At 40.4% G+C, this 142,500-nt stretch overlaps 4 protein-coding genes, 1 long non-coding RNA gene and 1 other non-coding gene across 9 annotated transcripts in view; 3 read left to right on the forward strand and 3 right to left on the reverse strand.

Moving 5' to 3' along the window:
- Nucleotides 1-1,559: 1,559 nt before the first annotated feature.
- On the reverse strand, nucleotides 1,560-8,052 carry LOC132860573 (uncharacterized). The gene is made up of 4 exons (XR_009649858.1): nucleotides 8,027-8,052; nucleotides 3,629-3,908; nucleotides 3,341-3,415; nucleotides 1,560-1,791 (listed from the first exon to the last, which is right to left on the reverse strand). It is a non-coding gene; the product is annotated as an uncharacterized LOC132860573 (long non-coding RNA).
- Nucleotides 8,053-9,185: 1,133 nt separating this feature from the next.
- On the reverse strand, nucleotides 9,186-103,983 carry fbxw7 (F-box and WD repeat domain containing 7). 2 transcript variants are annotated; one of them, XM_060864182.1, is made up of 12 exons: nucleotides 103,532-103,983; nucleotides 77,102-77,824; nucleotides 23,333-23,400; nucleotides 22,754-22,895; nucleotides 21,204-21,338; nucleotides 19,727-19,850; nucleotides 19,329-19,465; nucleotides 18,723-18,836; nucleotides 14,268-14,449; nucleotides 12,859-13,084; nucleotides 12,144-12,354; nucleotides 9,186-11,882 (listed from the first exon to the last, which is right to left on the reverse strand). In XM_060864182.1, the coding sequence occupies exons 2-12, from the start codon at nucleotides 77,750-77,752 to the stop codon at nucleotides 11,614-11,616; spliced, it is 2,259 nt and encodes a 752-aa protein (XP_060720165.1). In that variant the 5' UTR covers nucleotides 77,753-77,824; nucleotides 103,532-103,983; the 3' UTR covers nucleotides 9,186-11,613. The 2 variants fall into 2 exon arrangements, with proteins under 2 accessions (XP_060720165.1, XP_060720166.1); XM_060864183.1 differs by lacking the exons at nucleotides 77,102-77,824; nucleotides 103,532-103,983 and adding an exon at nucleotides 30,037-30,402.
- A 6,369-nt stretch (nucleotides 103,984-110,352) lies between these two features.
- Nucleotides 110,353-118,455, reverse strand: tmem154 (transmembrane protein 154). 2 transcript variants are annotated; one of them, XM_060864184.1, is made up of 11 exons: nucleotides 118,223-118,453; nucleotides 115,719-115,781; nucleotides 115,435-115,494; nucleotides 114,496-114,564; nucleotides 113,414-113,449; nucleotides 113,123-113,182; nucleotides 112,886-113,053; nucleotides 112,513-112,567; nucleotides 111,884-111,960; nucleotides 111,607-111,660; nucleotides 110,353-110,554 (listed from the first exon to the last, which is right to left on the reverse strand). In XM_060864184.1, the coding sequence occupies exons 1-10, from the start codon at nucleotides 118,359-118,361 to the stop codon at nucleotides 111,632-111,634; spliced, it is 756 nt and encodes a 251-aa protein (XP_060720167.1). In that variant the 5' UTR covers nucleotides 118,362-118,453; the 3' UTR covers nucleotides 110,353-110,554; nucleotides 111,607-111,631. The 2 variants fall into 2 exon arrangements, 1 of the variants encoding a protein (XP_060720167.1); XR_009647957.1 differs by lacking the exon at nucleotides 110,353-110,554 and adding an exon at nucleotides 110,591-111,446 and having other exon boundaries at nucleotides 111,544-111,660; nucleotides 118,223-118,455.
- An 882-nt stretch (nucleotides 118,456-119,337) lies between these two features.
- On the forward strand, nucleotides 119,338-127,108 carry mnd1 (meiotic nuclear divisions 1 homolog (S. cerevisiae)). The gene is made up of 8 exons (XM_060891806.1): nucleotides 119,338-119,471; nucleotides 120,433-120,498; nucleotides 120,745-120,802; nucleotides 120,985-121,133; nucleotides 121,534-121,608; nucleotides 121,841-121,955; nucleotides 124,489-124,533; nucleotides 126,505-127,108. The coding sequence occupies exons 1-8, from the start codon at nucleotides 119,469-119,471 to the stop codon at nucleotides 126,609-126,611; spliced, it is 618 nt and encodes a 205-aa protein (XP_060747789.1). The 5' UTR covers nucleotides 119,338-119,468; the 3' UTR covers nucleotides 126,612-127,108.
- trnav-aac (transfer RNA valine (anticodon AAC)) lies at nucleotides 119,751-119,823 on the forward strand. The gene has a single exon. It is a non-coding gene; the product is annotated as a tRNA-Val (tRNA).
- A 1,797-nt stretch (nucleotides 127,109-128,905) lies between the features above and the next one.
- The window catches only part of tmem131l (transmembrane 131 like), a 31,481-nt gene continuing 17,886 nt past the window's right edge, over nucleotides 128,906-142,500 (forward strand). The window contains exons 1-4 of one of the 2 annotated variants that reach the window (XM_060864187.1): nucleotides 128,906-129,100; nucleotides 130,231-130,301; nucleotides 132,824-132,867; nucleotides 141,649-141,720. In XM_060864187.1, coding sequence (XP_060720170.1) covers nucleotides 128,992-129,100; nucleotides 130,231-130,301; nucleotides 132,824-132,867; nucleotides 141,649-141,720 — 296 coding nt within the window. In that variant the 5' untranslated portion in view covers nucleotides 128,906-128,991. The remainder of the gene's footprint in view (nucleotides 129,101-130,230; nucleotides 130,302-132,823; nucleotides 132,868-141,648; nucleotides 141,721-142,500) is intronic. The other variant, XM_060864186.1, reaches the window with a different exon arrangement.

Here is a 142,500-nt window from a genome sequence, read left to right on the forward strand (position 1 = left end):
CCCCTTTCCACCAGAAAGAACCGGGTGCTGGTTCAGAGCTTGCTGGTACTGGTTTGAATTTGGTTCCACTGACGATCCTTCTAAAAAACGGTTTGCCTTTCCATGGGCTAGAGAGCCATCACAGAGCCGGGTGTTACGTCACTGTATACGTGTCATCTTTCCCAGCAACGTTAGCGCAACAGCAGCAAACACAAACACAACATCAACAATGGCGGATGTTGCTTTACTGTTAATGCTCATGGCTTTGCGAACCTACATTGGCGTTTACAACGTTCTCTTTTGTTGTGTTGGTCACAGTAGCCCTGCCCACAGCCCCTGACGCAAGCGGTTCCTAAGTCTAGACCAGCAATGTTTTGGTGCTACTTAAGATCCACTTTTCCTGGTTCAGAGCCGGTGCTTTGGCTGTTGAAAAAGAAAGAACTGATTTTAAATTAGGCTCTGAAACAGCACTCAAACTGCCTCGTGGAAAAGGGGAAAAAGAGGATTTGTTAAGAAGATGTAGCAGGGAAAAATGATGATGATGATGATGATGATGATGATGATGATGATGATGAAAAGTCCACTAATACATTCAGGCCAGAAATATTTTAATGTAGATAAAGTCATTTGTATGAGATCCAGAACCTTGTGATAAACCCTTCCAGATGCCTCCATCCTCCATGCATCATTACACCGGGGTGTTATAATTAACCTGTAAGGAGCTTCACATTGGGCTCTCAGTTAATCATCAATTTTCTTAAACAGTGACATATGATACAAACTTTTATTATCGTGTAAATTTATCCACTTTTTAATCGTTAACAGAGCGAAACTGAAGAAGTGCTGAAGCTCTGCGGCTGTTAACTGAAGTGCAGTTTGGTGCGAAATTCAAACGGCTCTTGAGCGAAAAGATGCCTAGTCGACATTAAACAATGCTTCTCTAACATTTTAGAAGAAAGATATCTGAAGATAAGATTCATAGTTAGACATGTTTAAGCTGAATTAAGGAGCTCTCTGAGATCATTATTAGACTCTTTATGTATACAGACCCTGGTTTTCTCTCAGCCTGGTTGTCACAGAAATCCCACTAATTTCATTGGATAAGTACATAAAAGGTGAGGTGTAAACGTCCATCCATCCATCCATCCATCGATCCATCCATCTTCTACCGCTTATCCGGGGCCGGGTCGTGGGGGCAGCAGTCTAAGCAGGGACGCCCAGACTTCCCTCTCCCCAGACACTTCCTCCAGCTCTTCTGGGGGAATACTGAGGCGTTCCCAGGCCAGACGAGAGACATAGTCCCTCCAGCGTGTCCTAATTCTTCCCCGGGGCCTCCTCCCGGTTGGACATGCCCGGAACAGATGCCAGAGCCACCTCAGCTCATTTCGGCCGCCTGTATCCGGGATCTTGTCCTTTCAGTCATGACCCAGAGCTCATGACCATAGGTGAGGGTAGGAACATATATCGACTGGTAAATAGAGAGCTTCGCCTTGTGGCTCAGCTCTTTCTTCACCACAACAGACCGGTATATCAACCGCATCACTGCAGAAGATACACAGATCCACCTGTCGATCAGGTCTCTGCTTTTTTGCAGATGATGTTGTCCTGTTGGCTTCCTCAAATCAGGACCTTCAGTGTGCACTGGGACGGTTTGCAGCCGAGTGTGAAGTGGTGGGGATGAGAATCAGTCCGAGGCCATGGTTCTCAGCCGGAAAAGGGTGGTTTGCCCCCTTCAGGTTGGTGGAGAGCTCCTGCCTCAAGTGGAGGAGTTTAAGTATCTTGGGGTCTTGTTCACAAGGTGTAAACCTGTCACTGTGAAATAAATACCTGTAAATAAATACGTTTAGTCAAATGATTACATTTATAATTATTTGTTCTCAGAATTTAATTCATTTTTCTAAAATATCCAGATGTGCATATCCGTGTGTTGCCTAGGCGACGGGAATAATTGACACTGAATACAACTCAGCATCATGAAGGCAACATTTCAACATGTTCTTTTCATTTTGTCGATGCTGTGTAAGTGGTTTTGTTCAAACACTGATATCTATTTATTTATTTATTTGTCACTAGAGCTCAGGATTTACCTGAACACTGTCAGATCTGTTAGGCTTCTCCATCCAGAACACAGGATCATTAAATTGGCTCTGAATCAGCTCGTCTTGGTTTATTTTATAGATTCGATGCTTTCCAGCTGTAGGCCAGTGATGGATTGAAAACTAATGTGATTCGTTCCACATCGACCGCTCCGAGTGTGCATGCTTTGGAAGCCGAAATGGATGAGGAGAGGCGAGAGGAGGCCGTGTGGATGTTATTAAAAAAATACAAATAAATAATAAGATAGCTGTCATTGATCTGGGGAGTTTATGAATTTCTAGATATTCTGCTACAGCACTTCATAAAGGTGTCACACCGATGACTGGATCTGTTTCTGTTAGAAAGCTGCTTGTTATTTCTGATGGTGTTCTTGCTCTCTACATAGTGGATAAAATGTGTGGTTTGGGACGTGACCTTTCCTACGGTGTGTTTAGGTGATGAACTGATAAATGGGTCCTGAACCAAATCAACTGTTAGAAGTAAAACAACCGCTATTTGTCTAAATATCTTCTTATGTAGTCTCTCTATCTGTCTGATCATCCATCCATCCATCCATCCATCCATCCATCAGACCTTTCTATCATGTCTTTCCACTAATCCACTCGTTATCTTTTTACCCTTCAATCCGTCCATCAAATTATTTTATCTATCCATCCATCCATCCATCCATCCATCCATCCTTTCTATCATGTCTTTCCACTAATCCAACCATTATCTTTTTACCCTTCAATCCGTCCATCAAATTATTTTATCTATCCATCCATCCATCTGTATTTAGCATATCCTGTGTTTACAGCAGCAGTCCACAGTATATGTAGTATCCATCTCTCCACTAATAACTCTATCTATCACTCTATCTATCACTCTATCTGTCTATCTATCTATCTATCTATCTATCTATCTATCTATCTATCTATCTATCTATCTATCCTGCATTTCTTCTGCCTGTCTCTTGCTCGGCCGCTGTCCAAATCACCGCTGTAGTCTTCATGGAGGCAGCATATGAATATCAATCAGTAGCTTTTTCCCCTGTGCTTTCCTCTCTCTCTCTCTCTCTCTCTCTCTCTCTCTCTCTCTCTCTCTCTCTCTCTATCTCTCTCTCTATCTTTCACTCTCTCTCTCTGACACCCACGCCACGCCATGCACACACACACACACACACACACACACACACACACACACACACACTCACTTCTTGTCCTTAAAGCAAACTGAACAGATCTGAAAGTGTGTGTGTGTGTGCGTGTGTGTGTGCGTGTGTTACATAAGTGAAGGGCGTTCTTTCTCAGCAGGATGCTCGTCCTCTGTTCGTCTCTCCACACTTCCACTGTGGATTTTTCTGCATATAGATGGACAGATTACAGACTGTAACACTGATCTCAGCCCTCATTAGAAACAGTAAGATTACGTCATCAAACTGTTACTGCTGCAGTCATGGGCTGCGTCCTAAAGCTGTGATTAATATGAACCACCCTAAAGCTGTGATTAATATTGTGTGCAAATAGCTAACTAGCTGAACACTTAGCATTTATAAGAAAGCTTCTTTAATTACCATGACAACTGGCCACATCCTAATCATCCATACTGCCCTGCTGTATAGCAGAAACTTTATCCCAATTATTGCAAGATGATTTCTTTTGGTGTCATTTTTAGGAGACAGAGACAGATATAGATGACCCTCCCTGGGTGACTCAGTCTGCACTGCAGGGCATGCTGGGATACGTGGTATTTGTGTGTCAAGCACCATGTGGTTGTGGGTAAGTCTGTGTCTCCATGATGCTGACCTCAGCGCTGTATTTCTGTCCATGTGCGTCACTGCCGAACCCGACGTCCTTTACAACCACAAATAACAGGATTCGATGGTGGAAACAAAAAATAATTAAATATACGAACAAGTAAATGCACGCATAAATAAATAAATTAATAAATAAATAAATGAACAAGTAAAAATGCGCATAAATAAATAATTACATAAATAAATATAACTGTCTGATGTCACATAACAGGCTACATTTAACATTAGAGGAAGGGGCGAGACACTGAACCAAGCGGTAGTTACTGATCCCCATCCTGAACAGAATGGGTGGTAAACCAAGCAAAATAAACTGATGGAAAATAGATTTACTCGCTAACAACCAGGTAGAGCTGGAAGAAACGAGATGTTTTCTTTATGGTATGTTGAAGGTTTGGGATTGTGTAACCTCCAAGCTCAGTGACTGTCTTAAAGAGAGTGATCGGTGCTGAGACATGGAATGTGGAGGAGGTAAAAGGAGTGTGGAAAGTGCAGGAGGTTGTAAAGTAGGACATCAGACGGAGGAGGCTTTAAACAAAAAACAAATAGAGAGCCTGAGCTTCTCAGAATCATTTCCTCTGCCGTTGGGGGCAGTTGGTTCAACTTTGCCCTTTGTCACACTCTCCTCTACTACCCTTTCCTCATTATTGCCACCACCTTTGTTCATTGCTTGAACCACCAGCATGTCACCCGTCTCAGGTTACCGCCACCTGCACGTTCACCACCTTTCTTCATTGCCCTTAAGACATGCTGGGAGTTTGAGCTAGTAACCTTTCACCATTTCAGGTCACCCCCTCAGGCCATCCTGCACCTTTCACACTCATTACTGCTACCATCTTTGTTCATTTTCTGGAAACACGTCTGTTGTTTGAGACTCTAATTCACACCCCGTCTCAGGTTGCACCTTCCATGCTAGTTTTTGCCACAATCATTGTGTCTTTCATTCCTGAACCTTTCACATTTATGTCAAGGTGATTTTGCTGGGTTTTGAACCAGCAACCTCTCAATCCAGAGGTGAAGCTCATCCAGGTGAACCACAGAATGTTGTACGTGAGATCTCTTTACTTTTGTATACTTACTCCTTACCTAAAGCTGGTGAGAAACAGGGATTCAATCCAGAGCCTGTATTTATTAAAATTCTTAGTGCAGAGAGTGAATATAATAGACCAGATTATTTTTTTTAAACAACCAATCACGTTCTTCACTAGAATGTGTCACCTAGTAACAGGTTAAGCCCCGCCCCCTCCCTAAGACAAATGTTGTTGTATTTCCCTTGCTCAGAGTTGCTCTGGTCCTGAATCACTCGTTTGACACGTTTAAGCTAAATTACCAGCTCTCTGAGGTCATTCTTGACTCATTAAATGGCAGTAATACTCACAGTCAACATTTTTTGTAGTAGTTAGAGGAGCTATATTCAGACGACCGAACACAGACCTCCACTCTAACCACTGCACCACAGGTGGGGATTTATTTAGTAAATAAATGGCTTTACTATCGCTAAACATCATGAAATAAAGAAAGACGGAATTGTTTGGATCGCTATTTCCTTGACATGCAACATTCATAGACTGTTTAAAGACCTTTCCAGTTTTCTGCTCTTAGAAAAATAATAAGAATAATAAGAATAATCGCCGGCTGAGTAAATGTTTTCTCATAAGAAGAAAGGTGTTGTGAAAAAAGGAGTGTTTTTCTTTTAGCTAACAGTAGCGGTTTAGCACACATCACGTTCCTGGAGTTTCTCTCAGTAACCAGGACGCTACAAGGGTAGCAATGAGAGCACTGTTAACCCCCCCCCACACACACACGCACACACCAGCAGAGCCGGCATTGCGCTGCCAAATGTGTACAGTGTGAAACGAAGCGGTGTTTGAATACTACGTCTAGATGCTTAGCAACAGTCAGCCACCAGGAATTAACAGCATGTGGCTCATATCAAGTGCTTTATACATTCACAGATACTTACTGGTATAGTTAGTGTACTAGTTAGTTAATACTAGTCTAGAACAACAACCCAACAACCTGCAGCTTCAACAACCATCATGCTAACTGCATTAGGTGGAAACCTTGTAAGTATCTTGATACACCAGAGTAATACATACATATTTAAGCAACGCTAGAACTGCATTCAGGTTACATGGAGACTCCCCCACACGTCTCCACGTGTACTGTAATGACTGAGACTCCTGCTTCCGAGTATTATATAATATAGAGTATTATAGGTTGTGTGACTGTACACACACACACACACACACACAGAGGAAAGGAAGTATCTCTCAGTGAGGATCTCTGGATTACGTGGGAGAAGAAGAATAAATCCAGAGCCAGAGGATTTTACAGCCTCAGCCAGTGGTTCAGAGCACAATTTATTCTGCACTCGTTCTCAGAGAAAGTCTTTGATTTAAATCTGTGTAAACCCCGAGCTAAGAAGATCGCAGCAGCGCCTGAGACAAACGCAAACCCTGTCTTTTCTAAGCCTCATTATACAAAGCCCTCCACCTCTCACTTTCTTCTCCTGCGTTCAGGAGAGAAGCAGAAAAGGCGCCGACGTTGCTCACAGTCTGAGTTCTGGGACTTCCACCGTCCAGATGTTTAACAGTGAGCTTTACAGATGTTTAACAGTGAGCTTTACAGATGTTTAACAGTGAGCTTTTTCTGTTTTTAATTGGATAAATGACCCTTTTTGATGACTTGTTAGTGTGCAAATCTTCTTGATCAACCAATTAAATGCTCTCCAGCCCCACATAAGTCCCGCCCCCAGAGGCAGAGCTTGCTCTTCAGGAGCAGATTGTTAGAAGCTAAGATGGTTTGTCAAACAGTTAAAGTTTCTTCGTTTTAAAGAGGTTGTTATTTGGTTATTTAAGAGAAATGTTTCGATACTGGAAGATGTCGCTTCCTCAGACCGAGTGAGAACCGAGTCAAGGTTTCTCTGTTAATTAGAGGAAGTGAAGCGCTCTCGATTCTCTCTTTGCTGTCTTCCACATTTAGCTAGGAATCAGCTGAGGAACGATATTTAAATGTTCACTGTGGTATTTAATGGCCACGTTTCAGTCTTATTAAACAACTCGGTTGTTTGTCTTTGCTAATTTATTTTTTAAAGGTTTTGAATAAAAGAAAACACTTTGAACACAAAAGCACAAAGAAAGCCCAAGTTTTATCCTGTTCATTCGAAATAAAACAGAAACACAAGGTGTATCCTGACAGGTTATAAATAAAGTGTATAGAGTTATCTGGCTAAACGCCGAGCTGTTAGCTCTCTGTGTCGCAGGTTCCACAGACCTGAGTGTGATTTATATTCAGAGTAAATCTCATATGCTAACCGTTAATTAACCGGCAGGGTTTTAGCTACTGCTTTTCTTTTTATATTAAGTGTCCAAGTGCATTGATCCAAATCACACTCTGTAATTAAAGCTCATCTTCTGAAAGTTAGCATCTGAGTCCCAGCTAGCAGCGCTCGAGTCTATAGTTGTTAATATTAAGAGCAAAAACTCGAATCGTCTCACAGACCTTCTTTAAATAATACTTTAATGATCTGATCTGAAATCTCAGATCTTTGAGTAGCTGTTTCGGTGACGTACACCTCTGGGGTTGGGGTTCGAATCCTTTCTCTGCCCTCACAGTTTGCATGTTCTCGCTGTGCATTAGGGGTTTCCTCTGGGTTCTCCGGTTTCCTCCTCAGTCCAAAGTCATGTAGTCTGATTAGTGTCTATGTAATAGCCTAGTGGTTAAGGTGTTGGACTAGTGATTGGAAGGTTGTCAGTTTGAATCCCAGGGCCACCAAGCTGTCACCGCTGGGCCCCTGAGCAAGGCCCTTAACCCTTTAAGGCTAAATAAATGTGTGAGAGATTGTGACCTCTGAGATAGTTTCAAGGTTCCTCGTGAGCCTGTGAAGAAGCGCTACAGAAAACAGACAGATGTGACACGATGCCTCGTGTCCACCATTTCCGGTCTCTAATCTGTTACTATAGAAACAATAACGTAGTAAACATCAGCATCAGTTAAACTCGCACACGGGCAGAGATGTGATCCCCGAAGGAGACTGAGAACTCTGGAGGGCGTCAGTATATCACTCGTCTGCTGTAAACACACGGATGCTGATTAGCACAGGTGTGTGTTTACTTCACATCCTGTCTCATTTCCTTCTTGTTTGCATTCTCTTACCTTCCTCACACCATGTTCGTGTAACGCCACTCAGTTTTGACCTTTTCTGTAGCACAAACCCTTCGGTGGCGTGTTGCATGTTTCAGGCTGCTTTAATATTTAGTTTGACAGAAGTGCATTATGGGTAACACACATATTTCTTTTGAAAAACTCCAGTACCTCAAGTAGTGACCCAGTCAGAGAGGAATCCTGCAGGATATAGTGTGAATATTTCAACTCTATCCAGCGCTCGTGCACTCGCAGCTTAAAGCCTGGCTTTACTCGTCACAAGCCAATGAAAGAAGCGTAACATTAGAAATGGCAGATGGCAGGAGCTCGTAATAATCCCCACTGAGCTCGCAAATTTCTCCAGGAATCGCACGACTGCCACAAACACGCATGAGCAACGCTCAGGGAAATCAGCTCGTGGTGCAGGGACGAAGGACGTCAGCTGTACATTTTGAGCGCTGATGAAATGTAAAGGAGAATTTTTCCATGTTTGGCATTTGGCGATCGAGATGTTTAAGATGAGGAAACTGGAACATTTAAGATGACGATACAACTATAAAACAAACAGGAAGTCAGAGCTCAGGGCTGTTCAATTCAATTCTATTCAGATCTGTTCATGTTGCACTTCGAATAACGGTTACAGATTTATAGACATTTACATCGATGACATTTTAGAAACTCGTCTACGGTGAACAAGAAAAACTCAGACGTCACGAGCTGGTGATCATCAGTTAGTGACGGAGTTACAGCGATGTCTTAAACAAGACCTTAAATTATACACTGCTTTGTACTGAGGAAAATATAGAATTATCAACTTTATAACTTAGTTACACTTAAACAGGTCAGGATTTTAAAAAGTGTGTGTGAGAGTGTCTGTGTGTGTGAGAGAGAGTGGAAGAGTATGTGTGTGTGTGTGTGTGTGAGAGAGAGTGGAAGAGTATATTTGTGTGTGTGTGTGTTTGTGTGTGAGAGAGTGGGGGTTAGTGTGAGAGAGAGAGTGGGAGAGTGTGTGTGTGTGAGAGAGTAGGGGCGTTAGAGCAGGGAATGAACAGGAATCTTGCGTACACAGAAACACATACACACACACGTACACAAACATGCACGCATATACACACACATGCACGTGTAAACACAGGTACACAGGTAGAGAAAAACGATTGCGCTTCACGTGTACAATAAACCGTAGAAGCTTTATTGGGCACATATGACACTTTCACACATTGACAAAAAAGAAGCTTGAAATGAAACAAATAAAGGAAAAAAAACCAATAATAAACAACCCCACATTTTATTGCACTTAAGTTATAAGAAAATAAAAATTCTAATAAACAATCCCTTTAAGGTTTGCTGTATTTTTTTTATCTGTCTGTTACACCAGGCAGTTTGGACTGGAAAAAAAAAGAAAGAAAAAGAAAAAAGAAAACAAAACAAACAAAAAAAAAAAAAACACCTCCATCGTCTGATTTTCTTAAACCAGACCATAAATAAAAGCTAAAAACTGGAGAAAGTTGTTGTTTCTTTTTTTTATCGTAATATACAGTGTTAAACCAGGTTCACAGTTCAGCGTGAGTGTGTGTGTGTGTGACTCGAGACCAACAGGTTTGGCTACGTTGCGTTGACGCTTTTCTGTCTCCTCTTCAGAAAGAACGATGAGCGAGTTCGACTTCCATCAATCCGATGCCATAAACCATAAAAACCTAAAAATTCATCCCACACGTCCAACAGAACTTCCGTCCCGAGGAACGTGTGAACGACACACACACACACACACACACACACACACACACACACACACACACACACACACACACACACGGCATCGTCTGTAGTCGTCGGACCTTCTTTCAGCCTCGTAGAGGCACATTTGGCTCAAGTTTCAGTGGCGAAATAAAAGAGAAGAAGAAAGTCAGATGTCATGTCTTGTACTCATTGTGTCTTTTTGTCGATTTATTTATAAGTCTAAATTCTTTTAGGATTTAGTCTGGGACTAAAACGTCACAGCCAGTGGAGGAAAAATAAGAATTAAAAAAGAAAAATAAAATAAAAAGTCCCGCATGAGTGACTAGCAGCATTAAGTTCAGTTTGGCCACTGGGAGAACAGGAACAGGAAGGGGTGGGGCTTCCAGGGGGCTTAGAAGTAAAATAATAATAATAATAATAATAAAAAAAGAAAATCAATCGTAATTTCTAATCTCCCATGAAGCAACGGTACTGAGCCAACATTAGGAAGTTTAATCAGAGAACAGCAACGACAAACCAACTGCACTGAGGATGTGGAACAGCACTTAAAGACGGATCGAACGACAAAAAAACAACAGATCCACACTCTTCCTCCATTACCATGATTTGTGAAGTTTGCGTCGTGCGACGGCTAATAACGAGGAGAAGCGTGTGAGCCCCAGTTTAGCGTAGTGTGTGTGGGATGTCTTTTGAGGCAATGGTGATGAGTTAGACATGCGGTTCACACCACGCCAACCTGCCGCCGCCGCTCGGCCTCCTGCTTTATTACCCGCATCGGCACGGCAGTAAGCTCAGGATCAGAGGAACCGTGTACCGATCTGTTGGTTTTTTTTTTTGTTTATTTAAATGTCAGACTGTCTTTAAATTAATACTGAGACTCGTTGTAGAGGTAACGGTGGAGAGAAATGCGACAAGAACACGAATGCTGATGTTTGTGAACAAAAAAAAGGAAATAATGAGTGATACTGAAATTCACAGTTGTGCACTGAACACCAAAGAAATGTGTTTGTGTGGGACATAAGGAGAAAGGACGAACGAGAGAAAATCGGCCGCTCTCTGACACGTATCAAGGGTCCAGCGTGCGTGCGTGCGTGTGTGTGTGCGTGTGTGTGCGTGTGTTAAATCCTCACATTTAAATCTCAAAGCTCTTTTATCGGTTTTGTTTATCCTGTTAAAATCTCTAAACCTGCGTGCATTCGTGGCCGTTCACCATCACCTGTGACAACTCAGCTTCCTCGCTTACGTCATGCATACAGTGTCGACTTGTTCGTAACGGTTTAAAAACAAAAACAAACAAAAGAAAGAACAAAAATAGAGAGAACCATGTCTGGGGTGTGCAGGCTTGAGTCTGCAAGTCTCTGAGCAAGAAAGGCTGTGAGAAAGGGAGTGAAGGATAGAAAAGAAAAAACAAACAAACAAACGATCTCGTTCCTTCCCAGAATGCTTTGCTGCACAGAACCCCAAAAGGACCAGACAAGCAGATGCCAGTCATGGAGCTGCATGAGGAAGCCTTCCTTCCCATAATGCAGAGGCCCCGCCTCCTCGTTCCTGCCCCCACCCCATTCTAAAGATGGAGGAGGTGATGCCTCTTTGTTGGGTCCAGTCTCTGAGCTGCGCAAGAAGGCGCACTTCCTGTTCCCGCTGTTCCCGCTATGGATTATGCCCTGCCCCTTTTCTGAAGAAGCACAACCCATCCCCTTCCCTCAAAAATAAATTGCAGCGGCGGCCACTAAAGGGGCGATTCATGGCAGGAACGATGAGCAGTGGTGGGTCTGGTGGCGGAGCTGCGCGAGGAGGCCCGTTTCCGTAACCCCATCCTCGCCCTGCTGCTCTTCCTCTCCCTTCGCTTCATGTCCAGTTCACTTGAGTTCGACGTCGAAGTCGAGCACGAGCAGTTTGGTCTCCTCGGTGCCGTTCCTGCTGCCCACGGCACACACCAGCTTGACGTTGGAGGCTCGGATCCTCCACACGACGCCGCCGCTGCCGCCGCTCTCCAGGCTCACCAGGTTCCGGATGAAATCTCCCGAGCGCAAATCCCACAGCTTCACCGTGCCATCGTCAGAACTCGTGATCACAAAGTTCTTGTTGAACTGCAGACACGTGACGGCGCTCTGGTGCTTATGGGGACCTGAGAGAGACGGCGAGAGAGACGAGGGAGGAGGAAAGAGGAAGAGGGGATGAGTCACAACAATAACAACAGACATGATGGAACAAAAGGCGTAGCTGTGTCTCAGATAGAGACACTGCACTCGTACTTCTCTATATGTAACTCATGCTGCTCGTTAGTGTATCTCTCTCTCTCACACACACACACACTCACACCCTGTTCACGCTCTGTGTGAGATGGCTGTAGCATGAACAGTAATGGAAGACAAACGTGTGTGTTCACCTTGCAGTGTTTGGAGACACTGTCCCGTCTTTATGTCCCAGATCTTGACAGTGGAGTCTGCGTTCCCCGACACCAGGATGTTGTCTTTGAGCTCCATGCCGCTGGTGAGGGACTGATGACCCGTGAGCGTGTGTATGCAGTTCCCCGTCTCCACGTCCCACACTCGGATGGACGTGTCTAAAGAACCGCTGACCACGTGGATGCCGTCGAACTGCGGAGACAAACACGTGTTCGCTTAATACTGAAACAGCAGGTAATACGTTTACGGCGTGGGGTACGATCTGCAAAAGTTTGTGCACCCTTCGGGTTTCTAATTAAAGAATCGATAATGATATCAGGTCCAAGACGTTCTTCTGTTCAGTAATAAGGTTCACACCTACATCTCTTCCCCCTTATGTGATTACAGCTCAGACTAGCGGCAGTAATTAGTGTAAAATCAGCTTCTAATTGATGGGAATCATTACGAAATAAATTTAAAAAAAAAAAAAAACAAGGCCCCACTCACACTGAGCGAGATCTTTACGTTACAGAAGAAACCCCTGGAACATTGGAGTTGTATTAGTAGCTTTATTTATATTATTTCTGCTATGATGCTGGACTTCCTGTTCATCCTGTTCTTTATTCTCAGCTTGTTAAACTTCATACACAACCGACTCGTGTGGCCTTTTAATCCACCTGGGATACAGTGTGAAGGTGAGAGTTGTGTGTGTGTTACCTGTAGTGAGTAGACCCGGTTGGTGTGTCCCTGCAGCGTGTGTAAGCACGTCTCTGTCTCAGGGTCCCACACTTTGACCATAAAGTCGTAGGCTCCGCTGACCACACGGCGCCCGTCGTACTGCACGCAGCGCACCGCCGCCACGTGACCCATCAGCACGTGCAAACACTGACCAGAGTCGATATCCCATACGCGCAGAGTCGCATCCCGGGATCCACTCACCACCCTGATACACAGAGAGAGAGAGAGAGAGAGAGAGAGAGAGAGAGAAAGAGAGAGAAACAGAGAGAGAGAAACAGAGAGAGAGAGACAGGCAGAAAGAGAAAGAAAGAGAGAGATAAATTAAGATAAATTAAGAGAAAGAAAGAGAGAGGAAAAAAATAGAGAAAGAGAGCGTGAGAGAGAGGAAAAAAGAATCAGAACGAGTCTTCAGTGCTCACTTACAGTACACCTCACTTTCACTCACCTCAGCAGATGACACACACACACACACACACACACACACACACAAGGCAGTACAGCACTGAAGCTAAACACATTCATCTGTCTGTTTTTCTGGATGTTCAGATAATAATAGATATTGAAGAGTGCAATCTGTGCATGTGCAGCTTGCTGTAATAAAAATGGCCTTTTGCAGCCGCGTGTGTGTGAGTGTGTGTGTTCGTGTCATTACAGTGAAGATCTATTTATACTTAACTCTGTGCCAATAATCTGCTAAAGACTAATAATATAAACATTATTTTAAAGCAGAAGGAATAAAGCTGAAGTGTGATGTGTTTAGAAGACGGGATGATGACAGCTGTCTCCTAAACGCCAGGAGATCAGCACAAACGCACACTTCACACAATTCTGTTCACCATCAGTGAGTGAAAACATGGCATTTGGAATTGTTGTCGTTTTTTTTTTCCCTCAGCACAGACATGATTGTAATAAACGGTGAAATAAAACCCAATAAGAATAAAAGTGCGACAGGAAGCTGGTCACATATACAGCAGATTTATTGGGAGATTCGATGCATATATTACAGATAATATAATGTGGATATTGAGCTCTCACTTCCTGCCAGCTGGAGCTGTTATATTATTACAAAGCGTCTTGTTTTAAACCTGACAGTTAGATGTTCCTCCGAAGCGCTTAAGCCTCTTAACGTTGTATTCTCGCTCTGTACTGTGACGACAAGAGGGTTACAGCAAACACACACAACCTGAGATCATTCGCAGGATTAGCGAATAAATAAAGGTCTGGAGCGCAGGATAACGGAGAGGTGTGTGACAAAGGTTATGGATAAATCTACAGGGTTAACGGTACTAACCAGTAAGGAACAATCCCTGTTTAATCTGAGCGCTGTGATGGGAAGGACCAGGAAGTCAGTGGAAGTGGCTTTGAGAAATGTCTGTGTGTGTGTTTACCTCTTTTCATGCAGGTGCATGCAGCGCACGGTGGATGTGTGTCCGTACAGTGTGTGAATACACTCCCCCGTCTCGGCGTTCCACACTTTCAGAGTCCGATCTGTCGAGCCGCTGATGATGATGTTGTCTCTCATCTGAGAGGACCAAACACCGCCCGTGTGTCCAACTAACGTCCGCAAACACTACACACACATACACACAGGGATTTAGATTATCATGTAAAATACTAATACTGATACGGTAACACGGTGATGAACAAACACATCGTCACTCATCACAGAGCTAATAACCCAGTGACTAATCACACGGTCGTATCTCATCCTGCGCCGGTGCTGCAGAGTGAGAACACAGAGCCCAGGACTGACAACCGCTCTAAACAAAAACAGCCTTCGGAAGATTGTAAATAAATAATTATGTAACACGTAAATGCGTGTAAAAGGGGAATTTGTACAATTCTGTAGAAATAAATTGTTCAAAGTGAAACCAGTGTAAAGAAGCTGTACCTTCTGCTCTGTTATTAAACGCATCTTAAAGCATTATTTTGACTTTTCCTCCATAAATGAGTCACACTGCGACGTGGCTGAGACGGAAACGCACGCGGCTAAGTGAACACGCTTTTCGTCTACAGATGTGATAGACTGGTTATACATATGTTTACGTACAGATGTGATATGATAGACTGGTTATACACATGTTTATATACAGATATGATAGACTGGTTATACACATGTTTATATACATATATGATAGACTGGTTATACACATGTTTATATACATATATGATAGACTGGTTATACAAGTTTATATACAGATATAATAGACTGGTTATACACATGTTTATATACAGATATGATAGACTGGTTATCGACTGAGAGAGTGCGTGAGAGAGAGAGAGACAGAGAGAAAGAGAGAGAGAGAGACGTCTCATCATCCTCTGCTTTATGACCCTGAACAGAACCTTTGAATGCAGGATGATGAAGCAGGAAAAAGATATAAAAAAAAAGAACAGCACGAGGATTAATTGGGTTTTCTCTCTTATGATCAACATCAACACGTCGTTAATTTGTGGAAGCGGCGGCCGTCCCTGCAGTTTAACCTCAGAACGCCTCCGTCTCTTTCGCTTTATTACACTGTCACCCAACTGAAGGTTCACTAAACAACATGGCTGCTAATTAACTAAACAACCCAATTAGCGCTAAAGGCTAACTATGTGCTGGACACGGTGGGGGGTGGGGGTGGGGGGGTCGGGGCTAGAGCCACAGACTCAGACAGACAGAACAATCACACTGTTGACTTTTTAAGCATTGCTGGATCTATTACAGCCAAACTCATGCATATTAACGAGCACCTGATTAAATATGCATGTGGTCTATTATATAGTAAGTGTCTCATAAATGATGACAGCAAATCTCATCACAGTGCTCACAAACCATGTGCACGTTATAGAAGGCGTACGTTAGGACTTTTACACATCTGTCTGTCTGCCATTAAAGAAAATAAAATGAACAAGCATTCTTTGTGGAAAAAAAACTAATATGTAAATGATGTAAAAACACCTATGAATGCCACGCCCTCTTGTTAATATCTGATCTGAGGTACAAGTAGCTTTCCTGATCCGTGGACTGTCCGAGTCTTTTTTAGTAAAGATAAAAGTATTGGCACCCCCATGTTATGGCGTGATCTGCAAAAAAAAACAAAAACGGTCGCTGTACCTCGTAGTCAAGCGTCAACCACCACACACACCCACACACACACACACACACTCTCTTACAATGCCATGTTACTAGACTGCACACTGAAAACTTGTCATTTACTTGAGCATGAATTTACTTTATAAAATTCTGTGCTTATGAGTCATCGAGTTCGGATTAGATTCTGCTCAGTGGAAAATCACTAAAGATCTGCTGAGTCATGTTTGGTGGCTACACTGTTACTCTGAGGGTTTGTGTTTACACACACACACACCTTAAATTATCACCCATCAATGTAGAGGTCAAAGAGCATAAGCGCTTGTGCTCTGTGTGTGTGTGTGTGTGTGTGTGTGTGTGTAGCTGCTTTCTAAAGTAACAAAGTTCTCTGAAACCCACAAGGAAAAAAAATTTTGTTTACATGCTGTCTGTCTCTCGGTCTCATTCTTTTGTCTTCTCACTCTCACTCCCTCCACCTCTCTCTGTCTCTCTCCCTCCCTTTCTCACACTCTCTCTCGTTACTTTCTCTAAATGTCTCTTTCAGGACTTCATTAAATCTCCTTCTGTCACTCTTGTTCTGCCTTTTGTATTCTTTAATCCCTCCTCTTGCTGTCTCTCTCCCTCTGTCCATTTACATCGCTGAGACACACAGATTCTCTATCTATCTTCTCTCTGTATATTTTATTCCTCTTCCCATCATTCTCTCTCTCTCTGAGTCACACTGCACCTTTGGCTGATCACCAAGTTCTTTACATGCAGACTGCAGCACGCCGCAATCTTCCGCCCACCGCAGGATCCTGTGGTCAGGACACACACACACACACACGCACATACACACTATGCTAACACTTGTCTTTTCCTGCTGACCTTCCTGTATTCAGTACCAACTGAACATTTCTGACGTAAACATAACCTCGGTTCTTTATTAGTGTGTAAGAAACATTCAGATTGAATCCTGCACGGAGTCTCAGTGCTGATTAACGTCCATTAACCTAACTGATAAGTTCAGGCTCTGTATAACTACCACATTACCCACGATGCTGTGCGGCTTTTGATTCGGCTCAATGGGGTCATGATGAGATTAGTGCCGTGTGTTGGGATATATAAACAGGCGCTGTATTACCTTTAATTTGATTTTCCCTCGTTAACTGCGTTCTAATTCCGTTGCAAGGCATTATCAGCGCTCTGGGTGAAGGTCAAAGGTCAGATTAGTGAAGCCAGGACATGCTAAGGCTCTGTTTTCTTGCACTATGGACTGAGCAGAAATTCGGCTGGAGGATCAAACTTATAAAAAGTGCCACACAGCTCGTCCAACCTCAAACCTGTCTCGTCTCTCAGACATGAAACGATCTCATCAGAGCCACTTCATGCAGCAGCGAGAGCGAGAACGTTCTCTCTAACGGCTCTGATCCGCCGGCGGTTTGTTACTGAAGCACTGTGAGATAATGAAGGTCCACTGTGGAGTGTGTTTAATGAGCACTGGGCACAAAAAGAATTTCAACCATTCCCTCTGTCCGTGAGAGACATTCTTCAGCCTGCGAGAGGAGGGGGGAGGGGGGCTGCGAGAGAGAGCGAGAGCGACCTTGTGGAATTGAAGGACAATAAAATGATAAGAAATAATGAGTCAAATAGAAGAAGAGACGAGGAAAGCACAAACGTATACATGCTCCCTCGCATGCGTGCACACACACACAGTTATTGATTCTGTTCTGAGGTTGTTTGTGTCTCACTTTTGTGTCAAACTTTTATGCACACAGGAGGTCAGGTTTAGAGAAGATTTCAATCAGTAGAAGGGCACAACAATCTCTGAGGTTTTGTCTGTGTGTGTGTGTAATAGAGAGTGAGAGTGAGAAAGAGAAATAAAAGGAGTAAAGCAGTGTAGAAAGTGAGCGATACACACACACACACAATGGGGTGTGTGTGTAGACCTGAGCAGTGAACAGACTCTCTGTGTTCACTGTGAATAATTAATGACGGTGAGTTTTCATAGCTGAGTTCATCACCAGCTCAGGGTAACCAAGTCAATCACTACAGAGCAGGAAACAGGAAATGACACGAAATTCCCTCTGCAGGACGAGGGGAAGCTGCCCGGGAGTGTGAGATACTCTTGTGTGAAACACTATATTACTACTATTAAACATAACAGATTGATTATAAAACTAGATAAAGGATACGGTACACAGACAATGTGTGTGTTGTTATAATGAGTGTGTGTTAGGATTGTAATGAGTGTGTAGTTATAATGAGTGTGTAGTTATAATGAGTATGTGTTAGGATTGTAATGAGTGTCTAGTTATAATGAGTGTGTGTTAGGATTATAAGGAGTGTGTAGTTATAATGAGTTTGTGTTAGGATTGTAATGAGTGTGTGTAGTTATAATGAGTGTGTGTAGTTATAATGAGTGTGTAGTTATAATGAGTGTGTGTAGTTATAATGAGTGTGTGTTAGGATTGTAATGAGTGTGTAGTTACAATGAGTGTGTAGTTATAATGAGTGTAATGAGTGTGTAGTTATAATGAGTGTGTGTGCTATAAAGAGATACAGAGAGAGAGGGAGAGAGAGAGAGAGACACACACAGAGAGACAGAGAGACAGACACAGAGAGAGAAAGAATATGCAGTAAAACTAAACTGCATTCATCAAAAGGAGATGAACTGAAGTGAAAAAGAAAAGGCTCGTGTTTTTACATTCTGTTTGCACTATGACCAGATCACCCTCCTCTTCCTCCTCCTCCTCCTCTCCCACTGTAATGAATTGAGAGCCCTCACCTTTCCTGTGACTGCAGACCACACTTTGAGTGTGTTATCGTCTGAACCGCTCACGATACGATTCCCACAAAACTGCAGGCATGTGATGACGTGATCATCGTGTCCTTTCAACACCTGAGAGAGAGAGACAGGGAGAAAGAACGAGTGAATTCAACTTACACGAATGAACTGATAGAATCACTGTGAGTTTATTCATAAGCTCTGCTTGTGTTCTATCAAACTAAGATGGGTTTCTTTTTATCATTGTTATATTTATTAATATTAGTCATATCATAATACATATCATGCACAGCAGAGCTACAGCGTCATACAGAGATAACAGACGAAAGCAGGAGGGTGTGATTCTGCAGAAGCGTGTGTGAGAGTGTGTGTGTGTCATCTGCTGAGGCAGCGAATGACACAGCATCTTTCTAACATTAGAGAGAAATTGCAGTCACGGTCTCTCACTCTCTCTCGCGCACTCTCACTCTCACACACGCGCGCGCACACACGCACACACCAGATGGAGAAAGCAAGTGAGACAGCAAGAGAGAAAAAAGGTGTGAGATATGAGGAGAGAGAGAGAGAGAGAGAAAATGGAGAGAAAAGAGAAACGTGTGTCTGTACCTTTGGTGATTTGATCTCTCCTCTCCTCCAGTTGGTGTCGATGCGGTGTTGTCTAATGTAGGCGCTCTTCCACGGGCTGTGACTGAACCCCGGCTTCACCACCTTCCTCCTTTTGATGTGCAACGGCTCGTCGATACCTGACACACGCGCGCGCGCGCACACACACACACGATTATTAACAACTACATCACATATAAACCAGCTGTCATATGAGCTGAATATATACTTGTACAGTAATATCATATTTGCTAGATTTAGCGCCTCTGAGCCTCAAACTCTTACTGTACATTATCTGGCTGCTCTTGAAGACCGTTTTCGGCCCAAATGGAACAGAAGGCTTAACCCTGGCCTCGGGTTTAACGGCCTTTCCTCTACCCTGTAATTGATTTTTTATTTACCTTCTTCTTTGCATTTTTCTCTCCAGAGCAGGTTGTCTTCAGCAAGGATTCGCCAGTATCGACACGTCTGAGCGGCCTGGAGCAAATCCTTCGGCTCCAAGAAGGACAAGACGTACAGAGCCAACTACAGACAGACGGTCGAGAAACAGACAGAATGACAGGAGAAAAGATTGAGATAAATTATCAGCAAAGTCTGTAAGTAACTTTCACAATCACGAGTCCAATGTGAGGCCACGTGAACATTAGAGTAAATATATAATAGAACAATAATGCAAGTGTAAATAACTCCTGTGTGTGTATAATATTTACATGAACCTTATGAGTGAGAGAGAGAGAGTGAGAATGAGAGAGGAAGAGAGTGAGAGTGAGTGAGTGAGAGAGGAAGAGAGTGAGAGTGAGTGAGTGAGAGAGAGAGAGAGAGAGAGAGAGAGAGAGAGAGAGAGAGAGAGAGAGGGAGGAAGTGGGGGTTGGGGTGGTGGTGGTTGTGCAATCTACTTGGTAGGAATAACAGGGTGGATTAAAGAGCAGGATGTATTAATCTCTTATTAGCCTCAAGCATTTCCCTTTGCTAAGTACAAAAACTGACTGTGTGTGTGTGTGTTTGTGTGTTGCAGGTGATATAAATCAGGAAAGACCTGTAGAAAGCCAGGCAGTACAATGAAAAAAGTCATACACACAAATGGAAAGAACACTGTTTTTTTTTTTGTACATACATGAATAAGTGTGTGTGTGTGTGTGTGTGTGTGTGTGTGTGTGTGTGTGAGAGAGTGAGTGAGTGAGTGAGTGAGAGAGAGAGAGAGAGACAGAGAGAGAGAGAGAGAGAGAGAGAGAGAGAGAGAGAGGGAGAGAGAGAGAGAGAGCCGAGAGAGAGAGAGCGAGAGACAGAGAGAGCCGAGAGAAAGTGAGAGAGAGACAGACAGAGCCGAGGGAGAGAGAGAGACAGAGAGAGAGATGAGAGAATGAGAGAAAGAGAGAGAGCGACAGAGAGACAGACAGAGCGACAGAGAGACAGACAGAGAGACAGAGCGCCGATGTGTTACATCATGTTAGAGAGAAAGTGGTTCAGTTGTATCACTGATCATTGTGCCAGTGTGTGAGACACAGATTTCATTAGTGAACTGAGGACGTACTTGTTATCTGTTAGCTAAAAATACCCTCAGCATTCTCTCCGAATGCCTGTAACGTAAAAATACAACTGAACCGTAGAGTTTTTATTGATAAAAGCGGCGTCTCTGTCGCTGACAATACTTTTACCACATTAAAAACAGCACTGGTTGACTTCAGAGATTCAGCAGAGACACCAGTTTCCTCTGAACAGTAGCTCATGCCCAATAATATTCTAATGACTTTAACTGGGCAATTATTCAATTAGTGAATGTGTCAGACTTTTATTTAACACAAAGATAAAGACAGACTAATAAGTGTATCGAGAGTGTGTGTGTGTGTGTGTGTGTGTGTGTGTGTGTGTAGAGTTTACCTCTTTGGGCAGTAGGGAGATGAAGTCCCTCTGGAACTGAGGCTCGATCACCTGCATCATGTGCTTCACCTGTGTAGGCTCACAGCTGTCAATCAACTCATCCAGAGCCAAGAGCTTCTCTGGCCCGCTCCAACTCTACACACACACACACACACACACACACACACACACACACACACACACATACACACACACACATACACACACACACAGAGAAACATTAAAAAACTTTGTGTACAGAGAAAATGGCAGCAGCTTTTCTGTGTCCTCTTCATTTTTGTGTGTGTGAGATATTAAGTTGTGTGAGAGCATCAGAACACACACTCTCTCTCTGTACATTTTTAACAGAACTTTATTTCTCCCACAGAATCAGTTCATTGCACTGACAGACTTTTTTCTTTTAAAACAGAGAAGAATGAACAGTGTGTACTCTCTCTCTCCACTGGTGATACAGTACGTAATGTTCTTGCACATCAGCGCTCCTAAAATCTGTGTCCCTTACATAACCCTAATCACCTGTTACAACACGAGTCCCAAGCCCCCAGAATCAAATGGAGCAAACTAGCGACTGTCCTAAAGTCTATCTAACAAGAATATCAACTCATCTGACACTCGGACACGAGCCAATCGGAGGAAGGAAAGAAACGACTCGAATCGAATCTAAACAATGCGTCGTCTCAGGCGTAACTAACGCATCAGTCATCATCTATCTCGCGCTAATCCGGGTTGATCCTGAGGAAGTTAGACCAGCTCTCGTCTGTGCGCTCAGACGTTTGGGCCGTGTGTCATGCAGGTGTGAGGTGTTGAGGCTTGACAGGAATGAGGTGCGACACAAAACGGGTTCCATCAAATCGCCTGTGGGTTTCTTTGACAAACTGCGATTACAGACATACCTGAGGCTAACGAGCCAAAAGTATCGTCAGGGTAGAGGCCAAAGTTGGGGTTGCATCCCTACATCATTAAAGGTTGTTCAGACTGACATGACATCGGTGTCAGCGGACAAAAAGCTAATCAACGTTTCTGTTTCATTCAAATTAAATTATAAGAATTCTGGTCTGAAAATTTCCACTTGCTTGGTTCCAGTTTCTTTAGATTAGCTTGCTATGTAATAGGACTAGCTTCAAGCTAGTCGAGCTAAAGTCAGGCCGGAGCGTGTAATCAGCGTGGAGACGACATCGAGCCGCCTGAAACTGCTGGGAGTTTCACCTGCAGCACTGCACTGAGCTAGTCGAGGCAGCTGTCTAATCTCAGCCCGAAGGCTCAGACTTTACGAGGGTGAAACTGTTGTGAGTAAGTTAGGCGTTAATTAGCAGGCCTGCAGCGAAGGAGATTCTGCCACTTCTTCTGCATGAAGGAGCAGGAGCTCAGCCTGCTAATGAAGGGATGCTCAGTCACTGCTAGTGGAAGGTTAATTAAAGCGTTAAATGAGGTACGCTAACACGAGGCTTGTGGGTGGAGCACTGATTGTCAGATATGTGTACAGGGTACACATTAACACTATTATGTCTCCCGAGCATCTATGTCACACCCTGAGTGTGAGGTCCACACACCTGGAAGGTACGGAGCCATTCCTGTAAGCCTGTGGGAGGCTGGATGGAGGTGATACGACGTCTCTGCTGTCCCTGTCCGTTAGCAGCTCTCAAGTCACCAAATGTAGTGGGGGTGGATGGATACGGGACCAAACCTGTTGGACTGAGAGACAGAAAGGTGGTTCTTAATAACTACAGAGACAGGATTTTAACAAGAGGAGTTTGTTCAAGCTACTGTTACATGACAACGTTCCTTCTGGGATGCTTTACTTTCTTCTTCTTTCTTCTTGGAACCCTTTTTACGTGTGTAACAATCGACAGAGAAACTCGAAGGGGGAAAAAATCTAATACTAATTTAAACAGGAAAGAAAATAATATCCAGCAGATTAAATGGACTGAGGATGTTTAACCTCTTCTGTGGCTTTAGGCCCAAAATGTTCAGACAAGAACTTAACATGGTGTGACATAATAGTGAAAATTCTTCATCCTGCTAAAGGGGATCTTTTCTTATTTTAGAGAAAAATATTTATACATTTGCCTGGATTTCAGCATTCAAACTATTTATTATTAGTAGTAATTTTAGATATTTTTATACTTTACCTTGGACAAGGCTTCTTGCCTGATGGAAACGGCCGAACTTCGGGTCCGTGGTCCAACTTCCTCTTCATCTGTAACGCAACACATATGAAAAAAAGTTGAATGCATTATTTTTTTTTAAAGAATAAACAAAAAACAAAAAAAAACAAAACAAATTTAACTGCAGAAGAAGAGCAGCTTGTGATCCCACACATGGTCATTAACACAGTTAGTAATAACAGGGAGTGACAAATGAGAGACCCTGAAAGGTTTTTAAAGCTTTTATGGAACATCCTTTAGCTCGCTGAAAAATACCTAAGTGATTTCGCCTGTTGCTAATAACAGCCTGCGCCGAGCGGTTACAGCGATTTCTGTCATGTCTCCATCAGTGAGATGTGTACAGTCCACTGACAGGCTTTAAATAATGACTTCTGTAATTATTATTATAGAACAAGTTCTACACTCATGTAAAGATTATACAGCGACTTAAAGTCCAAGGCTGTGGCACGTTGATTTAACACTGAGTTTATGAGCAGAAATACAAAAATTCAACAAAAAAAAACCAACATTCATCACCACCAACGTTCATCACCACCAACGTTCTCCAACACCTAATATACAGTCTCTATTACACACCACCCCTCAACCCCTCAACCCACCACCCATCAACACACCACCCCTCAAACCACCACCCTTCAATCTTTGCTCAACCCTGATGACTTTCTGAAGCTCAGAGCCAAACAAACCAGTATAAAGTAAAACCATCAGGAAACTTCTCAGTGCTCACAACTACAACACCCAATATTTTGGTGTCGGAATGGATTCATGGGTCTTGGTGCTAAATAAACAGCTGAAGGTCATGATGAAGACACTTCTCTTTACATGGACGATTTCAATGTTTAAGTCAGTCAGTAGTGTGGTTTACAGTACAGAATACAAACACACACACACACATGATCTAGTACTAGTAAAGGGCAAGATGATCAATAGCTGCTCCGTTGGCATGAAAGGTTGATTTATATCGTCTCTAAAAGAAAAATAGAGCAGCCCTATTCTTTAGTGGCCTCTTTCTTCTCCATCCCATCTCTTTCACACATGAACACACACACACACACACACACGCACACACACACGCTACACGCACAGATGGCCCTCTTTCTGGCGAATAGTTGGTGCCTGGCTACGGAGCATCTCGTCCCTAAAACAAAGGTTCAGTGTCCTCTGCACAAGTGAACTCATTTGAATAAAAACTATTTTTAGTTGTGCAGTGTTTTAAACGATCAGAACACACACACACACACAATAGTGACTTTGTCTGTGGCAAAAGATGTTTAGTGGAAAGAACAGTTGAGCAGGACAAAGCAATGGCTAATTCATACACACTCGCGGACGCAAAATCGCAAACTAGTGGATGCACACTTATAGAAACACTCACACACACAAACTCAGAAACACAGTAAATTATATTCAAAAGTTTTATACAGTTTTCCATCTCTTTCGATGTGTTCTTTATTTCCAGGTGTCTTGTTCTTCCTATTATTCATTTCTCATCTTTATCGATCTTTATTCCTTTCATATAATTCTTTTTAAAATCTCTTTCATTTTCTTTCCTCGTTACCTTCGGTCTTCCTGATACGGTACCTTTCTTTCTGCTTTTCATTTTCTTTTTCCTCCTTTTGTACTTTTCTCTCTCAGAAATGTCCATTCCGCCTTTCACTGTCTCTCTCTATTCTTTCTGACATTCATTCAGTCTTTAATCATCATTCTCTCTCTCTCACACACACACACACTTTCTTCAATTCTCTCTTATTTGAATGGTCTGATTATTAGTATTATTAGGATCAGAATCAATCAAGTTTATATGAAGCTTTGGGATCCTTATATGATGTCTCTCTCTCACACACACACACCTCATAAGTGTGCACACAGTCCTACACATTCTTTTTTGTCTGTTTTTCAACAGGACGGTTTGGAGCTTTGAACGCACAGTGTGTACCCAGATGTGACCTCATGTACACTGTGTGTGTGTGTGTGTGTGTGTGTGTGTGAGAGAGAGAGAGAGAGAGAGAGAGAGAGAGAGAGAGAGAGAGAGAGAGAGAGAGAGAGAGAGAGAGATTAGATAGTAAAAGCATGGCATGTTGGATCAGGCCTGCTGCAGGTTCCAGTGTGTAGAAGTCACTTTTTCTTAAATCAGAATTGATCAAACTTCCCACTTCTTCATGAATTTTGATATAATTTCTGACTTATTTTGTTGTTTCTTGTATAAACACAACTCCTTTCCACAGAACTGATCATTTTCCATGCTCTTTGGAGTGGATTTTTGATTCTATGATCAGTTGTGAACTGTAATTGATGGTGTTTAAAATGTGTGTGTGTGTGTGTGTGTGTGTGTGTGTGTGTGTGTGTGAGAACGAATCCTCCTCAAAAGTAATGATAAGGTTCAGAGTTTTAATTTGATGACTGATGTGTGCTTTAGCTCCTCGCTGTATGATATTGCTTATTTTATTTTATGCATGCTTTGTTAAACCGCAGCGGATTGTTTGATTCGTTTAATATTTCTGTGTCTAATCTGCTGGTGTTGGTTTAATTTCCTTGTTTTTTTTTTTTTTTTAATGGCTCTGTTGTCAGTAAGCAGAGCTTCTCTGAAAACGACACACGGACTCGGTGGGGATTCCCTGCTCAGTACTAAACAAATGAACTGAACAGAAACTGTGTGTTTGTGTGTGTATGTGTGGCCTTTTAACCACTGCGATGGCCTTTAAGTTCAGTCAGAAAAGCTTTACGACAGCTCAAGCTTCAAGAACATTCAGCATTCAGCGCTTCCAGTTCAACCAGCGTCCATGTTACTACTCTAACCACTAACTACTAACGTTCATACTGATGTTACTAATCAGATATCACATTCAACTAATGATAACTACTACTGTTATTACTAGTACTAGTGGTTCTACTACTAATAAAAACCATATTATTTCCATTCTTACTGGTATTACTAGTACTAATGGTTCTACTACTAACCACACTATTACTATTCCTGCTCATATTACTACTACTACTCATATTGCGATTCCTACTAGTATTACTAGTACAAACAATACTATTACTACTACTTCTACTAATAATAATGATCACCATACTATTACTATCCCTACTCATATTACTAGTGCTAATTGTTCTACTACTACTACTACTAACCATACTATTACAATTCCTGCTTGTATTACTATTACTAATTGTTCTTCTACTACTAACCATACTACTACTATTCCTACCCATATTACTAGTACTAATGGTTCTACTACTAACCACACTATTACTATTCCTGCTCATATTACTAGTACTAATGATTCTACTACTAACCACACTATTACTATTCCTGCTTATATTACTACTAATGGTTCTACTACTAACCACACTATTACTATTCCTGCTCATATTACTACTAATGGTTCTACTACTAACCACACTACTACTATTCCTGCTCATATTACTAGTACTAATGATTCTACTACTAACCACACTATTACTATTCCTGCTCATATTACTAGTACTAATGATTCTACTACTAACCACACTATTACTATTCCTGCTCATATTACTAGTACTAATGGTTCTACTACTAACCACACTATTACTATTCCTGCTCATATTACTACTAATGGTTCTACTACTAACCACACTATTACTATTCCTGCTCATATTACTAGTACTAATGATTCTACTACTAACCACACTATTACTATTCCTGCTCATATTACTAGTACTAATGGTTCTACTAATACTACTAACCATACTATTACTATCCCTACTACTGCTACTCGTATTGCAATTCCTACTAGTATTACTAGTACAAACAATATTATTAATACTACTACTACTAATAATAACCATACTATTACTATTCCTACTAGTATTCCAACTAGTCTTACTAATAATAGTAATTTATTAGGAATTTTATAAATCAGTAATTTACTACTGAGAGACTTCTGCTGAAATTGAGAGTTTCATAAATAAATAAATGTTGAGTGATAAGTAACAGTGAAGAGTTTAATATCTAGGGTCAGGATTGAATGGTCAGCGCTGCTGCTGCTGCTGTTAAGTAAGAGAAAACTCTTGTGAACGTTTCCAGCTGTTGAATATAGCATTAAAGCTGCATTAACCACAAAGAAAGATAAATTACATTAGCCAAGATAACAAAACGTAGTCATGGGAACGTCAATCGAACTGTTCATCAGGACGTGATTAAACGCCGTAAGCTAGCAGGGAAGACCTGCTCCATGTTTACAATCGCACAGGAAAGGGAATTATGGGATGTCACAGGGAAATCAGGAAGGTTCCACCTGTGTAGCAGGTGGATTTTCCAACCCCGCCCTCCCCAAATCGGCTCCTGCAGCGGGTCGGTAAACGATTAATTAACAAACAATGAATAAAGTTTCATCACCAGGCATTTAATAAAAGAACACAATAATAAATAAAACACAAACATAAGCAACCTTTTATTTTCCTTTCCTTTTACTTTTTGCTGCTGTGTTATGTGTTGCTGCTGTTTTTATGTTCATAGCGTGTGGTGAACGTAGACTGAGGTCTGAACAGGTGTGTTTAAGAGTGTGTGTGTGTGTGTGTGTAGGTGTGCAAATCTCCACCTTAAAGGAAACCTATGACACGCACAGACTGCAGTATTTGGAGAGCTGCACGAGATCTCATTAGTCGAGCTTCACTGCTTTCTTTTGCCACCCACTACACTTTCACAGTATTGGGAATTCCTTCTCGGTTACACACACACACACACACACACACACACACACAGCCCTTTATCTCCAGATAACCTACCTCCATTTTCAAAATATAACACGCACATCTAATATTTCTATATATTTCTATGGAACGTACACGTGTGTGTCACCCGTTTTTCAGCAAAACGGCAGAACAAAACAAAACCAGTCAAAAATCGGCTGCTTGCTATTGATTTATTTAACTGTGTTTTGATGAAGGTTATCATGATGCATTAGAAAAGTGTATTGTGACATCATTTGCAACGATCTGCAATTTCTCAACAGCAAATAAAGGCACCATTTAAGAGGTGCGTTGATCCGATACCGAGCGTCATCATCAAATCAATACAGACCTCAACTGCTCAATTAGCATCTGATACATTTTAATGCTAGATACAAAGCTGAAGCCGAGCCCAGGACGATACGACAGGACAGGACTGTAATAATATTAAAAGATTTTTTGACGAATCATCATGACGTAAATTTTATATATACTGTATAAATATATCTATCTCAGGACATCCTGATACATGGCAAGTATGGTATAGATCGATGCACCCCTTGTGTTTAGTGAGTGAAACTAAACCAGCGAACTTCAGATGCTGAACATGTCTCAGCTGGTTGCTGATGCTTCATTTCATCAGGTCCAGGTTTATCAATCATTGATCCTAATTAACTTATGAATTGAGTTGGTGTTCACAATAATTGGCTCCTGTTTCAATGCTTTTTTGTAAACTCATAACCATGCTGATTTTTTTAAAGTAACAATGCATATTTGCTGTATGTCGAATCAGCATTCTCTCTCTCTCTCTCTCTCTCGATGACTGCATGCAGTGTTACGAATCTAAGGCCCTCGCGCTACAATTTGGGTGGCATCCCTCGTACCCGGGATGACGATACGTCCGACAGCAATGAAGAATTCATTCGGTAATCAATATTCGTTCTGTTCTGCTCCAACACACACACAGAAACACACACAATTCAGCAGGACACAGGGATCACACTGAGCATGCTCAACAGGATATAGCTCTGTGGTACAGCAGATACACAACTTCTGTATCTATAAAGTGTACACGGCTTCAATATTTAAGGAATATGTTTCGTTATTCACATCCTTATAAACAGAAACGTGTCTTGAATATGTCTGTGTGTGTGAGCTCCAGTGAGCGCAGGTGCAGTGATGCTGATGGGCAGAAGGCTTCAGTAAAGTCATATATATATATATATATATATATATATATATATATATATACACACATACATACATAATGTATATATATATATATATATATATATATATATATATATATATATATATATATATATATATATACATATATAATGTATGTATGTATGTATGTATATATATATATATATATATATACATATACATATATATATATATACATACATTATATATATATATATATATATATATATATATATTATATATATATATACATACACACACACACACACACACACACATATATATATATATATATATATATATATATATATATATATATATATATATATATATATATATAAAAACACACAAGACACACACGCACGCTACACATTGATATCTACACCATCACTGGTTATGGTTACAACCTGAAACTGTTAAGATGCGGGAACACGGAGACACTAAAGCGTTACGCGCGTCTATAGCGCGTTTATAACGCATGTAAATGTAAAGCCTATACATTGCAGCCACGCCTCGAGCAGGACAGAAATAGCAGCGCGCACCGTTCAAAATATTTATGTAAGAGAAATCCGGATATCAGACTGATTTTTATCCGCAGTGGCCATAAAATTGCGCGTCGTGCCGCACGCTTCGTAAATCAAACCGCGTCCATGGCGCGCTCAAGGGCGGAGGTAGAGAGAGAGAGAGAGAGAGAGAGAGAGAGAGAGAGAGAGAGAGAGATACAGGGACACACAGCCGGTACTCACTTTGTAAAAAATCATCTTTAAGGTACCGTAGAAGCCCATGGTTGCAGTAGATCCGCGCCCGGTGTCCAAGGAGAGAGAGAACAGGTTCCGGTTTCCGGTGTTGTTGTTTATTTATATGTGAATTTATTCGTCACTGCGGTTTGGACCGTGTGTGTGTCCAGGTCCGAAACCCGTGCGCGATGCGGCGGACATGCTCGTCCTGTGTGTGTGTGTGTGTGTGTGTGTGTGTGTGTGAACCCGGACACAAGCCGCAGACACACGAAATCCACACGGGAATAAAAATAAGATAAATGAACGTCAGGAGATAATCCACATGTATCCGACTCAGTCAGCCCTCCGTGTACCGTGCACGAAGGGCTGCGATGGAATAAGGAGGAGGAAGAGAAGGAGGAGGAGAGAGAGAGCGGGGGGGAGGAGAGAGAGAGAGAGAGAGAGAGAGAGAGAGACTGACTCGCCTACTGCCTACTGACTCGCTTAGCTGAGTCGATTCCCGAATCGATTCTTCATGCGTTCTGCGCCAACACACTTTAACAAATCACTTCGCTGAGTCGATTCTGGTTTTTGACATTTTACTTTGTTTATTCAACACTCAGTTAAATCCTTGTGCTTTGCCTTCCTGAATTATTCTATGAAACAATATACATGTTAAACGATCATTATATATATATATATATATATATATATATATATATATATATATATATATATATATACACGGTTTGTTTTTCCATATTTATTTGCGTCCCTGCTTCTATAAAGTTGTGTTGAATTAACTCTGTTCACATTGGGGAGGGAAAAACGTATGCATTGAATTTAGTAACATAACTTAGCCTTAACATGTTATGCTAAAATCGTCCAGTCACCTTCGACTTGTATCGTACAACAACAAACCACTTTCTAAACAGACTCTCGATAGCTGTAAACCAAATCAAGTGATTTTTAGACCTTAATTCTACTCCTCTACAGTGGGAAATTCTGGACGGGCCTGTTGGTACGTTTACGCTACCTTTCTGTGAAATTGCACCAAATGACGCACTTTTTTCCTTTGGGATCGTTTTTCCGCTCCATGTAACGTTTCTAATCCGAGGTGACGGAGTGTTTTTCTCTGCCTCTCACTCGGACCACCCATGTTTCATGAATATTCATAAAGCAGATCCCGACACTCATTAATATTCACTACTAGACTCAGTAAACAACGACGATCTTCATAGCCAACTGAGGCGGGGTTTCTTTCTCCCAAGTGTGCGACGGTTTAGGAGCAGACGCTGATTTGATTGTAGGATTCGTGGGTCAGCGAGGTAATGCTAGCTCACACAGGTAATTGAACCTGTTCAGCAGAGACAGAAGCTGCTCTACACGTCCATGCTCGCAGTTCTTTATAATGACTGTTTGGTGAAGTGCTGATCTAAACTGAACACCACTACTCTGGGTTATTTTAACCCCTGAAGCTTCCAAGGTGTAGAATAAGTTACTGAATAACGTACACTGTTATGGCTGCATATAAATTACTAGTGTGTGTGTGGGTGTGTGTGTATGCGCTAAACCGAAGTGTGTAACATTGTACTTCAGCATGAATCGTTTTTTCAGAAGGCTCAGACATTATCACTAATAATCACATTTGTTACGGCCATCACACATGACACTGTGTGTGTATGACAGATTGCAGTGCGTGTATCCAACATGGACACACACACACACACACACACACACAGCCCTCCTCCAGTTATTCCAAATGACTGAACACGGGGTATTTCTCACCCCCCCAGACCTCTCTATCTGTCTGTCTGTGTGCTTTATCATCAGAAATAATACCCCTAACACACACAGACACACACACATACAGTGTTATTGTAAACCTGTAAACCTGTATCTCAGTATAGTCTCTCTCTCCCTGACCAGTATCTCCATCTATCAGTCCTGTCTCTCTCTCTCTGACCAGTATCTCCATCTATCAGTCCTGTCTCTCTCTCTCTGACCAGTATCTCCATCTATCAGTCCTGTCTCTCTCTCTCTGACCAGTATCTCCATCTATCAGTCCTGTCTCTCTCTGACCAGTATCTCCATCTATCAGTCCTGTCTTTCTCTCTCTGACCAGTATCTCCATCTATCAGTCCTGTCTTTCTCTCTCTGACCAGTATCTCCATCTATCAGTCCTGTCTCTCTCTCTCTCTCTCCCTGACCAGTATCTCCATCTATCAGTCCTGTCTTTCTCTCTCTGACCAGTATCCCCATCTATCAGTCCTGTCTTTCTCTCTCTGACCAGTATCTCCATCTATCAGTCCTGTCTTTCTCTCTCTGACCAGTATCTCCATCTATCAGTCCTGTCTTTCTCTCTCTGACCAGTATCTCCATCTACCAGTCCTGTCTCTCTCTGACCAGTATCTCCATCTATCAGTCCTGTCTTTCTCTCTCTGACCAGTATCTCCATCTATCAGTCCTGTCTTTCTCTCTCTGACTAGTATCTCCATCTATCAGTCCTGTCTTTCTCTCTCTGACCAGTATCTCCATCTACCAGTCCTGTCTCTCTCTGACCAGTAACTCCATCTATCAGTCCTGTCTCTCTCTGACCAGTATCTCCATCTATCAGTCCTGTCTCTCTCATTCCAAGAGTTGTAACTGTCATGTCCTGCTATTGATTTACTATATTCCTACATTTTTTTTCTTTTAATTTCCAGTCACAGCACACTTCATGGCCTGAGTGGATCATTCAAGCGGCGCCAAGTCTTCCTTGAGAACCACCTGCTTTTGGAAGAAAGTGTGTGTGTGTTCTCAGACAGTGAGGTCGGGACGTTTCTCAGATGCCTTGCATTCCAATCCGCTGTGTAAAGTTTAGCCAGGGCTTTTGTCCTCAGAGGCAAGAGAAAAGGTTCCACACACACACACACACACACACACACACACACACACACACACACACACACACACACTCCCATTGGGCCCCCCTGACCTAAACACCATATTGGTTTAGCCGTTGCCATAGCAATGGATGCAGGGGAAGAATAACAGAAAAAGACTAGAAGAGACCTGGACCTACAGACATTTCTCAGCAACTTAATTAACTATTTGATTGAGTGATGATGACCATTTACTTACATATACACAGATACACACACACACAGCAGCCTATAAGTTATGAATTACCTTCAATACATAGTGACGAATGAAAGTGGTGTACAGGGTCTGTGGTTTGGAACACAGCCACCGTGGGCTCATGATGAGGTGTTTGTGACCGTGTTTATGTGGGCTACAATAAATAGGGAATGTCGTTTGGGACACAACCACAAAGGACTAATGAGTTATGAAGATGTAGGTTTGTGTGCATTAGAACCATATAAACACACGCACGCACCTGAGGGTGTGCACGCCTCAACACGCTGCTGGAATAACCCACTGTGTGTGTGTGCGTGCGTGTGTGTGTGTGTTTATATTGCCATAGCCACAGGGTTGCATGTGCAAAGTACACTTCATCTGACTGACACACACACACACACACACACACACACTATTCAGTGAGAGCTGATGTGAGGATATTTAATATTTCTATAAACTTTAATAAACTCTAACTCTTTACTTACACTCATCCATATTACACACGCCTCTCTTTCTCTCCTCCGCTCTGTCTTTTCTTTATCATTCCCTACTGATTCCTTTTTCCTTCTTTAAGCTGCTATCTCAAGGTCTTTCTTTCATTCTGCCTCGCAAGAAATCTTTCTTCAACATCTTCCATTTTTCATTTGATTTCTTCACATTTCTTCCTGCACTACGGGGCTAAATTCTTCACCTAGTCATACTTTCTTTCTTTTTATCCGTCTCCACTGTGACTTTCCATATTTATTCCCCAGGAAAAGCCCGGGTCGGTCTTACACTTCTCCGTTTCAAACATATAAGTAACATGTCACGAAGATTTTAGAGCCACCACAATTTAAAAAAAAAGTAGAACTCAGAAGAAGAATGAAAAAGAACAGAGATGAGAGAAGTGCAGAAAGAAGCACATGTTTAAAGAGGAAGTGTGAAAGCTCTGAATGACCCTGAAGAGAGACATAAATCAGCTCAGAGGAAGCACAAATGTTAAATTACCCGTCGCTGACCCGAGCCCTACGCACACACAGAGAAAGAGAGAGATAGAGAGAGAAAGAGAGAGATAGAGAGAGAGAGAGAGCGAGAGAGAGAGAACATCAAACGTTAAGGAGTTCGACTCCTGACCTTCACTAAAGCGACACAAGATGTGCTGCCTCAAAACATGACCTTAAAGGTGGCAAACTCACAGAGGAACATGTCCACACTGCATCAGTTTCATCTCAACTTACAGAGACGCGTGTGTGTGTGTGTGTGTGTGTGTGTGAGCGCACGTGAGAGAGAGAGAAATCATCCCTGCTTCTGTTCCCTCAGCCATATTGCTGCATTGTTAGCGGAGCTGAAGCACTGTAATTTTGCGCCTATTTTTATCCGTTAGTGGAGCTGCACTGCCTTTTCCCACTGAGCGTGTGGGTGTGTGTGTGTGTGAGACCCTCTGCAGCTTGTGCACTGTGTACAGTGTGGTGTATCTGTGGAGCAGACGGTGTTGGAAAGGTCAGCTTTTAATAAGATGTGTGGTGATGAGAGACGGGATGGGCGGCCATGTTGGAACACTGAAGGAGCTTGCTGGAGAACACAGACACACACACACACACACACACACACACACACACACACACACACACACAGAAGTGCTAGAACAGGAAATCAGAATAATGTGTGTGTCTACCCGTTACTAAAACAAACAACTCTTGGAACAGTTTCTGTTCCTGAAAGACATTGACGCAGAAGTGTGTGTGTGTGTGTGTGTGTGAGAACATGTTCAGACATGTCTCAGTCATCACGGCCGTTCTTTCTGAACTTCACATGTTCCAGACCGACTGGTTCAGACCTGATGAGGTATTACAGTAACGTTGGATGTCATGTCTGAGCTCTTTATTACAGAAAAACATAGTGCACTAGGTAGGCTGCCTACATAGGGGACTCGCATAAAGTGTAAAGGCTGTCTATCTGGCCTGAGAGTGTCTAAGTAAGTGGATTTTCTGCTTGGTTCAGTTGGTTTCACTTCGTGGTGAGGAATTCTGGTTAGGGGCAGATTCTGGTGTGGCATTTGGGGCAATTCTGGCTGCTTAGGGGAAATGTTTTGGTTTGGACTGTGTTTAATTAGCCGAGGAGGCTGTGAGGATAAAGAAACATTTTTTTTAGTACAAATTACTGTGTTCCCTTGGGGGCAAGCATGACTAATTAGGGTCCTTATTATTATATCTGGAATGAAGACTCCTGTGTAGGGAGGCATTTTTTATTCTTGGTTGTGTCTCCTTTGGAGTAAGGTTGCCTAGGTAGGGTACATTATTTGTTTTGGATTGTGTTCCTTTTAGAATGAGGCTCCCTAGATAAGGCACATTTTAATTCAAACTGTGTTCTTTCTAGTGTAATTAAGGGGTAAATGTGCTTAATCAGATAATGACTGAAAAGGATTGGGGGCAGTTTTTGGTTTGGGTTGTGTTCTATTTACGTGCACGATGACTTCTTTTTCTCTTCCCCTTTGAAATGAGGCTGCGTATTTAGGGGACATTGTGACGTGACATACGGCTAAGTACGGTGACCCATACTCAGAATTCGTTCTCTGCATTTAACCCATCCAAAGTGCACACACGCAGCAGTGCGCACACACACACACACACCGTGAACACACACGCCCGGAGCAGTCGGCATGGGGTGGGGGCCTTGCTCAAGAGCACCTCAGTCGTGGTATTGCCAGGCCGAGACTTGAACCCACAACCTTAGGGTTAGGAGTCAAACTCTCTAACCATTAGGCCACGACTTCCACACTGTTAATCCACGATTGTTGGATTAAATTGTACTGTAAAAATAATAAAGTCTGCTTATCGTGTTCAGGTTGTTTTTGACTTCCCTATAAACTTCCTGCCTAGGAAGGGCGCACGTTTGTGTTGGTTTGAAGCGATGCTGCCAAGGAAGGGGAATTCTAATATAGATGAAGACAAGATACCTAGAAGAGGAGAATTATTAAGCAACTGTTTTTTTTAAACCACATTCATTTTCACAAAGTAATTTCCACAAAATAGTCCATCATATGAATGGCGATGTGTTTAGTTTTTCCATTAGGCCCTGTTCCTGTGGAACATCTTGAAGAGGAATAACAAGATGACTCATCAAAAGAGTGCAAGATAAACACACACACAGACAATTCATTCTCCTTCATCACATCATCACTTTATCCACAGCGTATCTATTAAACCTGCAGTCACGGGCTGTGTCTCAAACAGCCGCATTTCCCTCCTTAATGTCACCAACACTCCATCTGTGGCACGTGGAACGTAGCTAGCTAGAAACACATTGCTGCATGTGCCATGTCAGGAAAGATGAATAAATAAAAAACAGACGTTGAAAGAAAGACGGAGCGGAGCTGATGTAATACAACAGCAATGAGGAATTTCCACAGACAAAGACTTCAAAGATTCAGCTCAGATTTCCCGCTGCGACTCGGCAGGTCGACGTCTTTACTGTGCAGTAATTAAGACCATTAGTGTTAAAAGTGCTTTGCACATGAGAGACTGCTCAGATCTGTACCTGCTGTTTTATTAATGAGTTAACGTTAGTACTTTAGGTAGGGGACTAGTTGCAGATGAGTTACGTTAGAATCGAGCTAAGCTAGCTATTTAGCTGCGTAGGGTTTTGTATGGTGACGTTAGCTACACCGATACCAGTCGGTTAGATTTGATGCTAAATATATTTCCATACAGAAGTCATCTTAGATTTTTCCTCCTCGTGCATTAAACATCTCCAGACTACAAACATTTCTCAAAAAAAAATGGACATAACTTTAATTACAAAATATTGTTAAAATGCTATTTAACTCTAGCAGTGAGGTTAAAAATGTATCGTAACTCCACCCATTTTTACTCAGGAATGCCCATCATACATTCGAACAGCGCCTGGTGTTGACACGGAGGCACAGGATTGTATAATAACTAATGTGTGTGTGTGTGTGTGAAGGAGACTGAGGTTGTTAACGTTTAATAATTCAACACTTGGATTCGTCCTTACTTCCTGCCTCGAGGCAACAAACTGTCCCATTGCGGCATGTACATGCGTGTGCGCACACACACACACACACACACCATATATGATATCTTTAAAAGAGAATGAGAGTTTGGGGGCTGAGCCTAAATACAGCTGCCACTGTAGTAGTGAATATGAAGCACAAATAAATAAACGAGAGAGAGAGACTGAGAAAAAGAGAGAGACAGAGAAAGAGAAGAGAGAGAGACAGAGACAGAGAGAGAGAGAGAGAGAGAGATCGCTGGACATCTTTCTGTCCTTCTTGTCCCTGGAGTCTGGATTTATTCATGAGCACTTAACTCCTGTATCAGTTATATATTATTAATAAAGGACAGATTGGTTCTTTTGAATAATACAGATGTTTGATGCGATGAGTTTAGAGGTGCTGATGTGGAATGTCTGGACTTGAACTTATCCGAATTCATACCGGAGCCACGACGGATGCTCGAATCTGATTGGTCGGGAGGGAATTTTGTGATTGTGTTTTCTGCGATGAAACAGGTTATCGTTTCTAACTTGTACAACAGTTGCTTTAACACACATTTAAGAATGTGTAACTGTTGATAAGGTGAAGTTTTCATGTACGTGTTTTTTGATATTTATGGATGGAGTCAGAATTACCAGTCAGGATTACTGTTTATAGCTGTTATAATGTAATAACGAGCTAAATGTAGCTGTCATATTGATCGAATAACCCACGCAATTGTTTCTATAGCAACAGCTTGATCACAGGGCCCGATGATCTACCACCTAATTATTAAAAATATGACCCTGTTGAGATGGTTAGGTTTCTGTGGGAAGGTTTATGGAAGGAGTCTCCAGTCCCAGCTCTTTTTCGTGACTTAAGCAGTTCAGAGCTGATCGAAGGGCTAAAAATGATTACTGAGGAGTAATTCATGATGATTTCTGATTCTGATTTCATGATGATTCAGTTGTTGATTATTTTCTGACATTAGAACAACATGCAAGGTTTTTTTTTTCCTTTGGAAGCTAAAGGAAAAGTTAATTGTGTTCGTTCGGCTTAATTGTATTTCTTTCTGGTTTGTTTAATTGATGATGTGTTTTGTACAGTGCAGGACTGAAATGCTATATTAAACCTGCACTCATGCGGTTACGTGAGAACGGCAAAACAGCTGCATGTCTCTCTCTCTCACACACACACACACACACACACACACACACACACAGATATGCTGATGAAAGATGGAGGAAGCTCGCTGCTGTTCTCGATGTGCTCAGTGTCTGAAACACACCCTGAGCCCCGTGCCTGATGTGCTGAGACACTGCAGCTGCTGCTCCTGGAACAGCATCACAGCGTCTCTCTCGTTTCTCATAAACGCTCGTTCCGTCCACCAAAAGCTAGTGCACCGAATCTCAACCCTCTAATATATTCTCCTCATGGTCAAAGACGCGAGCGATGCTCGAGCGCATAGATATTGTACTTCTCATCTGGCGTGTCGACTCGTGAACTGACGACGCCAAATGCGATTTCTGTCGACGTCTTCAAGTGCCAGGAAACAAACAGAGCCACTAATGACTGTGAGCAAGTGAACAACACACACACACACAAGCACAGCGTTGCCTTCTGATGCTCCTCATAACAGGAACAATTAGTGACTTTGATGAACCTAATGTCTGTTTATCTTTAATAGGCTGCTTCATTCCTCCCAGCACACAGCACGCTTGACGCTGCGGCTCTTCTGACACGCTTTGATTATTATTCGGTATACGCCCGATTTGATAAGTCACTCTCCAAAAGACGTGACCCAGTAAAATGACGAGTAGGACTCGGAGAGATTCAACGAGTGAGCGTCACAATGTGAGACTGCTGACTTCATTTCCTTAGCATGACCTACACAATACACATTATAATCCATATCCATTCCCTCGTGTAACTGTCATTTTTCTTTTCATGGTTTGTCATTTAAGGAGGTACAAGAAGGATCTGGTACCAGGAGAATACCCAGGAAGGAGGGCTGAAACGATTAGTCGACATTGTCGACAACGTCGACAATAAAAAATTGTCGACAAATATCTTTGTTGTCGAGTAGTCGTTTGTTCTCACGTGTCCTAATGTAAGGGCCTGCAATATCGCGATTTGACCGCTACGGCGCTGTAGCGCTAGAGTGTATTGCAGCCCTAACAAATGCGGTAGAAGAGAACTTTTAAAAGAAGCGCAAATTATGACGGAGTGCAAGCGAATGCGAACAAGCAAGGTGTGGGAAAGTTTTACAAAACATCCAACCAAAAATGCAGTTGTGTGCAATACATGCAAGGCAGAACTTGCGTTTCATGGAAGCACAACGTGCATGCTCGAGCACTTGAAAAGGAAACATCCTGGCACAAGAGGAGGCTGACTTTTCTTCATTTTAATTCAGCACTTATTTGAAAATCCAAAAAAGGCCAGTGCAGAAAGGACACTGTTACATACTGCTTTTCATTAAACTGAACACTTTTACAAATGAAGCTCTTAATACTGCTGCCAAGAGATGTTTACATTCAAGCATATATATATATATATATATATATATATATATATATATATATATATATATATATATATATATATATATATATATATTGTCTGTAATGCAGCTGATTCATTTGTGTAAAAATTTTTTTTTTTAATTAAAAGATAACAGAATATTTAAACAGTGCTTAAAAAGAGAATGACCTGTTTAGTTGGCTCAAAGTTCATTAAAACAACCATTTCAAAAGCTGAAGTGATTTTCTTTTTTTATATTATAGTTAGAATATGTATAACTCAATGTTTTAACTAATTGAAAAAGCTGAATAATCGTTCAAAACTTACTGATTAGTCGTCAATGGCATTGACAATAATCGATGATTAGTCGATTAATCGTTCTAAATAATCGTTAGATTAATCGATTATCAAAATAATCGTTTGTTGCAGCCCTACCAGGAAGGTTTTTTTTTTTTGCTGATATTTTAAAGTAGTCCACACTCACTGAGATCTTGGTTCTACAAAGCAAAAGCACAAGTGCAATCGGCGTAACAACGACGTACAGAAATGTTACAATCAGTTGTAAAATAATCAGCGGAGATTGTGAGTTCGTTTCAGGTCTTTCTGTACAGTTTTTTTTAGGCAACCCCGAGTTTGCACAAAGATTTGATCACATGCGACAAAAAGAAATATATTTTGCGAGGCAAAAGTTAAACATCTAATTAAAAGTTTCTCTCGAGGCGTTAAAATAAAAAACGTGGCGTCATAGTGGCTAAGGTGTGGCACTGTCAGGCATCAGAAACAACAAACTGGCCTTTTTTTTTTTACTTGCCTAAGACTTTTATCTTTCTGTAATTAAATCCACGGATGTAATGAAATCAAGTCACCTAATGGTCTCCATGTTTAAGACGAATTTTCAAATAAGAACAAAAACCTTTGCAGATGTTCCAAAAGCACTCGGTATAAGTGCACCGTGAACGTGTATTGTGTAACTGATTACAGCGTACTCGCGATGTTTTCACCGGGATCTGCTGGAAACGAGGCTTTGATCTCACCGGTATTTAAATTCGCTGCAGTGTTTTGGGTATAATTTGCAAACTCCCGAAAGAGTTTCTGAATGAAAACCGCCCCGATGCTCATCTCTATAAAGTTGTGCACGCTTTTGTTGTGGAGTTAAAAGCTCGGCGTGTTCAGGAAGTTAAGCTGAAGCTGTTGTGCGGGTGTGTTAAAGTTAAATGCTGCCGTAATTACGACTCTTACAGGAGCCGAAATTCACAGCTACGCTCTAAAGGAAATCAGAGTGAGTGAATGGGTGGGAGGAATACAGAGAAGTGGAAGAGACGCAGAGAAAAGACAGAGAGAATGATGGAGAATCCAGTGAGAATAAGACAGAACAACTACAATTAGAGTCAGGTCTCCAGATGAGGATTCTTACATCTCGTCAGATACTCCGGCATGGACCAGACTAATGAAAATTCCTCCGATGCTGAAGACGCAGCGGTCCGTGTCTGAAAAAACGATCCGAGGCATGGAAAATGTCTTGATGAAAATGAAAACAAATGGTTGTGTTGTGTTTCAATCAGATGCGGGAAATATTCTTAAGATCAACAAGCCGAACAAGTGCACACCGTTGTGTAGGGACTCAAACCTGCTTGTGACACGTTTTCACTTTATCTATACGTCTACACCTACATCCCAAACCACAAACTGCTGTACTGAGGAACATGTTCGAATAGTACACTGTGTCTTACACTGAATTTACTACTTGGTGTTGGTTAGTTAGCTCGCTATGCCCAGGGTTTCGTCCCAGAATCACTTCCATACTGAACGTTGTCCTGAAAGGGTGAGAGTAGATAGGGTGCTAGCATTTAATCATACTAAATTATTTGGTTGTATTATGCAGTTTCAGATGTAACTCAGACAATTTCCATTCTTCTCTCAGATGAGGGAAAATGTATTCTGTGAAAACTAACACCAGAAAAAACTACACATTCAGTAGAATAGAACCTGCAACTACTCTAGCTTTCAAACTAAAGAAAAATAAACCCACTCGTGTTAGTCTACAATCCAGGTTTGTTCTCAAGCTAGCTAACACTATGTAAACAATAAATATGTATAATTATATCCAAAAGACAAATCTGCTAGCAAGCTAACAGCTGTGATGATGTCATGTGAAGCTGTTAAGCCTGAAGCATCTGCCCCGTTTGTTACACTAATCCGATGCGTGAAAAAATTGCTGATGTTAGGAGAATGTTCTTCTTTCACACTGGGTCTTTTGTATTCTGGCCGATTTAAGTCATCGGTTTAAAGATCAGAATAATGATTTTTACGTGTTGTGCTGGTTTGTGTTAGAAACTGCAGGCTTGTGTTAACCTACATGCTTTAAACAGATGCCAGAGATTCACAAGTTGAAGCCATCAGTAACCCGCTGGGCCACTCCAATTCTTCGGATAGATTCTTTGCTGATAGTCATGAAGGCAGCTTGTGAAGTCTGTGGGGATTGTTACTCTGGAGCAGCTGTATGGAAATGAGGAAGTGCAGGCTGCGGCGTCAGACGGTCAGAAACAAGGCCCCCCTCTCAGCAGCCTCGTTCCAGCCATGAGCTTGGCATATTAGCCATTCAGGAAACAAATAAGACCTCCAACAGCGGCAAACCGCCCAAAAGGGAAAGAAAACAACTCGGCATGAGGAGGCAGACCAGAGGAGACCAGAGAACTCTTTGACAGAAGCATGGGTACAGGACCTCTGCTTAAGTGAAACTCCCCTCCATATACCAGCATGCGCTCATGATTTGCTATACAATACACCATGATCTCAACACCCATGATATCATGTCAAACTGCTGTTGTCTTCAGCACACTGAGCAGTAGGTTACATATTAATGGTGCTGTAACTATAACTATATGTAACTATATGTAACTATATATGTAACTATATACTATATGGTCTTGCTCAGTCCCTGATTGGAAAGTAAACCCCATGTCTGCTGATTCGTTTCCCTTTGATGGGATATTTGTCCATTTCTTCTGGTGATGGTATTAAAGTGATGTCCATTTTGTGGAATGACTGCATCTGAGAGATATCCACTCACTGCTATTAGAAGAACTTTCTACTGAATGCCCCTAGGAACGGTCCAATGTATGCCGTTTGAACTGAGCTGACTCTGCGAAAAGTTTACTGACTACCACTGGTAACACCCCTGGCAGGGCCTTCCACTGAATGCCACTAGGAACCTAGAAGTGCTTCTGAAATCTCTATCAATGAATAAGTTAGTACTGGTTCTTCCACCTGGAGAACCCTCAACTGGCTGCCACTGGGAACCTTCCACTAGGAACTTGAAATGTCCACTGCTTACTGACTGCTGATTAGAATTGTGCACTGTGTGCTGCTGGGAATTGCTCATTGATTGCTATCGAGAAATGCCACAAGGAACCTGGTACTGGGAAACTTCTACTGGCTGCTTCTATGAACCTTTTACTGATTACTACTGGGAACCTTCCACTGGGAGAACCTTCCACTGACCGCCTCTGGGAAATTTCCACTGGCTGCCATATGGGAAACTTTCTCCACTTATCACCGGCAAACCCAATGACTGCCACTGGACATTTTGTTGTGGATCTGTGGAATTATTACAAAGAGACATGCTCTCCAATCTTTACTGTCCCTTACTCGTTCCTCTCAGCGGGGGCGGCAAAAGCAGCCCTGATGACCTCCTTCCCAGCTCCTGGTTGCTTGGCAACACTGAGAGGGTTGAATGGCCAAAGGGATGCAGAGGCATATCTGTGGCCTGATGCTGTGAATCTGGAGGGACATTTCCAGCACGTATTCAGTCTAAATCTTAAAAAAAATGAAGCCCAACAGTTATATACAGCGAGATACAAGAGTCACAGTATTTACAATCAGGTTGTTTTTGTAGATGTTCTGTTCTAAAGCATCAGTTGGTTCTAAAGCATCAGTTGGTGCTAAAGCATGCAGATTTTGCTGATTCATCTATGTGCCCTTCAGTAACGAGTGACCTCGAGGGTCTCTAATGAAGTAGGCATGTTTGTCCATTTCACAAACATTACTTTTTTAGTCAGACATCCAAATGTTTCGTGAAGCGTCTTGCAAAGTGGCTAGATGGAGAAAACTCTGCAAACTTTTTCATTTGGCTGGAAAACAGCATCATAAACTTCCAACCAAAGCCTATTCATGCCCAGATAATCTTTAAACTTTCCTCGTAATCTGTCTGCGTATGCGTCCAGCTCTCGCTCTCTCTCCATCTGCTGAGACATTAGCCTACTCTGGATGTGGAGATGTGGGTTAATTACTATTCTGGGACTATACTTTCACAAACAGCCGCACTGTTTTTTCCTGCCATCCGGCCGGTTTATGGTCCAGACAGATTTTAATATCCTGTTGCTTCTGAAAGCAAATAAAAGATGACACAGGCTAACGCAATGCAATTAAGAAGAATCAGAGCGTGAAGCAGGTCAGGATGAGCGGAGTGAAGAAACCGACTCGGGGTGGGGAGACGGAGTTTATTCGAAATCTGTCTGACACAGTAACTCACTTCAACAGACTTTCCTATTGCGAACAGAGCTGAGATGAAGACAGACTCCTGCAGCTGTGCATGTCCTTTAAGAATGCTTTGTGTTTTAAGTATAGATAATATGACAGGACTGTGTGATGTCTTTACCGCCCCAAAGGTGATTACGGTTATTCTCCTTTTTTACTCAACAACGAATAAAAATCCACTACGGAATATTAACAAGGATAAATTTGACTTTGTTAAATAACCGACCCATTTATTATCATTATTAGACGTCGGATACATGAAGGGTCAGACAAAACAGGTTTCTGTCTAAGAAAACTTCAGATACATGAAGGGTCAGACAAAACAGGTTTCTGTCTAAGAAAACTTCAGATACATGGAGGGTCAGACGAAACAGGTTTCTGTCTAAGAAAACTTTGGATACACGGAGGGTCAGACAAAACAGCTTTCTGCCTAATAAAACTTTGGATACATGGAGGGTCAGACAAAACAGGTTTCTGTTCTATCTAAGAAAACTTCAGCTACATGGAGGGTCAGACAAAACAGGTTTCTGTCGAAGAAAACGAATCCTTCTGACTAATCAGATAGGAGAGTCAATCCATCCAGTGCCACAGAAATGTACTTGGGTAACTACGGGTTCTTTTCTGCTGCAGAACCGAACACTCCTAGCGATGAGACTACAGAGTGACCAACTATCGTGTCTCCACCTGGACACATTCTGGCACAAAAAACACTCACAGTCTGAGCTCTGCACCGTCATATCAGCAGTTTAACGCAGCACAGATATATAAATATAAAACACTGTACAGATATATATATTATTATATATACACCACACCAGACACCATCTCTGACTCGCAGTATCACGTCCTTAGTTGTTTCCCTTAAAGCTGTCCCACGATTCACATGCAGACAGATGAATAAACTAACCAGATCACAATGTGGGTGTGATAAACGTTTGTTCCTACAGTAAGAATCCTGATGCTTTTCCAAATAGCCAAGCTGTTTATAAGTCTTGTGTGTAACTATTTATAAGTCTTACACATTCCTGGAGTGAAAAGAAAAGAACGAACACCACCACGAGTACGTCTAAAACCTCTGAGCATTTCAGATTCTTCAAGATCACTTAGAAATAAATCCATTATTAGATCGGCGTCAATAGAAATCTTTTCAATAAGCTTGTACTTTTGTGTTTTATTGTACACCAGCTCAGCGCAATGTTTGTGCATGTAATGAGGTCTTTATTAGCATCTCGCCTCCACAGCTTCCAGAACACAACATCTAAAGCTCAATAGCGTAAAGATCTGTGTTTTAAAAAGCTTTTACAGATCGCGAGGACACAAAGACATGAAAGACGTGAAAGATGTGGACTAGGTAGATATCGATGTTGTTTACATACAAATGATAAAAGCATGAACACAATACAAACATGGGGGAAAAAATTATCGTACATAAAAGAGAGCAGCAAGTGTAAACACACCATCCGGAGAGAATTCCCAAGCAACTCCATCCCCTGGACAACTTTCTCACGCTGGAACTGCAAACAGCAAAAGGTTCCAGTAGATCCTTGTGTACACTAGCTGGGGCCTCTGGTAAAGACTCGGGATCGTTACATATCGGGACAACGATGACTGAATTTCCGACATCATGACATCACCTACCTTCTACAAATGCTTTCCTTCTTCTGTTCCATAACAAAATGTCTAGCTATTGGATTAAAGACTTAAAAGTCTTTAGACTCAAACAAACTGTGCAGGAAGTCAAATAAAGTAACAAATAGCTAATCATTCGAGAGCTACGACGAATATAAGCAGCTGCTTACGATCATGGTGGAGTTTGAGTTGAGAAGATTCAGAAAATATGGCATCATTTCCGGTACACCGCAAGCATCGACCGTCGATGCTCCTTGTTTGTAGCGGAGAGAATGTTCCAATGAACCGAAATTATTTTGCGATTAAAATGGCCGACACTCTGATCAGCACCCTGACTACCGCGCCGACTGAGAAGCAGCAAAGGTTTTAGAAATTAGCATATGTTCAGCTAGCAAGCATGAGTGAAGACTGGTGGTGGTTATAAACAGAACTGCTCAGGAATCTGTCTTTGTGGTTACTTTATGACGCACTGGCAAACTAGCTAAGGATATTTAGGGAAACCGCGATGAATGCAGATTCTGCTAAATCGCCAATTTAGCGATTAAATGCAGTTTAATTACAAAATGTTAGCATTGGCTCAGTGGAAAACTTTGAGATAACAGTAACTTCGTCAAACCACATCACAACTTTTTCTTTTTTTTTTTTTTTTTTTTTTTTGCATTGTAGCGACATTTTAAAGAATAATGAAGGCAAAGTCCATGGAAAGAGCCATCAGCATCTTTTTCTGAACTCCACCATATATTAGTAAAAGGAGGACAATCAGGCAGAGGAATATTTGGGCAATCAGCCAGTGGAGCTTCTCTTCACGGCCAAAGCGCTGAGACAATCAAAAACGCAAGCATGCGGAGAAACACAAAGCACGGTGCAGGACTCAGAGCTTGTGCTTGCTGTCTAATGAGGAAGGGAGGGAGTGTGGGAGGAGGCCACGTCGTCTTCTTAAAGCACCCTTCATCCTCTGATCTCAAAAACAAGCGTGCAGTGTGTGTAAAAGCCCAACGTTCTTGTCCCAGGAGGACGGAATGGAAAGTGCGCTTTAATTAAAACGTCTCCCTCGCCTCTCTTTTCTTGCAAAAAAAAAAAAAAAAAAAAAAGTTGTGTTTTATTAATTAACCAGTATAATTAACTGGAAGGGGCTTGACTTTGTTCCTACAATTAACCCACCTAGAGCAAATGCTTTCTTTACGTCTGCTGATCCTCCTTAAAGGCGTGAAACGAGGAGTCGGAGGAAACAAGGAGTCCACGTTAGAACGACTTGATCGAGATTAAACAGCATCGTTATGGGAAAATAAAAGGAAATAAAAAGAGACAGAAATGAAGACCTCCGTCTTGGATCGGTGATGAAAACAAAAACTGTGATGAAGTGAACGAGTCTAAAGAACGATTCAAACACTGTGAATTGAAACACTGCTCTGCTGTCGATGTGTGATGTAATTTGTCATGTTAATGACGACGTGTTGCACTTCTTGTTCAGCTGTATTCGATGTCAACCTGCTTCGACTCACAGAGCAGAAGGAAGTGTGTGCGCTCACACGTGTGGTCACTCTTTACAGCTGTGATGAGCTGAAAAGCATGTGATGTGCAGTGAAATGTGAGGATGATGAGTTACAGGAGCAGATCAGAACGTCAGCTTTCCTCCTCTCGCTCATTTACAGGAAGATAAAGGACTAACAGGCAGTTAAACACGTTCTTGTGGTTTTAAAGTCTACAGATGGAGAGATAAGTGGGGAAGAAAAGCTGAATCCAGGTGAAGAGGAAATGCTGCTCGTTCCTCCGTAAACGACGTCTCGTTAGCGGAACGCTGCTGCTGGCTGTAATGTGAAGTTACGTATAATAAGAATCTAAATAAAAGATACTGCTTATTCTTAAAATAAAAAACAACTAAGGTTTTATTGATTTCTTTTTGTAATCGTTTGAGCCTTCTCACCCAAGCGCACTGCTTCCTGTGTGCACTGAATCAACAGCCTTTTAATCACTGTAAACTGAAGGAGGTGAAAAATGCATGAAGACTTTCATCTTGCTAATGCTTTGTGAAAACACACACACACACACACACACACACACACACACACACACACACACACAGCCTGTTCCTTTGGGTTATGCTAAATCCTTAACAAATAGACGACAAACGAGGAAGCAGTGAATGTGCAGAGTACAAACCTTATCTGCTTGTTTTACACATCACACTGCTTTGGAGTGATCTTTATGTTGCAGTCTAAAGACACACACACACACACACCCTGCCTACACACACACACACTCTTCATCGACATTATGATTACTGTACGTTATTCTTCCTGCGCCTACATCCACACCACACCTTCACCTGAACACCTTATGAAATAAAAGATAAGGAGAATTCTGGGGAGGATATCTGCCTCAAACCGATTATTATTTAAACACACACACGCACACACACACACACACAGTCCTGATACAAAACTCTAAGTGCATTAAATTAAATATTATAAACAAACTAAATAAAGAAGTGATCCTCAGGACAAGGAAGAGACGACCAGGAAAGGAGGTGCGTGTGTGTGTGTGTGTGTGTGTGTGTATGGGTGTGTGTGCGGGGCTTATCAGATCACACCCAGGTCTCGTCAAACTGATCCTGTGCTCCTCAGGAGGATTCCATTCGCAAGGTTAAATCACTCAAGGTGTGTTTACATTTGTGTGTGTGTGTGTGTGTGTGTGTGTGTGTGTGTAAGAAAAGGAACATGTAGGTCTTGTTTACTCTGTACCCGAGATGAAAGAAAGATCTGGGTGGGTCCGAACACTCCACAGCTCTGTTCTAACTCGGACCGCAGCCCCCGGAGCAATGACTCCGACGTAGCTGAAGTGATGGAGGTGAAGATTAAGGTTAAAGTGATCGTGCCGCTAACGCGTCTCGTCTGATCCACACACGGATTGAGACAGAAAATCATCATGCGTGTTTTATTTGTGGCTGAAAATGACTAGGTTTACCACAGAGAGAGCGTTTTAACTAAAAAAGGACTGAAAAGCAAATTACAGGCTTCTTTTGAAACCCACACACTCACACCAGGAGGATCAGCGACATCATTTTCAGGTCAAATTGCCTTTTCTGAAGCGCGAGAGACGTCAGATCACAGATTCAGTATCGCTGATCGGGATCCTGTATGCTAGGAGGAGGTTAATGACTGCACCACAATGCAGGACAAAAACAAAAGTCCTCACGTGTAAACCTTATAGCGCGGCGCAGACGTTCCACAAGTAACAGACTTTATGTTACGAGCGCAAATGTCTGCCAAAGAAGTAACAAGAGGAAGTGAAAAGCAGCGCAGGGTAAAAAACGGCGCCGTGGCCCTGACGTGCGGCCGGGAGATGAAAGCTCAGGAGCGGTGCGGTGTGTGTGTGTGTGTGTGTGTGTGTGTGTGTGTGTGTGTGTGTGTGTGTGTGCGCGCTGAAGCTTTGGCTCCTCAGAAGTGAGCGCAGCTTTAACCAGGAGCAGATGGAGGAACGGCGCTGTGTGGAGCACGTTAACGTGTTAAAGCACACATCACACACGAAACTGGAATCACTCAGAGCTACTTCAGGACATAAACGCTACCTGAGTCGATTCATTACACCGATCCCCTACCCCCACCCCCCCAATAGAGCTTGTAGATGTTCCACAACGTTAAATGAATAAAGTATAACAATAAAGGTGATACCAAAGTGTCTGAATACTATGACTGAGACCTAACTGTTATTTATTACTTGCTAAAATCTGCACAAAAATCTAATCACATAAAATTCACAGGGCCCAAAGATCGGAACCTTTAAATCGATCACTATGTTAGATCAAAAAGAATCGAAACAAACAAACAAAAAGATTTTTTTAATTTTCATCCCGTGACTTTGTTTGTCTTTATCAGAGTTGAGACTCAAAGGATCTGCGAATCGCAATAAAAAAAATTAATAATAAAAAAAAAAAAAAAAAAACGTGACACACGGCACAGTGAAAGAGTTCAAAAGCCCAGAGTTCAAAGAATCCGTCCACAACTCCGACAGACATGATGCGGTTTATAAAGGGATGTGTTTGAAGGTATGGAAGCAGCGTCTCGTCTCTTATCTGTGTGAACATTGGATGTGACAGCAAAGTAAGTCTGGGGGTCTATGAAACACACACACACCCCTGACGTCGGTGCGGTCTCGTAGCACCGCTCATTCACTCACATTTACGCGTTGGGGCTAATTCAGTGATTACATGAACATGATTACTCCTTCTCAGCTGAATATCTAACAATACTAATAATATCATCATCATCCTCTCTTGGAGCTTTTTTCCAATCCTGGATTCGTTTCATTACGGCTTAACGACCATATCCTCAAGAGACCACTGTGTGGATCTGAAAAGCAGCCAGTAAGCGAGAGCTTTATTAAAGACGTGTGAACTCAGAGGGTCAAGATGTAAAATCTACAGACAAATGGGGGGGGGTTGTGTGTGAATGATCGCTCCATTCGCCCATATACTGTATATATCTTTAGAATAATTCAAAATGAGACGATATACAAAACAAAGATGTGAAAGTGTTTAGAGGAGAAGGTCCGGACTGGATAGAACCGGCAGGAACAACGGTACAGTACACCGTAGAAATCACTCTTTACAGCTGTGCTGAGCTGAAAAGTATCTCAAAAGACATTGGAACAGGAAGCTGAGGCTACTGAAGGTCTGGGGTTAATAGTGTAAATGCTCATAGTGTAGTTTCTGGTCCACATTTACACGCCAGGTACGAGACCGAAAGAACTCGAAGGTTCAGGAAGTTTATTCTGTACGTACTCTCATCATCACAATCGGGAACGAGTTCGACTGATCAGACTGTGGTGTTTTAATCCCATAACTAATATAATACTAATTACTGATATAGCACTGATTTAATATAATGGACTGAATAAAAAACAAACAAACAAAAAAAAAACAATAAATAAATATTGCACTGGGACATTTTTCCTCAGAACGTGAACAATCCAGGTGTTGAAAAACATGAATATTAATGAAGACATAAGTAGCATGAGGGAAAGGGGGTTGAGGGGATGGGGGGTGGGGCTTCTGTCATTACGATGAGTATCAGCGTGAAAATAGGACACCGTGTTATTCAGGGACGTGAAACTGTAGACTTTCCCCAACAAAACTCTAAAATGGGTGTGAACTGAAGCTCAAAGCTGGTATTACGACACACTGCCACCTATCGCCCGAGCGCTGTAAATACACCCGGCTTCACAGACACAGGAGTAACGCCACGCCGCACCGTACACATAAAGAAGAGTTTGGAGAAGAAGGAAAGTGTTCTTACCTTCAGGAGGTAAAGGAGTCGGTGTGGGACAGGGAGGACATGACAAAGAAAAAGGGAGAAGAAGAAAAAAGTGTCAGATTTCTGAATTTTTACATATAATTGATAAGGAGCTATTTATTATTAAACACAGAGACTATGAGGGATTTGTGTTTAAAAAAAAAACTTGACACAATGAGAAACTCTCTCTCTCTCTCTCTCACACACACACACACACACACACACACACACACACACACACACACACACACACACACACACACACAGCCATTTGAGTAATTTAGGAGACCAGCGTTGCTCCCTAGCTAGGGATCCTCTATCTAATACACTGTAATACATAATATTTTGAAGCGTGAGCCGAACGTCACGGTTGTTTCAGCATGTTAAGAAAACCTTTTTTTCCCCATAAGGCATTTGGTGTCCGTGATTAAGCACGACATTACGCTGTTTATAATCAATAATTATCGGCTTGTTAATCAATGACAGGGTAAACAGCCGGGAGCTGTGTCACGGCTCTGTGTGTAACGATAGTGAGATATAGGCAGTGTGTGTGTGTGTGTGTGTGTGTGTGTGTGTGTGTGTGTGTGTGTGTGTGTAGTGTTTCCAGGCACGCAGGCGCTCCACTCAAGCGTGAACACTCGATGAAACACTGAAAGGAGCGTAATTAGCAAACCAAAGCAGAACCAAGAGGGGTTTTGGCATATGCTATTCATGTGAATGTACACATCACTGCGTGCATGCGTACGTGTGTGTGTGTGTGTGTTTATAAATTCAACAGCAATCCTTTCCCCTTGCTAATGAAAACCAAGCCGCTTTGTTATACTTCGTAGCAAACAACCCCTGAGGAAAATGAAAGGAACTTCATCACTCGCTTTATGATTAGTTTTATTTTTAAAGCGTGTCCCTGAGCTTTAATCGGAGCGACGGAGTCTCGGTAGGCAGAAACCCCCCTGCTGCAAGACTGCAGGCGTAAAGACACGAGCTGGAGCGAGTTCGTGTGTGAAAGCTGCAGCTTGCTTTACCGATGTGTCTCCGAGCCTCCGCTTCTTTAATACCATCTGTGTTCACTTTGCCACTTCAAAAATGACGCAGCAAGAAGAGAATCGGTTTCCTCAGCGCACGCACACACGCGCGCGCACACACACACACACGTCTGTATGAAACTCAAGACCAGCCCAAAAGAGCTTAATGCATAAACATACAGAGGATGAATGAGCTTAAAAGTACAAAGCATCTTCCTCCATTTCAGTCTGTTCCAATTTGGATGGAAACGAGCCAGAGGAGAGACGCCTCCTCTGTCCCTCTCGCAAGACGTCGGCTCCTTTGAGCTCCAAATTCAATCGTTTCATTTAAGCAGACGCAGCCGGACGCGGATGGAGAATACGAGTGTTGGGTGTGTGCATCGCCCCAGACGCACAGGCCCGCTCTGAGTGGCCATGCGGACGTGGTTCATATTTAAAGTTCAAAGAACGCTAGCGATGTTTAACACCGTCTTTTACTGGTGTTTGGATGATAACGTGGGCCGTTCTTTAAGGGTGACGCTGATTATTTTCTATAAGTGGATGGTGTAGTTCAGTTGGTGGAAAATGTTGCTTATCTATAAGAAGCAGTAGGACTGGAGGACACTGTGGACACGTATAGTGGTTGAAGTGGGATAAGTAGATGCTGAAAGGAACACCGGTGTTGGGTTACTATAGGTATTTGATTGTTGAACGCTAATGTTGGGTTAATATTTGTACCTAGGGTTTGATTGGATATTCTAGTATTTGATTAATGCACAATGGTGTTTGGGTTACTGACAGTATTTGATTAGCAAACACTGGTGTTTGGGTTACTGACAGTATTTGATTAGCAAACACTGGTGTTTGGGTTACTGACAGTATTTGATTAGTGAACACTGGTGTTTGGGTTACTGACAGTATTTGATTAGTGAACACTGGTGTTTGGGTTACTGACAGTATTTGATTAGCAAACACTGGTGTTTGGGTTACTGACCGTATTTGATTAGCAAATACTGGTGTTTGGGTTACTGACTATTTGATTAGTGAACACTGGTGTTTGGGTTACTGACTATTTGATTAGTGAACACTGGTGTTTGGGTTACTGACAGTATTTGATTAGCAAATACTGGTGTTTGGGTTACTGACAGTATTTGATTAGTGAACATTGGTGTTTGGGTTACTGACAGTATTTGATTAGCAAACACTGGTGTTTGGGTTACTGACAGTATTTGATTAGTGAACACTGGTGTTTGGGTTACTGACAGTATTTGATTAGTGAACACTGGTGTTTGGGTTACTGACAGTATTTGATTAGCAAATACTGGTGTTTGGGTTACTGACAGTATTTGATTAGCAAATACTGGTGTTTGGGTTACTGACCGTATTTGATTAGCACATACTGGTGTTTGGGTTACTGACAGTATTTGATTAGTGAACATTGGTGTTTGGGTTAATGACAGTAAATGATTAGTGAACACTGGTGTTTGGGTTACTGACAGTATTTGATTAGTGAACATTGGTGTTTGGGTTACTGACAGTATTTGATTAGCAAACACTGGTGTTTGGGTTACTGACAGTATTTGATTAGCAAATACTGGTGTTTGGGTTACTGACCGTATTTGATTAGCACATACTGGTGTTTGGGTTACTGACAGTATTTGATTAGTGAACATTGGTGTTTGGGTTACTGACAGTATTTGATTAGCAAACACTGGTGTTTGGGTTACTGACCGTATTTGATTAGCAAATACTGGTGTTTGGGTTACTGACTATTTGATTAGTGAACACTGGTGTTTGGGTTACTGACTATTTGATTAGTGAACACTGGTGTTTGGGTTACTGACAGTATTTGATTAGCAAACACTGGTGTTTGGGTTACTGACCGTATTTGATTAGCAAATACTGGTGTTTGGGTTACTGACAGTATTTGATTAGTGAACATTGGTGTTTGGGTTACTGACAGTATTTGATTAGCAAACACTGGTGTTTGGGTTACTGACAGTATTTGATTAGTGAACACTGGTGTTTGGGTTACTGACAGTATTTGATTAGTGAACACTGGTGTTTGGGTTACTGACAGTATTTGATTAGCAAATACTGGTGTTTGGGTTACTGACCGTATTTGATTAGCACATACTGGTGTTTGGGTTACTGACAGTATTTGATTAGTGAACATTGGTGTTTGGGTTAATGACAGTAAATGATTAGTGAACACTGGTGTTTGGGTTACTGACAGTATTTGATTAGTGAACATTGGTGTTTGGGTTACTGACTATTTGATTAGTGAACACTGGTGTTTGGGTTACTGACAGTATTTGATTAGTGAACATTGGTGTTTGGGTTACTGACAGTATTTGATTAGCAAACACTGGTGTTTGGGTTACTGACAGTATTTGATTAGCAAATACTGGTGTTTGGGTTACTGACCGTATTTGATTAGCACATACTGGTGTTTGGGTTACTGACAGTATTTGATTAGTGAACATTGGTGTTTGGGTTAATGACAGTTAATGATTAGTGAACACTGGTGTTTGGGTTACTGACAGTATTTGATTAGCAAATACTGGTGTTTGGGTTACTGACCGTATTTGATTAGCACATACTGGTGTTTGGGTTACTGACAGTATTTGATTAGTGAACATTGGTGTTTGGGTTAATGACAGTAAATGATTAGTGAACACTGGTGTTTGGGTTACTGACAGTATTTGATTAGTGAACATTGGTGTTTGGGTTACTGACAGTATTTGATTAGCAAACACTGGTGTTTGGGCTACTGACAGTATTTGATTAGCAAACACTGGTGTTTGGGCTACTGACAGTATTTGATTAGCAAACACTGGTGTTTGGGTTACTGACCGTATTTGATTAGCAAATACTGGTGTTTGGGTTACTGACCGTATTTGATTAGTGAACACCTGTGTCTTGTATACATGTTAAATACCGCATCACCCGTCAGTTCAGGATGCAGTGTTTACATGCCTGAATAAGCCAAAACGCTGTAGTAATAACGACTCTGCGCACAGCGACGCTGACCTTGGAGCAGTTTATCTTCTCGGTGTGGTAATAAAACGACGAATCCTCTAAGCCCAGATATTATAAGAGCACAAACACTGTACATTCAAAAATCATTCACGTTCTCTGACTTCTAGCCAAGTGCCTTTAGCTCTCTCGGGTACATCTGCATTTTCTTCTTATATTATAATCTATAATCACTCGCTATCCTCCTTACAGTTTATTTCAGTGTTTAGCCACAGGAGATTAGACTGGAAGCGAAGGACTGCCATATAAACAGACTTTATTACTGTACTGATGCTAGATTAGATAATTGCAAGTCTAATATCCAGGTATAGCTGTATATCTGCTGTGCAATCATTTAGCAAAACAGGCCACTAATTATTTAATAAATATTTATTGACATACGTCTGCACCGGGCTAGTTTTTTTTTTTTTTTCTCTAGCAGAATTTTAAAGCTCAATATTACCTAACGGGATGAAGAATCGTGAATAATTAATAAAGAGTTTCACAACACAAGACATGTATATTTCAGTGAGTGTGTGAAGACTTGCATGAGAAACATTTCCCTCCCACCTCAGCACTTATTCTCCTAAATAAAAGTTTTACTGTTCCATAAGGGTTTGGATGCTGAAAAGGTACACGCAAAAACACGACTATCTCCCTAAACTTTTATAAAAATAAATAAAAAGTTTCTTAGAAACCTCCCACGCGACGCTGCAGCCGTTCTCCAACAGTGACTCACCTTTTTTTAATCGCTAAAAAAAAGAAGAAAAAAAAAAGGAAAATAAGCTGTCAAAAAATGACGATAAGGAGAGTTCAGACGCGGTAGATTCATCACCATGACAACGACATACGCACAGCCTTCACTTTCCTTGATAAAAGTGCAGGCATTTTGATCGTTCGAGATCCTGTCTCAATAAACGAGTCTAATTTTTCGACAGAGAATGAGGAGAAACCCAAACACAGATAAAAATGCTCAGCTCGTTCAATTACTCTAACGTTATTGTGTACCATTCTTCTCCGTGCGGGGGTGTGTGTGTGTGTGTGTGTGTGTGTGTGTGTGTGTGGTATCTTAAGTCTGTAACCAAGTGAACCAGAGTTAATTTATCCAATGATAGAGACTTAAGCACCTTTATACGTCGTTCTGGATAAGAGAGTCTGCCAAATGCTGTAAATGTAAACGTTTGAGTGTGTGTATTTGAGTGTGTGTATGTGTGTATGTGTGTTTGTGTATGAGTGTGTGTGTGTGTTTGTGTGCGCGCGTGTTTTTGAGGGTGTATGAGTGTGTGTTTTTTGAATGTGTGTATGAGTTTTGAGGGTGTGTATAGGTATGAGTGTGTGTGTTTTTGACTGTGTGTATGTGTGTGTGTACGGTTTTGAGTGTGTGTGTGTGCGCGTGTGTGGTATTCAATATATTCTCTATTAAAATCCTTTTCATTAACAATCCCTGGCCGAATACGAATGCTTGCTCCAATTTGAAACGCTTCTGCTGCCTGGAGATACACAAAGCGAGGCCGACATGTCCGTGTTTCTTTATTAAACTACGTTCTTCCCTTTAAAAATGTTTATTAAGTTCCTGCATCTGAACACTTGCTATAGAAACGACAACATAGAAGAAGCGCAGGTTACAGCCGGAACTACTTTCCGAACCAACGCGCAATATACTGTAAATGACCATAACGGACAACTTCTGGCCAATCAGGAACGGGAATTTTCTTATGAGCTAAAAGTAATTTAATTGGAAGTGAAATGCAGCGTACTGTCACTTCAGCCCTGAACATAAACTTTATACTGAAATAAACGCATTTAATATTCCTGTATCTTTGGTGATGGAGTGACAGCTTCTCGGAGGTGACTTAACGATGGGTCTTTATTTATCTATTTAATTGTCAGAACCTCAGGCTGCAGAGTCGCTTCAGGTTTTAGCCCGGGGGATAATCTGGGGTGTCAGTGCCGTGTTTTATAGCGTTTAACATCGTGGTCTTTTTAAAGCGGCAAACGAGCGATTTTCCTGCCACGCGTCTAATCTCCTTCCAGCCGAGGCATGGAGAATGGATTACTCCTTCTGCCTCATTTTCCTTACAATATTCAAGAGGTGCAGGTGCACTAGATCCCTTTAATATTCAGAAATCTGCATGCGTGTTTGCAAACACTCTGATGTCTGCCTTCATTGCGCCTTTCTCTGATAAACCACTTCATTTGCAAATGCCACCTCTTGACCTCATAGCTGCCGTTGCGCTATCCTTTTCATGTCGTGTGTGTAAAAGCAGCGGCGGTGTTTAAGAGCTGTGTGTCGAGTGCGACGGATATTTATCGGAGTGTTTAAGTGCTTTGGGAGCTATTAGCGTCTGCCGCAGCCGTGCAAAAATAAAAACGCAATACATTTTTAATCGCACTTTACACAAACGTGAAGCGGTAAATATTAAATGTAGCGATGGTTAAACGCATGTGACTAGTTTGGAAAATTGTAGAAGAGCAAAAAAGATCTGAATGGAGAACAATTTGGCAACGAATTTCATCACCAGATAATTGTTACGCGCTTCAAATCTAGATGAATTTTACATAATGTCTGTATATAATTTATATTTTAAAATATAGTGTGTGTCATTTCTAAATCACTTGAATTCAAAAAGAAGACGAATCGCTGATAATTGAAGCCAATTGACTCTGGAGTCGACTCCTCTGGAGTCGACTCACTGTGAAAATCATTCACCTCGTTACGCGTTCACACGTAGCAAGATTAATAAATTGATTGTCTACGTTTTTCAGCTAACGAGCAAATATTATTAAAAATAAATAAGTTGATCGTCACTTCATACTATTTTCATACTTGTTTGTAATACTGCATTTCATTTAGAAACCTGTTATTCAAACAGATGTTTAAAAAATCCAGAAAGATTGATTAGAATCCGTTTAAGCACCAGCATGTGACCTTCTGATTCGAATCACTTTCCTAATCTTAATGTTTGTCACTTTGTGTAGTGGTGGGTTTGAATCATGGCGTGTTCTGACCGAGATTGTGTCTCTGGAGAAACATTTGCATTTAATTACGTCAGACTGGGGCCATGTTTTCAACTCACATTTCAAAGGGCAAAAAAAAAACCCTGTATGTTGTATGGTATTGTTGTACACAACGAGGACGCATTGCTGTGACAGAAGTTGAGCTGGTGACTGTGTACATGACTGACACGCTAAGACCCCTGTTCAGAAGTGTGCAGTTAGTACTGATTGCACACACACACACACACACACAGCATATATAAAACCAGTTGTTCGACACAGACACAAATATCTGCAAGTTAACCTCAGCAGTGGGAGTGAAGGACTCTGCGTTCCACCAGATCAGGAACGTAGGTTATGTGAGGAGGTGGTTAGCTGTCTATTTATAAAAGCTAAGTCTTTTTACCTGAAAAGTAAAGCACCAGACTTTACTATAAGTAACTCAGTGGAAATCCTTAACACGTAAATGTACTGGTTAATAAAGAGAAAGTAAGCATTTTACACAAACAAGGAAACATGTACACAAGTGTGTGTGTGTGTGTGTGTGTGTGAGATAGGTGATATATAGGCACCACAGATGCTTTAGGATGTTTTTAAAGAGCTCAAAAAGGGAAAAAAAAATCTGCTTTGAAGTTTAAACACATGACCGTATCCTGTTACACCGTAAAGTGCTGTACTCAATTTTACTTCACAACTGCGTACGTGAATCAGCAAAATGTGGAATTTGGCGGGGAAGAAAAACAAAATGAAATCAGTCCAGTAAGAAAATCAAGCCTTGCCAAACATGTAAAGGAAATGATTTGATATTTCAAGGCTCTGATAGCTGCTGCTTGTCGGTCACAAACACTCATATCTTCCAATTTTAGGAGAAAGATTTTACAGCTAGTCATATAAAAGTGTGTGTAATCTTCTCTAGCGTCTAAATTGTCTTAAAACTAATCTGTGGCAACTTTATTTTCCGCCCAAACACCAGTACATCCACGTCTGTGTGACAGCAAACAGCATTTTAACAACTTTTTAACAAGTCAAAAGCATGTGCTAAGAGATTGCTAGTGCCTTATTGGAAGGAGGAATGAACTCAGGGCTTTATTCAGTATCAGAGTTTACAAACCTACTCAACTTTCAGTCAAGGCAGATTCATGTGTTGATTGGCTCATCTGTAATTTATAATGAGACAGGAAAAAAAAAAAAGAGTCCTCTCTTGACGTTAGCAGGTCTGTCTTTATGCCAGTCGTACCCTCAGAAATAACATCTGCTCCAGAAATGCAAGTCGACTCATAAGATGCGCTTTGACTGTATTATCAACCAAGAGAGAAATAATGTCATCCTTTTCCCCAACAAATAGACTGAAAACTACTTATTACTGATGTTAGACCAGCTTCCTTTACCAGACGTTAAAACCCAACCTATTGAGTGAAGCCGCAGAATGTAACCGAGGCTGGATTCCATTAAATCATCAGCAGGAGTCAGAAAGTGAAGTCTGCCAACTCTGTGGATCCGATGTCAGCAATAACGTTTCGGCTTTGACGTAACGGTCTGAGAATTGGCTGCCTCTCTCAGTGCTTGTACCCGACCACACACGGCGAGACAAGGCGAGAAAACAGTTGGTGTAAAGTAAATGCTTATAATCTGAGCAGATTTGGCTTTCACAATTTTTTCCAGTTCAGGTGCTTAAGGTAGCATCACCCCAACAATAAAGCAAGACACAAAACCCAAGTCTGGTCATGGAGGTTAGTACATGGCGATAACATCCAGAACTTTCCTCGAGCAAGACATGAGGTAGGATTTGTCAAATGGAGCCTCGAAACTTTCTACAAAGCATGACAGAAGACAGAGGACGCAGCTAGTACAAGTCATTATTTATAAACTGTCCAGATTAAAAGGTTCTTTCTCCCAAACCTGCCATCATATCTTCCAGACTTACTGGTCTGTAACCACTCCTAACAGATAAAAATGGTAGCATGACAGAGGCCCTTAAAAAGAAATCCCAATCTTGGGGGAATTACAGTTCAGGCTATCCATTCCAACAAATAAGCAAGAGATGCACCACAAGGCCATGCTGTGCTCTGCTGTGCTATATAGAGATTAGCAAGGACACAGTGATTAGAGGTTTCCACCAAACTACCAGAACTTTCCTGGAAGCCTCGTTGAGGAGACATGGGCAAATCAAGATTCATCCATCAAATTACACCAGGGACTAGTTCATGACCATACAATCAGTGCCAGTCAGGAAAAAGACAGCAAAACCAACTTTGGTGTCTGAAATGTTCAGCATCACATCTTCCATTCTTGCTATTCTAGAACAACCCCTAACCGGTAAATACAATGGCACACTTGCTTGGGTTCTATCTTGAAGTGTTTGCCAGTTCAAGCGAATCATCTGGCCCTGCGAGTAAGCAAGACGTGTACCACAAGCGGAGGCTAAATTAGCATTAAAACATAGTCATTAGTGGTTTCCAAACAGTCAAATCTTTCCACAAAGTTGTCACAAAGAGAAATGAGGGAGGAGTAAAAATACCAGGTTGCACCCCTTTCATTACATCCCAAATAGCTTAGAGCTACTTGCCTTCATTAGTAAGCAAGATAGGAGAGAAAGACAAACACTGGAATGCATTTTAACTGCTCCAAAGTTTGAATTTGGTTTCTTCTCATCGTTGATGCTGGTCTGTAAGCAATCACGTGATGTGACATGACATGACATACAGCTAAGTATGGTGACCAATACTCAGAATTAGGGTTAGGGGTCAATACTCAGAACAACCTTAGGGTTAGGGGTCAAACTCTCTAACCATTAGGCCACGACTTCCCTATCAATAAATAATACAGCTTAATATCCAGTATGCTACGAAGCCCTGACTTTAATCAATTTTAATGGTTAAGTCTTTAGGGGAGCAAGTAAAAGTGAATGATTCCAATGCAGGAGACTCTTCCCCATCACCCAACAGCCTTCACCCACTCTGGCCTAGTAGCTAACACATGCTTGGCCTGATAGACATAACTTTTGCATGTTTTCACTCTGCTGCGTCAAAAGGCAGCATATGGCCACACTCGGTAGTAAGCATCATCACCTATCGACCGCCTACCTGAGCTCACGGACACCCACGAATGACTAGACTTATTCTGACTGATGAGGGAAAGCCTAAACCATCCCACGCACTCAGACAGCATGACTATTTTTGCTCTCTGCTTCAGAAAAGGTGAAAAGTTTTTTTGTTGTGCCATTCAGGGAGCCACCTACGTGCCAAAAAATTTCACAGAGAAATGATGGATGAAGGGCAGGTCTGAGTCACGCCAATATAATTATATTCCAAATAATACCCTGGTTTAGACTTTGCATAGGTGTCAGGTCTGACAGCTGAATAGTGTGTCCTCGTATTGTCCGTACTTGCTGGTCTGCAAGCATGATGTCCATATCTCGAGTGATTTTCAGTTTGTCTGCTTATCTGAATAATCTTATCCAGCCAAGAGTTGTACATCATGACTTGAAAAGAAGATCGGGCAGTCACGATTATTGGTTTCCAAGCATCCAGATTTGACCCGTGGCAAGTACGAGTGAGGTCGGAACAGAAAGTCTGCCACTTTGTGCAAAATGACAAGCACAACAACGAGAAAATCAATCTGATGAGAAAATCGAGTGGCAACAGGCAAGAACCCTGAGACAGACCCAGACTCTACTGATCAATAGACGATATTGATCGTGCCAGGCCAAGCTTTGTTGTAATAGGCTAAACTGTGAAATGTTCCCCGTGGGGCCCACCAACAGCATTAGTTACTTGGTAACAAGCCTTTGATAAATAAACAGTCGTTCATCGCTAACTGAGTAATGAATAACTTGGTGGTTTAATGAGCTAGCAGTTTGCTGAAACATGCAACGCATCCAAAAAAATGCCTGGGTGGGTCAGGTTTCACACAGATGTACCTATAATCTGAGTGCAGAGCAGGAGGAGGGAATAGTGCTTGGAGACTTCGGTGCATATAAAACCTATTGTAATGAGGATGTTTACATCTCAGGGAAGGCAGCTAGACAAACAACAGTGTCTCGTTTAGTCCGTTTAGGTTCATATCTGCTGAGAGGCAAAGAAGAATGATTAATGTGTTGGAGAAGTGCTGAGGGATTCAGAGCATGTGATGGCCTCGGGGCAGCCAAGAAGCAAAAATCTGCTCAAGCCTTAGCAGCCACAACAGTTATTCGCAACATGTGCATTTGCTGCAAAACAGGAAACCACGCCAGCATAACTGCTGGCTGTCAAATGACCTCAAATGTCATGACATCCCAAAAGGTGTCATTGTTAATCAATATTAGCTTTGGCATTGCTGGTATCACATAATTTGCATTGAAAATGAGCACTTGTATGAGTCAGATTACCTTTAGTCTACAAAGATGCTCATAGTGGAAATGGAAAGTGTCAAACCAGCAGTCCTTAAGGTACAATTATGTACTTTAATTTATGTTTATAGGTACATTAAAGTCATGTTTCCAAATTACACACTAAAGGTACAAAGGATATGTCTTATTTTACCATTCAAACAATAATGAAGAATACAGCTTAGGGGCTTTTTACACCTGGTCACTTCATGCGTTTTCTGTGATCGTATAGCTATCCGATTGTAAAAAGACCAGGTCTAAATGCCCTCCGAAACTTTTTCGAGATGGATATAAATCTGATCGTCCAAACCACTTCAGGAGGTGGTCTGGGACGCATTTCAGATGAAACTGGACAGGTGTAAATGAATGTGGTTGTTCAAGCCACATACGTCAGCGCTATACTCCTCCCAAACGGAAGTACTTCACTCGCAAGTGATCTTTCACCCAGGTGTCTCGTTGGGTCTTAAAATGCACTGCTGCCGCCAGCGAAAAATGCAGCAAACAGTAAATGCTGTTTTTTTGTAGCATAACCATTGTAACAAGTTTTTTCTTCTTCTTTTTGATTGCATTCTGAAAACTGCACACACCAAAGCGTGTTCTGTTTCAATTACCCCGGAAATGTAAAATATATTTGCATTTTGGGCGGCAGTAGAAAGATCGGATTGATATCCGATTCGCCAAGACGCATTTATGTGGCCTAATGTAAATGGAACAGTTTTAACAAATCAGATAGCTATCGGATCAGAGAACACACATGAAGTGACCAGGTGTAAAAAGGCCCTTAGTGAGAATGTGTGATCTCTGTGGTGCAGCTGATTATAATTACGATTTTTAATTTCTTTAAAAACTCAGCACTGGTTTAAAAAGAAAAAAGGGCAGCTACCAAAATGCTGTAAACGTAAATTTTATGTCAATGAATTCTCAATTCAGAGCAGATTGTTTCTAACATGTTATTGTTTCTATAGTGACTATTTAAGGAAGGAGTCTCCAGTGTCCGTTTTCTGGTTTCACGGCAACATGGGAATCGCTGTCTAAGCAATAAGAGGAAGTAACCTGCCTTGTAGATATTCCACGACATGAAATGTAACTATAAATAGATACCCCTAAACGCCACCCAGCGTAGATTATTTTCCAATAACAGCAGGTGTTACATGTTAGTTAACTCGAAAACTTTGTTCAGAACCAAAGAATTTAGCAGAACACATACATTTACATAGATAGTTGACTTGAGAAACGTTGAGGTAAAATCTGTTCAACTTGCACGATTCTTTTTAGTAGGAAGATCTCCAGAAATCAATCCAGAGTGCTTTATGGAGAGTGTCTCCAAAAAAAAAAAAAAAAAAAAAAACAGTTTCAAACGCTGTCGCTTATTTCTATGTCACAATTCTGTAACCTGGCTGAATGAACTTGATTAGAACCAGACTTTCCTGCATTTTTTTTTCTAACACTGTAGCCTGTAACTGCAAGGAAAAATGAGTTTGCTGACAAGATGCTTCTCATTCGCTGAGTCATTCCTTAATGCCATCCCTCCCTGCAGATTAAAAAGCAGGAGTATTTTCAGCCCAGCAGGATCTTCTTCAGTTACTCCTGCTGGCTGTGAGATGATGCGCTCAACCTGTGACACATGCCTGAGAGAGAGGAGGATGCCTCTCGCCTACGCTACCAGAGCTGCAAGAAATGTCAACGCCTTTTGGCAGCTTCTCAGCAGGTGCTCCACTTGGCAGCAAGTGCCTAATTTTGCAATCAGCAGTTTCACTTTCTCTTCAGAGCTGTTTACACACCAGGGTTTAGGGGGATCCTGGCCCAGGATCAGCACAAAAGGCCATCAAGTGTCCTCTGTGCTTTGGAAAATGTCAGCGACTCTAAAACACACAAGGGAAGCAGGGCTTGATTGGACTGTTGTGCATCTACATCACATTCAGCCCCTTGAACTTGATAAGCATTTGGATGAGATTCTGACCTCGGCCTTTAAGGTCAGCTATGCTTCAGTGCGGCACAGGGAGTACGTGGATCATGCTACTGGATCATCAGCTGCACTGGATTGCTTCAGTGTTACATGAGGTGAAGGTCTCAAATCGCATGCATCTCATTTCAGCCCGGTGAATAGTCCAAGACCACTACATTTACATCCTCATCCTGTACAAATGAACTTCAATGCAGGTCTTATCGTTCCTGCCGTCATCCAGACTCAGGAATGGTTTCGGCTCAGAATAGATTTGCTCAGATGCTTTGGCCCGGCGTTATTTGGAGCCGGAGCGTGTGCGATGGAATCCAGTCACTCCACTCCCGGGGGTAGAGGGCGCTTGATATGTCTCAAACGAGGAAGCAAAAGAACATTTCAGCTGTTTAGAAAGAGTCCTGAGGTGATCAGAGGACACAATCATGGGTAGAAAGAGCATGGTTAGGACATCCACAAGAAACCGAAAATGGCGTCTGTGTATTTTGTTGTTCTTGAATGGGGAAATTCACAGATAAGAGCAAGACAAATTAGAACAATCTGTTCCCTTATTAAACACAAGACCTCATTCCCATTTTCCCAAAGCATGAAGGTTTTTATTTGACCTGCACTGATAATATTGTAATCAAAATTTAGTATGTTCATCAAGAGTTGATTCCAAAATCAATACTGCTCTCAAAAAACTCCATGATTTAAGGTGCATGGATTTCACCTTGACCTGTGACAGAGTGTAGGCCTAAAGCAGCAGCATGTCTCAGTGCTTGCTGACATGAACTGCTCAGTCATGCAACAGTTCACATTTAACGGACCGTGAACTTCATATTTATTGCCCACACTCAAGGAACCAGATTTATCATGATTTATCATGTTTTATCAGGTTACTTGTACTGTGGACAACATACAGTAATTGGACTCCGGTATGATGCCATGTTTAGGAGGAGCAATTTCAACATCAATGCATGCCTAGTTGTTTTCTTGAACAGTGTAATAAACTATAAGTACAATCCTTTTAAGCAGGAAGGCTCAGAACAGAAGTAGACTTCGAGACAATACGAGGTCTTGCTAGCAGACAGTTTATGGAAAGCTGAGAGAGAAGAGATTGAGTCATCAATCCAGGTTGTTTTTGCCCCCTTGTGAGCTGAATAGCTGTTTAGGGAGGTAAAAACACACCTTTCCAACAGCTGCCTAGTTGACCCTGCACCGTAAGGGGATTTTTTTTTTTTTTGCAAACACGCAACCCCTCCTTCTGGACGCTGCAGTCTTGACATCGTAATTCTGAAGAATTTATAGGATGCTTGCCTCAGACTGTGTTTGTAGGAAAGATTGCCTAGTTGGTTAGTGAAAAATAAATAATAAAATAAAATAAGATACACAACTTCTTGTGGACTCCTTCTAATAAATGTTAAATATCTGTGAAATATCACAACCTTCCTAGAGCCTTACAGTCAATTGCATCACTGCGCAAAAACTTTAGCTCTTAAGCGCTTCAGAAATATTTCACCACCACCTCAGGCACTTTGCCTTCTCTTCATGATGAGGATGACACTTCCGAAAGCTTAAATATAGCAGCAGAAACCCTCAGGAGCACTCGAGGAACCCCGGAGAGAAGCGCGGTTTGAATCATTAAGCAGTCTTCGATCGTAAATGAATTAGTCATTTTATTTAAACTGAGTAAGGAACAGAACAACAATGATGGCAGAATAAGATACAAACAAAAAATGTGGACGTTTTTACTTAAAACATCTAATAAATTTGCATGAAGGGGTGTGTTTCTTTTTTCCCCTCCTGCGTGAGACGCGTGATCGATGCACCGATCTGACGACATCATCTCAAGGTCTTCGAGATGTCTCAGGTTGCTCATGCTAGAAACATCTTTGCACACGTACACCATCCTGACTCCCAGTTACCGCACGTCAGCGCTTATACGCACGAACCATTGTTTCTGTGAGGGGACCAAACGACTCACAGCAGTGTTCACACTCGCACATCCCGTCTAGTTATCAGTGCTGGGAGACTACCATAAATAAATAAATAAATAAATAAATTCCTCGACAAGCCAGCACACTTCTGTTCTCAGAAGAGAATAAAACATTGAAAACTTGAAGCTGCAATGTCAGGAATTTTTCTGTGCATGGCAGAAAGATGTAATACAGATGAAATAAAGTCTCAGCCTGAAATCGTTGCGATTATGTCGTCAGTTGTTTGTTACAAAAACGGCATTGCAAAAAGCCGCTTTATTAAAAGCTGTATTTATTTTAGAGACTTCTTTTTATTTTTCATTAGTAATCATCAGATGACCGAAAGCAGTTCCATGCACTATTTATTATTATCAGCTCCTTTTAATAAAAAGCTTAACATTTATTCTTTAATTACCTTTTTTAGTTTAGGCAAACTTTATTTTGGGCTGAAATAAAGTCCTTACTTAAACTCTCACTATCACTGAAACAAACTACTGAAGCTCAAAATGTGTTTCTATTATTGTATTTTTCTTCATTGAATTTATCCATTAAAAACAAAAACAAAACAAAACAAAAAAAAAAGGGTTATGAGTGGTGACACACGAGGCAGAAAATAAATCTATTACATGTGTTATGATGTGAAGGTTTCATAACCAGCTAAAAAATATAATCAACGTTTTTGAAAATTATTTCAAGTGAAATTTTTAAAAAAATATTTACTTATATAATTTAACTAAATTATAATTAATAAATAATAATAATAAAAAAAAAGTAGTTTACATATTATAAAGTTTCAGTATAAAATATTAAATAGCCAAATTAAAAGAAGTAGAAAAATATTTTATGTTGTAACATCACACGGTTCCAAATACTTCTTTCGTTGTTTCATTCAACGAAGAAAGAAATTCTAAAAATGTAAACAAAACTGCAGATATTTAAAATTAGGATAGAAATTCAAAATTAGGCAAATATTTTTGCTTCACAAAAGGACTAATGACATGAAATGTGTGCAAACGACTGGAAAATTCCTGCATGTTAAGCCAATAATTACATCCTTGAGTGCAAGTCTCATCTGAGCGTTTCTAACACCTCCTCAAAGCTTCCATTTGAATTTCACCTGCTTCAGGCTCAGGATTAGTGGAAGACGAGGGGGGATGAAGGTGCAAATGGCTTTGGATTGTAACTGTGTCTGTGGCATAGCTGAGTTGGGCAGGACGGGATCATTTTACCCCAATGGCATGACAGTGTAGGGTGGGAGAGGAAACCAATATGGCCTTGAGGGCAATGCTGTCAAACCTGTTGTCCATTCCTGACCAGCACATTCAGCAACAACAGGATCTTCCAACACACAAGGAAACGTGTTGTTTTATAGGAAGCTAAACAAAGAAGCTCAAGACCCAACAAGCAACTTTCATTTGTTTCTTTGTTTTGAAGGAAATCAGCCTGCTATACTCCATTTGTTTGTCTTTCCTGTAGCAGAACATTTAACAAAACAAAATTTTTGCTCAAGTTGCTGTTTTTTGGATTCGTTAGAAACAACGTCACATCGTTTAACCGCATTTTACTAGACAGCTGGACTTCTCGATGGGAGTCTCTGGTCTCAGCCATTTTGCACAAAACCGATTAAAGCCCTTAGCCGGTGAATAACGAAGGTCACATGCAGCCAAATGTGTCCAAAATAATGACCATCCTTAATAGAATCTGCTTTATCTCGATTGATAACGTACTGCTGGAAAAAAATGTGGCCTAGCAGCAGCCTAGTGCCTGACTGGAACACAGTCTCTGAAGTTAATAATCTGAGATAACACGTGAACACGGTGGCCCATTTCATAATTGAATATCAGTTTGGCTCATAAATATTTGGAGGCAGGCCTGAGATAAACTCTATCTTCATCTATTTTTCACACAGTGGCTTTTGAGGGTGTTGTATAATTTGGAATGACCTTGGTCACAGAGTTCTGAGCTGATAAAGACTCAGGTTAAGTCCAAGACCTTAAACTCTACACACACAGGAAGTTTTCCTCCACAGATTTTGGGGCTTGTGCTCAGAAAGCTCTGTATATTTGGTGATGCTTGAAAGATAGACAATGGTTGTTGAGGTTTTTCTTTAAAACGAACCAGTGTGGGCCTCATCAAGCAGGGGAAGGTTGTGGCAGGAAGTGTTTTATGGTGAGGCAAGATCTTAGTGATGTATGTATAAAACCATCGTCTTTATGTCAGAGCAGTTCTGAGCCGAGCACTGAGACATGCTGCTGCTTCAGGTCTACATTTTGTCAACTGAGTCTAGATATCAAGTTTCAAACTTTTAAGAGCCCAACCCAAACAAAACCAAACCCCAAATTAGATGCGAGTGTGGAATCTGTTCAGGTCAAGCATAAAAATACCTTTAATCAATGACGTGACCCAAAACTATTGGTGAATTTTGAGATTGGAGCAGAAATTATTTTCCCTGAGCTGGACTGGAGTTTGACTTGAGCTTCAAGTGAGACAGGAACTTGTCCATTAATCTCAGTGGATTGTGAGGAATGGATTTGTGGTGTAGAAGCTCCAGGGATCCCAAATCTATTGGCCAACAGAGACCAAGAGAAATCCAAACTATTCCATTCAGTAGAGCCAGCTGCTGTCTCTGAAGTTAGTCAACACATTCATGGGAGCCTGAGAGGAAGCTCCCTTAAGCAAAACCTTGTCTGTAAGTGCGAGCCAACAGCATGGAAAAGTCTGGATGAAGGCACAAAAGCCGTAATCCAACTGGAGACTGGGTTGTGCCTGGGTTTTAGATGACAAGAACAAAGCAGACTGCAGAAGGAACTTGCATTTTGAGCAAGAGCTAAACTACAAAACAAAGACAAGAACATTTCAGAGGATATTTCTTACGCAATATTTGCACTGAAGTCAAGTCTTGAATTTTAAATATGTCTACAGGGGATGGAGGGAAAGGCGAGTTTATCATCCACTCCTCTGTGTGCAGAACGGCAGAGTTACTGTTCAGAATGTCGGCAAACAGTCGGATTCATGCAGAAGTTGGTCTACAGCATGAATCTCCCAGAGAATCGACTTCAAATTTCAGGTTATATTTTGGGTTCTGCTGTAAACGTGGAACGATCTCTCTATTTGCTAAACTGTATTAAAACGTTAGTCATGGAAAATTAAGAACATGGAGGTAAAAACATGCGTTTGCACTCTCAGTGACATGACAAGCTGTTTTTTTAAATTACCTTCACTGCAGAAAATCATGAAGCTTGTAAGAAAACAATGTTAATAGATGCTAAGTAATAACTTGGTCTGTGGACGTTCCACTAGGTTAAGCGTAACTCAAAACTGATGAAATAAAAGTACAACACTGTTTGATTTGATTTATTTTTAAATATGTAAGCACTGGTAATTTTCTGAGGTATAAGAGGAATACTACACTTCAGGATGTGCTGTTATAAGAAAATAATCAACTTGGTGATAATCGCAACACTGCTTCCCATCACATTTTACCAATAAATTCTAACAAGTAAAACAGTTGTCTCTCAGTAATATCTTACAGGTTTTTAATGTAAGGTCAAACCATGTTCCTTGACAAGGACATAAATAAAACAATGATGTCTGGCTCTTGAAACAATGAACACGTGACTGGATTCTCTGACAAGCCATGATACAGATATAGCAGATGAAGGGCGTCGGATGTCTCACAAATCATCCAATAGAGTGAGCTGTTTCCATCCTGTAAGTGTGAAAGGTTGGGATTACGGTTATTTTGTTACTCTCTTACATGCTTTGTCTCTCTGTCCAGGCATTACATGCTTTGATTATCTGAAGCTTGTGGTTCCTGTAGACGGACAACCAACACCTCTAAAAACACCTCTCAAAACCATGATATGGAGATTTAACGGATACTAATTCAGTTTAGACATGAACAACTCGGGTAGCATGTTTTATTTTTGATTGCCAATGGCGCATGTCCTCGCCGCATCGTGCGATACTATATAAAGCTTGTTCTCGAAAAAGTCCCAAAGGATGGTAGAGATTTCTCTAAAGGGCATAGTGTGCGGCATGTTCGAACTGTCCGAACATGAAAAAAGCGCTCTCTTTTTACCCGAACATCAAGCACCATGGTGATCATAGCGGCAGTCGTTATGATTTTAAAAGCTTAAGAACTAAAATTTCTGCTCTATGAGGACTCTACAGCTTTGGTGTGTCCATACATTGTTACAGATCCATGCATTTTGCGTCATCCTCACCAAGCCTATAAATAGAGCGCTGGCTTTTTAAGGTCATCCGTTTGCATCTTAGATGCTTCTAAACGAGGAGCAGTGCATGTGACGGCGAATCAGTGATAGCATCTCGAAACAAAACGGACTGAGGTATCCTGACTCGACCTGTTCATCTGTGTATGAGCCTCGTTAGAGGTGACGGCACAGACACGAACGCCACCATCTGATGCCTGAACTGTCTGTGAAGGACTTTGCAAGTGCCATTAAAATGACAGTAGTGCAGCACATGGTGACAACTTGTAACAGGCTGCTATATTCAGTCTGCTGTCTCCGCCGTACAAATTGCTGTCATTGTTCAGGACAGGAACAGCAAGACTGGAGGTGGAAGCATGAATCATAATTCTAGAAATGCTCAAAATATGAACTCTTGATTGCTCAGCATTCCAATTCTGGGACATTATCCCTCGAACAACAAGCTTTATTACTATAATGCACTATGATGAACTTTTGAGATGAACAGTTCTCTTTATAAAGAGCATGATTTAATACAAATGCATCCATGTACTTCATCACACATAACGTCAAATTCCCGTTTAACCAACCTGAGTTAGTAAAGCTAACACTAGCAGAAGAGCCATTTTAAGAAGTACGCCTGTCAATCGCTGGATATTCAATAAACAAAATGGCTGCCACTGTGACCTGACGAACACACCACCGGAGACTCACTCACCCGTCTGCGGCAGAAAGGCAAGCCCTGTGTGATGATATTGATGCTGAATATTTTCAGCACTTTCTGTGAAGGCTCCCTGGACACTTCCTTGGGGTCCAAAAGCTCCAGAGCCAGGCTGTCTGCTGTAGCCTGGGGAGCCTTCTCCTTCGGTAGGGATTTGGGCATTTTCTTCTTGGAATTGGTGACGGATGAAAAGCGCGGGATGGGGCAATGGCGGAGCATTGCCAAGTGGTCCAGTGGACTAGAAACTCATACCCCGATGGAGAAAAGGAAAGAGTCAAATGTCTTTAACTTAATACGATCTTAAAAGACTGCTGCAGGAGACTTGGATCTTCTTGAAGATGAACGACAACCCAATAACTAACCCAGATATACTATCAACCAGTGGCAAGACGCGTAGAGCTTCACTGCATGGACTAATGCGAAGAACAGCTTTCAACAGGCTGATCTGTGTGGCCACAGCAAGCTCAACCTGCATCAGCCTCTTTTAAACTATCCCAGGGTGTGATGTCAGCAGTACGCTGGCAGCTGCTCTTCTTTCTAAAGCTCTTCTCTCCCCCCCACCCTGGGAATTCGGACACTTGTTTTCTGCCCCAGCTCGATCCCTGACCAATAGCAAGGAATCTGGCCAGGCGAATATCTGGCTCTAGACACCTGACGACCAAGTGAGGTGACTTCCTCTTTGTAGTAAAAGCACACTACCACTTTCTAAACCTTTATTCCATGATATTTGAAATGAAATAATGCAACCGGTTCAAATACCGACCCAAAAGATCCCACAATGTTTAGAATGAAAATGAGAACAATTGTGCATGAATCTCATCCCCGAATCCGCCACAGGCAACCAAAAATCACACAGTAAACTGACAAAACAACACGCATGCTCCCATACGGTGTGTTATCCAAACACTGCCTACAGTCCTGATGACTTACTCCTTCTGTACTTCCATTTCCAGCTCATGACACAGCTCAGTGACTCAGCTCAGTTCGCACAGAGCCACTTCGACCAGACCGTTACCGGTCAGCAGGGTTTATTTTCATTCATTACTTATGAACAAATCAATGTGGAACAAGTTCAGATAAATAAATGGCGAGACAGCTTTAGAAGATCAAGCATTCATTGTAAATGTGTGCAAACAAGAGCATAACTGTTTCCACACCAAAAAGCTGTGAAGTGTCCAAAAATAGCCCTGAGGCATCGCAAATCACACTTCACGAGCTGACAAATCAAGACGCGTACAACCCATATGGTGTGAGTTACTCGAGTCATACTAAATTTAAAACTCAGTGACTCAGCAGTGCTCTTAAAAAAATAACTAATTCGTGTGGGACACAAGCAAAAATTTGTCTGTTTGTCTAGAGAGAAAATAAGATGCTAATTAACATGTAACATAGATTGTTCTTTTTAGTGGAACGCTAACTGACATAGCATTAGTTCTGTTAGGTTTTTCATGGCCGTAGAAGTGTCCTGTAACACAAGTACAAGCTAGTATGGAGGTAATGATATGGGTATGAGAATAAGGAACGATAGGCTCCTCATTGTGATACCAGCGTGAAACTGAGCATCGTCCACGTGCGGTCACATATCCAGCCATCATCTGATACTGAAAATTCCTGAAAGCATCTTGTGACTTTGTTTGGTTCTGTAAAAATCTCTAATACGTTACTCGATTCACGTCAAGCCCGGCGATTTAAAAGATTTTATTTAGAAGTCACTGGTTTGGACACTAGTGTCAGAATGTGTGACAGGCCTCCAGTTCGACATGCTGCTTTCTGACAGCAGGACACATAGCCCAAAAAACACAAATGGTGTTATTTATTTATTTATTTTAAACTTAGCCAAATGTCGTGAGCTTACTGCACCATGGCGAGCGAAACCATTACCATCAACCGCTAAGCATGTGCTTTTGCATCACTTGTAAATTACGCTGCACAGAGGAGAAAAAAAAGCATTTGGACTAAAAGATGATAAAAAATGTTCTAAAGAGCCACATGGCTCAGCTCAGGCTTAATGGAGCAAAGACATTTGGAAACGTGTTCATTTTTAGCTGTCCTATGTGAGCTCTCTCGCTAATCTCCCGCCACTGAAGTATGTGCCTTATGTTCACAGCACAGATTTAACCAGCTAACTGGGGCTAATGGAAGAGAATGTGGAAAATGCTGGGGATTTAAACTGGGGAAGAGCCTGGTGTCTTTTAAACATGAAAAATAAATCAATCTCCTTTCAGGGCTACAGAGTTACTGCTCATGTTAAACCTGTTTATTTTACAGGACAGTCTGTGTTTTAGCATGTTTACAGAGCACAAGGCCCTTATATTATCTGTTTTTCTGTATCTGTACATTTACACGCTTTCTAAAATGCTAATCTCTGTTTTGTATAACGTTAGAGTTTTTTTGGTCAATTTCAATGCTAGTTATCGTTTTGTCTGCTTGCTATTATGCTAGTTCACTCTCTTCCGTTTTCTGTTTAGAATAATGCTAGTTTTAGCAAGTTCACTAAAAGTCTATCAGAATTTTAACCTGTTTGAATTTTGGCAGCATTTTGTTTATTTGCTATAATGTTAGGAAGCTTTAGGGGTTGTTTTGGCAGCTGATTACAGGGCTAGTCATTTTTTTAGACATACAGTGTTAATTATTTTTTTACAGTTTATAAAAACTGAATTCTGCATTTTCTGCTTGCTATAATGGTCATTTTCTTTCTTTGCTACTTATCTAAAGTGCTACTCCTTACATTTTACGAAAAGTTAACACTTTATATGTTTACTAAACTATTCGACAGCATTTTCTGTTTGCTATAATGCTAGTTAACCTTTTTCGCTAGTTTACTAAAATTCTAATCCGTTCTATCTGTTTAGTTTACTGTTAGCAAGTGTTTTGGCCAGGTTAATAAAATTCTAGTCAGCATTCTGTTAGCTTGCTATAATGCTAGTCAGTGTTGTAACCTGTGCCCTGTTACCATAGCAACAAAAAAAATATAAAAATCAAATGCTGTGTAAAAAGAAAACTATAAAAATGAACTGAATAATATATTTATTTAAAATTTCACACACACACATTAAAGTGAGTTATTGTGATGTTTGTGTGTGCCGAGTTGTTCCCTGCCTCAAGGATATCACACACACACACAGCTGTGTCCTTGTGGACTACAGTGGGAGGAAAAAGTGTTTAAATTTTCAGGTGAATATGAATCATTTATACACAAGCTGCTTCAGAGAGAACTCTTTACACAAAGAGCGCTGAGTGTGTTTTCACACGACGTGTAAATCTGACATCCAACTCGTCCTTCAGAGTGAAACCAATCGAAGAGAAGCATCTTTGAATGTACGTACATTGAAAAAACCGTATGTGTGTATATGGCATGGGCGAATTGGAGCACAAGCGAATCTATTCCTTTTAACATCGAATAATCGATGATTAAAGACACACACCTGTGAGTAGGTGTAGGTGTGAGTGTGTATGTGTTCCTCTGGTGCTAGTTGCTAAACTCAAGAAATTCCAAGGACATTTCTAAAGCATGTGTGAATCTGAGCATGGTCTCACACACACACACACACACACACACACACAATGTAGAAGTCACATTTGTACACTGACCACAGATCAGCTCTTTTGTTTTTCTTGTGTGTGTGTGTGTGTGTGTGTGTGTGTGTGTGTGTGTGTGTGTGTGTGTGTGTATACGTGTGCCCCATGTTACAGCACAGATGGCATAAGGCTGATTAATGAATAATCCTGAGAGTGCTGAGGCACAGCTGCACCAGGCAGGTTGGGGTTCAATCAGAGAAAGACTGATCTTGGGTCAGTTTCACACACACACACACACACACACACTTCAAGTCCATGTGAAAAATATCATGGTTGCAATGAGGTTTTCTGGCTTTGGCTTGAGGTGCGAGTGGAGCACTGAGAAGCTGGATCACTTCTGCCCTCTAGTGTCTAATACCACAACTTCATGGACACAGAGCAGGGCTGCATCCCAAATCCCACATGTCGCTTCCAAATAGTCTACACAGTACATTAAATAACCAAAGTAGTAAACCAATACAGTGTGAATTAACCTTTCAAGTCTATAGAAAGTACACAGTGTGCAACATGTGATTTGGGAAACAACCAATTCCAGTCCTGTTCTGTCTAAACTTCAAATGCATCGAAATGGCACGTTATGCAAGACGACACATGTAACTGTGCCACTGGGCCCCTGAGCAAGGCCCTTAAACCCACGATTGCTCAGTTGTATAAAATGAGATCAAATGTAAGTCTTCTGTATGTGCGATATATGGTTTGGGACACGGCCGATCCCGTTCTTTACTTTCCTAACGTTTTCAGTGGCACACTATAGAAGGTAGTCTTCTACACCCTATAAGCGAGCATCCTTGATATGGCACACTTTGTATAGTACAGGCTTGATATTCCTTACTGCTTGTGTTAAAGAAACGAAACGCAAACAAGAACGTACGTGAAGGCCACAGTAAGTCTCAAAACCGTGATTATAACTAATCACTGCAGCCAGGGGCATCAGAAACTGTGATTCACCTGCATCCTCCTCCTGCTTATTTGCTCTCTGCTCAATCCCCATGGCAATGAAAGAATGGGAGTTGCATAGCAACCGTTTCCACGATTTCCAAGTGCCTTTGCAGAGACGGAGTTAACCCTATGACTAATATAATAACTGGATGTTATTACTATGCTTTACAGAGAAGGTCTATCATTTATAAGACACACACACACACACACACACACACACACACACACACACACACACACACACACACACACACACACACACACACACACAGCATCCATGTCGAGGTTTTTTTTACTTTGTAAAATGCTGAGCAACTTTAAATAAAATAATTCACATTTTATATAAAACTACAAGCTGGAGACAATAATAATAATAATAATAATAATAATAATAATAATGTAATATTAAGTAAATATATAAAGACTTCTGATATCAAGCTGTGGAAACAATATATAAATTAAAATAAAAAAAAAATTATCTAATGATAACATGATACAAAAAGAGATTTCCACTAATGCACTAATTATGCACTAATTAAATCAATTAATAAATTAATGGCGATGACGCCTGAGATAGGCACAGGCTCCCCGTGACCCGAGGTAGTTCAGATAAGCGGTAGACAATGAGTGAGAGTGAGAGAATAAATTAATGGACTTATAAATTAATGGAAATATTTTGTATAACTTCAAAAAATAAAGGAAAAAAAGGTTTGGTAGTTTCTAGTAGCAATAAAAGCTTCAGATACTAACCACAACTCAGATGATCAACTCCAGTTGTAATAATAATAATAATAATAATAATAATAATAAAAATAATAATAATAATAACCAGAGAGCTCAAAAACTAGTGTTAATACACCATGTGTCCACAAGAGGGAGACAAACTCCACAATAACAAGCACACGTGTGTGAGGTAGAATTTCAAATAAAAAGTCTGCATTAAAATCCTTAGCAAAATAGTTTGGTCACTTTAGTGTCTATAAGAGAAGCAGGAACTTCTTAAATGACTAAATCCTAACAGAATGCTAGGGTAAAAATTTAAATGTAAAATATGAGTGCTACTTAAACACTAATACACAAAAAGCTCAAAGGTTCCCAAAAAGTTCGGCTTGATTAAATTAAAGAAAACCTCAGAGAAGTTTTACAAAACTTATTTTCAGGTGTATTGCCATAGCGACGCGTGAAAATCATAAATTAATCCTGTAGAATAATTAGACTAATAAAGTAAATAAAAAGCTAAGTACAAATTTAAGTGCTGCATTAACATCAAGTGTCTTACCTGGGGATGTGTGTGCTGAGATGAAGATGAGCTTTGGTTCTGTCGTCCTGATTGGACATCGGTGTTATCGTTAGGATTTGATGCTCCGGTTTTAAGTGAAGAAGAGTGAAGTCCTGTCTCTCTTTCCTCCTCCTCCTCTGCCTCCTCATCCTCCTCTCTTACACTGTCCTCTGATGCTTCAAACTCATCACTCTCCTGGTCCATCTCTTCCTCCTCCTCTCTCTCACCATCCTCCTCGTCTTCCTCAGAGCGCAGTCCTGTCCGTACCGGTCCTTCTCCTCCTTCTCCTCCTCCTCCATTGTCATGGTTGTTGTTCTCCTCCTCTTCCCCGTCATTATTTCTCCGCCTCCGTCTCCGTCTTCTCTGCTCCTGCTCCCACAACCACTGGACGGCTTTCTCTCCTCCATTCACTTCCTCTCTCCTGCCTTCTTCTGCTCCCTCGTTCTGGCTCACAGACTCCCTCCCCGAAGGCCAGGGATCTTCCTCTGCTTCTTCCCCCTCTCCGGATCGCTCTCGCTCCTCCTCCTCTTCCTCCTCCTCCTCATCCTCCTCTCCTCGCTCTCTCCTCCGGTTCTGAGGTTCTCGCTCGCGGTTCATGAGTCCGGGTTCAGGTTCTGGCTCAGGTTCGGGAACCAGCAGGTCCTGGTTCATTTCCAAAAGCCAGCTTGCTACTTTCTGAACCTTCGCTAGGCTGCCTGAGGAGGACAACGACTTCCCGGCATTCTGGGAGAAAGAAACAAGGGAAGAGGAGGGGAAAAAGAAGAAAAGTAAGGAAGAAATGAGCGGAGGGGAATAAGAAGGAAAATGGAAGCCCAGAGAGGAATGAGAAGCAAAACGCATGAAAGAAAGAAAGAAAGAAAGAAAGAAAGAAAGAAAGAAAGATGTGAAAAAGGTAGATAGACACAGCAACAAAAGACCAGACAGAAAGGAGAAAAAGAAAAAAGAAAGAAAGACAATAAGGATCAGAATCAGGAAGTACAGATGAACAAGGAAAATTCCAAAAAGAAAGTGAAGGAAGGATGAAGAAAGACATGAAAAGAGAAGGAAAACAAAAGAAGAAATAATGAAGAGGAGCTCAAAAAGCATGTATGAATGAAAACAAATGAAGGAAGAAGACAGAAGACAAGAGAAGAATGTAGGAGAACCAAACAGAAGGGAGGAAGAGAGGAATAAACGATGCAACACAGAAGGGAGAGGGAGAGAGAATGATGACAGGAAGAGAGGGAAAAAACACGTGAAACAGGAATGAAGAAATAAAGAGGGGGAGAGAAAAAAACAAAGAGACATTTGGTTATTAGAGTTTTCTGTATACTGTGTGTGTGTGTGTGTGTGTGTGTGTGTGTGTGTGTGTGTGTGTGTAACGAAAGTGGGAATAAACACCTCATGTTTTATTCATGCTCCCAAATAAAACAATGAACATCAGCATTAATGCAGCGAGAGACACAATGTGAGCGTCTCGGATTATAAACTCCATCCCACCGAGTACAGAACACAAATAACCAGCCCATACACACACACAGAGAGAGGGAGCGAGAGCGAGAGAGAGACAGACAGAAATACACAATGACGCTCTCTAACACGCTTTAACGTGTAATGAAACTCAGATTATTCTATGACGTAATGAAATGTGGGATGACTGAGTGAAAGTCAAACACATCACAGAATCCTCTGAAACACAAACATGTCTTAGATAGTTCTGTATCATTTCTACAATAAATAAATAAATAACAGCTGTTGCAAACAAATATTTCAAATAAAAGCAAGAATATAGAGATTATACTAAAGATTACTAAAAGTTTGTACACACTGTGTGTACAGCTTTAATGTTTACAGATAATCAATGAAGTGCGTTTCCTCCGTCAGCCAGCAGAGGGCATTACAGCACAACTCCTGAGTTTGAACACTCCAAAGCTCCATGGATGTTAAGGTGTTTCTCCATCTGCACACTGAAGCTCTGAGTATGCTTGATCCAAGCATCTTGTTACTGAGAACATTTTCCGTTTTTGTGTCCAAAAGTGAAACTAATAAAATGACTCCTGAGTCATTGCTTCTAAGAAAAACCTATGAACTGAATACGAGTGAGAGAAAGTTAGAAAGTGAGTGTTTTTTCTGGCATTTAGGTCGATGTATCAGAGTAACCACTACAAAAATATAACCATCATGACCACCATCAACACAGAAATATCAATATCATGACCACCATTAACACAAAAATATCACCATTGTTAAATTATCATCATGACCACCACTACAAAAATATCACCAAAACCAAAATATCACCATCGCTAAAATATCACCATCATGACCACCATCACAAAAATATCACCATTATTTCTTTTAAGGAAAAGAACTGGTATCTGTGGTGACAGTAATATAGTTTTCTGATCTCAAGCAGATTGTAGTTCATTATCGACACAATTCCTAAATCAATGCTATAACCACCGTCTTGATCAACCCCCCCAGTCTCTCTACACTAATCACTAATCTTCACCTGAGACCAACAGAAGAAATCGACTACATCACATCAGGAATAAACCCTCGCATTTAAAGTTTGTTTCCACCTGGAACTGGAAGCTAGCGCACTTGGCAGGATGATATGGCAGAGAGATGCATGGTTTCTTTTGCTTATTACCGCAGCCTACGCTTCAGTGACAGCTCATTTATCTCCATCTTTCTGGGAAACTGAAAACAAAGCAAAGCTTCCAAAAGACTTCTGGTATCCTGACCACAGAAAGTAGGGAACAGATGAGGAAGGGATGAGGCTGTACGAGTGGGGAGAAAATTTTAATTTCCGGCAAAACAATAAATAAAAAATTGAATTAAGTCTAAAGATACCTTTGTGAAGACGACAAAATACACAAAGACATGAGAGGTGAGGAACTGGAGAAAAGATTTAGCAAAAACTCAAGGCTTTTATGTTTTAGCAGTTGTGATTGAGATCGACGGACATTTTGGTTGTGTGTTTTGGGAAAAGTCACGATTACTTAGCACTACAACTCAAAATACATATCCTGGTTAATAGTGTGTGCTTCCCCATGACATCTCTCTACCTCTGACAGGAGCAATTGTTTATCAGGAGTTTTTCAGTGATCGTCAGAAGCCTGATAGACACCGATATTAAAACTCGCATAGACAGAATGAAATCCGGTGTCTCATTTTGTATTAAAACTCGAGTGGATCTCCTACTGCACTGTGACCTCAGTGTCTTGGCTGATTTTATTCTCAGATATATTTTCTCTGATATTTGGCTGCGAGAGATTTGAAGCTATGAACAGTGAAAATACATCAAAGTTTCCTGAAGGAAAAAAACGAAGTTTCCAAAGTAAACCTGGTATGAATTTGGCGTTACTTAATGTGGAGTCAGTGGTGTTTGTTAACACACCAACGACCAGATGGGCTATGACAAACAAACCCGGTGAAACTAATTGTATAACACGGACAGAAATAAGACGTATTTCCAATGGGATATCGATCTGAAGCTCGCAAAGCTGGTGGATGGTCGCTATGGAAACTAAACATGGCCATCATCTACCAAACGTATTCACTGCATTTTCAGTTCTAAAGAGGTGATGAAACTGTACCTTTGTGTACGGTAGACGAAACCTTTATAAAACTATCCTGAATGCAGCGCTATGGTGACAGAGCGACTCGGTCTAAGCCTCCAGGCTCATTCGGACCTCATTCAGCAAACACAAGGTTACTGAAGGTGTCCGGCTGAACGTGTGGCTTCTTGTCTAATTACGGACGATGGTTCTGTAAAGGGGGGGTTGTATGGATGAAGGACTCAGGTCACAATGTTAAAGAGTCCTGCTGAGGTCCAGCACTTACAGAAAGTTGTGGCCGCAGTCAGAACACCGACTTCATTAGCATTGTGTTAGGGGATATTGCTAAAACAATGCATTTAAATCCGCTCTGAACAGGACTGCAAATGCAATTTCGTGTTTCAGCTCGGTTCCCTGAATACAGATGTGATGATAATATTTTGTCGTATTAATGACACGCATTTGCAATACAGAATCATTCCATGCATTTTACATCGTTCTGAAAGAACAGAGAACAAAATCCAAATACACCTTTAAAGGTCTGTTGCTAATAATACCGTGTAGAAACAAGCTGAACTCAAATCCATGTACTAAAAGCTTTAATCACTTAGTGAAAGAGTCTGTGTTGATGAACAGGCTTCGTTAGCGTGGAGCACTTCAGCAATACAGACAAAGAAATGTCGATGGAGACGTCAGTGAATCTGTACAGTGTGGAACATGTTGAGGACAGAAGCAGCTCTTTGTGATAAACCTTGCAAAGCCGTCTTAAATACGGAGCTGGCCAAAAAGCATAAACATCATCATTCTGTTCCCCTAGCCGCTGGTCCATGGGCGGAGCTGGAAAAGTCCACGCAACAGATCAGCCTCTTAAACCTCACCACAACAAAAAGGAACCGGGAGCACAAAACAAAACAAGTTCAAGAGAAAACGAGGATGCTACAAAATGATTATCTGTTTAGTAACCATGACAACAACAGCACAAAATAAGGAACGGTAGAACGAGTAAAGAACAAAGAAGGGGTAAAGAAACAAAACAAAAAGAAAAAAGTATAGAAGTTAGAAGTGAATGTATGATTAATGTGACTGAAACATACTGAAACATGAGAGAGAGAGAGAGAGAGAGAGAGGGAGAATGAGTGAGTGAGACAGAGAGAGAGACAGAAAAAAAGAGAGAGACACAGAGAGAGGGACACACACAGAGAGAGAGAGAGAGACAGAGAGAGAGAGAGAGAGAGAGAGAGAGAATGAGTGAGTGAGACACAGAGAGAGGGACACAGAGAGAGAGAGAGAGAGAGAGAGAGAGAGAGAGAGAGAGAGAGAGAATGCACACAGCAGAAACCCTGGCTTCATTAAGAGCTGTGCAGCTAAGCTCATTTAGACAAAACAATGAGTTTGACTTTATTTAGTAAAGCAGGAAAATGTCCCATGATGCCGTCCTGCAGGTCTCTCTGCTGTTGAGCTCGAGAACTGCTTCGTCTGAGATTCTTTTTCTTGCTCTTGGGAGCCTTGAAGCATCTTTGTAGAGTCCCTGTACATGCTGAATCAGAAAGTGAATGATGCAAGCTGGGTAAATATTTCCTAAATATTTCCTTACACTGTCATTTCAGTGTTTGACAAAGAGAAACTAGATCCAGTAATAACAAATAGGTCCTAAAACATGACCAAAAAAAACAGCATCTAAAGTACAATTAATAGACTGATCAGTTTCTTAACAGATTCAAGATCAAGATGTGAACGACGCAAACAAAGTGTCTATGAGTTCTGAATTGCCTTCAGTTGAGCTGCAGGAAAGTCAGAAATCTCAGTGGACAAGTAAACAGGCAGAACTCAGAAGACTTAATTTTAAGTTTAAGAGCGATATTCGGAAACTAATTACCACATTGGGTCAGTGTTTAAAAACTAATCTGCCTGTGAAGATCTGCCGGTTCTCCAAACGCAGCATGCAGGAAGAATATAACAAGCGACAGGAAGATAGATGAAGAACAGTGAGAATTAAGGCAGCTGGTGGAGGAGCTGACACGCTAGACTGCTCAGTATCTTCCCACAGGGGCAAAAACTAGTGAAGTGTCCCTCCATACATAAGCACACTAACCAAACTCCATTCATCACAGCCGGAAGGACACGCACTCCTCTTCAAGTGGAAAATGAGACTTCATTCAGTTCAAGTTTTCTCCTGATGCCGAGTGACGGTTCTCCGATAGAGCGACGTGGCTGAACGGCCGCGGCTCTCAGGAATCATGCTTGATGACGAGTCGTTAGCGTCGTGTTACGTATTTGTATATATACTGTACACATATGACAGCGTAGCTCAGATAACAGGATGGAAATTCTCTTTTTCCATCCCTGTAATAATATCAATACGTTGCTAGTGCTATCTGGTCTCTTTGAGTGTACATTTCATTGAAGAGGATATTAATCGATCCCTTTGTTATTCAAGAATCCAGTCTGCAGCAAGGTCTCGGGAAGGAAACTTTAAACCTTTAGTACCGAAAAGCAGGAAAAAAACTCTACGTTGATGTAGAACATACAGCCGAATCCATCGTGATTCAGTGTCTCAGGTTGGTGCATCCATATTATTAAATGTAAAAAAAAAAAAAATAAAAAAAATACAGCGTACTCTTGCTTTCTCATTTCATTTGTTCCAAAATATTTCCCTGGAAGCACAATAAGGACTCCGGTGTGCTTTGCTTAAGTTAGCGTTATCGTTTGGTAACTAACAAGATCCACAATCATGCGATTTAACCATCAATGCTAGGTCACTATTCCAGGTGGATTAAACGTAAAGCCTTGCGATACTTCTTACATACCCACAAACAATATGGTGTCAAATGGCAGTCACGAGGAGGTTGTGGCAAATGGGCAACCTCCTATATTTGGTTGCTGAAAAACTTGGATTTTTTTTCTCTGTCTTAAAAAGATTCTATGTGCCACCTTCGGTATTGATGAAATTTGCGTTCATATCTTAGTAAAAGTATACTATATAAACTTGTAAAGACGATCATGGGCATCGGAACGCTGAGTAACATAACGAAAATGACAGTGTGTTGGTTTTGATTCAGAACAGGAATCATTTATGGAGGGATTCAAAAAGACTACTTTGTGAGTAATCGTTAATTCAGAACTGATTTGAAACATTTATTATCGTGTTATTGAAGCACTGAACAATTCATTAATAAGGCCTCAAAAATAGAGATTTCTAGCAAAACAGAAAACACGCATCTCTGTTTTTGGGCCGTTATTTGCGCCTTGATACACTGCAGACATCTAGAAACACTGCAGAATGAGCAAAGCAGGATGCCACCGCTTAGCAAAGCCCAAATGTCAAGACGCCATGACCTCCAATACCTCACGGGTATTATTTGAGATCCTGAAAGGCTTTGTGTTAAATAGAAAATTTAACAGTACAAGTCACCTAACCTGCAAGGAGGAAAAATGGCTCAGCAACTTCACTCAATTAAAGACTACTTTCACTTGTCTGCTATTGCAGAGCAACAAAATAAGGCTTCTGACGACCAGAAGAGGAGCAGGACGAAGAGGAGAATGTCTTTTATAGATGGCACCTATTCAGGACGTAATCCGAGTCAAAGAGGATGCTGTGGTTGTTGTCAAGGCAGCAAGACAGCCATTAAATCACCTGGTTCCATTACAAAATCAATTACTGCAGTACACTTAGATTTTCTCTCAAGTCTGGCAAATGACTAAATAACATCAGAAGAAGCCAGAACAAGGTCATCCATGCAGTCTGCTGAAACCAGAGGTCTCAATGTGAAATCATCTTGAACCACAAACTGAAGGTCTAAAGGCCAGTTTGGCAAAACAAATAAAAGCAAACTTGCAAATCAATATTAGTCTTAGTGCTTGGTACACTTGATCTACACTGTAGCATGATGATGCGAATGTCAGTGGCAGAATTTCAGAGAAATTTGGTGATTAGTGCAGATTAATTTGTATGACTGGAAGTGTTGTGTTGTCTCGGTTTAAGCAAAGGTGTTAAAATGACAATTAATTTTCTTAACTGGAGCAGAGAAGTATGACCAGTTAGAACAACAACCAGGCCTGTTTCAGTTCCCCTGACAAGTACCCCATCGATATTACCTTACGCTGTGGTGGGCACCCGGTAGCCAGTCGCTGCAGATGCTCAGATGTGTTGCTGCAGGACAGCAGGTCCGTGCAGCAGGCCGTGCGACCGAGCCTCTTCATTAATGAGGAGATGATGCTACAGCCACAGCCACACATTGACTCACTCATCAAGAGCCAGAATGATAATCTAGGATGAGGAGATATAATCCAAACCCCAAGGGATGAAGGTCCCAAAGAGCTCAAAATTCTCTTGGCAAGCTGAAAGTCGCTTTAGAAACTCAGAAGGGTTAAACAACGGTGAGATCTGAACCATGTGTTCACCATGATGTTCTGTCAATTCAGAAATCACCTCCATAGAAGTCACAGGTTAAATTTAAAAGCAAACTGCCACATCAGAGAACCAAGGCAAGCCTGAAACAGTTCTCCGATTAGCGGTTCAATGATTGCGGTGGTTAGCAGGAGGCACCATATCTTCCTGCATTCTCATCAACTCTTCTGCAACTTTCTATAAGCCTCGTCTACGACGAGACCAGAACAAGTCCTGCAGGAACCCGAAGCCCCTGCGTAGTGAGGGACGGTCTGAAGATGCACTTATAGCGAGAAGCTGATCTCTAAACCCGCAGCCAGTAATTGCTGCTTCACAAAAAAAAAGAGGAATAAAAGAAAGAAAAGCACCACTTCCAATTCCACCCTCCCTCCACTTATCTCTCAGGCACTAGCGATGCACTTCACCATCACCTCTCATCTTTCGTGCTTCCTGGCTCACTCTCTACCTCTCTCTCTTCCCCTAATACACTCGGCTCTTCCCAGCATCTTGTCATACGGCCTCTCTGCAAGCCCCTCCCACCCTTTCCTCCCTCGCTCTCTGTCTCTCGCTCTCCTCACTCTGGTCTCTGGCCATGAGTTGGCTCCAGTGAGTCACAATCAAGGATACTGCTTCTTCTACACTGCTGCCCGCAGGAGTCTGGTGTTAACATTGCTGCAAATCTCACACAGACAACACCGAAGTATGAAAATGATTTCTTCGGTGAACGCTGTTCATATTACTGCAATTTCAGTAGCCCTTACACGGCTATCTTTGGTCCAAACAAGCCTCTAGTTCCAGGCAAGTTAAAGTCATCCAAGTAATTAGGTGAAGGTCAACCATGAATTCTGTGAAGCTGAAGATCCCACAAGGCTGAAGATACATGCACTAAACAGTGTGGGTGCAGTGAATCAATACAATTCAGAGGACTGAAACGAACAAATTATCTTAAGTGGAAACAAAATGACAAAAGTGCCATGAAATTGCTTCAGAGTTGCTGAAGAACCACTCAACAGTCTGCTGTAAAGGCTACTCAAGTGCTAATATTTCTTCAAAAAAAGGCACAAACAAAATAAGTCCAACAAGCAAATTAAGAAAAATAACACTAGCAGGCATTAATCCATTCTCCTCTCCACTCTTTCCTCCTACCTCATATCTTGCTCAACATCCCCATCACTCCTCAAAGTAGTGATCTAAGATACTCCAGTCTGATTAGCCCACAGTTAGGGACTCCCCGGAGCCTTGTGGGAGATATGCAAATGATCCAATTCATCAGCAAATCGCAATCAGGGCCGATACGGAATCGCTGATGAAGACTTTGCCCCATTGGGCGAGGAAGGAGGGGGTTGCTGCCGTGTGCAATAGGGTTTCGTTTCGGGGCCCATATCAGGCACTTTGGCTCCAGGCAACAGGCCAGCTTGCTATAAATAGGCTGAGAATAATAACCAGACAGATCACCTTGCATGATAAAGGAAAACAGCAGGACCTCTACTAATACGAATTTAGACCGAGCTTGTCGCAGTAATTCATAGGTTTGTGATAGAACTAACAGGAAAAGGAACGAACAACTTCATATAGCACAGAGATCTGCTAATATTGGTACAGAGTTCAGTTGGACAAAGTTCACCATGTGTTTGGCGAGTAGATTTATGAGGCTACCTTCTTTATCTTCAAACACCTACAATGTAAAGACAAACCTTTAGCATCCAGTGACCCATTTAACTAGAACAACAACAAAACATTCAAGGACTCCCTCAGTGCGGATATATTTCCTTTTTAAATATTTACTGGTGCCATAATCTTTTTCATATGCCATGAGGACAGTGGGTTGATTTTCCACCACTAGAATTAAAGAAATCACGTACATTTGTGATTCTTCACGGTTAAATCAGGTTAGTTAAACCATGAGTCAAGGTAAGTATACTCGAACATTCACTTGCCCAATGGGCTGGTAAATGAATATATTATTTATTGAATAAGCGACTGTCGGTTTATTCCGCCTCAGAAGTTTAAAAAAGTCTGTCAGAAAAGAGCAAAATGTGCACCATTAGTGAAGTCTACAGCCCATAACCACTGTAATGCCACATAATCATCCTCAAAGTCTCCCAGGAGAGTCCCTCTCGCTCGGTGTATCCTGCCTGCTCAGTATGCAGCCAGTCAGCTTTGTTCAGCAGAGTGTCTAGCAGGACACGCATGGAAGCGCAAAGGCCAGACTCGCCGGGAATCGACCGCAGTTAGCACCTCTTAAAGTGGAATCTGAGAGAAAGAGGAGGAGGAGGAGAATAAGTGGGATAGAGATACCGTGTTTGAGCTGAAAATACAAATGGGATGAGGGAAAAAAACAGAATTTGGAACACGGTCAAGAGACCTAATTCAGCTAATTACCAAAAGCTGTGCTAATGTTTTTCCGAAACCTCAACATGCTGTGAGGTGAATGCAAAAGCAAAACAGTCTGTTTCCGTGATACCTGTACACACAACGTCCAGGCTATTAAAACATGTAAGGAATTAAATCCCACACCGTGTGACCAGACACGCATTAAGAGTCACCATTAGCGTTTAAATGTACTTCAACTTAATTCTGGCCTTCAAGGTCAACACCTATTTGCCTTTAGGTGAAAGTTCAAGCATGGAAGCGGTCTCAGTTTCTGTGGTTTTAAATCTCTTTTAACCAAAGGAATGAGAGACGAAGTGAAAGGCTGAGACGTTCATTATTTATGAATATTGCTTTCCACAGTGTCAGCGCAATGCCTTTCTATCGATCCGAGAGTCTAAGAGTCGTGCACGGAAAGGCTTTTAGACACATTCAGCATCGTCACGCTGAAAAGCTGTAACAAAACTCTGTAAAATCCACAGACATCCGTATAAAGTACTCATTCTGTGAGAGATTTATGATTTATCACACCATTGTTATAATGGCTAGGTGCAGCTATAGAAGCCATGAAGTTAGAATAATCTAAATCTAAACAAAGCAGACAGTCACAGAAACATCGAGGCTAGCTGGCAAGACTTCACGATCACACTAAGAATCTGTAACACTATTCATCCTGCTCGGTGAATTTCTTAGATAGAAAGACAAAAAAAATAGAACAACACTGATATCGTTTCAAATCATTGTTTAGGCCGGAGGAGTTTCTACACAATATCCATTGTTCCATATTGCGTACATGTTCCTTTATCAGCAACACAGTCCAACGCAACACTACACACTAATCACCACTACTGCGAGTCAACAAAAGCACACAGCTGGAGTGCATGAGTGATATTCCACCACAAAGGGGCTACAGCTGGAAAAATAAGACGCGTGACGTAGACGACTTAGCTGGCGTACACAAATATGAAGCTAGCAGAGTGGCACAGAAAGAACAACAGGCGGGGTAATGTGTTGTATATGAAGACAGTGGTTTAAGTTCACACACCATTAAACCAATCTTAAACGCACTCATACACACACACACTTCATTAAACTTGAGCTTCATTAACTCCCCATTAAAGGCGTTTTCTGCTACACCGTTCCCATTAAGGTTTGAAGGAGAATTAAAGATAAGGAAGTCTTCAGATACTTAGGAGTTTTATTGATCCTAAACGTACAAACTTTCAGGATTTATTTAGTCATGCTACACAAACTGGACTGAAGACATGGAGCAAAAAAGAATTGACTGACTAAACTCGCCGACTGAGCTGATTTCTTCAGACACAATACTGACATCACGTCCTTCAACACGACGCAGGAAGTGTGTTTTTGAGCCGGATCAAGACTCTGACCTGCTGTTAACCAGCCTGGACAAGATGGACGGGCGCAGATGGAGAAACAGACAGATAAATAGAAGAAGGATGGGCCATGTGGAAATACACGTCTTGTTTCGAAACTTAAAGCCGTTTGTTGAATACAGAGGTCCACAGACAAATAGGCTCAGAGACAAACAGCATGCAGACAGACAGAAAGCTCATTAAACAGATTATAGAGAGATAAACAGAAAGCTTTAAGCAGTCAGATCAATAAAAACATTTGTTAGAGAGACAGACAGGTATATATGCAGACAGACAGCTCTATAGACAGACAGGCAGACAGACAGACTAACTGACCAAAATATTAACAGACAGATAAACACAGCTCTACAGAGTATAATAACTAAATTAAATGGGATTATTAATAAATAACTGCAAAAAATAATCAGAATACTTGAGTGTAGTGAAACAGGGACCGTGTTAACAGATCACACACTCTGGGAGGAAACATGGTACAATATCCTGTATTTTCCACAACACTGCCCTCTAGTGACACTATACAGTCATGACACACAAGATTAAGCACAGGTGTGTGCGCGCGCGTGTGTGCGCGTGCGTGCGTGAACCTGTCTTACACCTCACTTCCTGTAAACACTCTACCTCTGAAAAACCGAACAAACAAGTGACGTGTATTAACATGAGTTTAATAAATCAGTGAAGTTACTTATGGTAGGTGAAAAGTACCAACAGCAGACCTCACAAGCGCTTACACAGACGGCTAGATACGCTGATGATAAAATAGTTTTCTGCTCTCTTCACTCTCTCTCTTTATTGCATGGCACTCGCACCATCTCTCTCCCTCTCTTTTTAAAAATTTATCAATGACAGCACCTCCGCCCATGCTATCACTTTACACTTAATTCAGCAAACCGTGACGTGCCATGCATTATTCAGACCACTCACACACACACCCACAGCGAGAGAATACATGTGTAATATGATTAGATATAACTGTGTGTAAAGAACCTTTCCAGCTTCAGGCCGCAGCGAGAGCCTTACTGCTAAACCCTCACACTCCTGACCAGAGATCAAATACTTAAAAACTCAATGAAAAGAAAGTGCAAGAAGGACAGGAAGTGGTCATGAGCCCCCAAGCTTCAGACACTTTCACTTCCTGTTTAGACGCAGAATGAAGCCAAAGCTCACAGGCTACATGGATCTATAAACTCAGAAAAGCCAGTAAAGGCTACGCCCCCTGTGCTGCTGCCACTGCTGATGGGGGGATGAGGTTATGATGTAAGGTGTGTGTTATGTGCATGTGATGGACCTGTGTGTTAATACTGAGACATGAGAGAGACAGAGAGACAGAGAGAGAGAGAGAGACGGAAAGAAAGAAGCAGAGAGAAAGAATAGAGACACAAAGAAGCAGATAGAGAGTGAGAGAAACAGTTTACTGAAACTCAAATACAAAAAATACCAACAATGACCCTACAGGAGCCACACACACACTCAGATCTGAGTTTAATCAGCATGTCAAAGAGCACTGAACTTATGAGGACATCTCACTGTCCACATAACTTAAGCTTAACACACCCACACACACTTACTTTGGCATGACCTAAGAAGTAACAGCTGTCAGCAAAGTGGGAATAATAAGAACACAAAACGAAACACACACACAGACACACACACACTTACTCGCTCTTTCTCTCTCTCTAGGAATTCAGACCACGAATTCAGACCACTTTCTTTCTCAGCACAAAGATTCTGACTTTCACAACTAGGAAACTGTTTCTGAGAAACTGGAGCGTGCATGAGCGCGCGCACACAAACACACACAGCTATGTGCAAATCTAATGCAGTGAGCCCATCTCAGGGGAAAAAAAGAGCAAGAGCAGAGCAAGGTCACCTCACAGAGCGTCTCATCACAGAGCAAGGTCACCTCACAGAGCAAGGTCATCTCACAGAGCGTCTCATCACAGAGCAAGGTCACCTCACAGAGCGTCTCATCACAGAGCAAGGTCACCTCACAGAGCAAGGTCATCTCACAGAGCGTCTCATCACAGAGCAAGGTCACCTCACAGAGCAAGGTCACCTCACAGAGCGTCTCATCACAGAGCAAGGTCACCTCGCAGAGCGTCTCATCACAGAGCAAGGTCACCTCACAGAGCGTCTCATCACAGAGCAAGGTCACCTCACAGAGCAAGGTCACCTCACAGAGCAAGGTCACCTCACAGAGCGTCTCATCACAGAGCAAGGTCACCTCGCAGAGCGTCTCATCACAGAGCAAGGTCACCTCACAGAGCGTCTCATCACAGAGCAAGGTCACCTCACAGAGCAAGGTCACCTCACAGAGCAAGGTCACCTCACAGAGCGTCTCATCACAGAGCAAGGTCACCTCACAGAGCAAGGTCACCTCACAGAGCGTCTCATCACAGAGCAAGGTCACCTCACAGAGCAAGGTCACCTCACAGAGCGTCTCATCACAGAGCAAGGTCACGTCACAGAGCAAGGTCACGTCACAGAGCAAGGTCACCTCACAGAGCAAGGTCACCTCACAGAGCAAGGTCACCTCGCAGAGCATCTCATCACTGAGCAAGGTCACGTCACAGAGCAAGGTCACGTCACAGAGCAAGGTCACCTCACAGAGCAAGGTCACCTCACAGAGCAAGGTCACGTCACAGAGCAAGGTCACGTCACAGAGCAAGGTCACGTCACAGAGCAAGGTCACGTCACAGAGCAAGGTCACCTCACAGAGCAAGGTCACCTCACAGAGCAAGGTCACCTCGCAGAGCATCTCATCACTGAGCAAGGTCACGTCACAGAGCAAGGTCTCGTCACAGAGCGAGGTCACGTCACTGAGCGAGGTCACGTCACTGAGCGAGGTCACGTCACTGAGCGAGGTCACGTCACAGAGCGAGGTCACGTCACAGAGCGAGGTCACGTCACAGAGCAAGGTCACGTCACAGAGCAAGGTCACCTCACAGAGCAAGGTCACCTCACAGAGCAAGGTCACCTCACAGAGCAAGGTCACCTCACAGAGCAAGGTCACCTCACAGAGCGTCACCTCACAGAGCGTCACCTCACAGAGCGTCACCTCACAGAGCGTCACCTCACAGAGCGTCACCTCAGTTTAACCTAAGTTAAAGTGTCCTTTTTATACCTTTATAGTTACTGTGGAAATCGTCACAATCGAACAGTTCCCTCCCACCTGTATCAGCTAACGTAAAGTTAAATCTTGAACACAGGAATCTCCTTCCATGAGCATTAAATAAACAGTTTCATTTCAGAGGACAGTTTATTATGCTCCTGGGAAGTTCATATTTACGAGTTGGGAAGTCATAATTACAACATCGGGTGGATTTGAGTCACTTTGGTCAAAGCATATGGACGCGAACCTTCTCTTAATTAACTGTTAATGAACTTTTCTCTGCTTACAAAAAAAAGGCACAGGGAATGCACATCAACTGTGTGCTGCTTTTTTAGCTTTTAATCAATTTATCGCTTCATATTATATCGTAATAAGCAGTGTGATCATATTAACACATATCTGAACTTTTGAGACGTTCGACTGTAACATTCACAGTCAATTAACTTAATTAACCAGGATTGGGTTAGAAACATCAAACACGGTACAGGTCGCTCTGAATAAACCGTTGCTATAGAAACGATAAGATAGAACTAGCGTGTGAACAGAAACCTGTCGTGGTGTATAATCAGACTCCAGGAGCTGAGAGCTCTGTAATATAATGTACTGAACCACATGGCACCAAACGTCAAACCTTGACCCAGAAACCCGTACATGTGACTGATAAAACGAGTCCCTTGGATGGGCGAGAAAGTCAAAAACAGAAAAAAACAAAAAACAAAAAAAAACAAATATAAGATCGTGAGAACGAGACCTCGGAGAACGACAACAATTGTTGAGCAAACATGATCAAACTCACGACCTTTCGTTTCTTTGGCACAACTGCGAGTGCTGCAGCACATCTGATCCTGTTTTACTCTCTAGACACGTTTACACCTCTCTCTCTCTCTCGTCTGAGTGCTTCCAGATGTTTCTGTTTGAGACGACGAGTCCTAGCCGTGTCTCTCTGTCTTGCCGCGAGTTGTCGGTGTACGGAAATGCTCTTCCTGCACAGAACATTGCGCCGTGGATTAAGGAACCTGATGAAATGATCACAGAGAATCAGACATCCAGAGGATCAGATCCTCAAACTAATAACGCTTTTCCTTTCGGTATTCAGTAAACATCCAAGAGCTGCTGGTTACGTCTTTAACGTTGCTTCACCAGATGCAGCTTTCAGTCTGGCATTACATCAAATTATTTACATCATTGTCAGTTTGCTCCTCTTCAGAACAGCGGCTCTTTATCCTCCATACAAGATCTACTGGTTTTTGTCTGATCTTCTCAGAATGTGCTGAAAGTTTTTTCTAAAACTTTCTTAAAATTAAAAAAGAAACGTTCCCTCTTTTCTATAAACTCCTAATACGACAATTAAATACAGATGCTGATTAAAATGGTTTGACAGACAAGCGATGCTGGGGGTTTAATGCCCAGTTACTACGAATGCCATGGTCATGTGACCTGCTAATGGATTTATACAGAGATGAATGTGGAGATGAATCTTCATGAAGTTCATGATAAATATTAGCTTTCCTGTGATTAACTGATACAAGCAGGTAAAAAACGGTATATTTAACTGCCGTTTTCCCAAAAAGTGTATTTTATTCATCATCTCTCCTGAAGCAGAGATCAGCTGCTCCGTTCCTTCTGTTCATCAAGTCCAATTATACACGACAATCGTGTATGAGACAGCTGAGACTAACGGCTGAATGTTGTCACACAGCTGTGTCCAAACAGGACCTCTCCCTCCATCAAGCTGTAATCTCAGTGGCAACAGCAACATAAACCGATTCAATATTATTAATTCACTGCGAATCAGGTGAGGTTACGAATACAAATGATTCTCTACGGTTAGTCGCCACGCTAGTTTCGACCTTCTTTAGTTCCTTTGTTCTGCTTGATATGGAATAAGGGAGAATTTGGTTACAGTTTATCTTGTAGTTTAACGTGTATAGAGGCAGCAGAACGTAAAGGATAGCTAGAGAACTTAGCAGAGGTTGTTGGTGTCTCAGAGCAGGGAGAGAGAGAGGGAGGGATAGAGGGAGAGAGAGAGAGAGAGAGAGAGAGAGAGAGAGAGGAGGACAGGGGGGGGGGAGGGAGGGAGGAGAGACAGGGAGGGAGAGAGGGAGAGAGAGAGAGAAAGAGAGAGAGAAAGAGAGAGAGAGAGAGAGAGAGGCTGGATGGATGAGACATATCCACAAGTGACTTGCAAATCATGATGCGCTAAACAGTATTGTGAGATTCCCTAAAAATAAGCACAGCTTGCTCGTAATCATGGAGGTGAAAACCGCAGTCATTTTTCACTCTGATGTTTCTGTGATGTTTTTTGCAGCACAGCTCACAGAGAAAAGCTTGAATTGGAGAAAACAACAAGCACTGGATTTGTATTGGATGTTACAGTTTCAGTGTGAATGATTCTTTTCACCGTGTGTTACACCTGTTCTACACCTCACACTGATCTCAGAACCTTATATGACCCTCTGTGAAGATAAACACACAACAGATCTCAGACCTGTGTGTGTGTGTATGTGTGTGTTGTGGGACACGGCATCACTACCAAGTCAAGGTTTGAATTACAGCCAACCAATCAGGAGATAAAGAACAAGCTCAGATTACACAGAAAATGAACCGAATGAACAAGAGAAAGGGATGAGGGGGAGGAGAGAGAGAGAGGGAGAGAGAGAGAGGGAGGGAGAGAGAGAGAGAGAGAGAGAGAAAGGGAGAGAACCAAAAGAAAAGGACAATACCGCACACTCCTCTCTTTGTGTCCTGGATTTCAGAGGCAAACACAGCGGGGTATTAAACAGGCTCATCGTTATCAGATGGTCCGTCTTCATGGAGCGTGTTAAGATGTTATGTGAGTCTTTTAGACAGGAAACGCTCTCGGCTTGTATGTGCGTACGTTCGCGCTTCATGGTGATTCCTAATTAAGCACTTCGAAGAGGAAGCAGGCTCAGAAAGTAAAAAGGTCTTCTTTACACAAACACATTTAACTGGAGCAGAACTAAAAACGTCTACACAAGGGCTTTTCAATCGTTATTTATACACTGAATACGTTCTTTAATCATCGACCTGCACAGCATCAAACATACTGACTTCCAGACATTAGGAGTCACAGAGAATGGTTTGGGTTCCCATTTAAAATCAAGGGACTTAGGAGTAGCGTAATTTCCGGACTATTGAGCGCACCTGAATATAAGCCGCACCCACTGAATTTAAAAAAAATTATTATTTTGAACATAAATAAGGCGCACATGTCTATAAGCTGCAGGTGCCTGCAGTTCCATTGAAACAAATTAACTTTACACAGGCTTTAACGAAACATGACTTGTAACAAAATAAATAGGCTTTAACCAAACACGGCTTGTACCAAAAAATAAAAAAGTAACAGTAAACAGTAGCCTATCAAGAAAGTCATTGCTCACTATCTTCCTCCTCCTGTGCACTGAAACCACTGAAGTCGTCTCCTTCGGTGTCGGAGTTAAAGGTAGGGTCTCCGATGTTTAAGAAATGCTTCAGAAAACTGAGTAGGACCGTGTTAATATAGGATCAGATTTCCAGCGCTGGAGAGAACTGAAGCAGCGGGAAGTTGGTGCATATTCACAGATTGGAGTTTCCCCGAGTCAATAACCCCTGAGCTAAACACTGTTACTACACAAATAACACCTCTTTTCTATCGTAGTAATGTAGAGAGGCAGCTACAACTGCGTTTTGCTAGTAACAGTGTTTAGCTCAGGAGTTATTGTCTCGGGAATCTCCAATCTGTGAATATGCGGCCAATTTCCTGCTCCTTCAGTTCTCTCCAGTGCTGGAAAGCTGATCCTATATTAACACGGGTCCTACTTCTTGCCTTATCGTAAGCATTTCTTCGCTTTCTTTCTTTGTTTTTATCCTCCATGTCAATGTTAAAACCGCTTTCTGCTAATGTCACACATGCGCACTGAACACTCTCTCCGCCGCATATTGACAAGACACACCCCTTTCTGCTCATTGGCTACACGTTTGTGTTGATTTTTGTTTTGATTTTTAGTTTGTGGTCTCGACTCAGTTTTCTGAAAGCATTTCTCAAACATCGGAGAATCTACCTTTAACCCGTTCGGCAATTTCTTTGGCTTCATGCTGCCAAAAAACTGAACACGTGACAGAATGTGTTTTTTTTTTTTTGAAGAAAAAAAAAATTGAAAGCTGGAAAAATATTTTATGTTTTAGCCATATATTAGCCGGTACATTTTTTTAAGCCGCAATGTTCAAAGCGTGGGAAAAAAGTTGCGGCTAATAGTCCGGAAAATACGGTAAATATAAGAACTTTGGGTTGAGGTTTCTAAATAAAAACACTTAATTGAGTTACCTGATTTAAAACTAAATAAATGTTGTTTTAAGGTTCAAAACCAAACATATGATCAAATCGACCGTAAACTCTATATACACGCTATATGAGCAAAAGTATGTGCACCCCTGAAGCCCTTTTTCGCCGTTCGTCCCCGAACTGCTGAGATAAATATTAGAGCAACATAAGGACTAGATGTGGCGAGGAAGTACGAGTGTGACGCTCGAGTGTCTACAAACATCTGGCCATGCAGTGTGTATATAAAGACGTTAAAACGCAGACAGCAGCATAACAGAAAAATAAACACACACACACACAACAGCTATCCCTGTAATGCTAACAGGTTCTTTGCTGCTTTTACATTATATATACACAGGGTCTGTGCACGTGTGTGTGTGTATCAGTGTGTCTTCGCTCCTAGGCGCCCGTCTCTGTCTATACCTCCTAAAATAAACCAGTGATACTCGATTTTCTCTCTCTTTCTCTACCAGGAGAACAGGAGCCTCTTTGAGCGCGACGGGGAAAAAGGTAAGACGGTCTTTCTAAAACGTCTGAAGGACACACTGGCCGTCATTGTCAGGACTGATCCAGAACGAGAAGAGAGAAGTGTGGGAACGCTCGAGTGCCTCTGCTCAGAACCACAGCAGACGTTGCGTCGGCGAACACTCAGAAAGCTCGCACGGTCATCTTTATAACCACTAACGTAGGTGTGTGTGCAGTATGGAAATCCAAACCATTCCAGATGTCTTGTGGGAACAAGCAGAGTAACAGTGAACAAACGTCGACAGGCCTGACTGACACGACGCGGTGCAGACCGCCAGGCCACCTGATATCCAGTTAAAGTCAGAAGTTTAGAAAGGAAGCAAAGATCCTGATGCTGAACTGTGTTTAGTGTCGAGTCTGAAAGCAGCCCTGTCGTTATCATCATGAGATCATGACGTGTTTGTGTGGAGCCTGGGGAACTCAAAGAGAAGCTAAAAGGTGTGAAGTCTCGCAGGAAATCAACAGTGAACGCGTTTCAAAACCACATCGAAACATCTCGCTTGTTTTTCCGTCCTCCGGCAGCCTTCGTTTTAAAAAGAACAAATTAAAAAGAAATAAATATGAAATTTCTGCAGTGCCACAACAAAGCTGGGACTGATTTAGAAAGTTACGGTTGCTTGTTTTTAATAAAACACACATCCCTGGGAGTTTTGTAAATTTTTAAACTGCTATAACTGCTTTTCAACTTAGAAATATAAACATACATGCCAGACAAACAGCGTGTTTATCAGGACAGGAAGTGAGGATGAGGAGTCAATAGAGAAGTAAATATATTGTTTTTTAAATGAAGAGATTACTAAAGTGAGATCGAAGCGTGGGGGGGCTTGTGGGGTGACAGTTAATATTGGAGATCTAGTGTTGCTCGTTCCACATTCACATGTAGGATTCATGGAGTCTGTTTACATGACTGTGTTTATTTGAGTAATGCAGCGTACAGACAGAAGAGTATTTTGATGTTAAAATGTGCAGGTGCTGATTGGTCCTGCAAATAAAAATCATGGTGAATTTAAACCAATCACTGTGTAGAAACACAACCTTCCTGCTCTGAGGGTTAGGGAAAATTAATGTTCTTTAACAACGAGGAATGTCATAAGAAAGCATTTAATTCTATATATATATATATATATATATATATATATATATAGAATTAAATGCTTTCTTATGACATTCTATATATATATATATATATATATATATATATATATAGAATGTCATAAGAAAGCATTTAATTCTATATATATATATATATATATATATATATATATATATATATATATATATATATATATATATATATATATATATATATAATCTCTCTCTATCTCGCTCACACACACACACAAAATGCCCTTAGCTACCTGGACTGAAAACACAAAGGTTGACTGGCAGACATGCAACATTGCTGTGTACACACACACAGACACACACACAGACACACACACACAGACACACACACACAGACACACACACACAGACACACACACACAGACACACACACACAGACACACACACACAGACACACACACACAGACACACACACACAGACGAGCAGCAGTGTTTATCTCCTGCTCTGCAGATAGACTTTGATGTGTCGCGCTGAAGGCGAGCAGAAACACACTCACACACTCCACATTGTTCACACTATTTAACACAGCACATGTTCTGTTAACCGTCCGCAGGTTCTCACGGTCCACAAAGATCACTAGATTGTAATTTAGTGCAGCTGTAAGACAACAAACGTGCGTCTCAGCGACAGTGTGAGAGTAAACGTCAGTCGTTTGTTTGTGCAAATACGACATCACTCCATCATGTATTTTCAAAGCTCTCAAACCAAGCTGAAGGACTAAACCTGTACACTAACTACCACATTACAGCTACAGGATAGATCACACTCACGCTACACAATTCTATTTTATAGATTCTATTCTATCTACGCAATCTATTAAAAACCTTTCCAGATTACGTTACTGTACATTATATTTATTTATTTACAAAACACACACACACAGACACACATATACACGCACGCACACATCTTTTCTGGAGAACCTTCATGTAGCAAAGGATGCTGAAAGGTCAGAGAGAGAAAGATGTTACCCTGGAAACGACCCTCCGCTGGGGGCCCCTTCATGGTAGAGAAAAGCAATGTAGCATCCTGTGTGTGTGTGTGTGTGTGTGTGTATACACGCCTTTATGGTTTACAGCAAGATAAACACAATGAAGCAGATTTATAACACATACACATAATCAACATGCTGTAATTAAAAGATAAAAGAAACACACACACACAATATAATCAGGGCTTCTCTCCACTAAATGAATTCTTAGTAATGCTTATTATGACTTTATTACTTATTAATGAATTCAATAGAATAATTTCATATTTTAGTAATGAATGTATTATATTTTCAAATATTAGTGGTAAATAATAACATTAAAATCTATTCAAATTTTTTTTATATAAAGTTTGATGGTATATTCAACAGAAGAAAAAACCTCCCTCCTCTCTCTCTCCCTCCATCTCTCAAATTCTCCCTCAAAATCTCTCCCTCTCTCCATCTCTCCCTCCATTACTCTCTCCCTCTCCCTCCCTCTCTCAGGAAGCAGGCTGTGCCTCTTTCCTGTTCCTGATATCTGATAATGAATATAAAAGGTGTTAAAGACACAGGATAAACTTTAACATTGTAGAATTATAAGAACAGATTTGTTAAGAAATAAAAACATAGAGTCACTCATCCACTTCAGGAGACAGAGGTCTGGGCTTGAGAGAAGAAGGCTACTTTAGGTCAGATGGTGTGTGTGTGTTAGGAGAGGGGGGCAGCAAGTCCAGAATGAAGGACACAAAAAGCAAGGGACAATGCAGAGGGTTTCCCTTTCACACCCTCTCACTCTCTCCATTCAAAACCAAACAGTAAGCGCACACACAGTGGAAAGTGTGTGTGTGTGTGTCTCCATCCTTGTATCACTATCATACAGCAGCATTTTATTTAGATTGCGATGTTGTGGCCAACTAACTTTTTTTTGCCGCTTCAAAATAAAAAAAGTCGCATTCGAGATTGTGTTTTTTTTTTTTTTAAAAAAGGAACGAACACGAAAATCAATAATAAATAAATAAGCAAGCTCTTTTTGGAACAGATCCCTATAACAATCATTTGCTGAACACTGTATCCTCCCTCTCTCTCTTACACACACACCTGCAGATGAAGAGAGCAGTGCAGGTGAAAACACACAGTAACTACGTGCTCTTTTCTTTCATCTCAGCAGAATAAGCACTTCTGGAAACAGCTGCTTCAAAAGACGAGAATAAAAAAAGTGCAGCGGTGCTCAGGGGAACATAGACACACACACACACGCACACACAGACGCACGCACGCACACACAGACACACCCCTTTATTCACAATGAACCCTAACAGACCAAATACAGCGTTCAGATGACACAGTGACGTCTAAGGCTGAAAACTAATCATCTTAACATTACAGACAATTCATAATTCATGTAATGGCACATGATCTGTGTGTTTGTGTGTGTGTGTGTGTGTGTGTAAGGCTCTGTACCCTATGCACTGTGTCTCTCAAACCTTGTGAATCATGTGACAGTTATTGTCTAAACCGGGACACGATTGCGGCACATGGATGACTTCTTCCTCTCGGAGTCGCCGCTCGGCGACGAAACGTGTCCGATGTTCTACATCGTTGTTAGTGAGAGTTCAGTACAGATCAGTCTGGGGAATTATTTTATTCAGGAAATCTCATTTGATGACTTTTTTGATGAAATGTATATTCTGCTCTAGAGACACAACATCCTTTGAAGAGAGACTGAGAGACGGAGAGAGAGAGAGAGAGAGAGAGAGAGAGAGAGAGAGAGAGAGAGAGAGAGAGAGAGAAAGAGAGAGGGAGAGACCCCTGAAGACTGTAGGACCATCATTTCAAGTCTTAGTCACTTTAGTTGCCTCCTCACCCCCTTTCTGCTCTTTCTGGTTCCACTCTCTTCACTCTACACGTCTGTTTTAAACCTCTGCTGTTTGACCACAAGATATGGGACTGAACAAAAGCAGGCCTGAGGACAGAATTTGGGCAGGATCCTTACAGCCAGCTCACAACTGCATTATGTTTCCTTTTAAACCGTTTTCCTAAGCTCTCAGAAAAGGTGAAGTCCCAAAGAGCCTCTGAGATTAATCCTTAAAATAATGAACACATTACCGCATGACTGACACCACCGAGCGGGACGGGGCGCTGAAGTGAATAATCTGAAGTGTCATCACTTATCTGTGTGTTTTGTTACAGACTGACTGCTTCACTATTTCACCAAACATGTCAAAGTCCTCTGAGAGCTTTTCCACATTCGTTTTCCTTTCAGAGTCATAAAATCTGACACAAGAAAGAAAACGTACCAGAATTCAATCTAAACACGGCAGCTGAAGTACTTTCCTGTCAGAATTTTTTTATCCTGTCACAAAGTGGCTCTGCTGAATTCCTGATAGAGATTCTGATATCATTCGACAGCAACGAGAAAATCTCGACCTGAAAATCCTGAGCCGACACGAGGACGAATTAAAAACCTCTGGAGGAAACCGGGCTCAGAAGGAAACTCATCCTTTTCAGGCTTCCAACTATAAAAAGCCAAACAGTACTGAGTGTGTGGAAAAGGATGTTCAGTACAATCAGACCGTAAACGTTTATATGCTCACTTGCGTACTTTAGGTACCACTCAAGGATTAAAAGCGACATCTGTTAAATTGAGGTTTAAAAAACACAACATTAATTCATCCAATCATGTGGTTTGTGTCTCTTCTCCGTCGTCATGACCGGTGTCTCAGAATTTAACAACACTGACCTTACTGGATGATGTTTAACATCACAGCAGCAGCTCTCAGGTACAAAGCCAACATCTCTGAGCAAGATTATCTGCATACGCTTCCTCTTCCAGGTGCCTCAACTGCTGACCGTCTTGGCTTCAACAGTAATAATTACATAACACACACACAGAGGTCAAAGGCAACAACAAACCAGCATGAGTGTAATTTTATAAACATCAACTGCAATATGATCAACTGGAATCTCAAACTGATCCCAGCTGCAGATCTCTGCGACTTCGGCTCTATTCGGATCATATTAGTTTATCAGGAAGACGTCTGTAATAAAACGCGACCATAGACGGCACAAAGTCTATGACAAAGACCCGGTTTTCGTGTCATGCGATGATATGATTGTTTATATTTTCCTCTTAGAAGCTCAGAGAAAAAAATGCAGACAGTGCCGCACTAATTGGACATAAAATCAAAGAGGAAAACAATAAATTAAATCATATTCCCTTTGCACATTCCACCCTGTTTGAACAGAGCTTTATGAGCTGTATGCAGGAGGCTAGAGGGTGAGGAAAGTCATATTCCAGCCTCACAACTCCAGGATTCACGGTTCAATGACAAATTTCAGGCTAACGTCTGTCTTGTTTCCTGGATTCTCCAAGTGTCTGTCTGGGTTTCTTCCAGGTTATCTGGATTCCACCTACAGCTCAAAAACACACAGCAGGCAGGCTAAAGGTGCTAACTGTACCAAGATGTGTGTGTGTGTGCATGTGTGTATGGTGTCATGTGATGGAGTTAAATCTGGGACGTTTTCCCGCCTCAGTGTTGGTGCTCCAGGGATAATCTCCGGATCCACCAGGATAAAGCTCTTACTGAAAGTGAGATGCTTTGAGCATGTAGTGAAATGAGAAGCTTGAACTACCATCAGCCTTTTTTCTTTCACACACACACACACACACACAGCTGCTAAAAGCATGTGTTGAATTAAATGCTGATAACTTCTTAAACACTACAGTTATACACAACGAAAACATCGACTGGAAGTAATTTAAGGGTTAAAACTGAAAAATATACATCTTTTATTTATTATTAGCTATCTGGCTAATACCAAGCACTTAGGCTAGGCTAAACCTCTACACTGCATTCGACTTGTCCGCACTTGTTGTTTCGATACTAAAATCTAACTTAAATAAAGCTTAAAAAGTGCGTTTTCACCATTATACCTAACAATTATAACTATACTTAACACCATGTTCACATATTAGCACCAGGCAGTGTATGCTTGCTAGTTAGCTAGCTAGCTACTAATAGCCAATATGCTACCACATTAGTGGTGAATATAAACCTGTGTGTTTGTTTATTTATTTTGATTTATTAGAATTCAACTTTGGGTAGAAAATGTATGCATTCTCTGTAGTGAATAAAGTATGAGGAAAAAAAAAAGAAGAAAAAAAAACAATCCTAGGAACAAAAACAAAACAAGCAGCAGCTAGCATTAGCCTCCAAGCTAAGTCTGTATGTGAAACATTTTTTTTTGTACTTTTAAAATTCGAGCGCATAACAAAAAAAATAAATGTTAATAAATGTTTTCACGATAAAACGATCAGAAATTCGGTTTCTTTTTAAAGAAACAAACAAAAACAAACATTCTAGGAAATCTAAACGCTATGCTAGTTAGCATTAGCATGCTGGCTAACCACATACATACACTACCTTTTTTTAATCAGCGTTAGCTTAGCCGCGGTGTCTAAAATATCTACGTTAATATACGCAATAGTGCACTCGATAGCGTGTAAAAAAATGACACGATTACAGGGGGGGACGTGTAAAAAAGGAAGCAGGACAGATACCTGAGTTTGCTTTTATGATGTAGTAGCAGTTTAAAAAACAAGTGTTTATGTTTTATACACGTAAACAAAGCATGTTTATTGTGTATCGGTGCAGCTGTTAATAATGTTTGGGGTTTGTTTACCTTCAATAACAAGGTGGAAAAGATGTGTGTAGCTTGTAGATGGGGTTCCTTCCGGTGCACAAACGCCGGGCTTTGGGAATCTCCCCACGACTCGTATCCTTGGCAACACTGTCTGCGTTTAAAGGCTAGTAATAATCACAACAAGCATGAAAGCTAATAATAATAATAGTAATAATGATAATAATACAGCAGACTATCAATCCTGGTGCTGTTTATTTACATCCATTGGTCCATAGGTGTGTACATTCCACTTGGTGAACAAAATAATACTCCGTTACGATTTAAAACCCTCCGTGAAGCTTAAAACGGTTAGAACGGAACGAGAGTAGAAACAATGATGGTTGTAATCCGTCGGCGCTGAACACAGTGAGTCTGTCTGTCTGTCTCACACACACAAGAGCACAAAACGCTCCTTTGCCTGCTTTTCCACGAACTCCAGTCTCAGGATGATGACGTTGCTAAAACGCGACCACGCCCCCCCGCGTGTCCCGAGGCGTCCCAAAGCCTGCGCACGCACTGCGCATGCGCACGAGAAAATTTATTTACGTGTGAATGTGTGTGTATATATATCTATATATATATATATATATATATATATATATATATATATATACATATATATATAAATATTCCACACAAAAAAAGTCTTTTAGGTTTTAAGTACACAAATACACAGTTATTGAGCACGCATTATGAAAATACAATACAGAAGGTCCTTTCTCCCTGCTGCTATTAGACTTTACAATCACCAGTCACCATAATACACAATGTTATTATTGTTATTACTGTTTCACTGCAATAATAAAAAATAACAAAGTATTTTAACCATGTGCAATAACAGAAGTTTGGAAGATGAGCAATATTACCTGTGTGCAATATGTCTTCAGTGTAACCACTACTCTTTTTATGCATTTTTGTTTTTGTATATACTCTATATAATATATAATGTCTTTATTCTTTATTCTTTTTATATATTTTTGCTGCTGTAATAGAGAAATTTCCCCATTGTTGGACGAATAAAAATATATCTTATCTTATCTTATCTTACATTTCATTTCAAAAGAATTTGATAAATTTCCCTAACATATAACTTGTGTATAATAATAATAATAATAATAATAATAATAATAATAATAATAATAAAATTATTATCTAAATCTAAATCGATTGATGAATCCAGTTTTCACTTCAGCCTAAAATCACCGAATAGCATTTAAAAAGAAAAAATAAATATAAAGAATCTCTTGGCATACGAGTGCAAATAATTTAAAGTGTTAATTCTGCTGTTTTAAATATATATTATTAATATATACTTTATTCGCTGTGCAGGAGAAAAAAGCAGAGAATATATACGTCTTGGCAATAAATAAGTTATATAAAGAAATAAACAAAGGCACTGACAAAAGGATTTCCACACACCCTGTGCAAATGTTTACGTACTGTATATCAAAACCTATTATACTCAAGTAATGTATGATTTGTGTTACAGTTTTACAGATGACACAAAAATTCACAAGGTTCCAAAAAATATTTGTTTAACAACAGGGATTTTAAGTTTCGCTGTACTTTTACAACACTTTCCTCATGCTAAGTCCCACATTAAGTATCTTCATCTTGCAGAAATGCACTGAAGCTCTAAAGAATGTGTGTGTGTGTGTGTATGTGTGTGTGCAATGTGTGTGTTCATGCGTGCATGTATGAATGTGTGTGTGTGTGTGTGTGTGTGTGTGTATGTGTGTGTGTGTGTGTGCAATGTGTGTGTTCATGCGTGCATGTATGAATGTGTGTGTGTGTGTGTGTGTGTGTGTGTGTGTGTGCTTTTGAGAGAGAGAAATAGTAAGTAAGGCATGTAGCCTGGTACTGGGCCCATTTGCAGCTGAGCAGGAGGTCTGTATTTGAGACCAAAAAAAGCTGGAATACTTTAAAGACGGTAACACAAATGCACTCTGAGAAAGAAAGAGCCCCATGTCCTAATATGTAGAGAAAAAAACAGAGTGATTCATTTTTGTGTAATTTAGTCATTCATGTAGAGCTTGGGGACAATTGTTGTAGGATGTTGACTGTGGCTATTTACACACAGATAAAAAATAAAAATGATCACCATTTGCATTCAGTTCAATTATTGTTAGCTCCTTTGGTGTAACTTCTTTCTCAATGACAGAATTAGCTGAAATTTGTGAGGAGATGAAAGAGGTGTCTGTAAGAGTATGTGGTTAGTATGTGGTTAGTATGTGGTATGTGGCTGTGATTTAAAGTTTTTTAAATAGATTATTATATATTTCTGAACATTGGAGAAAATAAATCAGAACATGTTAATTTCTTGATGTTTTAGCAAGAGCTGCACTTCACTGTATTCCTGTCTCTGTCAGTGTATATGTGGCCTATCGTGCTTCACGAGAAGAATAATGAGAATAATGTTGGGTTGATTAGCGCAATGAATAGCATCCAACAATGTCCAAAAAAAAAAAAAGCACAAACACAGACTGAACTGAAACAGTTAGCAAACACCAACGTGGCAATAAATCAAGAGCCTTCAGCAAAGCTCAGCCAGCATTTATGTTGCATTTGACTAAAGCTTGTAATGCTAACTCTATATTTAAAGTAGTATAAAAAAAGTAGCATTTACTGCTTATACTTAGTAGTAATCATATAAAAAAGTAGTATTTTTTAATCACTAGCTGAACATAAAAAGTATTGGCATCTGGGCTTTTGGTGCCTTGGTTTTATAGTGTAAAGGTTAGCCAGTGATCTGGCGATACAAGTTCAAATCTCGGCTTGTTTAAAGATTTTAACTTGAAAAATGAAATCTACAGTAGAATTGATTAAAGAAATGTTAGCATTGGTGACATTAATGATAAAGCACCATCAGGTAGCAAGCACTAGTTGTTAGAGTTCAGAGAAGGTGCCCCTTTTCCACCGAGGCAGTTTGAGTGCTGGTTCGGAGCCTAATTTAAAATCAGTTCTTTCTTTTTCGACAGCCAAAACACCGGCTCTGAACCAGGATAAGTGGTTCTTAAGTAGCACCAAAACATTGCTGGTCTAGACTTAAGAACCGCTTGCGTCAGGGGCTGGGGCAGGGCTACTGTGACCAACAAGACAAAATAGAACATAGTTAGCGCCATTTTTAAATCATTTAAGGATTCGCTGGGTTTGTATGCCTATGTAGGTTCGCAAAGCCATGATCATTAACAGTAACGCAATATCCGCCATTGTTGATGTTGTGTTTGCTGCTGCTGCGTTATAACGTTGCTGTATATATAACATTGTACACAGTGACGTAAGACTTGGCCCTGTGATGGCTCTCTAGCCCATGGAAAGGCAAACCGGTTCTTAGAAAGCTCGCCAGTGGTACCAACTTTGAACCAGCACCCGGTTCTTTCTGGTGGAAAGGGGGCATAAGTAACTAAAAAGCACTGGTTTCCTGGTTCCATGGTGTAACAATCAGCACTCTGGACTCTGAATCCAGCAGTGAGTTCAAATATCAGTGGAACCTCTAAAGAGTTTTCTTATGGTTTGTTTCCATGTTAGGACTTGATTACCAAATTCTAGTCAAGACGAATGTTTTATTTGGCAAACAAATAAAGTATAGAGTGATGGACACGTCATGCACATGGGGACAGAAAGAGATGGTTCTTGAAGCAGAGCCGACATGGGTAATGATGATGGTTCTGTCTTCATTTCAAAACTGTAAATGAGCGATTGCTTGCATGTGGCAGGAGTAGCTAAGTCAGAAACGTGTTAGACTCAAGCTCTAAAGATATGTTTTGTGTACCAAAATACATTCATATATTAAAGTTCATCATAAGAACTTTTACCCCATAAAAGAAAATAAATGTTTCCATTCAGCATGGCAAGGATATACTTCAAAACTGTAAATGAGCGATTGCTTGCATTTGGCAGGAGTAGCTAAGTCAGAAACATGTTAGACTCAAGCATTAAAGATATGTTTTGTGTACCAAAATACATTCATATATTAAAGATCATCATAAGAACTTTTACCCCATAAAAGAAAATTTATTTTTCCATTCAGCGTGGCAATGATATATTTCAAAACTTTCAAAACACTCATTGATGTTACACACACTAGCTAACTTAGCTAGCTAAATTGCATGCGGATGACTTGACACAGCAGTTAACAGTTCTAAAGAAGTAACCTGAATATGGGTCATAGATTGAAGATTTTCTGCTCATTATCTGATAATAAGTTAGCCGTCACTGTCCTGATTCAATGGTGTAATGGTTAGCGCTCTGGACTTTCAAATCTCAGTTGAACCTGTTACTTGTTTGTTTAAGGTTGAGTATTCTGGTAAAAAAAAATCTATGAGAGATGTTATATATTAATAAATCCTTCTTGGCCTTGTCAGAAAGATTATGGTTAGACTCCCTAGTTACATCCCAGCGTTTGGCAGGAATGACTGTGTTTCCCCGACACTGATGATTAGTGAGGAGAGATCTCATGCCCATTGTTTGAAATCGCTCAGGTGGAAGAGTGTAAAACTTAAGCTCTGAAAACTCTCGTCAAGTTTCTAATGTTTGAGTGAAGCTGCTGTTTGTTTTGGCTAAAATAGCTCCTATGTTTCAAACACTTTGCTAGTGTAAGAACATCATCAACAACCCCATCCATCTCACCAGAGGGAATCCTCTCCGTAGTACTGACCTCCGTTTCAGGAAGATTTACGATTTTTTGCCTGCGTTTGTTTGCCTCGCTTTCTGCCCCTTTTGTTATTTTTCTGACTTTCCTGCCTATCTTCTCTCATTAACGCTGTGTTACATTCCGCATATAGATTCCGCCACTGCCTCGTTACAGCTAGGTTAGAGATCTAACATCACTTAACAAACATTTAACCCATTTTATGTTTCAGCCCACATAGAAATACATAGAAATACTGGTCTTGATTAAAATATTTTCAAGCATGAGGTCATATTATAATTTGAGACACTGAGTGATCAATGTCATGATGCAAGCTAATGTAAACCGAACAAAAAAGAGAGATTCTAATACAGTATGTTGCTGTGATTGTGGAAATATAAATTTCAAAGTGGACGCAAAGCAAGGACTCAAGTAAACTTCTGTTTTTCTCTTTTTAACTCAGAAGGACACTCTTCTAAAAAGCTACTGCTAGCTAATGTCACACTTTTAACCTGTATAGGAGCTTCACATAAAATATTAGCAGCTATTATTAGTCATATAGCAGAATTACTTTGTACAGACTTGTGTACTCTGGTATTATGCCATGCTAGCACGTGTAGCATGTATTAAAGGAGTGTTCATTAATCACTGGGTTTAAGAATGTGGTGAACTTTCACTTCTTTGTGTTTTGTTTTAGAAATACAGATTACCTATTGCATGCTACATCATTTACGAAAACAATAAGGAAGTGAAAAAGATGATCTTGGTGGAGATAAGCTCTGTACACAGTGCATACTACGATTTAAGCTCAGATTAATGAAAACTCAGTGCCAGGAAGACAGAAGTTTGGAGAAGGAAAATCAGACAAATGAAATCCATCTGGTGCTGATTACCAGCATGCAACAGCAGGAAGTCTTTCTGCTAACTTCTCATAGCGAGCTCTAATCTGTTCCTGTGTTGGAGCTAAACAATGTGCATTTCTGATTTACGCTGAGTTTGTTCTTTTTCTTTCGCAGCACTCCTTCATTTAGGAATAGACGAGGAAGACGTGATCGATCGGCTTACTCAAGCTTCATGGGCTACCTATTATGTTTAAAGTCCTACTTATGATCTTTAAAGCTCTGTATGGTGGAGCTTTAGTGTAGCTCACTGATCCACTTGTTCGTATCTGATCCACTTGTTCGTATCCATGGAAATATGAATCTTAAAAAAAAAAAATTCTAATAAAATCTTTATTGTATAACACCAAAATAGCATTAGATGTGAAAGAAACATCATGTATTGGTACGTATGATGCAAATTGCAGATAATGATCATATTTATTATACAAATTTAATAAATGTTTTAGGAAAATACACTCAGGCTGCATGGTGGCTTAATGGTCAGCATGTGTGAAGTTTACATGTTCTCTGTGTGAGTTGGAGGTTTCTTCAGGGTTCTTTAGATACATCCTTTAGTCGGAAGACGTGCAGGTGTGTGAGTGTGTACCCTGCGGTACACACTCACCCTGAGGTACCCTGCGATGGGCGGAAATCCTTGTGCCCCAGGATTCCAAAGCACTGAAGGATAAGCAGAACAGAAAATGGATGGATGGGTTGATGGATGGATGGATGGATGTATAGATGGACCTGGAGGTCTTAATAAAATGTAAAATTAAACACAAAATTCTGCAAATAGACAAATGACAGTTTTTATTTGTGCATATTATTACTATTTTTTTTTTTTTTACAAAAAGGGTTTCAATTGGAGATAAAGATACAAAACTCATACAGTTCATAATAAAATATAAAATTGCTGCAAAATACAGTATATCTCATTATTTACAAATTAAAAAATAAAACAGCAAAAATTTCCACTCTGAAATAACAAAACACATTTAAATACAGGTGGTAAATGGGAATATGTCCATGATAACAAACACTATTTAGGATTTGACTGCTAATTTAAAGGAAAAACTGATGTTATAATGTCGCTTGTGTGCGTCACATTCAGCATTGTCATGTCCCGATCTACCCATCATACAGACATGCATGTTTCATATTTAGTCTTTCATCTAATAAAACGAAATTAACTAGGAATAGGTTGAGCAGAATCCCGTGTGTGTGTGTGTGTGTGTGTGTGTGTGTGTGTGTGTGTGTGTGTGTGTGTGTATGTTCTCATTAAGCTTCAAAACAACAGTGCACACATGTGATATGTCAAAATTATTTTTTTTATTCGGTTGTAATGGTGAAATCTTTATAATATAAAATCAGAGAGGGTGTTAAAGTGTGTGTGTTGTGTGTGTGTGTGTGTGTGTGTATATGTGTGTGTGTTCACAGGAAAAATGATAGGATGCTGAGTGCTCCATCTCTCTCACTCTCTCACTCTTTCTATCCGAGTCCAACAGCAATTACCTGCAGGACAAGAGGGAAATAGATAAAGGAAGCACAACACACACACACACACACACACACACACACACAAAGCAGTCTAAGTTAAATCTACAGTGAAGTGTCTGAGATAAGCATTTTCCCCCAAACAAACAGTTTTCTCAATAAAGTTCAATAAAAGATAAGGATACACAAGCACATGTGCTGCTGCAGGAAGTAACACAATCGGCTGTGTGTGTTTTCTGTTGTGATTTAATCACATTATAAACACACTCAGACACTCGCGTCTGAAAATTGCTTAGATAGGAATATAATAATCACAAGAAGAAAGTGAAGAGAAACCTGTTCATCGAACACTGTAATCTTCTATCATTTTGTCAGCATCTTGCTATTTGTCATATTACAAAGAGGTTTCTTTTCTTATTTCTATAAACTTTTTTAATAACTGTTACAGAGTGTGAAATTTTCTATATGAAGTTCACTGATAAAGGTTCTAACTGCCAGCTGATGATGTCATAAGGGCCTTTACAATAGCTGACCAATCAGCAGCTTCACTTAACACAGACTTATAACTACACACTCATTACACTCATTATAACTACACACTCATTACACTCATTATAACTACACACTCATTACAATCCTAACACACACTCATTATAACTACACACTCATTACAATCCTAACACACACTCATTATAACTACACACTCATTACAATCCTAACACACACTCATTATATCTACACACTCATTATAATCCTAACACACACTCATTATAACTACACACTCATTATAACTGCACACTCATTATAATCCTAACACAAACTCATTATAACTACACACTCATTATAACTGCACACTCATTACAATCCTAACACACACTCATTATAACTACACACTCATTATAATCCTAACACACACTCATTATAACTACACACTCAATATACAGTAACTACACACTCATTACAATCCTAACACACACTCATTATAACTACACACACTTATTATAACTACACACTCATTATAACTACACACAGAAGCACAGGCTATATTCCACAACACACTCATTACTCACAGCAGTGTGATCATGAAGGATGCCTCTATTTTGACTCCACACTGATGTCGCTCCCTGCAGGTGAGGATAAAAAAACAATACACCTGTTTCTCATTGCATTAAAATCAGACGGTTTATCTTTAACTTATAATGAAAACAAATAAATTGTCCAAAAACAACAACAGACACTAGTCTGAGAGCTTAAACAATAATAATTCCAAGTTCCTGTTGAATATTTGTTAGAGTTTAGCGACACCTAGTGGATTTAATTCTACTCTGACACCGATATTGTTTATACCTCTTTTTATCATCCATTTCTCAAAATCCTCCATCTCCAACTCCATCACAGAGGGCATGTCGTCTTCAAACATGGGCCTTAAACACACACACAGACACACACACAGACACACATACACACACACACACACACACACACAGACACACACACCAATAATTATACATAAATGTGTGCAAACACACACAAACACACACACTATACACCCGTATATACAGAATATCCACATATCCTATTTTATTGACAAGAGCAATATTTATAGGAAAGTCACACTTCCTCAATGTAATTACTTTTGAAAATTGCCTCATCTTTAGGGACACACAAAAGTGTTCTGTTTGTAACCACTTCCTGTTTGTCTCTTTATTACTTCCTGATTTCTGTGTTCCTTAGGGCCTCAGCACCTGTGTTTAATAGATGTATATGTTTAGCTTTATATGTTGTAAAGGTTTGTTATGACGTGTAGTGCCGTAGGACATTCGATCAAAAATGAGTTCATGAATCAGTGGCCTCCTTGACTGTCCCCACCTTCCTCTCTAATCTCTCTTAATGAGGAGATGAGACGCTCAGACGTTAGCATGATGAACTGATACACTTACAGTTTTATTTTATTATGGAGATTGATGGACACTTACATCGGCACTTTCTCTCCAAAGTCATCATTCAGATACGGATCATCTTTCTCAGGATCTGAAAGAAGGAAAAAACTTGCTATTTTTTATGTTTTTGTTATTTATCAGCAATTTCTTAGCCTGTACATGCAGCTGTGACCACACACACACACACACACACATTTCAACTGTCAAAGTTAGATGTGGTATAGGGGCACACCCACCTCTCACACTGTCTCTCACATGCACACACCCACCTCTCTCTCTCTCTCTCTCTCTCTCTCTCACACACACACACACACACACTCTCTCTCTCTCTCTCTCTCTCTCTCTCTCACACACACACACACATTAACACTAGTGTGTTCTGTCGTGATGACCCTGAGCTCCACCTCACCTGCAGTGTTTCTTTTCCTCCTCCTGCATACGATCACTAATCCGACTGTAGCGACTACCAGGATCAGAGTGAGGGTCAGACATACTGCGATGATCATGAACATCATCCCTGGGTCCCATATCTCCGTTTTGTCTTCATCCTGTGTGCTGTTATTCTGCCCTTCAACATCTGGAACAGGATGTTGGAGTGTATTATAGCCTAACACACTCTAACACACAAAATAGAAAGCTTACTCACCATGATTTGCAACTGTAGTGTGAGATATAGAACTCTTGGATGCAGACTTGAGCTTCTTATCTATACAACAAACAAGTGTACATGAGCACTGAGATGTGCAAGGCATTGTGGGTAACCTCATAACAACCCAGGATTAAATATCTACATCACAGACATAAATTTTAAAAAGCTCATTTGTGTATTATGATTTCTTTAGTTTATTGTTCATAAGTGAAGGTCACAGCTTGTGCTTGAGGTTTTTAATTAACTAAAGATTTAAACACAGGGATGAAAGAATTCATAGTTCATTACCTGTGGTTGTATTATTAGGAGTCTGCTTCATCGTGGCTGTGTTAAAATAGAAAATAAATAAATAAATAAATAAATAAGACATCATCTTAAAGCTTTTAATTATGCAGTTAAAGTATTAATTACATAATTACCAAAATCTGTATGTATTAAATTTACAGTATTATAGTTCTCGCAAATTTGCTTAGCATAAATTTGCTCACTATTTTAAGGTATCAAATGTCTATTTCTTCTAAATGAAGGTAAATAATCCTTGTCTGAAGATGTTTGATTGTCCAATCTGCACAAACTGACAATAATTACACAAAATAATATACATTTAACATATGTAAATAGGAACAACGGTATAACTACAGATTGCTTTCAAGAATTTCTAGGTCAAATGTGAGATACTGACCACGTTAACTGATTCGTACAAAAGCTCATATTTTCCGTGAGTCTTATCTCGTCCACTGATTCACACGTTCCTGCAAATTTGACCTAAAATGGATCATCTGGTTGTGAACAAACTTGGCGAGTGTGTACCAACACGAGCGCAGGCTGTCATTAAAGCAAAAAAGGGATGGAACCGAATACTGGAAAACTTTTTTAAAAGGTCCTGTTTCTCACTCAGGTTGTAGCTGATAATATTTCTAATGAAACTCTTTATGTTGAATTGAATGCCAAACAAAGGTGATTTTCATTCAAAGCGAAAGTTTTCATACTCACTAATCCCTCACTCAGGGCTTCACTGCTCACCTGATTGTGTCTGTAGTGTCAATGCATTTGCAAAAGTGAAGTGAAACTCACCCACCCTTGTTAATTTCCCCTTTGTGTTTTTCCCCTCAGTTAGTCGTGATTCGTGTTGCCACACTGAATAATCAGTACATTTCTTTAGTAAAGTGGCACATGAAGCTGTTTATAAGTGCAAGCTCTTCATTGCACCTTCAAGCTATGTGACAAAACTCTGTATTGTCAGGCTGCCAGTGTAAATGCTGTACAACAAGATGCTCTGGAAAAAGTGAGCTCCTCTGTGGACTTTAAACCCCACCTAGTTAGCATACTGTGCTACAGAAGCTATAACACCATGTGACAGATTTACTCACAATTCTGCTTCAGAGTAACCTGTGCAAGTGTTTCAGCATCTCCGGAATCCTCTTCGTCCTGGACATCAACTGTAATGCAACATTCACAAGTACAATTACAACAAACTATAAAGTTCCAGAGAGTTCTGAGAGTTCCAGCTTAAACTACGGCGAACAAAACTACCATCAGTTAAACTATAGAAAACCAAAGTACTATCAACTAATAAACTACAATCAACTAAACTACAGCAAACTGAATTACAATCAGCTACACTACAGCAAACCAAACTATCAGCCACTAAACTACCATCAGCTAAACTACAGAAAACCGAAGTATTATCAGCTAATAAACTACAATCAACTAAACAAGGATCAGCTTAACTACAGCAAACCAAACCAACATCGGCTACTAAACTACCATCAGCTGATTAATAGTGACCTAAACTATGATAGTAAACTACCACCAGCTAAGTTACAGTGACCTTAACTACGATCAGCTAAACTACAAAAAACTAAACTACTATCAGGTTAACTAAAGCTAATTATAAAGCTAGGTTATGTGCAATATTTTGGATGTTATTCTAATGTGTTGGTGGAAAATTCAAGGAAACATTGTTAATGTGACTCATAAAACTATTTTAAACATTTGTACATGCTGAGGAAAAAACACTGAAACCTATAATGATACATAGAGAGTAAAATTATGCCAGTACACACACACACACACACACACACACGCACCATTCTAATTTTATTTTTACTTTTTAGGTGTTTTTTCCATAGACTTGCCTATCATACTACGCCTACATATATAGCTCATACTTTAAAAACAAAAGGAAATATTTTTTTAAACAATAATCAGAACTATTGTTCAAACACAGATTTGTCATACAGATTTAGATTGTGGACCATATATAACTAATAATCCCATATTTAATGTGTATAATTGTTGTTATTTACCTGTGAATGTGCTGCTCCATGTTACAGTGGTCACAGGAGGAGTGTCTATTATAGTTGTTGCTGAATAAACGAAATAAAAAAAACCTTTACACGTCTACAAACATTTACTCACGTTATTTCTGCTGCTGTACAAAACCAATCAACACTTTTTTAACCAATCAGAATCAAGCATTTATAAGTCTAGCCATATAAATAAATATGTTTTGAGGGAAACTGCTTGTACTGATTTGTTAAATACCGTGACCACAAATGGCAGCCATTATGGGTATTGAAAAGTCACTCACAGATACTGGTGCTTTGTGCTTCTGTTTTTGGAATTCCAGATACATCGATCTCGTCACAGCGAGCTGCAGATAGAAGCATGTGTGCAGAAAATAAAAAACACTGTACGAGCTTTGAATAACGTGATGAAATGATCACCGTCCTTTACACAACGGTAGTCTGATTTGTTCTTGTGCGTGAATCTAGCATCACGTATCAGACAGTCAGGGCAACCTACCGTCACTACCGAGACACTTCTCTGTTATTTCTACTGACTGAAACCCATCTTTGATATCAGACGAATAATCAGATATTAGGAGCTGAAGCTATGCATGTGGTAATAATCTCTCTCTTTATGTGCAGTTATACAGCAATGACCTTCTATCGTCCTCTATCAAAAAATCTATACATGTAAAAGAACCCCAAAGCTCCGTGGTTTCAATTAATTACATATAATTATTCAAAACAGGATACAGACAACATTTTGATCATTTTATAGCTGAAAAACCGAACAGTGAGTATATCTAGAACTTTTAACTGACACCGGCTTATTAACACAGCCCTAATCCTACACCAAACGTGGTCCTAAGTTTTAGCCATCAACCTGTCCAATTCTACATAATACAGTACACGCTATTGTTTTACAGGTTTGAATCAGATAACCAGGCTACAGATAAGGAAGTAAATACACCCACACCCAATATCTGTATTAGGAAAAGCTTTGCATGTTCAGACATCACCAGTGAAATGAGAAAAGACAGGAAGCTGATCTGTAAGAAAGAGAGAGGTAAGAGAGGTGGCCAGACCAAAGGACTAAAAGCGCCGCTGCACTCTCACTCTCACTTCAGATAGAGATGAAGTGAGTGCTAAATCCCACTGCATTGGAGTAATGTCTGAAAGTAAAAACAGTTTCGACATGCTAACCATCTTTATTATTAGGTGTTCATGCAGGGTCTTTGATGGACAAGTGACTACTTATGTGTTACCCATAATTCACTGCAAGTGTAGTGAGAAATGATTTACATTATCTATAAGATAGAACTGTAGGTCGTATGCGCTAGTGCTTTAGTCATTTTCTGCTCAGTTATGTTCTCTAAAATCACATTTCAAGTTACAGCTGCTTTACGTTACATCTAACATACAGCATATCCTGTGATTAGTGTCCTTGCATAAAATGCTAATTAGCTCTTAACTAGCTGTTGCGTAGGCCATGGGAACACAAAGTTGACACTTTTAACTCTGTTTGTGTTTTTTTCTAGTCTTTAATCCATGACCTTTGTCATGTGACTCATGTGCATGTGTTGTCTTGTCTAAGTTTCAACAGCACGTCTGAAAAAACTCTTAAAAGCTCAACAGGAGAAGAAAAGACATTTAATGAGGTTTTATGCCATTCAAGTGAATATACTTGTTAAACCGGATCCTAACATGTATAAAATGAAATAAACTAAGAGAGAAAAAGACGAGTTTCTATTTGGAATGAGATGAGAAACAAACAGAAAAACAGTTTCTTTAAGAGACTGAAGAATCTGAAATCCGAGACGTGACTCACGTCTCACTCGTACAGCGTCACACTGATCGGCTCTTAACACGTGAAAGGACTTTAAATCACCTGTAAGTCTCTTAGAACGATTTTCAGTATTGCAGCATTTATCTGTATTCTCAAATCTTTTTTTCAGGATCTAACAATTCCATCTGAATTGCATCGCATGAAAATCTGAAAGCAAACATGTGTCTGAACAGGCTAGCCAATTTTGTTTACTATCTGCAGTGCTAGCTAGCTAAGCTCATGACGAGGTTAACATTAAACGGTTAGCTTTTTATATAAATAGTTTAAAAACAGACTGATACAGCATGGACATGAGATGGAAAGGTCCTCATAAAAATGATCACGCTGTTATAATTACACTTATCCGTAATTGATAACATACTTTCCACCATAATCAACAATGTTCCACAATGTTGGAACTAGCAAATGAAAAAATCTCTCTAGAAGTAAAAATAGTCAACAAAATGACATGTGGATGCTAAAAATAATTAGCTAGAGTGTGATTAAGGATGCACAATAAATATGAGTAGTACTCAAAACTATGAGTAGTACATTAGGACATTATAATGAATGAAAGTGTCTTTATCTAAATTACAATTAAAGCAAGATAGATAGATAGACAGATAGACAGGCAGATAGATAGATAGATAGATAGATAGATAGATAGATAGATAGATAGATAGATAGATAGATAGATAGATAGATAGATAGATAGATAGATAGATAGATAGATAGATAGATAGATAGATAGATAGATAGATAGATTTTCACACATACACATGATCCAAGAATTCAGATCTAAGAAAAATGAGAGAGAGAGAGAGAGAGAGAGAGAGAGAGAGAGAGAGGAAGAGAGAGAGAGAGAGAAGAAGAAGAAGAAGAAGAAGAAGAAGAAGAAGAAGAGAGAGAGAGAGAGAGAGAGAGAGAGAGAGAGAGAAATCTCTGTCAGTGAGATAAATCTGTTGCTCTGTTTGCACCTACCAGGTTCAGTCAGACAGGCTGTCAGTGCCAAGATTAACAGCAACACATCGTGGGCCATTTCCCACAATCCTCGGTGGCAGTAATGGCCCTTACTCAGGGCAGAGACAGACACAGTGCCATAGTAGCAACCCTCCGTCATGACATCCTGCTTCCTCCTTCAGCTTTGACTCACCTAGAGGACGAAAGATCTCTCTTTCTCTCTCTCTCTCTCTCTCTGTGTGTGTGTGTGTGTGTGTGTGTGTGTGTGCGGATGTGATGCAAGCAGCAGCGAACTTGTTGCTACAGGTCACACTCTCTGTTAAAACAGATCCTTGCAGCCAAAGTATTCGGCTTGACCAAATATGTGTACGTGTGTAAGAAAGTGCAGAGTAAATGTGTGTGTGTGTGTGTGTGTGTGTACACATTCAGGGTATCACACCACCAGTTAACCATAATGTCACAATTTCACAATTGTTCTTGTTCATATCTGCTGTTTAGGAGGAGAAATTAAGTGTCAGGTGAATTTTATGCTCCTATGACTGCACCTGGATTGCACCTATCTAATGTTGAGACAGACCCAGGACCACCTGTAGAGATTATATCACACCTTTGATGTCTGGTGAGGACCTTTAATTCATGTAAAGTCTGGACTAAACGTGTCAGCCTCTCACCACCATGAACCCTCACCAGGAACCTGAATTAAAACTGTAGAATGTACGCTTGCCATTAATAAGTACTAATAAAAAACTAATCCAAATCTAACATAGGATTAAATTGCTTACAGTGGTTATATATAAATATATAACAAATATATTATGTTATTAATATATATTTGTTAATTGTTGCACATATAATAAGCTCATTAAGTAGCATACAGTAAAACGTGTGATGAGTCACACCGCCATCTAGTGTCTGAACTACGCTACTGCACCACATTGACCACTAGATGGCGCCAAATGCTCGTTTTTTTTAAACTAATTAATTTTAAACATCCCAGTTAACACCAGGCCGAGCTCATTGGTTTCCTATTATTTGTATTCGTTTATGCAATAATATAAATATTAACCTTTATTAGACACTCTATTGCTTATGTTTATGCTTATGTTAAACAAAATTAATAAAAAAAATCCGAAAGACAACTGCGCATGCGCAAAGTTCCAAAACCGCCACGCTGTTCAAACATAGTTTTATTTGTTGGCGGGAAACAAAAAAAGAACAAAATATCAGACTTTGTGACTGAAGAACTTGTTGAACTTCATTTTAGACGATGGTAGGTGTGATAGAAATGTTACCTTGTGTAGTTAGATCCGATTATATGGTGAATATGGCCATGTAAACATAGATGTTTGTTGTTGTTAGCCGGTTAGCTTGTTAAAAATAATATCAATAATAATTAGTATTATGTTTGCTATACAGTTAATATTATTATGATTCGGGTGAAATAAATTAAACTGTGATGAAATGTGGGGGAAACATTTCATCATGAACACTCTCTTTCATTATATGTGTCGTGATAGTGATTTATTAGGGGTGGTGGGTTTGTAGCTCAGTTCCCGTAGTGTAGTGGTTATCACGTTCGCCTAACACGCGAAAGGTCCTCGGTTCGAAACCGGGCGGGAACAAAAGTCACATCTTTTAATTGTAATTCTATAAAATACTACACACGTTTTATTAAAAAGCGTCTGTTAACTCTTTAATACATATACTGTATACAATTCCTAAAACTATATTTGCTTTAAATTCTGATATCTAATGCCTGTCGGACGGAGTTAATCGTTTTCATTTCTATAAACAGAATTATTTGTTTGAGCCAAAGTTTATTAGTGGTTTTAGTTAGGACACTTTTGGGTTTATGCGTTTACGGCGTATTTAGTTGCCGTGAGCCGGGTGATGAAACGATGGAGAGGTGTGAGATCGACAATCGTGACCTTTTTGATAGTAAACGCAATATTCATTACATTTGTTAGAATTCTAATATTTAAGTCTAGATGTCGTGCGTCTACTTTAACGTGACGATTCCGACTACCGTGGAGCGTGACGTCCAGCACAGACGTCCTCAAAAGCTGGTGGAAATGGGTTTTTTTGGAACCGTAAAAGGAATTCGTTAAATTTCTATACATCGTACTTTATATCAATATATTTAAATAGATTAGACACGCGTTTGTTTGACGTGTAAACAATTCGCTCGTGTAACAAATCGTGTTTTCACCGGCTGTGTTTTCTCCAAACAGTCGAAGAAGAAAGGCTTGAGTCTGGAAGAGAAACGAAGCCGTATGATGGAGATATTCTTTGAAACGGTAAGAAAGTGAGTCCATTACAGCTCACGTAAAGAACGGATCGATGTTCACGTCAAGGAAGCCTTAAAACAACAAGTGTTTCTTTCTTGAAATCTGCCCAAATGTAGACTTTATAATAGGCACAAATGTTATCTTGTGATTTTTGAGTGGAGTTCAGAGATCAGGAGTATATTTTAAAGTATCTATAATAACAATATTACCGTTGTTAAATCCACAACCATCCATCTTTGTCTTTGTCTCCAACAGAAAGACGTGTTTCAGCTAAAGGACATCGAAAAAATCGCCCCAAAAACCAAAGGAATCAGTGAGTAAAGTTCTAAAACTCATTGATGCCTGAAGAAAACATTTTTATGACGTCTGAATTAAGGACTTGTTCGGCCATTTCCATTATGACGTCTTGTGTGACAGTTGGCAGGATGACAAAAAAAATATATTTACAATTAAAAACTTTTTATTTTATTTGTTTATTATTATAATTTTTTTCAGCCCCCATGTCGGTGAAAGAAGTGCTGCAGAGCCTTGTAGATGACAACATGGTGGACTCGGAGAGAGTCGGAACCTCGAACTATTTCTGGTCTTTTCCCAGTAAAGCGCTTCACGCTCGCAAGCGCAAACAGGAAGATCTGGAGAAACTGGTGAGAAACATGCTGAGAAATTCATGCTTTACTAATAAGAGTGTGAAGGACAAACATGGGGACGTGATGCTGTTAGTAACTAAATGCTGAATAATTTATTCACTGTACATGTATATTATTGATCTTTCCTGCATTAGTCTGGCTATTTGTCCAAGAAAGAAATCTCCTGTTGCACTTTTAGATCCGTCCAGATTCGTTCCACGACACGAGACTTCACGAATGTGAAGAGATTTGGATGAAATTCAGTCGGATTTAAGACTCCGCTATTCCGGAGTCGAATTATTCAGATTTTTTTTTTTAAATTACAATTCCATGCGTAGACATTTATACCGAGCTGTATGTTTATTTATTATTTCTTATTACAGCCAGATTTAAAACTATACTTGATCTCTTTCTGCAGCACGAGGATGGAAAGCAGCGGAACGCGGCTCTACAGCAGGCCGTTAAAAAAGCCAAAGAGGGACGACAAGATACCGTAAGAGCTCCCTGTCTCATGCTCACACACATTCAGCTAGAATTAAGTGTATTATAATATAATCTACTGTTTTATATACTGTCACGTTCTGCAATATATAATGTTTATCAATAAGAAAGAAGAAATAATCATCATCGATGGATCAATATGTTGATGGATCAATATATTGTCAAAAAATCTAAAGAGATATATATGTGAAAAAGTAGAAAATCTCAATCTCTTGTGTGTTCAGGAGGAGAGAGCGGCTCTTCACAAGGAGCTCGCATCTCTGAGAGGGCAGAGAGAAGCCCTGTGTGCCGAACTGGAGAAATATAAAGAGTGTGATCCAGAAGTGGTGGAGGAAATGCGTGAGTACAGAACGCAGAACCGGTTCAGCACACGAGCACTCAGACCGTAAATATCTGTATTCACTGAGTTTATTGCATTTCCAGAGACCGATAGAATTGACAGCACCTTTCTAGCATGTATATTGTTTTTAGTCACATCATATGTCTTACCGTATGTATGCAGAAGCCTTGTCCCACCCTGCCTTCATAATCAAACAAAACACACACACACAATGTCAAGCACACGGATGATGTCATATCAGCTGCAGAAGTCGCACCCGTCTAACTTGCATGCAGGCGTGCACGAGATTTACTCTTTCTCTGCTTTTGCCATGGAGAAGCAAATTAACGTTCCTTTATATGCATACGAAACGTAAAAAAAAAAATCAATCCATAGTTTTGATGCTCATATATGGATTAATAATAGTTTGTGATTTAGTTTTGATGACATCATCTTGCAGTTCAGCTTCACATTAGAGTTTCTGTCCAATCAAATGTAGCGCATTGTCTGTTTATCACGTGTGGCTCTGACTTACTGTTCCAGCGGAAATTACTTAATTAAGGCATTTAACCTGTAAAAAACATTGATTTATCACAGTATCGATACTTTATGGATCATCACAGTTCCTAGTCTTTATGTTAATAGTCTTCAAAGATGAACAACATGTAATCAAAGCACTTAAGAATGGCCTAAATAATGTGAGTAATTTATTCTGTACTGCTTTGACTTTGACACGTTCCCCATGAGCGACAACGTAGTGGGCGTGTTTGTACAGGCATGCTTTTTTCCCCCCTCTATAGTTTCATCATGCAGTTAGAAGGAAAGCGATAACATTTACCGTAATGCACATGACTTTGTGCTTTTACTAATTACCGCCGTTTTGCTTGATGAAACAAGTTCATATGAGAAATGTCTCGCTTTACAATGACCCAGTTACAGGGTCTGGCATCAGTCATGCTCTATTTTATTAACTCTTCTGAACCAAAGATCAGATATAAACTGCAACCCGATATCACAAAGCTAAAAATATAAACCCATCACACGCCCACTTCATTTCGAAAGGGCCGTGACATGTCACGTTGATGCCACCAGTGTCTATAAACAACTTTAGAAGTAAGTCGGTGTAGGTTTTTCTACACAGATTAAACACACCTGAATTGTGTTTGACAGACAATGCCTCACTCCGCACCAGCACTCTATCGATCTGAGCTTCAGCGTGTCTCGACTTGTCCTCATCTAAAGCTCTGCACTAGAAACCCTAACGACCGACAACACCGTTACTGCAACCAAACAATACAAAACAATACCAGTGAGCTGTAATGAGATAATAATATAACATCTAGTCAAGAGGAAAAGCAGCAGGTCAGTCCGTTAGACCTGCAGAAATCTTCAAGGGGTCATGGATTATTTCTCTGTGATATTAGGATAAAATTAATATAATAAAGATGAATAGCTTACATTGTATGAATGAATTTGATTATTTTAAGCATTCACTTCCAGAAAGAGGCAAAATGATTATGTTGCCAATTGACAAAATGTATAGAAAAGATGATAAAGAAGATGATAAAGATTTTTATCTTTATAAATAATATTAAGATTTAAACATTTATTTTTATACGTAAAATGTTGACTTTTTATTGTTGTTTTCTTTTATCTGTCACAATAATAATAATTGCAATATTAATAATGATTAATAATAGTAATTACTATTAATAATAGTAATAAAAATTATATTAATATCAATAATAATAGTTACAATATTGATAATTAATAATAATTACAATATAAATAATTATCAATATTGTAATTATTATGATTGTGACAATGATTAATAATAATAATAATAATAATGACGATGATAATAATAATCATCATCATTATCATCGTCATTATTATTATTAATTATTATTATTATTGTTATTATTATTATTATTAAAAATTAAATACCATTTTTAAAGGCATTTTTAAATACAATTTTAAAGTTTTTCCGTTTTGCACCACACCATAAAGCACTTTGAGCTAAATTTTAAATGTGTGATTATTAAAAAATAAAACATTTAGAATAAAAAAGAGTAAAGAGAAAAGGAAATTATTTTCTTCAAAATATTAAGAGAAGTCCTGTAATAATAATGAATACAATAATAATAATAATAATAATAATAATTATTATTATTATTATTATTATTATTGAGCTTTAAAGCCTGTTCTAAACCCTAAATTTTGAGTACAGTGTAAAGAAAGTGTAGAATTTCAGTTGTGCTCGAGATGCACCAGAGCTCTGTGTTCACACATGAAGAAATCATTATCCTCTTCACAAAATCCTGCTTACTGCAGCTGCTCTTATTACTCTGTACACAGCGGACTTGTGCTCTTATAGTCATTATATTGTCATCATGGTTTTTTTTTCTATAGTGAGAACTGAGCAGACAGAATTTAAGAAGGATATGATTCTGTCTGGCACGAAAACATGCAGAGAAAATACAGAAAATGTGGTGAATGATATTTAATAGTATAAAATCAACACTAAATCTGCGCTGTGATGTGTTTCTGTAGGTAAAGAGAACGTCACAGCGAAGGAAGCCGTGTCAAGATGGACTGGTAAGTTTCAGCCGCAGGAAATAATATCCTGTGAAATGGTTTCCCAGTGACAATATCTAGATGCCCGATCACACCCGGACTGTAGAGAGACCAGAACACATGTTCGTTGTCTTTTTATCTACTCTGCACCGTTTATGTCAATGGTCCTGGGCTGTGTCCCAAATCCCTATACTTCTGAAGGAAATAGAATGAGAGAGTGCATGCTGTTATGTGCTATTACATAGACAGATAAGCGTTCAACAGTGACTGAAGATTTCTTAGTTACCATGACAACCAGATCTGTCTTACAATAGATGAGTTAGTGTGTATTAGAGAGTCTCGAAAATGCTGTGTCATCATTCCAAACACCATTTTGTGTTAAAACATAGACCTTGTTCTGAGCAAGCCGCTGCTTCATGGAAACTTTGGCATTATGCTCGGGGTCATTTGGGATCATGTTGGAATAAAAATTTACAACCTATTTTCAGAGGTTTTGCATATTTCATCAAATTAATTTCCAGAACCTCACAGTGCTTGAGTTCATCCATAAGCAACATCCCTGCAGCTTCATGCTGCCACCACCATGCTTCACTGTCAGTAATGCAGGGATAAAACAGACCCAAATGCAGGATAGCTAAAATAAACAGGGTTTATTAACTAAAAAACACAGAACAGGACAGAAACTAGGACACCGACTAGACAAGACAACGACAACAGAGGATTCACGCTGCTTAAGGCAACGTGGCTCGACTAAATACTAATAACAATTAGACACATGTAGAACAGGTGTGCAGAGGCGGGGAGGAAGAGACAAGGGCGGGGCAGACAAGTGACACAAAATATAAACAAAAGCATGTGGCCAAAGTCTGGGCTGAGTCCTCACATTCGCATTTAAGATGGTGTTGTTTTGGTGAGTGAGGCTGTGGTGACATTCATGCCAAATAGTTCTACTTTGGTTTTACAAAACCTTTTATACAAACTTTTATTTTTTAAAACTTTTTTAAAATCTTAAAATCCATAAACCTTGTAGGTCTGTCAAGATTGCTTTTTGGTTCCTGGTGGTGTGTCTTCTTTCCCATTCATCTAGTTTGGACGCTCTGATTTTGGCATACCGTTGGTCATGCCATGCACTTTCCACTTTTAAACAATGGACCTAACAGTGCTTTGGGGTATCTTCAATCCTTTGGAGACATTTTATATATATCTCAACCAATGCGTATCTACCCGCAATCTTGTCACATAGTTGTTTTTAGAGCCCACTGTGTAGATCCGCACACAGTAAACATCTGTTTTTTATTCAAACTACTGAATAGAAGTTAAATGCTGTGATTCCGCACAGATGTTGAGAAACAGTTAACTGACCTTGAAGACGTACACTTAGCAGACCAAGATATTGTAGATTTTTTAAATAAGGTTAGAAATGTGTTATTGTTGGCTTTTTTGCTTTAAGTACTGCATGTAGATTAGTTTAAAAATGTTGTAATGTAATTCACGATTAGACTTTAATTACTGCCTGTAAGTAATGGTTGTAATTTTGCAAGACTGGTTTCCCCTGAGGCTCTCAACTTGGCAAACACTTAAATTAAAGCTGCATTCCAATATTGTTTTTAACACACCCTTGTCGACCTGACCTTATTTCCATTTTCGGAGAAGCTCCGTCTCCACCCTAAGGGTTGTTTCATTACATTACTGTATCCCCACTGATGCCTGTTAGATGAGGTGGGATTGAGTCGATGTTGCTGCAGTAATAAACCGCTCAATATTTTAGAACAATAACATTAGATATTTAAGGCTGTTTTATTTATTAAATCAGTGACCCATCATGACATACGACAGGTTAATGAACAGATCCGACTCTGAGCAGATGTGTGTGAAGCAGACTGATTGTGTCCGATTTTTCTCTCCCAGAGTTAAGTGTAACATGAGTGACACACCTTACCAATCTTATCTTGTACTGTGAATCAACACAATTAATCGATTCCTTCTCCCTAGATAATGTGTTTGCTATCAAATCATGGGCCAAGAGAAAGTTCAGCATGGATGATAGTCAGCTGGATAAAGCCTTTGAGATTCCAGAAGACTTTGACTACCTGGATTGATCAAGTGTCCACACACAAACAAAACACACACCACGTAGTAAATATCCGGTATAAATTATTTGTTCAAATGCTATTCACATATATAATTATATGTAAATAAATCTTTAAAAAAAAAAAGTATTTTGTTGTTTCTGAAGAAAGGAAATGAGCTGTAAATACAAAGTGAGTTCTGTTTCTTTAGTAAATTTCAGACATTTTGCTCTGGAGCTACGAGGCTAATGTAGATTATAGCTGTAAGTTTATCACATGAGTTTTAACATACTTTATATTGCGTTCCATTGTTGGTCTAAGGAAAAAAAACAGGTTGAACTTCTGAGTTTAAAAGGCCTTAGAAATTAAATCTGGGTAAAACTTTTGCTAAAGTTTTGATTTTTTGCTGAACAAATGTTATCTGATTGCATGTAATATTTAATTTGTGTTATTTTTGTTTGATAATTTTTTTGCCTGTGTTCATTATTTTGGTTTCTAAATAAATCCTTTTTGTCTCCTGACTGAAACAGAGCCCTGGTGTACATTGTATATGAGATACAGTACAATGTGTGATGGCAGACAAACATCAATGCATATGAATCATAATATTTCAGATTTAATGAAAATGTGTGTCATAATTAGTGTATGAATGAGTCATAAACGTACACAGTTGCACAGCTTCATATGTTTGTCATTTGTGAGTCATACAGGAGGCTGTAAAGAGACTAAATATTATTTTTGAAAAGAAAAAAGCAATCAGACTGGAAAATACATTTTAATAAAGTGTTAAATAGTTTTGATAACCCACTGTGTTTTGGACTGCAGTGGGTGCACAGACTTAGCTACAAGGTTGCCAGGTTGGTCATTTCCAACCAGAATGCAAATTTTAATGCTAATTATAAACCTGAGTCTAGTTCATTATTCATAAAGTGAAATCATGTCATATATATATATATATATATATGTATATATATATATATATATATATATATACATATATATATATATATATATATACATATATATATATATATACATATATATATGTATATATATATATATATATATACGTATATATATATATACATATATATACGTATATATATATATATATATATATATATATATATATATATATATATATATATATATAAGATTCTGTCACTGAAATGATCAGTGTGTTCATCAAAAGTTAGCTACACTGAAGACCTCTTTTACATTCCAATTGGACTAAAAATAGTAAATATGATAGTGAATATGATCAACCCGGCAACTCAGGCGAATGACTAGTACTTGGTTACCAGGTTGGAGAAAAGCCCACAATTTATATTACTGTAACCAGTTTTAATCAAATTACAGTATAATGACTTATACTTATGTGTATTTTCATATATTTTATCCATTTACAGTTACACTTAATGCTTACTTTATAGCTTACTTTATAGCATCAGTTGTTCTACAGCGATAGTTTGTGTAAGCGTAGTATATCTTAATCTAGATAATTATATGCTAACTTTATCTATACTTTTAATTTGTTTTAATTAAAGTTGAGTTTCAATGAATGCATCAATTAAGCAATCAATAGATGCTAGAAATGCTGAATTAGCACTAATCTAATTTGTGTGGACTTTAAGTTAAAATAAAACTAGAATTGAATTATAGGATATAATAGGACAAAGTGTAAGGTTTAATAGAACAACATTAATTAAAACATTTGATTTAATTATAAATAAGCTATGGTGTTTATTCAGTAATATTTACCTGTTTATTTAACTATTTAGGTTACCATGGCAATAAATAAATAAATAAATAAATAAATAAATAAATAAATAAAAATATTATTTTATGCATTAAATGTCATATACTAAATTATTCTACACATTTTAACCTCTGTTTGAAGGGTTAAAAGGTTAAAAGTTTTATGTTTTAGAGTTTTAAAGTAAAAAAAATCCCAGATTAACATATTCTGGATTAAAGCTAACAGCTAATCTAATCTAATCTCATTGTTGTTGGTGCAAAATAGCTACATTTTGGACGTAAAACAATTGAAAACAATTGAATAAGTTTAAGAGAACATGAATAATGAATGAATTTAGCTTAAAGTGTAAATTAAATGTAAAGTGTTTTCATCTTAATGATGCTTTAAACAGTGCAACATTAGCTGATTATGCTATAAATGCTATATGCTAATTTATTCACGCGAGGTAAAAAAAAAACACCTTTATTTATTGTACATTATGTGAATAAAGTGTGTTAGTGTTAAAGATCTATGGTTTTATCAGCCATCTGGCAACCTTGGGAGGAAGAGAGAGAGAGAGAGAGAGAGAGAGAGAGAAGCCGTTTGGCTGTAAGCGTATTGAGAAACAGCGTTAGCCGTGCTAGCGCTGTTAGCTTAGTTAGCTTAGTTAGCATGGCGGCGCAGAGGGAGTCCCAACACGGAGCGTCGGGAATTAACGTCCTGCTTGGAGTTTTACACCTTTTATTACCGTTTATACAGCGTGGGGATGGTCAGCTAACAGGTCCGCACACTTTATATACTATACGTCTTGTTATTTCTTATTATTGTAAACAGCACAATGTCGGAAGAGGGAGAAAAAATAAAGAGCTCCATCTGACAAGCAGCCAAAGGCTCTTCTCTTCTCCTCTCTTCTCTTCTCCTCTCTTCTCTTCTTTTCTCCTCTCTTCTCTTTTCTCCTCTATTCTCTTCTCCTCTTCTCTTCTCCACTTCTCCTCTTCTCTTCTTTTCTTCTCTTCTCTCTTATCTTCTCATATTAAATATGTGACAGTCTTTGTTAATTTTAATTGAATCTACGTTAAAATCTGCTTGATGTTACTGTGTGTATATTTTTGAGCAAGGCTCCGTTTTTGGCTCCATTTCCTGTGTCAATATGCAACAAAATAAAAAGCTCAAGCGTCAGAAGAAACTTCACTGCGAGAACTGCAGAGTCACATCTGTGTGTGTGTGTGTGTGTGTGTGTGTGTGTGGCATAAATGGTATTTTTATGATGGTTTAGACAAAAAAATTATGCATTATATGAACTGCTTTTGTTCAGTGTTAGAAGAGACAGCAATGATGTGTGTGTGTGAGAGTGCGTGCAAGAATTTGTATGAGTGAGAGTGTGTATGAGAGAGAGTGTGTGTGTGTGTGAGAGAGTGCGAGAGTGTGTGTGTGTGTGTGAGAGAGTGCGAGAGTGTGTGTGTGAAAGAACGTGCGAGAGTGTGTATAAGTGAGAGTGTGTGTGAGAGCAAGAGAGTGTGTGTGTGAGAGAGAGAGCGAGAGTGTATGTGAGAGAGAGAGTGTGAGAGAGCATGTGAGAGTGTGTATGAGTGAGAGAGAGTGTGTGTGAGAGAGAGTGCGAGAGTGTGTGTGTGTGTGTGAATGAGAGTGTGTGTGTGAGTAAGAGAGAGAGAGAGAGAGTGTGTGAGAGAGCATGCGAGAGTGTGTATGAGTGAGAGTGTGTGAGTCAGTGTGTATGTGAAAGAGAGAGAGAGTGTGTATGTGAGAGTGAGTGAGTGTGTATGTGAGTTTTGCAGTCTTATAATGTCTTCAGATTGTTTTGTGCTATATATTTACACACATTATTACAGTTTAAGTCATAACCTAACTTTTAAAACTAATATTATTTTCTTTTTCTCATTAAAACCTAAGAACTGAGTCACATGTCCAGTGTTGTGGAGGTCTGGCAAGCCGAAGATGCAGATTTCCTATTTCCATCGCAGGTTTGTCACCCCGCACTCATACACACACACACACACACACACACACACACACACACGTATTTAAAATTCTGTATAATTCTGTATCATTTCTTCAGTGATGCTGGGATTTTAACTATATAGTGTAGGATATATTTTTGCTAGATGCTAGAAATGTTATCAGGTTAACTAATAAATAATAGGAAACAGTAATACTTTTTGACAGCTTGTCAATCAAAAGAAAGGCCAAACCCCCTTTCACTTCGATACGTGACATCATGGTACAAGTCTATAAGCTGCAAAAAACTCAAAAGCTTTTTGTTTTTTTTTCCTCCAGAGATCAGTGAGTTTAAGAACCTAGCATTGGTCTTGAGTTATCGTGACGTGATCATGTTTGTGCTATAAAACACAATGAGGTTCCATGAGGTTGTGCTGTTGTTGGAAAATAATCATTGGTACAATGTGATGAAGGCAAAGTTGATATGTTTCCTATAGATAAAGTGATTTATTTCTCATCTTTATCGCATCAGTTTCTGTTAGTTTTGTTTTGGCTTTGTGGAACAGCAACAAATTGTTTCCTGTTATTTTTTTCTCTTAATAAAGTCACATGTTAACAAGAAATTAAAGATTGTTCTGGAAATTTTGGTCACGATTGTTAGAAAGCAGCGAAACTGGAGACTCCTTTCTTAAACGTTACACAAATGCTTCATCACAGGAGACGTCATGATTAAATGCGTTCTCTCCGATTACGTTGTGCGTCTGTTCGGCTGCTGTCGGACCAATCGGATTTGAGAATTCGGCTCGAGGAATCGCCAAAAGAAAGTTCCTGTTGCGAGAAATAAACAGTTTTTTTATTTGTTTTTTTGTTTGTTTTTGTAATTAATTCAAATCCAGAGACATAATATGCAGACAAGCTTCTACTCGGGCACTTAAACAAAAATAACTTAAATTCTGTTTATGCCGGTTTTTTTCACAGATTTCACATAGATTTCCCAATCTGTTCTCTTTAGGTTGTTGTAATCACAGTATTTCCTGCTTTGAGAGAGCCTTATTTGGGTAAAGGATTAAATATAATATGCAAATGAGGCGTCTGATCAATAATCGAGGTAAAGTTCCTCTTGTGTTGTTGAATCCGATCACAAACTCTCGACAACGGCGTATATTCGGGGCGTGTGTGTGCATTGTGTGTTGTTCTGTGTGTATTGATGTCGGTTGACTTTGTTGTTGTATCTGTGGTGTGTGTTTATAAAGCGTGTGATGTGTCGCCGTTGTGTTTGTGTTGTGGATTTGGGATCGACCGCACCGAGGCGTGATGGAAATTTCCCTTTTTAATTATACTGTCGTTTGCGGTATGTTTTTTTGTTTTGTTTTATTTTTTTTTTTTGTTTTTTTTTTGGTAGTAGTCGTTTTTCCAGTTGAACCTGAAGGCATTGTTGTGTTGTGACCGAGTTGTCAGAGCGCTGAGTTGTGTTTTTTCTCTAATAAAACGTTTCTCACGTTTCAATTCTGATCGTTTTGATTGTTAATTTTGCTTAATTTATTTATAGACTGAAATACATTTACAAATACATAGTGTCTTGTTTAACAGTGTTCAGGATTATTGAACTTTATTCCTTTATTACTATTTTTATTGTTATTGTTATTATATTTCATTTTAATTAATAATGACTTAAACTGAAAACTAATATTAGTTGTATAATATTTGGATGAAAAATAAATGGATAAAATAATAATTTTTAAAGGCATTTATTTATTTGGATTTAAACAGATGGTGAACAATCAGAAATGGCTATTTGTTTGTTTGTTTGTTTATTTATTTATTTATTTTGTATTAAATATTACATTTATTTTCTTTGTCTTTTTACTATTACTGTGTTTATTTGTTTTTGTATTTTATGAGGGTGAGTCACTTTTAAAATACAAGTGTGTGTGTGTGTGGGAGGTCGGTGGTTTGTGAAAAGAAAACAGAAGTGTTCTATTGTAACTGTAAAGGAGAAGTGAGATTTCCATTTTCTTATTAACTTCATTACTGCTGCTGCTCACTGATGTCACTTTCTCAGTCAGGCTTATGACAGCTTATAAATGTATTATAACAGAGAAATGGTTTCAGTTTCTTCTTCTGGGCCTGTGGTTCTTTACACATTACAGGAGTGTAACTTTACACTTTACACATTACAGGAGTGTAACTTTACACTTTACACATTACAGGAGTGTAACTTTACACTTTACACATTACAGGAGTGTAACTTTACACTTTACACATTACAGGAGTGTAACTTTACACTTTACACATTACAGGAGTGTAACTTTACACTTTACACATTACAGGAGTGTAACTTTACACTTTACACATTACAGGAGTGTAACTTTACACTTTACACATTACAGGAGTGTAACTTTACACTTTACACATTACAGGAGTGTAACTTTGCAGTAAATCCAGACGTTTTGTGTCTCACGTAGGTTTGTGTACGATCATTTCATTTTGTGAGTAATTCCAGTTTGGGGTGTGTGTTTGTGTATATGTGTGTGTGTGTGTCTTATAGGCAGTGGAAGAGCGGAGCCCAGAGAATCTCCCTCAGGAGGACAGGTGAGTGTGTCACAATATAAACACACACATACAATATATACATTACACACACACATGTGCACACAGTCTCTTCATTCACACTTTATTAAGTGTTTATATCACAATAATGAGCATTTAGTGTAGTATTTAAAACCTATCCACCAGAGATATTCAACCTGGAGGGACTGAAGGAGAGGAGAAAGGGATAACAGAGAGCAGAGGATGAGAAGACAATATGGAAGAGGGGGAAAAGTGGAGAAAGGGGGTGGGGGCTCAGAATATGAGAAGTAAACATGTGTGTAGGAGAGAAATAGGAAGACAAGACGATGATGTATGTCCAGGACACGTAGTGAGACTTGAGGAAGTGAAGGAGAGGAAGAAGGAAGACGAAACATAAGTAGAAGGCGAGGAGCGGAAGATGTGTCGAACAAAGACAAGGAAAGAAGAGCAATCAGGACACGATTTCAGGATGAATGATAAAAAGAGGAAAGGAAGGAAGGAAAGAGAGAAGAGAGGAGCGAAGAAAGAACATGAAGACAAAAAGATGATGAGGAAAACAGAAGAGAAACTGGAGAGGCAGGAAAAGAATAAAGGAGAGAAGAAAATATGGGAGGAGAAGTGAGTGAGTGTGTGTGGATGAAATACACATCATGTGTCGTCTTCTGAGATTTATTAGAGCGAGAGAGGGAGAGAGAAAGAGAGACAGAAAGAGAGACAGAGAGAGAGAGAGCTCAGAGTTCATGGTGTGTGGAATATGAATATTCACGAGCTCATTGATATTCACAAATATTGATTTCTTATTGAGGTTTATTTAAAATTTCTGTTATTTTCTCACCGTTCTTTGTTTGTATCATCATAACTGGTAGCTTTAATGGATATTTATTACTTTAACTGTCATCTTTTGTGCAAGTTTCTTCAGCCTGTGAGCAACAGCATGTTTGTGATCCTGGCATAAAGGGATCATGCTATTTATAGGCTGTATGAGTAGACATTTAATTTCTTAGTTTGTATTGTTTACTAACAGACTTGGCATGGTAGAGTTTAATCTGTGTGTGTCTGTATGTATGTATGTGTGTGTGTGTGTGTGTGTGTGTGTGTGTGTGTGTGTGTGTTCAGCTGTGTTTTTACATTTCTTTGTCACTGCCGCTGCTGGTTAGCATCAGTTAATGGAAAAGTGTTGAACGCTGTGTGTAACACTGTACCTAAAATGGGCATACATGCCCTGTGTGTGTGTGTGTGTGTTTAGTGGCACTGTATTGTGATAGAAGCTGTGTGTTGAGAGTCATAGGTAGAACACAAATCCACATAAACATTATGATTGGTGCACTGTGGGCGTGTCCCAAACCACACGCCCTGTTCAATGTTCACTCCACATAAACATTGTGATTGGTGCACCGTGGGCGTGTCCCAAACCACACGCCCTGTTTATGATTGGTGCACTGTGGGCATGTCCCAAACCACATGCCCTGTCCATTGTTCACTCCACATAAACATTGTGATTGGTGCACCGTGGGCGTGTCCCAAACCACACGCCCTGTTTATGATTGGTGTACTGTGGGCATGTCCCAAACCACATGCCCTGTCCATTGTTCACTCCACATAAACATTGTGATTGGTACACCGTGGGTGTGTCCAAAACCACACGCCCTGTTCACTGTACACTCCACATAAACAGTATGATTTGTGCACTGTGAGCTTGTCCCACACTATACGCCTTGTTTACGATTGGTGCACTGTGGGCGTGTCCCAAACCACACGCCCTGTTCAATGTACACTCCACATAAACATTATGATTGGTGCACTGTGGGTGTGTCCTGGTACACTGTGGGTGTGTCCCAAGCCACACGCCTTGTTTACGATTGGTGCACTGTGGGCGTGTCCCAAACCACACGCCCTGTTCAATGTACACTCCACATAAAGATTATGATTGGTGCACTGTGGGTGTGTCCTGGTGCACTGTGGGTGTGTCCCAAGCCACACGCCTTGTTTACGATTGGTGCACTGTGGGCGTGTCCCAAACCACACGCCCTGTTTGATGTACACTCCACATAAAGATTATGATTGGTGCACTGTGGGTGTGTCCTGGTGCACTGTGGGTGTGTCCCAAGCCACACGCCCTGTTCACTGTACACTCCACATAAACATTATGATTGGTGCACTGTGGGCGTGTCCCAAGCCACACGCCCTGTTCACTGTACACTCCACATAAACATTATGATTGGTGCACTGTGGGCGTGTCCCAAGCCGCACGCCCTGTTTACGATTGGTGCACCGTGGGCGTGTCCCAAATACACACACTCTTCAGTACAAAGACTACATAAACAACCTGTGTCCCAAACTGCATAAGCTGTTTACTACACATACCACATAAACACTGTAATATATGGATGTGTTTCAAACCACAGATTGTAAACACTTCATAAGCAGCATAAATACTGTCAGGACTGAACAAAACAACACACAGTATTCACTACACAGGTCACTGATCTATTGTGGGCGTGTCCTAAACTCACAAACCGTGTTCCTTACTTAATACAGAGCAGAAATATTCACATTTGTGGGTGTGACCAAAACCACACAGCGTTTTCACTGCATAGGTCACACATCTTCATGTGTCATGGTGCATTATGGGTAATTTGTATGGGACAGTAAGCTGTTTTTTGGCTGTTTTGCACCGTGTTATTTTGTTTGTCTGAAGTGTCCCAGAATATATTGATCAGTGTGTGGCTTGAGATGTAAAGGTTACTAGGTGCATGTGTCTCTCACTCTGTGTGTGTGTGTGTGTGTGTGTGTGTGTGTGTGTGTGTGTGTGTGTGTGTGTGTGTGTGTGTGTGTGTGTGGTGACCTTTGTGCAACCAAAAGAATCGTTACTTTCACTTTTGTCATTCTGCCCACTTCCTCTGCAGACACACACACACACACACAGATATGTGCATATGCGCACGTTCTTATACATATATAGACATGCACACAATGGTACGTATACCACAAACACACACTTTATATATAGATGCACACATGCAGGTTCAGAGAAGTCCCTAGTCTGTACTGCATGCCTACACACACTCAGTTATATAGATACACATCTAAGACATCAAATGGCAGCATAAAACAGGGCTTTACACACACACAGACAAACACACACACCTACACACTCTCACACACACTCTTACACACTGTACTGTAAAAATTTACATAAAACAGGTTCAGTCCCATACAGAGTGGGGAAACTGTCTTAGCTCAGCCCTGCCCCCATATTTCGCTCTTGTTCTCTTATACACACACACACACAGAGCGAGAGAGAGAGATTGAGAGAGAGAGAGAGAGAGAGAGAGTTAGTAAGTAAGTGGTGTGCTTGTGCAGGTTTCACTCTGGGAATTCACTGTTTTAAATGACACATTAAAACACATGTGTCTGCTACAGAAATCTTACAAATCTGAGAGTCAGAGCATGAACATGCACATTCAATGTTCTGGTAAATCCCTCTCTCTCTCTCACACACACACACACACACACACACACACACACACACACACACATGCACTCGACACCTGAGTGCAGTTTAAATGCTGGTTTCTGCCCGAATGCAAAATAATATTAAACCAGATTTTCCTGAAGTTTTAGAGGCTTGTAGTGTTTGAGCCCTAAAGATATGTTGAGTTCTTCATTTCAACAAAGCATCTCAGAATCGAGTTCTACACACTTCTATTCAGTTTGACAGGTTTGCAACTTTGAGTTAATTTCCAAAAAAGTTCTGAAGTTTTGTTGCTCTTAAAAAAAAAAAACTTCTAAATTCAACTTAACAGTGTGTAAAGTTAAGTCGAGTAATTCTGAGGTCTGTTGAGATCTGAGTGTGGGTTAAAAGAAGGTGAATTAAACTGCGTTTGTGTGTGTGTGTGCGTGCGCGTGTGTGTGTGTGAGAGAGAGATTCACACAGATGCTGAACTCACCCTTTACCTCACTTATGATTATTTAAATCTGCTTTGACTTTCAAATTACACCCAAAGTTTTAGAGCCTTGTGGTTGGAAACTGCACCGCCTGCTTCACCCTGCGTCCATAACAAACAAGTCGCTTACTTCACTCACAGCTCGTCATCCATCTTGTCCAACAATGTAGCTTAGAGGGTTTTGTTTTTGTTCCTCGGTGCCTGCTAGAATTTTCTTGGTTGGCAATTTTGTGCTAAATCCCGTGCAGGTTTCTGACTGACCGTGTCATGCACAAGTTCCACAGAGCTGAGAAAATCTTACTTCAGTTCAGCAGTAACATGCGTTTGTGTCGCATGAGTTTTTGTTGTAAAATCCACCTTACAAATAATCTATAATATCTTGAACTCTCAAGTTTTTTTCCCCCTCTGTTTTGTCATCTGTTCTCTTCCTTATGTTTGTTTATTTATGGGAACGTCTCGTACTTGAGCGTGACCGGTGGTACATGTAAAAGATTGCTGTAATTGCTGAGAATGTAGCTACACTGAAGCTAAAATCGGCGAACGAGGTATGAGGTAATCTGTGTTAATGAAAAGAAATGATCTGGCTGATGATTCGTTCGACTTTTTTTTTTTTTTTCTCCTCATGTCCGACGGCATGGAATCAGATGCCTGTTTATTGAAAATGAGAAGATGTTAGCTAGAGGTGTCTTAATTGCTGGTGACCTTTGTATTTTCACATCACACATTGTGTATATGGCTTGCAAAGGTGTGTGTGTGAGTGAGAGATGTAACCTGCAGGCTGCTTCGCATAAGCCTTTTGGGGTTTGCTACTTACTCAGCGTACAATCAATACACTGCACAGTTCGAGCCGTGAGGTCGTTTAAACACACACGATGAACAAGCCGCGCTTTCATAAACCTCATTATGAAAATTTATCTAAAACAATAACGTTTTGTTCCGCTGTTTTAAACGCACTACAGATAAACACTTCTTGTAACCCGTCGCGTTTACCGTAACGGGGGTTTCGTTATGCATGTCGCTCTCATCCTTAGGTTAGCCTTTGGTCTACAGGAAACGATGTCACACACAGGAAGTGGAAGACGTCTTGATGATTTCTCAAGACAGCGTTTGTGTGAACTTCTCACCGCAGCGCTAATGACTATAATCAGAATCCTGTTATATAATTCATCTCCGTATTGTCCTATTGGTGTGTTTTTGGGTTATTTTGTATCGGGCGTGTCCAAGGAGATTAAAATCATCTAAATATAAATTCTTTTCTAACAAACATAGCAAAAGGTATTAGGTTAGGTGTGTGTGTGTGTATATGCATTATTTTTCTGTCATTTTAAATGGTCAGCATGGGTTAGATGTGTATTGGTGCAAAGTTTCACACCTCCTGCTCAGCTATGTTCTTTCATGCCTCTCTGTTTAGTGCCAAGCCTGTAAATAGCAGCCACACACATACACACACACACGCTTACTGTTTACCTGCAACTTCCCAGTGCACAGCTATGTTGAACTTCACATATTTTCTGAAATATTTTGCATATTTTTTCTTTGCTCTCTTAATAACAATCAGACACAGGATTTATTACTGCTGCGCACTTACGTATTCACCATGGATACGATGTTTTAGCAGTCGTAGGAACGTTACCGCTAACAAGCGCATGACAACTAGCATGATCAGAAATAAGTTAATTAGCTATGAGGAAAAAGTATCAGTGTTGCTACGGGGAGTCTTTCTTCCCACACTCCACTTTTATTGGAGTCACTTTCCTGATCCTTCTTCAGTTATCAGTTAACGTGCAACTTCTCCATCATGTTCTGTGCGTTGCGATTTATTTACATACTTCGATATCTTCTCACCATTATTGAATGTCTCTCGCTCTCTCGTGTAAAGTTGAAATTCATCTCATTTTTGCTGCATGCAGCTTGTTTTTGGCCCTGAAGCTATTTCAGCTCGTCTCGGGCATGTTGGAGCAGAGACTTTGATACGTTAACACTTTCAAACGCACTCTATACTGTGTGTGCTGAGGAAAAAACACACACACACAACAGTGTCGATATTGTCAACAATAAGCTTTGAGAGAAAGTGTGGTTCTGATTTCTGGCATAAAACCTAAAGTTCTGCTTTATTCTTTATTTGCTTTATCTGCTTTATATCATTGAGTTCAACGATAATCGTTAAAATTTTTTCCTCTGCTGTTTTGTCTTGTCCTGTTTCTCTGAGCTAAAAGACGTTCTTCCGGTCTAGCTAGTGTCTTCATTTTTGTTTGACATGTCACGTTTATTGGTCTGTCATGTTAGCAGTTAGAGCCGGAGAGTTATCTCTACCACTGTTCCACTCGGTTTTGTCAGCGTTTCACATCACAGCTTGTTTTCTAAAATGTACTTTGCTTCTTCTGGCCTGGAATCAAGAGCCCCAGCGCCGACTTGATCTTCGAACGTATGTGCACACCATCAGCTGTAAACAGCCTGCAGTGCCAATCTAAGCCCTGAAAAATATTTAAATGAACGTTCCAGCTCAGTTTACATGAGCGTATAAGTGTTTAGAGTCCAGACACTGCTACTTACCAGCCTAATAAATAACCAAACAATGCATACTAACATACCAAATAATGAGAAGCTGCACAGTACTTAATAGTCCAGAGGCTTACACTTTCATACTAGCATAATAAATAGTATAAAACTGAACCCTACTACACTAAAAGCATATGAATTTATCTTAAAGTCTACTGTAAAGTCTACTGCACTTCACCACAAGAGAGAAACGTCAAATAACCTATGACAGTCATGTTGGGAAGACAGGAAGAGACGTATCTATCTGCTGGCAGTATAATCAGCAGAAGAGAGCAGCTGTGTGAGCTGTCTGTCAACAAGGCCTGATCATTTTCCACCACTGCAAACACACACAAACACTTTCTATGTGTGGGCGTAGAGTGTGAATTTCTGTCACTCTAGACATATTTAGGTTGAGAGAAAAACTGTAATTTAAGGTCATGCTCTTCTTCCTGGTTTGCATTTTAGTACTATAACAAGTTCATGCTTCGGCTAGCGCATGTGCACGCACACACACGCGCGTACACACACACACACTTGCACACACACATACACACACACATACACACACACGCACACATGCATGTAGTATATATTCCCATAGTATTAAAGTACTAAATGTTAAACTCCTGGACTTTTTTTCATACTAAACACATCACATACTGACGCGTCCCCGGTTTCACGTAGCTGTATTAAATAGTCCAGATAATCAGATAACATAAACTTGACGTGTCAATACACACACTTCCTCTTGTCTGGTGACTTCCTGTTCCACTTTTAATGCCTGCTATTATGTACAGTGGTTGTAGTTCTGACCTATTTGCCATCCTTTGTGACATTCTGTATTAGCATTCGGGTCGAGTGCAAGTGAAATTAAAAGACGGATCAGAAGACATCATCAGAACGTGTGAATTTTTACATATTAGCCTAATTACATTTACGTCAATTAAAGTGCAGGACTGGTGCTGCGATGGTTTGTTACCGTGACCTCAGAGATTGGACCTGTGATCTGATTGGTTAACAGTAGAGGAGTTTGTTGGGTTAGAACTGGTGTACATCATCAGTTCAGGAGGTGAGAGGCTTCTCACCTGGGTCTGATTTATTACAGTATAATTGAGGGAAGGTTTTGCTGCCTGTTTGGTTACACACATCTTTATGCTAACAAACTGGTCTGATTGACGGCTCTGGTCTGTTGAAGGTGTTGTGATCAGTTATTATAATTGTTTTGTGATGAATTATGCTGTCGTTGTTAATGTTGAGGGCGTGATTGGTTTCTCTGATGTGAAGATTTTAAGGAGAATCATGTGAGATCGCTTTTAATTCCAACTAACTTAAATAGAACCGTGGTAAGGTTTTGGTCTAACTACACGGAGATAAACAAGTCCATGAATAAATCAGCAAATTCCTGTGTTTTGTCGTTTGTCTGCAGTGTGTTTGAGAGACAGAAACTGCTCTGCAGTGTGTAGGTGGGGTGGAGCCAGAGGCAGCGGCCGATAAGCAGAGTTGTGTAACAGGCAGGACGACTGGCTCACAGATACACGGCATAATTTCAGTAGCTGTGAAAAACTCATGCGGTTACCGTCACCGCCCCGACTGTCCCCAGCGCCGCCTTAACCAGAAGCCGCTTCTGCTCCTTACCTAGGCGTTTATCACGTCCGTCTCCTGTCGTTTCATCTCGTTATTCTGTTGCCATGCGCTCACGTGCCGCGAGTTTGCGTGTGTGTCAAGAAATTGTGATGAAGTGATAAAGTCTGGGCATATAACCTTTGTTTGAGGCTACAGTCCAGCATGAGTCTGGTGTTAAAAGATAAATACGATCGGTGCAGAAGCAGTCGGCTGTTTTTCACACTCGCAGGTTCGATTAAGACACACACAGACAGACACAGACACACACTCACACACTCACAGACACACACTCACAGACACACACACAGACAGACACAGACACACACACTCACACACACACACACACACACTCACAGACACACACTCACAGACACACACTCACAGACACACACACAGACACACACACACAGACACACACAGACACATAGACAAACACACACAGACACAGACACGCACACACATGTAGGGATTTACCAAAGACCTAAAGACTAATCTTACCTAATGCACCTTTATGTATCGTGCTGTGCAAAAGTCTCGTTTTAATCTCCGTTAAAAATAAAGTTAACAAAATAAACTTCTTTCATCAGGAGTTTTAAACGAGTCCTGGCTGCGAAACATGACTGTATTTATATCTCTGTGTCGGTCTTATTAATATCAGTATGATTTTTGTTTTTTCCTCTCTTTCTTCTAGTTCCTCATTTTACGTGCGGGACACCGGGAGACCCGTCCACTTCCAACCGTCCACGCTGGACTTTGGCACTCAGTAAGTGACGTTTTTATAGTTTCATTCTAAATTTAAACAACTTCTCTCTCTCTCACTCACTCACACACACACACACACACACACACACTCGCACACGCGCACACACACACACTCACACTCACTCACACACACTCACACTCACTCACACACACTCACTCACACACACACACACACACACTCTCACATTCACACACACACACACACTCACTCACTCACACACACACACACACACACACACACACACACAGAAGCTTTATTTACAGATACACATTGTACAGTACAGACATGTGCCACACCCTGTCCACTACATGGTGTGCTCTTCTTTTTGGGACTCTGCAATTTTTAAGTTGTGCCTCAAATCACAGTGGCGTACTTATAAATTCCCATAATGCACCACACTAGATAGTGTCCAAGCAACGCTACCTATTAGCATGTGGGTTGTGTAATTTGGGGTGTAGCTTCCACAGTGGCGTCCACTGATGATGGTGTTTAAGTGTTTTGTTTGAGATGCACACACGGTGGACCGGTTGCTGTGGTTCAATACCTGCTACGATTTTTGACATTTTATGTATTATCACTGAGATCATAAATATTGGCACTCTTGACAACAGGCCAAGGCAGTTTATTCTGTGAGTTTTCTGCATTTCATTCCTCGTCATCGCATTAAAATCCACAAGACTGAACACTTTGTCATCTTACCGAAGTTGTTCCGAATACATGGAATTTTTTCCCACAGCTGAGTGAGGATCATGACTTACCCTTTGAGCTCAAAAAAAGACC

Source organism: Tachysurus vachellii, chromosome 2, assembly GCF_030014155.1.
Source record: "Tachysurus vachellii isolate PV-2020 chromosome 2, HZAU_Pvac_v1, whole genome shotgun sequence".
Taxonomy (NCBI): Eukaryota; Metazoa; Chordata; class Actinopteri; order Siluriformes; family Bagridae; genus Tachysurus; species Tachysurus vachellii.

Bases quoted from the DNA above. Each gene is read 5' to 3' on its own strand.
- fbxw7 (XM_060864182.1), bottom strand. From the start codon at position 77,752: ATGAACCAGGACCTGCTGGTTCCCGAACCTGAGCCAGAACCTGAACCC. The intron at 14,450-18,722 runs GTGAGGGCTCTC...ATGTGTGTGTAG, and splicing joins GGTCTGCAGTCACAGGAAAG to TGTTTGCGGACGTTAGTTGG. The intron at 12,355-12,858 runs GTAACACACACA...TTGTCTCCGCAG, and splicing joins ACCGGGTCTACTCACTACAG to TTCGACGGCATCCACGTGGT.
- tmem154 (XM_060864184.1), bottom strand. From the start codon at position 118,361: ATGACGGAGGGTTGCTACTATGGCACTGTGTCTGTCTCTGCCCTGAGT. The intron at 113,054-113,122 runs GTGAGTAAGCTT...ATCCTGTTCCAG, and splicing joins CACTACAGTTGCAAATCATG to ATGTTGAAGGGCAGAATAAC. The intron at 111,661-111,883 runs GTATAAACAATA...CCTCACCTGCAG, and splicing joins GAAATGGATGATAAAAAGAG to GGAGCGACATCAGTGTGGAG.
- mnd1 (XM_060891806.1), top strand. The intron at 120,499-120,744 runs GTAAGAAAGTGA...TGTCTCCAACAG, and splicing joins TGGAGATATTCTTTGAAACG to AAAGACGTGTTTCAGCTAAA. The intron at 121,134-121,533 runs GTGAGAAACATG...CTCTTTCTGCAG, and splicing joins AGGAAGATCTGGAGAAACTG to CACGAGGATGGAAAGCAGCG.